This window comes from Carcharodon carcharias, chromosome 14 (assembly GCF_017639515.1).
Source record: "Carcharodon carcharias isolate sCarCar2 chromosome 14, sCarCar2.pri, whole genome shotgun sequence".
Lineage (NCBI taxonomy): Eukaryota > Metazoa > Chordata > Chondrichthyes > Lamniformes > Lamnidae > Carcharodon > Carcharodon carcharias.
This window is the reverse complement of record NC_054480.1, coordinates 122,558,464-122,681,506: the sequence shown is the minus strand read 5'-3', so window position 1 is coordinate 122,681,506 and position 123,043 is coordinate 122,558,464. Positions and strand designations below refer to the sequence as shown.

At 43.9% G+C, this 123,043-nt stretch overlaps 1 protein-coding gene across 4 annotated transcripts; it reads right to left on the bottom strand.

Moving 5' to 3' along the window:
* Positions 1 to 4,072: 4,072 nt before the first annotated feature.
* Positions 4,073 to 97,982, bottom strand: LOC121286960 (CREB-regulated transcription coactivator 1-like). 4 transcript variants are annotated; one of them, XM_041204307.1, is made up of 14 exons: positions 97,847 to 97,982; positions 81,723 to 81,839; positions 79,178 to 79,315; positions 76,335 to 76,396; positions 75,426 to 75,526; positions 66,067 to 66,152; positions 62,520 to 62,563; positions 62,066 to 62,286; positions 61,373 to 61,524; positions 51,307 to 51,519; positions 31,737 to 31,838; positions 23,864 to 23,944; positions 22,801 to 22,978; positions 4,073 to 8,796 (listed from the first exon to the last, which is right to left on the bottom strand). In XM_041204307.1, exons 1-14 carry the CDS (start codon positions 97,970 to 97,972, stop codon positions 8,585 to 8,587), a joined length of 1,833 nt encoding a protein of 610 aa, XP_041060241.1. In that variant the 5' UTR covers positions 97,973 to 97,982; the 3' UTR covers positions 4,073 to 8,584. The 4 variants fall into 4 exon arrangements, with proteins under 4 accessions (XP_041060241.1, XP_041060242.1, XP_041060243.1 ...); XM_041204308.1 differs by having other exon boundaries at positions 81,723 to 81,833; XM_041204309.1 differs by lacking the exon at positions 31,737 to 31,838.
* Between the last annotated feature and the right edge of the window lie 25,061 nt (positions 97,983 to 123,043).

Genomic DNA, 123,043 nt, shown 5'->3' with positions numbered 1-123,043 from the left:
CAATCCTTTCCTGACCTGTATACTCACATTTCTGGTATAATTCTTGTAAATCATCTCTGCACCCTCTCCATTGTCTCTATCATTTTTATAATATGGCGACCAGAACTGCATGCAGTACTTGAAGTGTGGTCTAACCAAGGTTCGATAGCAGGTTTAGCACGTCCCTACTTGTCAAGTCTATCCATCTGGAGCTTGGTTTGTTTTTTTTTTTAAATGGCCTTGCTAACCTGTGGCACAAATATTAGTGATTGATATATTTGTACTCTGAGATCCCTTTGCTTCCCTACCCCACCCAGACTCTCATCTCCCAAGTAATAAGCAACCTCCCTATTCTTCCTACCAAAATGTGCTAGCTCACACTTATCGGTATTGAACTTAATTTGACAATTATTTGCCCATTCTGCAAGTTTATTAATATCCTCCTGTAATTTGTTGCAGTCCTCCTCAGTATTGACCATGCCTCCAATTTGATGTTATCCACATATTTAGAAATTGTGTTTTTGATTCCAAAGTCCAAATCGTTAATGTAAATTATGAACAGCAGTGGTCCCAGCACTAATTCCCACCTTCTACAGCCTGAATAACTACTCTTTCCTCCCACTCTGTTTTCTGTCTTGAAGCCAGATAGCAATCCATTCAGTCACTTGCCTCAACTCCACATTATCTGACCTTATTCATTAGTCAATTGTGGGCACCTTATCAAAGGCTTTTTTGAAAATCCAAATAAATTACATCTACTGCATTACCATTGTCTACCCTCTTAGCTCCTCAAAAATTTCAACAAGTTGGTCATACAAGACATTCCTTTTTGAAATCCATGCTCACTATTCATAACTATTGAGAAGGTGCTGATGAACTGCTTTCTGTTACTGTAAACAGTTTTCCCTTATTTATTCTAAAACCATTTTAATTTTGAACACCTCTATCAAATTTCCCCATAACCTTCTCTGGTCTGAAGAGAACTCCAGCTTCTCCAAATTATCTGAAGTCCCTCATCCCTGAAAATTCCAGTAAAGTTCCTGTACTCTCTCACCAAGGCTTTTCACATCCTTCTGAAAATGTGGTGCACAAAATTGAACACAATACCCCAGCTGGGGCCTAACCAGTATTTTATAAATAATTCATTTGCTTTTGTACTCTATGTCTATATTAAGCCAAGAACCCCAATATGTTTTTTTTTAAAAAAATGCCATCTCAATTTGTCCTGCCACCTTCAAAGATCTGTGTACTTACACTCGACCTTTAGTTTATATTCAGAGATAAAAACAAAAATACTGCGGATCCTGGAAATCCAAAACAAAAACAGAAATAGAAATACCTGGAAAAACTCAGCAGGTCTGACAGCATCGGCGGAGAAGAGCACAGTTGACGTTTCGAGTCCTCATGACCCTTCCGAGGACTCAAAACGTCAACTGTGCTCTTCTCCACCGATGCTGGCTGACCTGCTGAGTTTTTCCAGGTATTTCTATTTCTGGTTTTGCTTTAGTTTATATTGCCTCCCCTCATTTATCCTTCCAAAAGGTAACCTACAAATTTCTCTGTGTCAAATTTCATCTGCCATGTGTCTGTCCATTGCACCAGTCAAATCTGTTGCCTGTTATCATCCTCTTCATTGTTTACCACATTTCTGAATTCCATGTCATCTGCAAAATTTGGAATTATGCCCAGTACACCAAAGTCTAAGTTGCTAATATATATCAAATATCTGGAGCACAGCACTGTATACCTCCCTCCGGCTGGAAAAATGGCTGCTCACCACTACTTTCTACTTTGTACCTTAACAAATTTTGTATCCACGCTGCCCCTGTCCCTTCAATCCCATGGACTTTAATTTTGCTAACATGTCTATTTTGGTACTTTATCAAACACCTTCTGAAAGGCCATATACACATCAACTGCATTACCCTCAACAACTCTCTCTGCCACTATGTTGAAGAATTTGATCAAGTTAGTCAAACATGATTTTCTTTTACCAAATCTGTGCTATGGTTCACTTATTAGCCCATAGCTTTCCAAATGTCAATTAATTTTGCCTCAGGTTGTTGTCTGTTTTCCTATTACTGATGTTAGGCTGACTGATCTCTAGTTGCCAGGTTTATTCCTCCCTTTGGCACCACTGCAATATTCAAGGAGCATTTTAGACAGTTGTTATAGTGTCCCGTGATTCATCTTACTCCCCTAAAGTGATGGCAATTTTAAAGGAACCATTGATTGTAAAGCATTTTGGGGCATCCTAAGGTCATGCAAGTTCTTTACATCTTCATTTCCAAGCATGATGTATTTGGCCAAAATAGTGCCAGGACTTTCATTCAGATTTGTCTTTTTTAATGCTTGTTCTTGGAATCATGTTATTAGTGTAACAGTCGTTAATTTCCATCAAGTGTCCATCCAATTTCCTTTTGAAATCATTGATCGTCTCTGCTTCCACCACCCTTTTTGGCAGTGAGTTCCAGGTTGTTACCATTCATTGCATAAAAAAATTCTTCCTCACATTCCCCTCTCCCCGTATCTCTTGCCCCAAACCCTAATCTGTGCCCCCTTGTCTTTGTATATAATGTGTTAACACATAGAGAGGAAAATCCAGATGTAACGTTAATTTGCTCATGATAGTTTAATCCTAGTAAAATATTCTTCTCAAATACACACATAGCTCCCAATATTGCCATGTAACTTGACCTCTTAACTCCTGATTATAGCTGCAAGTTTAGCCCTTTGCTGATTATAATTCAGCCCTCTCTTAAGAGTAAAGATATCAGATATATCCAACCCTCCTCATCATGGTCTCAGCTCCTTCGCCATAAATGCCAAAGATCAGATTTTATTCTCACTAAATCGCTCACTGAAGATAAAACAGAATATCTGAAGAAGGCATTTACAACACCAAGATTATTTTGAATGATACAACAACTTATAGTTACATGGGGTCCCCAAGTCTCATGTTTTCACTGGAACCTCACAGTCTGGGTGATCTGTCTCAGACATTAAACCACTCCGTCACTCGTGGATAACAAATCCCATGGACTCTGATTTTATGAAGTGTTTATGGTTTATTTTACATTCACTCTGAAGGCGGCCTACAGCTCTCTGAAGATTCCTCTCAGATTCTCCAACCTCAGGCTCCAGGCAAGAGAAAGGGGAATGGAGACAAAGTTAACCTTTCAACATGAGCAACATTCTGTCAGCCAACAACATTCATCCTGTGCAGCATCAATAGCACTACCACCCTGGGGGAAACCTCTGGAACTCAGTAATACCGCAAGCAGAATGTCTTGAATTACTCTCTCCAGCTTGGTCAACTTTAGGAAGAGAGAGAGCAGGAAACCAGGGAACAAGAGTTCAATTGACTATAGCAGCAGCAATCAACACAAGCCTGCATCGCTCCCACAAAAGCCTCAAGGAACCTAAATGATAATAGCTCTGGATTAACCCTCATACAAATCCCAGGCAGACAACAGTCATGCATATACTGAATGTAAACTCATTAATGTCTCACGCATGGGTATGCACCAATATCTAGTGTGTTCCGTTAGGGCTATACTCCTGATGCATCTGTATTAGCTGTCATCTCATCTGCAAATGCAACCAGGGAGCATCTTACTTTAAAGAACTGAATTAAACAGAAACTTTATCCTCAACACTTATAACTGATTCAGACTCCTTGTAGTGCGGGAACCCTGGTGGGAAATCATAAGGCTGATGAACAAATACAGTTCATCATGAGAATGGACATGATGTAAAACATAGTTGTTTATATGTTAGAAGTGGTGTGAAACACATTATTTAGATTTCACTTCTATCTGCATATTATATGATCTAGGCATTTCCATCTTTTCTCCAACCCATGCCTCACTCCTAATTTTCTGTTTATTGCATTAAGTGGGAACGTTAAGTTGTTCACGATAAACCAGACATTTCAAATTCTGAACTCTGTTTGAAATGGTAAGTTATCAGAATATTAGGCTCAATTATAATGAATTAAATATTAGCCACCTGATTTTACTTTAAACTAAAAATTGCTAAATGTCCAGAAACTGACCCCTCACGAGACAGACTGTTGGTAAGTTGGGTTTTCCCCCATCACAAACTTTTTAATTTATTTTTTGTGTGTAACAAAGAAAGATGTTATGGAGCACTTGAAATTTCTTTCCAAATTGCAGGGATAATGTTAAGATGGAAAGAGTGCAAAACTACAGTAGTGCAGCACGTGAGGCGCACAGACTATGCAACACTGTAGAGTTACAGCACAAGACCCATCACGTTGCAATACTGCTGTATTGGTGCAGTAATGCAGCAGTGTCAGGCACAGCACATTGCAGCACTGCTGTAATGCACAGTGTGAGGTACAGCAATGGCCTGGTCAAGCAGCACAAGGCTTTTGAGATCTGCAGCAATTCTGGTCAGGTCATAACACATCACACCAGAGCTTCAAACATTAGGTTCAGAATTGACAGCTGAGCTGTAACAAGCTCTCTATTTGCCTTTTCTATGGGGAATTGACATAAAATAAACTGGCAGTAACTGATTGATATCAAATGAGCCAAGTATCAAGAACATAACGAATTTTTAAAAATCATTCTGTACATTAGAGCTCAGAGTAACACTGGCTGTGATTTATAGACTTCACTCAGCCACCCAAGTATGACTCCAACACTGGGTGGTGTGCAGACACACAGCAGCACATGTTGCACCTCCTATTGTTGGAGTATTGTGTGGGCAGGTGCCAGTAAAGTGCTGGACACTGATACCCAAGGTGGGGAGACTGCCCTGATTGGAATAAAGTTGCACACTGTTGGGCACAGTATTTGTTTCTACATATTGCACCAGGGTAGGAACATTCAACACCCCAAGGTTTCTATACAATTTACACAAAAGGTCACTGGGCCCTGGCACTCAGAAAACCAACTTCTATTCTTGTGGTTCTGACCAGATTATTCATCAAACACTGATCCAGGCAGATAAATAGTGTTACTAACAGGAGGCCATTCAGCCCCTCAAACCTGTTCTGCCATTCACATCCCAAGAACGAATAAAAAACATAATTAGATGGTGGTTGATCTGAACCTCAGCTACTTATCCATTTGCTCCTGATCTGTTGATAATCTGGCCCCAATAAAGCTATCCACCTCAGCCCTGAAAGTTCCAACTGACTCTCAGCCTTTATCGGGGATAGAATTCCAGAATTCAACGACCGTTTGTGTGAAGAAGCGCTTTCTGTTATCACCTCTGAATGGCATGACTCTAACTTGGAGGTTCTTCTCCCTTGTTCTGGACTTCACCAGCCCACACCCCCACCCCAATCAGAAGAAACAGTTTCTCTCCATCGACCCATCAACTTCTTTAAAGGAGTTTTAAGCACCCCAATCAGATCACAGCTTAATCTACTAAAATCACAGAAATACAAACTAGGTTTGTGTAACCTGTCCTCATAATTTAACCCGTTTAGCCACAGTATCATTCTGGTGAATCTACACATCACATCTTCCAAGGCCAATATATCCACTGTGAAGCGCAGTAGCCAGGACTGAATGCAGCTACTCTGCATGGGCCAATGCAGTTCTGTATAACTGTAACATAATTGCCATCCTCTATAACCCAGCCCCTTGAGATTGCGGTAAATATCCCATCAGTCCTTATCGTTGCTTTTTGTATCTGTTCACTAGTGCTTAGTGAACCTCTAAAGCTTTCTGCTCCTCCACAGTTCTTAGCTTCTCACCATTTTGAAAATACTCTGATCTATCAAATGAAAGTGGATGCCCTTACACTTTCCCACATCGAACTCCACTTATTACAACTTTTCCCACTCACTTAGTCTAACAATGTCCCTTTGCAACTTTCTGCTTCCATCTAAACTCTTTATTGTTCCATCAGATTCTCTATCCTTTCAAATAAGTTATTGATAAATGTGGTGGAAAGTTGAGACCCCAGAATAGATCCTGGGAGACATTTAAAAATAAAAACTATTGAAGAAAAATGCCTATCATTTATGTCAATGTGTATTCAAGAGTGCTGTAGTGTAACCAGAGTGATGAGACACAGAAGATTAACACACATCAGTGTGTGTGATGGAGTATGAACACGTTAGTGACAGGGGTTTAACATGTGTTAGGGCATGATAAAGGATTAACACATGTTAATGTGTGGAGAATTAGCAGAGTATGAGTGTCAGAGTATGAGACAGAGGTTTAACAGACATATTAGAGTACGTGATGGAGGATTAACACACGTTAGAGCGTGATGATAGATTAAAGTATTGGTGCATGAAGGATTAACACGTGTTAGAGCATTATGAACTATTAACACATGTTAATGTGTGTAATACAGGATCAACACAGGTATGTTGGAGAGTATGTGATGCGTATGCACTTGCTTCATCAGGGCTGGACAGAGAAAGGGAATATAAATAGGAGCAGTAGATGACCACATGGCCCATCGAGCCTGCTCCACCATTCAATATGATCATGGCTGATCTTCTGCCTCAACTGCACTTTCCCACCCACTCCCCATATCCCTTGATTCCGAGATCAAAAATACACCCACTTCAACCTTGAATATACTTAATGATGGCGCATCCACAACCTTCCGGGGTCGAAAATTCCAAAGAGTCACAGCCTGAGTGAAGAAATTTCTCATCTCAGTCCTAAATGATCGGTTCCTTATCCTGAGACTTGCCCCCATGTTTTCGATTCCACAGCCAGGGGAAAACAACCTCTCAGTGTCTACCCTGTTAAGCCCCTTCAGAAGCTTGTATATTTCAATAAGATCACCTCTCATTCTTCGAAACTCCAGAGAATATAGATCAAATTTACTCAGCCTCTATCATAGTACAACCCTTATCCCAGGGACCAATGTGGTGAACCTTCATTGTACTGCTTTCAATGCAAGTATATCATTCCTTAGATATGGAGATCAAAAGTGTGTACCGTACTCTAGGTGTGGTCTCATTAAAGCTACAAGTGTAGCAAGACTTATTTATCCTTGTACTGCAATCCCCTTACAATAAAGGCCAACATGCCATTTGCCTTCCTAATTGCTTGTTGTACCTGCATGCTAACGTTGTGTTCCTTGCCTTGCACAATTGTCTAGTACTGACAGAAACTTGCTACAGCATAAAACTGCCCAGCAACCGATGAAAGATTCTCAGGACTTTAAAGTTTGTATATTAGTGGTAGGAGATAGTGGCAATTTAGTGTTCTAAGAGACATTAGTAGGACTCAGATATGCCAAAAGTGGCATATGGCTAGACAGACCAGCAGCCAGACAGACCAATGCCAGCTTAGCGTCTTGAACTAATATTTGTGATTCTGTTGTGACAAATAATTCACTTGTGCAGGTAACATTTGACACAAACGGTTTTATCTTGTAGTGGATGTGTTGGGAGCTGGTCCCACAGCATGTAGTGTTTGTGACAGCCCTCCTTGTCCACACACAGGACTGAAAAGTGCAGCAAAGGCTCTGTAAAGCCACTTGGGTCCACCCTTGATGTGGGCAACACCATTATCGAACATCCTTCCAGCAGTTGGCATCGAGCCTTTCCCCCTTGAGGAACACCAAATTAATATTTCTGCCTTTTCTTTTGTTTCAATGGCCAGTGATGAGCTGCAAAATGTTGTAAGTGTTGCTGGTCACAGCAACGACTGGCTGTGGGGGCTAAGAATGATTGAATGCCACGCTTACAGCTCACATACTTCACAAGAACCGGAGGGAAGGATGTGTGTCTAATGGGGAGAGGGTGATTATAGAGCCACCTGAAGTTAGACATTAATACAGGGACTGAATGAGAATTGGTACAGCTGGAATTGGCAGCAAACACTAATCTTTGACCGGCACACATTGTCAAGATTCTTTTTTAAAAGCTGCTGGAAAAAAGTAAATGAAAGGGACACAAACGGGAGCAAGAACTCGCCCCTGTTAAATATTGGCTGTAATACAATTTCTGTCCATGCACTTAGCTCTTGTGTCAGATCAATCTCAGATCAGTCTCTTGTTCACTTTCTCAGCAACATACAACAAGGCAGTGGCTTTTGCTGAACATAAGCACAGTGAAAGGGAATGGGGCAGGAGAAAGAAATCACAGACAAATATAAAAATATAAATAAGAATCGAACAGCACAGAAAGTACAATGGCAACAGCGCACTGAAGAGTGTGTTGGACGGGTGACTTCAGGCTAAATGATAACGTCACCATACTGTTGGCCTGGAGCTGCCGAGTGTTACTGCCAGTTGTTACCTCACAGGTACATTTCAAATTACTTGTAAACCTGCCAATGATAACAATCCACTGACAACCCACTGTAATTATGAGGGCAATATAAATAGGAGAACAAAAAATAAAAACAAGAGGCCTGGGGATCTGATGGAGTCAATGAAACGCTGCAATGGAGGAGTGCGCCACATAGCTGAAAGCGCTATACTTGGTTCATTCAGGATCGCAGAGTTGCAAGCTCAGAACAAGAAGCGGAATTCATTGCACGTTACGCTCTCACGTTAACATCATTCCATCAATTGCACTCGGTTGCTCAATTTCCGCTCCCTGGCGGGTTTTTGGCCTGCTTCCCCAATTTGTCTTAGGTCTGAGTGCTCCTTTCTACAGACGATCCATGCGGAAAGTATCCTCTGTAGCAGGGTCTGTCAGCACCATGTCCGGGTCATTCAACATGTGCAGACCATCCAGTGTTAAGGGGTCAATTTTCAGTTCATCGAGAGGAAACTGGGAGTCGGTGTCAAAGGTCACATCTGCAACACCTGCGAGTGAATTGGTCAGCTCCTTCGACAGGCTCGGGGGAGACTCTCCTGTCACTGTGTGGGTAAGACAGAAAGACAAGCCAGGTTAGCAAAACATAGTGGCTGTACACAAGTATTAATATCAAACATCCAATACATTAATCCCAACTCCAGGCTTTATCCAACCAGCTTTATTTTTAAAACTTGTTTAAATTTTTTAGTGAATAATTCATGCTTTGAGTTTTAACCTTTCCTGAAACCCCAGGGCTTGAAAGGACTGTAGTAAGTCCATTGATGTTCATTGATGGGTTGTGGGCACTGACAAGGTTAGCATTTATTACTCATTTCTAAATGCTCTTAAGGTGGTGGTGGTGAGTGTAATACTTTTGGAAAACCACTAGTGAAGGATGACTCTGGAGCCGATCTTTACTCAGTCTTACATTTAATTCGAGTGAAATATTACAACCATACACACCCCAACTCCCACACCATGGATTCAATTTGTCTCTCTTTATGCGCTCAAGTGAAATCCCTGCATACAATTAAACACAATTAATATACAATTAACTGCCTTCTTGAACTGCTGCAGTCCATGTGGTGTAGGTACATACACAGTGCTGTTAGAGTGGGAGTTCTTGGATTTTGACCTAGCGACAAGTGAAGGAACCATGTTATAGTTCCAAATCAGGATGGTGTATGGCTTGAAAGTGGTGGTGTTCCCATGCATCTACTGCCCTTGTTCATCTAGGTTAGAGTTTGCAAGTTTCGGAGTTGCTGTCAAAGAAGCCTTGGTAGATAGTAGATAGTACACACTGCTGCTATTATGCACCAGTGGTTGAGAGAGTGAATGTTCAAGCTGGTAGCTGGGATGTCAATAAAACAGGCTACTTTGTCCTGGGTGATGTTGAGGTTCTTGAATGTTGTCAGCGCTACACTTATCCAGGCAGGTAGAGATTATTCCATCACACCCCTGACTTGTGCCTTGTAAATAATGGAGTTCAATGTGTTGAAGGGTTACCAGTAGGTTGCTGGCAGAAGCCTCATCACATAGGCTGCTGCAGCATCTGGAATAACATTTCTCCTATTTTATTATTCCTTCTATTCCACTGGCCCACATCTCAGCACTTGTTGCTGCTGTTTGTCACCTCACCAACCATGTTCGCTAGTCCAAACCCTGTTGCACTCTACTCCCTGTTGAATCAGGGGCCTCTGCATAGCCCGAACCTCCATTCAATCACACTGAATAACCTTTCTCATGAGGGCTTCCAATCTTTACTTTCGAAGATCTTGGCTTGGAATTCTCTCTAAAAGTTGTTCCAACACGGGCTGCTTCAACAAATGCCCACCTCGCAGGGATTTAAACTCACCTTCCGTGATTACGTTCCTCTGGATGGTGTTGAGCTTCTTGAGTGTTGTTGGAGCTGCACTCATCTAGGCAAGTGGAGAGTATCCCATCACACTCCTGACTTGTGCCTTGTGGATGATGGACAGGCTTTGGGGAGTCAGAAGGTGAGTTACCTTTGCAGAATTCCAAGCTTCTGATCTGCTTTTGTATTCATTTGGCTGGTCCAGTTCAGTTTCTGGTCCATGGTAATCCCTAGGATGTTGACAGTGGGGGATTCAGCGCCGGAAATGCCATTGAATGCCGAGGGAAGATGGTAGATTCTCTCTTGTTGAAGATGGTCACTGCCTGGCATTTGTGTTGCGTGAATGTTACCTTCCACTTATCCGCCTAAATAAAAACAGAAAGTACTGGAAAAACTCATGTCTGGCAGCATCTGCGAAGAGAGAAACAGAGTTAACTGTTCCGAAGAAGAGTCACATTGAACTCGAAATGGTAACTCTGTTTCTCTCTTCACAGGCCTACTGAGCACTTTGTTTTTATTCCAGATTTCTAGTGTCTGCAGTATTTTGCTTCTACTTATCAGCCCAAATATTGTCCAGGTCTTGCTGCAATGTTGGTGTTTATTGCAAGGGGGTGGAATATAAAAGTAGGGAAGTCTTGATGCAAAGGTACAGGGCATTGGTGAGACTGCAGCTGGAGTATTGTGTATAGTTTTGGTCCCCTTATGGAGGGATATGTTTGATTTAGATATGTTTGCATTTGAAGTTCAGAGAAGGCTCACTAGGCTGGTTTCTGGGATGAAGGGGTTATCTTTTGAAGGAAGGTTGAGTAGGTTGGACCATATTCATTGGAGTTTAGAAGAATGAGAAGTGATTGCAATGAAACATGTAAAATTCTGAGGCGGTGAGACAGGCTAGATATTGAGACAATGTTTCTTCTTGTGGGGGAATGTAGATCTAGGGGCACATTTTAAAAATAAAGGGAGACGAGAAGGAATTGTTTCTTTCAGAGGGTCATTAATCTTTGGAGTTCTCTTCCCCAGAAAGCAATGGAGGCTGCGTCATTGACAATGTGCAAGTGTATAGGGAAAAAGCAGGAGAATGGCACTAAGTCATAATGCTCATCTGGAGAGACTGTGCAGACATGATGAGACAAATGGCCTCCTTCTGCACCGTAACATTCTGTGATTCTGTGATATCCAAAGCTGAGTTACAAATGAATCAAAGGTTATGGTGGGCAGGCAGGAAAGTAGAGTTATGGCCACAATCAGCTCAGCTATGTCCTTACTGAATGGCGAAGCTGGCTCGAGGGGCTGAATGGCCTACTCCCGCTCTTAAAGTTTATAATTTTTAATGAAGGTTCTCATCCCTGGAGCCATTCTTGTAAATCTTTTGCACCCTTCTGCAACCTTCTCATCCTTCCTGAAGTGTGGTGTTCAGAATTGAACACATTACTCCAGTTAAGGCTGAACTAGTGTTTTATTCAGGTCTAATATGAACCTTCTTGCTTTTTTTACACTATGCCTCTATTTATAAAGCCAGGGTCCCGTATACCTATTAACCGCTTTCTCAACCCTCTGTGCCACCTTCTATAGTTTGTGCACACAAATCCCCAGGTCTCACTGCTTACACACCCCAGTATGAATTCAATTCATTATGTCTGTATGTGCTATGTAACTTCATGGTCTTTGGGCATTGTAACTTTTAAGGGATAGGATGTCCCAAAGCTGTTACAATGGCTCCTGCCTAGTAACAAGGGTGGGACCCTATGGGAGTGTGTTGATAGGTCACCCAAGTCAGTTTAAGGGTCAGTCAGAGCATCGGTTTGAGGCAGTCAGCTTGGGGGAGCCAGCCTACAAGTGTCACAGGCAGGGGCACATGCAGAAGTCCCAGTTAAGTTAAAGAAAATGCTGCTGTTAGCTCAAAGGAGCTGGGTTGGGGGCTCAGTGGAGCCGTGGGAGCCATTTGATAGCTCTGTGCAGTTGAAGCTCAGAAGGAACTTTGGGAGCCATTGATAGCTTGGTGTAGCCAAAGGTTAGGGCTCAAGAAATCCTACATAACGAGGTGTGTTCTAAAGCAGGGAGGAGAGGCTCCAGGCAGCAGGGTATTGTGGTGAGCAGTCTCCAGGCAGTTGGGGCTCGGGAGAAGCCCTGAGGAGCAAACCCTGGAAAAGAGCAGTCGTTAAGGCAGTGTGAATTGGAGTGATTTTTTTTGGAGGTAATTCAGGGGTTAGATCTTCGAAGCAAAAGACTAGAAATTCCTCAAGAGGGAGACAGAGTTTTAAAGAGATTGTGTAACTCTCAGTGAATACTGATGTCTGGGTGGGTTGCTGAGAAATCTGTGGGATCTGTCACATCTGCCATTTATTATGCAGTGTGTTGTGTTTGACCACAGTTTGCCTGTTAATTCACATGTATCTCAAGTTGATTCTGAATGTTAGTGTATAAGATATATCTCGTAAATTGCTTTATCTTCCTAAACTTGTAAAGTACATTTTGTTTTTGTTTGTTCAAAACCCATGGAAACTTGTGGCTTTATTCCAAAAGCTGGTTTCTTTAATCTCAGCCTTTAACTACTTTAAAAAAAAAAGTTACTGGTCCCCCTAACCGGACGTCCCTCATATGCTGGGGTTTGACCAAGGATCGTAACATCCTTAAGAATTGTATCTTCTCTTTTATATTGCCTGTCCTCATTCTTCCGATCAAACGAATCACTTCACACTTCTCTCCATTAAATTTCATGAGCTGTGTCTCCACTCGTTCCACCAGCCTGTCTATGTCCACTTGAAGTCCATCACAATCCCCCCCCACAGTTCACAATATTTAAGTTTTGTGTTCCCTGCAAATTTTGAAATTGTGCTCTGCACACAATCACAGAATGAATCAAGAACAGTTATAGCACAGAAGGAGGCCATTTGGCCCATCATGTCTATGCCAGCTCTTGGCAAGAACAACTCAGCCAATCCCACTTCCTCGCCTTTTCCCTGTAGCCCTGCAAAGATGCTCTGCAGGTGTTTAACCAATTTCCTTATGAATGCCTTGATTGAATCTGCCTCCACTGCACTCTCAAGCTAATCACTCTCCTCATGTCATCATTGCTTCTTTTGCCAACTGTCTTAAATCTGTGCCCTCTTGTTCTCGATCCTCCCACCAATGGGAAGAGTAACCCAAGTCTAGGTTATTGATCAAGAAAAGCAGTGGTCCTTGCACTGACACCTGGGAAACGCCTCCAGTCTAAAAAACAACTATTTACCACTACTTTTTGTTTCCTGTCACTCAGCCAACTGTGTCCCACGCTGTCACTGCCCTTTTTATTTCATGGGAATAAACTCTGCTCACAAATCTGTTGTGCAGCACTTTATCATTCGTCTTTTGGAAGCCCATGAACACCACATCAACTGCATTACTCTCATCAACACTCTCTGTTACTCATCAGAAGCTCAAGCAATTTAAACACGATTTGCCTTTAACAGATCGTGTTACCTTTCCCTAATTAATTTACAATTGTCCAAGTGGCTGTTAATTTTACCCTGTTATACTGTTGTTTTTTACTTTCACGGGATGTGGGCATCGCTGGCTAGGCCAGCATTTGTATAGCCATCCCTACTAGCCCTTGAGAAGGTGGTGGTGAGCTGCCTTTGTGAACCGCTGCAGTCCATCTGGTGTAGGTACACCCACAGTGCTGTTAAATGAGGGAGTTCCAGGATTTTGACCTAGCAACAGGGAAGGAACGGCATTTTAATTCCAAGTCAGGATGGTGAATGGCTTGGTGAGGAACTTCCAGGTGGTGGTGTTCCCACGTATCTGCTGCCCTTGTCCTTCTAGATGGTAGAGGTCGTGGGTTTGCAAGGTGCTGTCGAAGGAGCCTTGATGAGTTCCTGCAGTGCATCTTGCAATGGTACACACTGCTGCTACTGTGTGTCAATGGTGGAGGGAGTGAATGTTGAAGGTGGTGGATGGGGTACCAATCAAGCAGACTGCTTTGTCCTGGATGGTGTCAAGCTCCTCATCCAGGCAAGTGGAGAGAATTTCATCACACTGCTGACTTGTAAATGGTGGACAGGCTTTGGGGAGTCAGGAGCTATGTTACTTTCCACAGAATTCCCAGCCTATGACCTGATTCTTGTAGCCGCAGTATTTACATGGCTAGTCCAGTTCAGTTTCTGGTCAATGGTAACGTCCAGGGTGTTGATAGTGGGAGATTCAGTGGTGGTAATGCCACTGAACATCATGGGGAGATGGTTAGATTCTCTCTTGTTGGAGATGGTCATTGTCTGATACTCGTGTGGTGTGAATGTTACTTGCCGCTTGTCAACCCAAGACTGAATGTTGTCCAGGTCTTGCTGCATTTGGACATGGACTGCTTCAGTACCTGAAGAGTCGTGAATGGTGCTGAACATTGTTCAATCATCAGTGAACATCCCACTTCTGACCTTATGATGGAGGGAAGGTCATTAAGAAAGCAGCTGGAGATGGTTGGGTAAAGGACATTACCCTGAAGAACTCTTACAGTGATATCCTGGAGTTGGGATGGCTGACCTCCAACAACCACAGCCATCTTCCTTTGTGCTAGGTATGACTCCAACCAGTGGAGAGTTTCCCCTTAATTCCCATTGACTCCAGTTTTGATAGGGCCCTTTCTGTCAAATGTGGCCTTGCTGTCAAGGGCAGTCACTCTCACCTCACCTCAGGAGTTCAGCTCTTTTGTCCATGCGCAGACTAAGGCTGTAATGAGGTCAGAATCTGAGTGGCCCTGGTGGAACCCAAACTGAACGCCAGTGAGCAGGTTATTGCTGAGTAAGTGCTGTTTGATAGTGACCCCTTCCATCACTATGCTGATGATCGAGAGTAGACTGATGGGGTGTTAACTGGCCAGTTTAGGTTTGTCCTGCTTTTTGTGGACATGACATACCTGGGCAGTTTTCCACATAGCTGGGTAGATGCCAGTGTTGTAGCTGTACTGGAACAGCTTGGCCAAAGGCACAGCCAGTACAGGAGCAAAAGGCTTTAGTACTATTGCTGGAATATTGTCATAGCCTTTGCACTATCCAGTGCCTTCAGCCATTTCTTGACATCACCTGGAGTGAATCGAATAGGCTGAAGACTGGCATCTGTGATGCTGGGGACCTCTGGAGGAGGCAGAGATGGATCATCCCCTCAGCACTTCTGGCTGAAGGTTGTTGCAAACACTTCAGCCTTGTCTTTTGCAATGATGTGCTGTGCACCCCATCACTGAGGATGGGGATATTTGTGGAGCCTCCTCCTCCAGTGAGTTGTTTAACTGTCCTTCATCATTCATGACTGGATGTAGCTGAACAGAGCTTAGCTGTAGCTGCAGAGCTTAGACCTGATCCGTTGGTTGTGGGATCACTTGGCTCTATTGCTTGCTGCTTTCACTGTTTGGGATGCAAGTAGTCCTCTGTTGTAGCTTCACCAGGTTGACACTTCATTTTTAGCTATGCCTGGTGCTGCTCCTGGCATGCCCTCCTGCACTCTTCATTAGACCAGAGTTGATTCCCTGGCTTGGTGGTAATGGCAGAGTGGAGGATATGCTGGGCAATCAGGTGACAGATAGTCGTTGTATACAATATTACTGCTGCTGATGGCCCAGGACATCTCATGGTTGCCCATTTTTCCATTGTTAGATCTGTTTTGAAATCTATCCATTTAGCACAGTGCGTAGTACCTCAATGTAAATATGGGACTTCATACCAATACTGCCATTGCCAGATGCATCTGCGACAGGTAAGACTGGTGAGTATGAGGCCAAGTAGGTTTCTCGCTCTTGTTGTTTCCCTCGTCACCTGCCGCAAATCCAATCTAGCAGCCATCTCCTTCAGTACTCGGCCAGCTTTGAGAGTAGTGGTGCGATTGAGCCACTCTTGGTGATGGGCATTGAAGTAAGGTGAGGTGGGAGCTTTTTTTTTTATTCATTCACGGGATGTGGGCTTCGCTGGTTGGGCCAGCATTTATTGCCCACCCCTAATTGCCCTTGAGAATGTGGTGGTGAGCTGCCTTCTTGAACCACTGCAGTCCATGTGGTGTAGGTACATCCACAGTGCTGTTAGGGAGTACATTTAGTGCCCTTGCCACCCTTTCTCACAAGCGGTGTCCAATATGGAGGAGCACTGATTCATCAGCTGATGCGGGGTACAGTAATCAGCAGGAGAATTCCTTGCCCATGTTTGACCTGACACTGTCAGGCTTCCGAGGGTCCAGAGTTGTTGAGAACTCCCAGGGCAACTGCCTCCCAACACACTATGCTGCCACCTCTGATAAGTTGGTGATGCTGATGTGTGGGACATTAGAACCATTGCATCCCAACCTGGTGACTTATCAACTTTAACTGCAGCAGCCTCTCCATCTCCTCGAATGCCTCACAATGCTGACATTGATTTACCTTCAAGTAGCTGTTTTCAGCCCACTTTTGCCAAATCACAGCTTAGTAAAATTGATCTTTCCCTAATTTACAACTTCTACTCTTGGTCTATCTTTATCCTTTTCACAACTATGCTAAATCTAACTGAATTATAATCACTATCACAAAAATACTCTCTATGTGATACCCCATTTCCCTAAAACTAAGTCCAGAGCTTGCTCTTAATTTGTTGGGCTTGCCACATGCTGGTTAAAATAGTTCTCCTGAATGTGTTTTAAGAATTCTGCACACTCTATACCTTTTATACTAATTTTGCCCCAGTCAATATTATGATAATTGATATCCCCACTTTTACTGCTCTGTTGTTTCTGCACTTTTCACCTATTTGCCCTCACATTTGCTCTATCTCCCCCTGCCTGTTTGTGGTCTATAGTATACTCCCAGCAGTCTGGCTGTTCCTATTATCAACCTCAGTTCAACCTATATGGACTCACTCACTGATTATTGTTCTAGCATATTATCCCTTGTCACAGCTGTGATTGCTTCTTTAACCAATGTTATGACCCCCCCGCCGCATCATTTATTCTTGCCTCTCGTTAGTCCTTTTGAAAACTTTATAACCAGAAATGGTGAGCTACCATTCCTACCCTTCTTTAGGCTAAGCCTCAGTAATAGCCAAGATATCATACTTTCAAGAGTCCGTGCGTGCCCTCAGCAACTCTGGCTTATATACCATTAATCACTGAATCACTGTGTCCTTGGCCTCCTGCACTGTTCCAATGAAGCTCAACATAAACTCGAGGAGAGCTTCATCTTTCGACTGGGCACTTAACAGCCTTCTGCACTCAAACTTGAGCTCAACAATTTCAGATCATAATCTCTTGACGCCTTTTTTGTGTTCTCTTCTTTTTGGCAACTGTTGGTTATGATTCTGCTTTTCCCATTTACATCCCCTCTAGTACATCTTGTATTTTTCACTTATACCGTACCACCTTTTTTTTGCATTGCACCATCATTCCCTTTGAAGAGAGGCGCGAGAAAGGTCGGGAGTTGAAGAGAAGTGCGAGAGAAGTCGGGAATTGAAAAGGAGCGCGAGAGTAGTCAGGATTTGAAGAGAAGCGCGAGAGGAGTCGGGAGTTGAAAAGAAGCGCAAGAGGAGTCGGAAGTTGAAAAGAAGCGTGAGAGGAGTCGGGAGTTGAAAAGAAGTGTGAGAGGAGTCGGGAGTTGAAAAGGAGTGCAGGAGGAGTCAGAAGTTGAAAAAGAGCGTGAGAGGAGTTGGGAGTTGAAAAGGATCTGGGGGAGCAGAAGTGATTGAGGAAGTTCGGTGAGAAGGGAACGAGGTGATCCTTTGAGTACCATGAGTACGGCTGGGTAAGTATTTACTACTTCCATCAGTTATAGTTCTTAAGTTCTTATTTTGTGGTTCATCATTTGTAAGGGTTATATTCTGTAACAACGAGGAGCAGGGAAGAAGGGCCCTAGAGTAATTGATATTATTTAATATTAAGTACCTTCCAAAAGGTTTAATTTAATTTAAAGGCGTAAGTCATGGCAGGAGAGCTCAAAGCTGTGGTGTGCTCCTCCTGCTCTATGTGGGAAGCCGGGAACATTTCCAGTGCCCGGGTTCGGAGCTGGAGTGGCGGCTGGGGGCACTGTGGAGCACCTGTGAGGTGGAGAGCATCGTGGATAGCACGTACAGAGAGGTGGTCACACCGCAGGCTAAAAGCCCACAGGCAGGAAGGAAATGGATGACCAAGAGGACTAGGCAGACAGTGCAGGAATCTACCATAGCTATTCCCCTGCAAAACAGATATACCACTTTGGATAACGTTGGGGGGAATGGCCTTTCAGGGGAAAACAACAACAGCTAAATTCGTTGCACCACGGTTGGCTCTGCTGCACAGGGGAGGATTAAAAAGTGTGGGAATGCAGTAGTTATAGGGGATTCAATTGTAAGGGGAATAGATAGGTGTTTCTGTGGCAGCAAACGAGACTCCAGGATGGTATGTTGCCTCCCTGGTGTTAGGGTCAAGGATGTCTCAGAGCAGCTACAGGGCATTCTAAAGGGGGAGGGTAAACAGCCAGTGGTCGTAGTTCATATTGGTACAAACGACATACGTAAAAAAAAGGGATGAGACCCTAAAAGCAGAATACAGGGAGTTAGGAAGTAAGTTGAAAAGTAGTACCTCAAAGGTAGTGATCTCAGGATTACTACCAGTGCCACATGCTAGTCAGAGTAGAAATCACAGGACATATCGGATGAATACGTGGCTGAGGAGATGATGTGAGGGGGAGGGTTTCAGGTTCCTGGGAGATTGGGACTAGTTCTGGGGGAGGTGGGACCAATACTAACTGGACGGGTTATACCTGGGCAGGACTGGGACTGATATCCTAGGGAAAATATTTGCTAGAGCGGTTGGGAGGGTTTAAACTAAAATGGCAGGGGATGCTATGCAAGGAGTCAGAGGAGGGGGAATCAAGGACAAGAACAAAAGACAGAAAGGGGAATAAGAAAAATGATAGGCGGAGAAATCAAGGGCAAGAATCAAACAGAGCCTCAGTAAAAAATAGTGGGAATGGGACAAGTAATGTTAAAAAGACAAGCCTTAAGGCTTTATGCCTTAACGCAAGGAGCATTCGCAATAAAGTGGATGAATTAACTGCGCAAATAGATGTAAACAGGTATGGTATAGTCGGGATCAAGGAGACATGGCTGCAGGGTGACCAGGGATGGGAACTGGACATCGAGGAGTATTCAGTATTTAGGAAGGGCAAACAAAAACGAAAAGGCGGTGGAGTTGCATTGCTGGTCAAAGAGGAAATTTACGCAATAGTGAGGAAAGATATTAGCTCCGGCGATGTGGAATCTGTTTGGGTAGAGCTGAGAAACACTAAGAGGCAAAAAACATTAGTGGGGGTTGTATATGGACCCCCAAACTGTAGTGGTGATGTTCGGAATGGCATTTAACAGGAAATTAGAGACGCAGGCAATAAAGGAACATCTGTAATTATGGGTGACTTTAATCTGCATATAGATTGGGCAAATCAAATTTGTAACAATACCGTAGAGGGGGAATTCCTGGATTGTATACGGGATGGTTTTCTGGACCAATACGTTGAGGAACCAACTAGAGAACAGGCTATCCTAGACTGGGTATTTTGTAATGAGAAAGGAATAATTGGCAATCTAGTTGTGAGAGGCCCCTTGGGGATGAGCGACCATAATATAGTAGAATTCTTCAGCAAGATGGAGAGAGATGTAGTTGATTCTGAGACTAGGGTCCTGAATCTTAATAAAGGAAGCTACGATGGTATGATGCACAAGTTGGCTATGATGGATTGGGAAACATTACTTAAAGGGATGACGGTGGATAGGCAATGGCAAACATTCAAAGCGCATGGGTGAACTGCAATAATTGTTTATTCCTGTCTGGCGCAAAAGTAAAAGGAAAGGTGGCCAAACCATGGCTTACAAGGGAAATTAAGGAGATCGTATTGCATCCAAGGAAGAGGCATACAAATCGGCCAGAAAAAACAACAGACCTGAGGATTGGGAGCACTTTAGAATTCAGCAACGGAGGACCAAGGGATTGATTAAGAAGGAGAAAATAGAGTACGAGAGTAAGCTTGCGGGGAATATAAAAACTGACCCTGTAAAAGTTTCTATAGGTATGTGAAGAGAAAAAGATTGGTGAAGACAAATATAGATCCCTTACAGTCAGAAACAGGGGAATTTATAATGGGGGACAAAGAAATGGCTGACCAACTAAATACATACTTTGGTTCTGTCTTCACAAAGGAGGACACAAATAAGATAACAGAATTGTTGGGGAACACAGGGTTTAGCGAGAGGGAGGAACGGAAAGAAATCAGTATTAGTAGGGAAATGGTGCTGGAGAAATTGATGGCATTGAATGCCGATAAATCCCCAGGACCTGATAATCTACATCCCAGAGTACTTAAGGAAGTGGCCCTAGAAATAGTGGATGCATTGGTGGTCATCTTCTGAGATTCTATAGACTCTGGAACAGTTCCTACAGATTGGAGGGTAGCTAATGTAACCCCACTATTTAAAAAGGCAGGTAGAGAGAAAACAGGGAATTATAGACCAGTCAGCCTGACGTCGGTAAGCGGGAAAATTCTAGAGTCCATTATAAAAAATTTAATAGCTGAGCATTTGGAAAACAGTGCCATAATCAGACAGAGTCAGCATGGATTTACGAAAGGGAAATCATGCTTGACAAATCTACTGGAATTTTTTGAGAATGTAACTAGTAGAGTTGATGAAGGGGAGCCAGTGGATGTGGTTTATTTGGACTTTCAGAAGGCTTTCGACAAAGTCCCACATAAGAGATTAGCGTGTAATATTAAAGCGCATGGAATTGGGGGTAGTGTATTGAAATGGATAGAAAACTGATTGGCAGACAGGAAACAAAGAGTAGGAATAAACGGGTCTTTTTCCAAATGGCAGGCAGTGACTAGAGGGGTACTGCAGGGATCGGTGCTGGGACCCCAGCTATTCACAATATATTAATGATTTAGACGAGGGAACTAAATGTAATATCTCCAAATTTGCAGGTGACACAAAGCTGGGTGGGAGGGTGAACTTTGAGGAGGATGCAGAGATGTTTTAGTGTGATTTGGACAAGCTGAGTGAGTGGGCAATGCATGGCAGATGCAGTATAATGTGGATAGATGTCAGGTTATCCACTTTGGTAGCAAAAACAGGAAGGCAGATTATCTGAGTGGCTATAATTTAAAAGGGGAGAATGTGCAATGAGATCTGGGTGTCCTCGTACACCAGTCACTGAAGGTAAGTATGCAGGTGCAGCAGGCAGTAAAGAAGGCAAATGGTTTGTTGGCCTTCATAGTGAAAGGATTCGAGTACAGGAGCAGGGATGTTTTGCTGCAAGTATACAGGGCCTTGGTGAGACCACATCTGGAATATTGTATGCAGTTTTGATCTCCTTATCTGAGGTAGGATGTTCTTGCTATAGAGGGAGTGCAGCGAAGATTTACCAGACTGATTCCTGGGATGGCGGGACTGACATATGAGGAGAGATTGAGTCAGTTAGGATTACATTCGCTGGAGTTCAGAAGAATGAGGGGGGATCTCATAGAAGTCTTTAAAATTCTAACAGGACTAGACAGGGTAGATGCAGGAAGGATGTTCCTGATGGTGGGGGAGTCTAGAACCAGGGGTCACAGTCTGAGGATACGGGGTAGACCATTTAAGACAGAGTTAAAGAGAAATTTCTTCACCCAGAGAGTGGTGAGTCTGTGGAATTCATTACTACAGAAAGTAGTTGAGGCCAAAACATTGTATGTTTTCAAGAAGGAGTTAGATATAGCTCTTGGGGCGAAAGGGATCAAAAGATATGGGGAGGAAGTGAGAGCAGGCGGGAGTTGGATAATCAGCCTTGATCATAATGAATGGCGGAGCAGGCTCGAAGGGCTGAATGGCCCACTCCTGCTCCTATTTTCTATGTTTCTCTGTTTATCACTTAATCACTCCCGCCTTCCAATCTATCACAGACTGTCCCTTTTGTTTTCCTTCACCTCCCTTTCCCTGCCTCTTTAATTGTTTAAAATCTATGGCCTCTCAAACTTTAACCAGTTCTAACAAAATGTCATTGAACTAAAATGTTAACTGGGTTTCTCTCTCCGCAGAGGCTGCAAGACATGCTCAGTATTTCCAGCATTTTCTGTTTGGGCCTCACTTGAGGATCCTTCTCATGTATCATCTCTCCTTCATTAATCAATATTTTGAACATCACCACCCCTTTTTTATCCCCCTCCCTGTCTCATCTGAAAGTCCTGCATCCAGAAATGTTGAATTGCCATTCCTGCCCTTCTGTGTGTTCCTTGGAATGCTCTGCCACATAAAAGACAAATTATAATGTGAAGGAATGGAGCTGCTCCCAACAAATCACAGAGTGCACCTTTTACTGGGTGAGTAGGATTTATACTGGGGCACAGATTTGGGGAATGACTGTGCAGGGAAGGTGGGGGTTAACCTTGTGAGATAGCAGTACTGGGACAAAGGGATTCATTTCCATTTCCCTCCATATTGTCCCAGCAGAGTGCCTCAATTCCAAATAGCTCAGACAGCTTAACTGTGATATTCCATTTTCTACGCCAGTTATTCTCTGAATGAGATCAGCAGATCATGGAATCATATAATAATATGGCACGGAAGGAGGTCATTTGACTCATCTGCCTGTGCCGTATTTGCAAAGTTGTTACTGTGGCTCATGCTTCAACCATGACACTTGTTACATGGTGGTGTAATGAACTGATGAGATGGCAAGCATGAGGAATAAAAGGTTTGCTACAATGGTGTTGTGAGGTACTCACCAGTCAGAATGATGTTGGGGATATTTCCGTGATTGCTGTAACTGAGCTGTGAGTCCTGTAGACTCCCGTGGCTCCCTGTCAGCCCCATCATTGCTGCCTGCGAGTAGTTCAAGGTTGAGATTTGGTTGTACAGGCTGTTGGTGCTGTTCGGGCTCTCAATCATATTGAACTGTTCAAGCTAAAATAAAGAACGTAATAGTTAGAATCTTGCTCTTGACACATCCGCCAGGGCCCTAAACCCAAACCCCAGGAGTGGGAGGGGGCCTAGACTCAAATTCCTGAGGGGGAGGCTCCTAGACTCATACCTCTGGGGAGAGGGGACTCCTGGGCCCATACCCCAGGGGCTGCTCCGAGACTGTGTCTCAATTTATGTCACTTCTAGCAAGTATAAATGAGTCACATTACAAGCTCAACTGATCACCTTAAATTGGGTACTAAAAAAAAGCCAAATACCGTGGATGCTGGAAATCTGAAATAAAAACAGAAAATGCTGGAAAAACTCTGCAGGTCTGGCAACATCTATGGAGAAGGAAACAGAGTTAACATTTTGAGTCCAATATGTAAAGAGTCATACAGACTCAAAACGTTAACTCTGTTTCCCTCTCCATAGATGCTGCCAGACCTGCTGAGCTTTTCCAGCATTTTCAGTTTTGATCTTAAATTCGTTGTTAGTGGAGCTATTAGCACACTCAGAATTGTTCAGTGAGCGCTGACCAATCACAGTATCATATCTAACAGTAGAAATTTTGCTTTGGGTTTTGCAAGCACAGGCTGGTTCGCCATGGTCTGTCCACTGACTATTATGAATAACCAAAGGAACATGTTTGATTCAATCAGCCAATCATTGGGACATATGGCCTATGTACTTGGCATCGTACTGGCACTGAAATTCATACACGACGTTACTCAATTGTGTGGCAGGCAGAAAGTCTTTTTGGACTGACTCGTTAGTGGACTCGTTAATAACCAAACTGAAGTTACAAACATTCAGCCAATTTTCAAAACTTTGCAATTTGCTCACCCTGCCCACCCACTGCAACAGGGAATTAGCCTAGGTCCTTACCTGGTGAGACAGGGAGTTGGCCTGTCTGTTTGTCAGCTGCTGATCGTAATAATCTCCAAAAACACTCCCAAGGATGGATGTCTGTGGGAAAGAGGACAGAGAGTTTATCGCTCACGAATGAGACATTTAGTGTACACTAACCATCCTGCGACTGACAGGCACCAAGTCCACACACACACACACACACACACACACACACACACACACACACACACACACACACACACACACACACACACACACACACACACACACACACACAACACACGCTTTGCTTCTTTGCTGAGACTGCTTCATTCAGTTATAATCTATAATGTAATCCCCAGGTAAGAAGCTGCACTGAAAGGGAGACCCAGACCTCCTTTTCATAACACCAAGTTCTCAGTGCCTGTCAGGCCAAGCTTATCTCACCTGCAACCAGTCTCTGGCTTTATCCACTCTGTACTGGACACTGGACAGTCCATGGAGCTGCTCTGGTAGAGTCACTTATTTTGCCCCTCCCTGGATGCTACATCCTCTAGTAATGCTGGATGGGGTGGGAAGAGGAGGGTAAATACGATGAGAACTAGTCTCTTGTGTAGTAGGCAAATGCAGACATGGATTGGGTGGGCCAAAAAGTCTGTTTCTAGGTAGTAACTTCCATGCATTTCTATGATGCTGCATCAATCAGAAGCTGCCACTGAGCTGTAACTCATGGCATGTCATCATTATGGCGAATCTGCTGCAGTTTTGTGAACTTGCCCATCCAGCTTGGGAAATGCTTTGTCAGGTTAAGTTTGAATTTCAAAAAAGGATTCACAATGAAAACACATCATATATTAGCTTCAGGGCAGCAGGTTGTAACAATAGAGACTGTACCTCCAACATGCACAGGCCTAACTATACTGGGTCCATCAAACAGCAAGCACTGGATCCAGCTCCACCATCATTGCCTCCTCTCTCCCCTCTGCCCAGAGTCTGCCCTGCTCTCCTCTCCACTGCAGGATCTTCCCTCCTTTCCACTGCAGGATCTTCCCTCCTTTCCTCCCTGCCCAGGGCCTGTCCCATAGAGTATTTCACAAGTGTTAGCTAGGCCTCACTCAGCACATCAGCACACTGTTTGTGGGGTAAACCTGTGACTTCTAAGGTTAGCCCAAGCTACCTCTTAATTCATAGTAAATACAACAGCATTTGTGACTCTTTGATGCTCGGAACGGCTGCCAGTATTATTCCTTATTATTAAGCACACCAGATACTGGTCCTCAATATTATTCACACTGGGTTCCTCATTGCAGCTCATACTGGTTGCAAGGAACAGGTGCTGTCAAGCACCATGGGAACAGCACTGGTGGGATCTGACAGTCGCCAGACACAGGTTCTCATCATCCCTCTCCTGCTCTCTCATCAAAGTACTTTCTGTCATACTCTCCCTAGGGAATACTTTTTACTCATTCCAGATCTCTCTGCAGAGAATGCTTCCTGCATACACCCGCTCAGAGTTACATTGGCATAGGAGGCCAACTGAGTCTATGCCAGCTCTCAGTCAAGTAATCCAGTAAGCAGGATTTCCCCAGCTTAACCAGATAGCATTGCAAGTCTATTTCCCTCAAGACCCCATCCAGTTTCCAATTTGAAACAATTCATCGTCTTGACTTCCACCATCCTTACAGCAGCCAGCTCCAGGTCATCATCACTTGCTGCATAAAAAATGTTCTTCCTCACATTTCCCTGCATCTCTTGCCCAAAACCTTAAATGTGTGTCCCCTAGTCCTTGTACCATCAGCTGATTGGAACAGCTTTTCTACCTTATCCAAACCTGTTTTAATTCTGTACACCGTGTAAAACCTTCCCCCAATCTCATTTGCTCCAAGGGAAACAACTCCAGCTTCTCCAGCCTAGCCTTGTAGCTAAAATCCATCAACCCTGGAACCATTCTGATAAATTACCTCAGCCCCCCTTCAAGGGCCATCGTATAGATAATTACTCTCGCAATTATTTTGTGGCGATCTTTGACCCTGAAGCAGTATAGCAAGAAAAATATGTAATTTCTTTAAAAGGCCTGTGGCATTTGTAACTGTTTTCATGAATGTTTGAAAAGGACTTTGGCCGTATGGCTGGCAGACACAAAGGAAAGCTGCAGCCACAAAGGTGAGCTACAAGCAGCGGAGCTGGAAGGTGAAGGTGATCAGCGTACAGTTGCAGACACAAAGAGAAAGCAGTCAGAGACAGAAAGAAGAAACACAGAGAATTCTTGTGAGAAGAAACAAAATCATTCTGAAGAAGAGGTCAAGTTTTTCTGTTTGGCAGAAAAGGAGACTGGAGTTCTTGGAGGTGCTGTGCAAGCTGGCTAAAAAGTTATAAAACCTGGAAAGCAGTGTGAATACCTCAGAGGCACTAAAGAGCTGGGTGTTTTCCCAGAAGCGGCAAAACCATGAACCGGGGTGCTATTGGTTGGTTGCTTGGTTGAAAATGAACTCTGGGAATCTACACCATCAGGACTGTCGTGACCCAAAGGAGAGAGGGTTCGTAGAAGTGTGCCTTGCTGATGATAATTGTACCCGTGAAACTTGAAGGTGAAAGCTCTCGTTGGATCGGACTCCGGACCTACCCTGTGTGAATAAAGAACAGCTTATTGTGGAACTGTGTAACTATGTCGTGCCACATTTGTGCAGGGTGTGATACGAATGCTTGTGGTTGCTTAAGACCTATCTTTGTCGTATCGATTTTTAAAGTGAAATCTATCTTTTTATTTGAAGTATCATTTTGCCTGTTAATTCATGTGTAATTTGCATCGGTTCTGATTCATGTTAAAGTAAAAACTACAATGAGTGGAATCTTGTTGGTAATTTCTTCATTTGGGGCCCATTCAGTAAATTTGCTTACTTTGGTTTACAGTTTCCCCATGGGGATCGTAATAATGCCCTGCTGCCTTCGAAGATCTAGGCACAACTCACCCCTAGGTCCCTCTATCCCTGCAAAATCTTCAGAACTGGGCCATTCAGTCTATGTGGCCTCTTCATATCCCTTTTGCCAAAACACATCACCTCACGTTTCTCCATATTAAATTCCATCTACCACTTGCCTACTCATTCTGCTAATCTGTGTCACAGACAGTCATAATATCACTTACAGACAGGAGACAGCCATTCGGCTTATCAAGTCCATTCTAGTTCACCGGGGAGCAATCCAGTCAATCCCACTCTCCCGGTTGGTCCCCATTGCCCTGCAAGTTTATTTCCTTCAAGTGCCCATCTAATTTATTGTGAAATCATTGATTACTTCTGCATCCACCACTTTGTGGGCAACGAATTCCAGGCCATTACCATTCGCTACATAAAAAAGTTCTTCCTCACATTCACAGAATTTTAATGGCACAGAAGGAAGCCATTCAGCCTATTGTGTCTGTACCTGTTCTCCAAATGAATATTATGACCTAGTGCCATTGCCCTGCCTTTTCCCCGTACCCCAACACATTGTTTCTATTCAAATAATCATCTAATGCCCTCTTTAATGCCTCGATTGAACCTGCCTCCACCACACTTCCAGGCGGTGCATTCCGGACCCGAACCACTCGTTGTGTGAAAAAGGTTTTTCTCGCGTCACATTTGCATCTTTTGCAAATCACTTTAGATCCGGGCCCTCTCATTCTTGATCCTTTTATGAGCAGGAACAGTTTCTCCCTATCTACTCTGTCCAGACCCCTCATGATTTTGAACATCTCTATCAAATTTCCTCTTAGCCTTCTTCTCTCCAAGGAGAACAGTCCCAACTTCTCCAATCTATCCTCATGGCTTAAATTTCTCATTCCTGGAAGCATTCTTGTAAACTTCCTTCTGCACTCTCTCCCAATGTGTCACATCCTTCTGCATCTGTTGCCCAAAATCTTAAATCTGATTTAAATCTGAGGTGTCCCTTGGTCCTTGTATATTAAGTTAATGGAAAGAGGTTTTTGTCTTGTCTGCCTCATCTAAGCCTTTCACAATCTTGTACACCGCTATCAATTCTCCCCTCAATCTCCTTTGCTCCAAGTAAAACAACCTCAATCTTTCCAACCTAACCTTGTAAATAAAATGCCCCACCATCCCTGGAACGATTCTGGTAAACCCCTCTGCACCCTCTCAAGGACCTAATCAGAGCTTTATAGAGGTGCAGCATAACTTGCCTGCTTTTGTACTCAATACCTCTACTGATGGAACTCAAGATCCCATATGCTTTTGTTAGGAACTACAGATAGTTTGTGGGTGTTAGGAATGAGCTTTAGCTTTAAGTTTATTTTGTATTGATGTGTTAAGAAAGGAGGAACTTGAAGTTTTAGTTTCACTTTGAAAGATACCTGAATTTTATTGAGGTTTTATGACTCGAAGTAGAAAAGACAGAGAGAAACAGAAAAGCAGTTTGAGTTTAGTTGGTCATTATGCTCTAAGGTGAAGGAAGGAGTAAGTCTCTCTCTAGCTGGATTAGTTTGTCAGCAGATTGCTGAGGAAAATAAATCTAAGAACCTTAGCCAAGTTGCTCTAAAGTTAAAGTAACAGTGAATGTCAAGTGAGTTCTGGATCTCAAGGGAAACACCAAGTTGTCAGCAGTCTACCGGGAAAGAGAACTGCAGGGAGCAGGTCCTAAAGGTAAGAGAGAAAAGTTCCAAGATGACATTCTAGTCAATGGAAGAACAGGAATCTGGAACAAAATTCTGTTCAGTGGATGTGAAAGTAAGGAGCTGAGAGGAAAGCTTCAAGCTTAAAGGGAGGCAGCCGTAGGACGCAGACTTAATGCAAAATAGGCTTGCAAGAACCAGAAGATCCAAGGAAACGGTCAGGTTGGTAATTTCTTACCATGTGAAGCAGTGGTGTTCTGTTGGTACGGCCGAGTACCTGACAGAGTAAGTGTGTGGAAGAAAGCTTGAATGCACGTGCTGATCCGGGGAGAGGAACATTGGAAGGAAAGTTTGAAACCCTGGGTGTGGACCATTGTGTTGTTTGGGAGAAGATTCCAAGGTGAGTTCTTCGAGAATGGATATTGGAAACTCCCGTGTGAAAGATGGAGTTCAGTGAGACAGGTTGGCTCATGGTGTGACAAGTGTCTGGGGGGAGTTGGTGAGAGGTCCATAGCATCTGTTTGGGGTGGCAGCTGTCACTTGGCTTCAGAGTGTGGTGTGTCTGACCACAGGTCACCTACAGGTTTACATGGACTGTGTACTTACTGTGAACAAGAGAGTATAAGATTGATTTTGTAACTTGTGCTATCCAGACAAATCTGTATATATCTGTAAAGGTATAGTTGTGGGTGAAGGAGTATTGTAATATAGTTCATCTTTTGTTTAATAAATGTTTTACTCTTTTGTTCAAAGTTCATCAGCTGACTCCTGAGACTCTGTTCAGTAGCCACCCTCCACATTTCTAAACAAGAAGTAAAAGTTAGGATATATCAAGCCGGGTTCCAGTAACATCAGCTGGGATCACAACACTTAGCTAATTACTCTCTCGATATTTCCTTTCACCTTCAAAGGCCAATACAAAAGAACCTCCAGGTCCCTCTGTTCCTGCACACTCTTTAGAACTGTCCATTAAATTTATATTATTTCTCCTTATGCCTTCTTCCAAAATACATCGCCTCATAGTTGTCTGTATTAAATTCCAACTGCCACTTGTCTCTCGATCTGCTAGCCAATCCACGTTGTGTTGCAGCCAATTTATATCAACCTCACTGTTTACCATACCTCTAAGTTTGGTATCAATGGAAAATTTTGTAATTTTATTCTGTATTCCAATATCCATTTATATATGCCAAGAAAAAGCAACGGTTCAAGCAATGAACCTTGAGGAACATCATTGTCTAACATCCTCCAGTCTGAAAAACAACCATTTACTATGATTCGCTATTTTCTGTACTTAAGCCAATTTTTCATCCAAGCTGACACTGCTTCCTGTTCCACAAGCCTCAATTTTGTTAACCAGCCTTTCACATGGTACTTTGTCAAATGCTGTCTTAAAATCCATATTGGCAACATCCACTGCATTCCTTTCATCAACCTTCTCTGTTACTTCATCAAAAAATTCAATTAGATTAGTCAAGCATGATCTGCCATGTACAAATCTGCACTGGCACTCCTTAATTAAATCAAACTTCTTCAGGTGACTGTTGACTTTTTCCCCCTGATTATTGTTTCTAAAACCTTACCCACCAGCAATGTTAAACTCACTGGCCTGTAATTGTTTGGAACAATCTTACATTCTTTCTTGAATAAGGTTGTCATATTTGCCACTCTCCAATCGTCTGGCACCTCCCTAATGTCAAGGGAAGCTTGAAAGATTGTGGCAAGCCCTTCTGCCATTTCCATCCCCACTTCCTTCAGCAACCTGGGATACAAGCCATCTGGACCAGGTGACTAATCACTCCAAGTATAACCAGCCTTTCTAGGACTATCCTGCCTATCAATTTTCACCCCATCCACTAACCTCTACCATCTCCACTTACACCAATATTTTGTTAGCATCTCCTTCTTCAGTAAACACCAATACTAAGTACTCATTAAGTATTTTAGCCTTGCCCTGTGCTTCTTAACATATATCACCCACTTTGTTTCTAACAGAAGCCACTCTTACTACCCACTTACTATTTACATTCTGGTAGAAAATTTTTGGGCTCCCTTTTATATTAATTGCCATTTTATTCTCATATTCCCTCTTTCCTCATCTTTTTTCCTCTTCACTCCCCCTCTCAATCTATTGTATTTGGTCTGATTCTCACTTGAAGAATTCATCTAGCAGGATCATTCACCCGCTATTTACTGTATCATCATATTCTCTATCTCCTTTATCACCCAAGGAGAACCCTGGCTTTGGTTCCCCTATCTTTTGCCCTTGTTGGAATGTACCTCGCCTGTACCCGAAACATCTCCTCCTTAAAGATCACCCATTGTTCCATTACAGTTTTTCCTGTGAGTCTTTGGTTCCATTTTACCTTGACAAGATCCTTTCTCATTACAATGAAATTAGCTCCTCTTCAAAAAGTTCTACTTTAGATTATTCCTTGCTCTTCTCCATTATTAATCTAAACTTCATGATGTGATGGACACTCTTACCTAAGAGTACCCTTACAGACACTTGGTCCACCTCATTTCCCTGCACCAGATCCAGCAATGCCTCTTTTCCAGTTGGGCTGAGAACATACTGATCAAGAAAGTTCTCCTGAACACATTTCAGAAATTCCTCCCCTCCTTTTCCTTTACTCTAATGTTAATTACCCAAATATCAATTGGGATAAAGTTTCCCAATATCACCACTCTATATTTCTTGCAAATCTCTGATTTCCCTGCAGATCTGCTCCTCTATCCCCCTCTCACTAATTGGAGGCCTAGGGAATGTCTCCAAGTAGTGTGATCACACCCTTCCTTGCTTCTCAACTCACACCCAGAGTGGATGGCTCCTGCTCACTCAAGTTCTCACACACTCTCCTGCAGCAAGGGCCTCCTGCATATACCCGCTCACACACACTCCTCCAGGCCATACTTCCTTCAGAAGTGAAACAGATAAACTTGCAATAAATTCCAGGCTCCTGGTTTTTAAGGTCATCCACCCTGCCTAATCCAGATATTTATTTAAGGAATTGGAATATTTTTCCAGCAATTAACTAAACACAGGATGATCAAATCTCACACAGGTCCATGCATAATGACATGCATGCACACATAGAACCATGCAGACATGTGCAGTCATACACACACCAACACAAGTGGTAATGGAAACATTAAAAAGGCTCAGAAACAGGTCTTGGTTAAACAGAGAGGCACATGGTGATGGAAGGTGACAAAGCAAATTGTGACATGGCAAGAATGGGATAATCTCATTGCAAACCATGAATTAGTCACAACAAGAAGCCAAGCACAAGGTTCCCTTACTTGAGGGGAGCTGCCTGGAGAGAAGCCTTGATTGGAGCCAGGGGAGGTGGGAGACTGGTTGGCTGGAGATCCAGCATTACTGCGGTACTGCTGGAGGGAAGCCTACAGAATAACACAGAGTTAAGAACGACTGCTGAGATAAGCAGAGTATAGCACCTTTGGAGGCTCTGACTGGATGCCAGATTATTATGCTGGTGTAACTATTTCAATCCCTTGTTTCCATGTAAATCAGTTCAATGCTACCTGAAACCAATGCTGAAACCAAGATGCTGAACTAGGAGTTTTTTGAGATTCCAAATCCTTTTTGTGTGACTATGTTAGAGATTGGATTCCAAGAGACCGAGTGCCGTGGAACAAACTGGTGCAATAAACACAGGGATCTCTCTCCCCTGGTTTGTTTACACCCTGCTCGCTCTCCCCCACTTACTCCCCGTACTTGTGTCTATCCCTTCACTGCTTGATTTCTTCCCCACTCACATCCTCCCTCCAAGTTCCCTCCCTCCCATATCACAGGCTCCTCCTGCGCTCGCTGCATTCTCCCATTTGCTTTTTCTCTCTTGCTCACTCTCCCTCTCACTGCTTAATCACTTTCCACGCCTCCCGGCTCACTTACTCTCTCCTCCCGACTCACTTGCTCTCTTCTCCCACATGCTCCCCGTTTGCTCGCTCCGTCTCTCCCCAATGCCTCTTTCCTTGTTCTCTCCTGCTACCTTGCCTTCATTCTCTCACAGTTGCCCATTCTGCTTACTCATCCTTCATTTCCACTTACTCCCCATTCCCGTTTGCTACCAATCACCCCACTCCTGTCCTTTGCACCCAGCCCCCACCTGATGCTCACCTGAGTTTATTTCCTCTCTCCCTGGCTGGGTTTCTTCCTGCTCACATTCTCTCTCTCAGAGTTCCTGCCTGCTTAGTCTTCTTTATATCACATTCTCTCAATCTCAGGGCATTACTCCAAGAAGAGCAGGATAGGTCTGTCCTGGGCCAAATTTATCCTTCAAGCAAAATCACTAAAGTAGATTATCTGACTATTTACCTGATTATTGTTTGTGGGGTCTTGCTGTGTTCAAATTGGCTGCCACATTGCCTACATTACAATAATGACTAACACTTCAGAAGTACTTCATTGGTTGTAAAGCGTTTTGAGACGTCTGAGGTTGCGAAAGGTACTATACAAATGCAAGTCTTTATTTATTTAATTTGTTGTAAAGTGCTTTCAGATATCCTGAGGTTGTGAAGGAAGTTATACAAGTGGGAGGTTTTTAATACTCTCCAGGACCTGTGAAGACGAGTAAAGTTTACACAGTGTATCAACCTGCAAGGCATGAACCAGACCGGAAAATTTCAGCTCTTTTGAAGGCTTTTGTTTCCATTCAGGGCCTGTTATTGCACAGTAACTGTTCTCTTTACTTGAAGTATATGGACTGCAGCGGTTCAAGAAGGTGACTCACCACCACTCTCTCAAGGGCAATTAGAACCATAGAACACTCCAGCACAGAAAACAGGCCTTTTGGCCCTTCTAGTCTGTGCCGAAATATTATTCCGCTAGTCCCATTGATCTGCACCTAGTCCATAACCCTCCAGACCCCTCCTATCCATGTATCTATCTAATTTATTCTTAAAACTTAAGAGTGAGCCCGCATTTACCACGTCAGATGGTAGCTCATTCCGCACTCTCACCACTCTCTGAGTGAAGAAGTTCCCCCTAATGTTCCCCCTAAACCTTTCCCCTAAAGCCATATCCTCTCATGTTTATTTCTCCTAATCTAAGTGGATAATTAGGGATGGACAATAAATGCTGGCCTTGCTGGCAACACCTACACCGCATGAAAGAATAAAACAATGAAGATTTCATAAACAAGCCTGCCAGGGTGAGGCAGCCATGTGGAACTCTGTGAAGTATTTCTGATGAGAATTCAGGAACCCTCACTACATCAATGAAGTGCAGCATCTGAGAGGCATAGTAGTTATGACAATGTGCATCTGGCACACTGGTTCCTGGAATGACATCAGTACCTTATTTCCACAAAAATTATGGTCTTATCAGCACTCTCTAAATAAGCCATCTGCACAGCCAGAGATAATTTAAACCCCATTATTCAGCAAAGGGACAAACACTCGGAGATGCCAAAAATAGGAATTATTTTTCACAAAATACAACAGACATACCACAAAACTTTCAAAGGTTTATTATAGGTGATTGCTTCTACAGTGTCACCACCAGGTGGTTTACATTATGGCAGTAACTTCACTTTATCAATTCTAAACCACCTGTAATTTTTAAGTAAGATATCTGGGTGTTACAGTATACATTGATATGGCGCAAACAGGAGAGAGACAGAGTGAGAGGGGGAGAGAGAGAGAAAGAGAGAGAGAGAGAGAGAGAGAGGGGGTAAGGAAAGGAGAAGAACAGACACTGAGGGGGAGGGCCAGGCTAGAAGGGGGAGAGAAATATACAGATGCACAGCACCAAAAAAGTTAACAGCACAGAAGGAGGCCAATAACTCCATCATATTTATTGCGCTTTTGCTTGTCCTTCAATTATAAATCCATGACCCCTCACTGCGGACTCCCCAACCAGAAGTAGATGGTTAGGAAAAGACGATCAGAACATTTCATAATTTCAAAAGCTCTTAAATTTCTTGACAATATCTGCTCCACTGGCCAGTATCTCATGTCTCTCCTCAGAAGTAGTTTTCATTCTTGCTAATGTCCTGTTGAATCGATACTGTCTGCTATGGTTTAATGTCCTCTCTATAGTCAGTTGTCTAGAACATGGACTCTTACTGCGGTCTAACCATTGTTTTATTCAAATTTATTATAACACTTGATAACAACTTGCATTTATACAGTGCCCCTGACGTGAAAAAAAAATCCAAGATACTTCACAGGAGCGATTATCTAACAAAATTTGACACCAAGTCATAAGGAGGTATTAGGACAAATGGCCAAAAACTTGGTCAAAGAGATGGGGTTTAAGGAACATCTTAAAGGAGGACAGAGGGAGGGCAGGAGGTTTCAGAAAGGAATTAATTTTCTATTGTACTCCACGACCATGGTTATAAACCCAAAATGTTCTTGGATTGTATTTTGTTAACTACCTGCTCTCTTGGGAAACGATGTAATTGCACCTAACATCTGGGTTCATGACTTATTCTTCATTTTCCCTCCTGTGGGCTAGCACCAGTTGCAGTCCTTCCTCCCACTTCACAAACTGGCCCGCATTTTTCACTGACTCCCTAAAGCTTCACCAAGCTCACAGTTTTTGCGATTTCAGTAATTGTGGAATTGTGTCAAAATCATCCGTATATCCTGAGTGCAGAAGTGGCTCTGCCCCCACAGGCCAAGCTACATCTCTCTCCCATTCCCCCAGACACTGCCCACTGCATTAATGCACCAACCCTATGTCATGGCTCTGTGTCCCCCACAACATCCCTAGGCCATTGCTCTCCTCTACCAATCTTCTCCAAACTGAGCCACACTCATTAATCCAAACTCCGATTTTTGTCTGGGCAAGCAGTTTCCTCTATAGGGCGGTCTATTTCTATACATCACATAATTGAATCTTGGTAATAAGCCTCTGCGAAACCCACAGTGAATCCACATATACTTTATTCCCTTTAACCATCCTGCATCAATCACCTCTACAAAATACAACATATTTATGTCAAACATAACTTTGCCTTTAACAAATTCATGTCAGGCTGTCTTAGCTTAACCCATGCATCTCTAAATATTCACTGATTTGACCCTCTTTACAGATTCTAAAAGTTTTTCGATGACTGGCATATTAACTAAGCTTTAGATAAGAACAAGAGAAGGCCACACAAGCGAGTCCCACCCTTCAATCAGATCATGCCTCTTTTGTACCTCAATTCCATCCACTGACTTTGGTTCCATAACCCTTAATACCCTCATGGAACAAAAACTTATGAACCTCAATTTTTTTAATGACCCCCAGCCTCAACTGTTTTTTGAAGGAGAGTGTTCCAGATTTCCACCACACATTATGTGAAGAAGTGTTTCCTGACATCATCCTTAAACAACCTAGCTCCAATCTTACAGCTATGTCCCCTTATTCTGAACTCCCCACCAGAAGTAATGGTTTCTCTCTATCTACTCCATTAACTTGATTTAGATGAATGAAAAAAAAGTACTAGAAAAAACTGACCAGATCTGGTAGCATCTGTGGAGAAAGAAACAGGTAACATTTTGAGTCCACTATGACTCCTTGGAAGAGGAGTTCTTGTTCCAAAAACATTAACTGTTTTTCTCTCTCCACAGCCAGCTGAATTTTTCCAGCACTTTCAGTTTTTATTTCAGATTTCCAGCAACCGCATTCTGCTTCTACATTAACGACCTTGAGTTGGATGTGCAGATCACAATTTCAAAATTTGCAGATGACACAAAACTTATAAGTACCATGAACTGAGAGGAGGATAAATGATAGACTTCAAGAGGACACAGACAGCCTGGTGGAAAAAGTAGCAGATGAAATTTAATGCAGAGCCACTTGTGAAGTGATTCATTTGGTAGGAAGAATGAGGAGCAACAATATAAAATAAAGGATACGATTCTAACGATTCTAAAGGAGCAGAGGGACCTGGGGATATATGTGTACAAATCATTGAAAGTGGCAAGGCAGGTGGAGAAAGTGGTTAGTAAAGCATACAGGATCCTGGGCTTTATAAATAGAGGTACAGAGTAAGTGCAAGAGGAAACTATGGTGAACCTCTATAAAACACCGGTTCAACCTCAACTGGAGTATTGTGTTCAATACTGGGCACAACAATTTAGGAAAGATGTGAATGTATTACGATTAGGACTTAGGACTAGGAACATTGGATTTAGGAGCAGGAGTAGCCATTTGGCCCTTAGAGCCTACTCTCCCTTTTAATAAGATCATGGCAGATCTGGGAGTGTCTCAACTCTACTTTCCTGCCTGACCCTCATAACCCTCAACTCCTCTATCAAAGATCGGTCTAACTCAGCCTTGAACAAAGTCAATGACTCTGCCTCCACTGCTTTCTGGGGAAAAGAATTCCAAAGATTAATGATTCTCTGAAAGAAGCAATTCCTCATCTTCCCTTATTTTTAAGTTGTGCAAATTAACATATGAATTAGGAGCAGGAGCAGGCCATTTGGCTCCTCAAGTCTGCTCAGCCATTCAAAAAATTCATGGCTGATATGAGTGTGGTCTATACTTTCCTGTCTACCCCTTAAACCCTTTGAATGCCTTGTTAGTCAAGAATCTACCTAACTCAATCTTAAAAGTATTCAATAACCGTGCCCAATTACTCCCTGGGGAAGAGAATTCCACAAGCTAATGGCCTGCTGAGATAAAAAAAATTCTCCTCATCACCATCTTAAAAGGGAGGACTCTTCTTAAACTATGTCCACTGGTTCTAGTCTCTCCCACAAGAGGCAACATCTTCCCAGTATCTACCCTATCAAATCCCCTCAGCATCTTATGTTTCAATAAGGTCACCTCTCATTCTTCTAAACTCCAATGGGTATAGGCTCAACCTGTCCAACCTATCTTCATAGGATAAGCTCCTCATCTCAGGAATGAGTCAAGTGAAGCGCCTCTGAACTGTTTCTAACGCAATTATAATAGTTTTCAAATAAGGAACCCAAAGCTGTATACAATATTCCAGATGTGGTCTCACCAATGCCATGAACAGCTGGAGTAAAACTTCCCTCCTTTTATATTCCATTCCCCTTGCAATAAACACCAACACTCCATTTGCCTTCCTAATCACTTTCTGGATCAGCATACTAACTTTTTTGATTCATGTACCAGGACATCTGCCCATTCTGCTGCACCTCCAAGTCCAGGACGCCAGCCCCGACGCGTTCCAGCTCCCCGAGCTCCAGACCCGCCGCGTTTCAGCTCTCCGAGCTCCATCCCCGCCGCGTTTCAGCTCCCCCCCGGGCTCCAGCCCCGCCGTGTTTCAGCTCCCTGGGCTCCAGCCCCGCCGTGTTTCAGCTCCCTGGGCTCCAGCCCCGCCGTGTTTCAGCTCCCCTCCCGGGCTCCAGCCCCGCCGTGTTTCAGCTCCCCCCCTGGGCTCCAGCCTCGCCGTGTTTCAGCACCCTGGGCTCCAGCCCCGCCGTGTTTCAGCTCCCTGGGCTCCAGCCCCGCCGTGTTTCAGCTCCCTGGGCTCCAGTCCCAACGTGTTTCAGCTCCCCCCCCGCCGTGTTTCAGCTCCCTGGGCTCCAGCCCCGCCGTGTTTCAGCTCCCTGGGCTCCAGTCCCAACGTGTTTCAGCTCCCCCCTCCCCCCGCCGTGTTTCTGCTCCCTGGGCTCCAGCCCGGACATGTTTCAGCTCCCCACTCCGGGCTCCAGCCCCGCCGTGTTTCAGCTCCCTGGGCTCCAGTCCCAACGTGTTTCAGCGCCCCCCCCCCCCCCCACCCCCCGCCGTGTTTCTGCTCCCTGGGCTCCAGCCCGGACATGTTTCAGCTCCAGCCCCGCCGTGTTTCTGCTCCCTGGGCTCCAGCCCGGACATGTTTCAGCTCCCCACTCCGGGCTCCAGCCCCGCCGTGTTTCAGCTCCCTGGGCTCCAGTCCCAACGTGTTTCTGCTCCCTCCCCGGCTCCAGCCCCGACGAGTTTCAGCTCCCCCCCGGGCTCCAGTCCCAACATGTTTCAGCTCCCCCCCCGCCGTGTTTCTGCTCCCTGGGCTCCAGCCCCGCCGTGTTTCTGCTCCCTCCCGGGCTCCAGCCCCACCGTGTTTCTGCTCCCTCCCGGGGTGTTTCTGCTCCCTCCCGGGCTCCAGCCCCGCCGTGTTTCAGCTCCCCCCTGGGCTCCAGCCCCGCCATGTTTCTGCTCCCTGGGCTCCAACCCTGCTTTACCTTTGCTCCTTGGGCTCCAACCCCTCAATTCTTTAGTTTCCCGAGCTCCGGCCCCACCGTTCATTACCTCCCCGGGCTCCAGCCCCACTTTACTTTACTCCTTGGTCTCCAGCCCCACCACACCTTCGTTCTCCTTGGGCTGACGACACACTCACCACTGCCAGTGTTCACTGCTCCCCCAATCAGAGGCTGTTTTTCTCCCTCATTTACTGCAGGTTATCAGCAGCAAACATGGGAAAGGAAATACCTGAGACTGGAAGAGCAGCCCCCTGCAAAATCTTGTATTTTACTTACCTGCATTTTGAACTTACTGGCTTGTTTTACCGGTTTGTGAACAGTGGCTCCATGGGCCACTTAGAGGGGCTAATGTAGTCTGCGAGCTGCCAGTTGGACAAGCCTGGTCAAGGTGTTGCCATGGAACGCATCAGGGAACTATTGTCCCCCATACTTTTGTTTAATCCAAAAAAGGCGCAATGCCTGAGCATGCTCCTTGTGCCTGCAGAGAACAGGTCACTGAGTATGGATATATGCAGCTTCTGGCAAGCCCAAGTGAGTGAGTAACATTGAGAGTCCGGCTGATAATCTTAAATTGGTTGCTCATGTAATTCTTAGAGCACTTGGGATGGTTCGCCAAGTGCCAAATGGTGCTAAGTGCTATATGCCCATTGTGAACAGCCGAAGGAACGTGCTGTTCGATACGATCTGCCAGTCGTTGGGACATACGACCTATGTACCTGGCATCACACCAGAACTGAAACTCATATACTACATCACTCATCTGTGAGGTAGACAGAATGTCTTTTTGGCTTGACAGCAGCATCCTGTTAGTGGAAAACACCATTCCTGTTGATACTGCATAGGCACAGCATGAAACAGCTTCATCTGTTGCTCAAGTTTGAGATACTTTACCCTTCCAGGGTAATTTAAGGTAGACTGGGCACTTTGTGTCCGAAATTGGTGGCCTTAGACCCATTCGTTCAAATGCATGATATACAGTGAGCAATGGTCTGATCAGGGTAGCTATTATCCCACAGGACAGCTTTGATGCACCTTATCTTGGTGCCAAGATTGCACGGTAAGCAAATGGCTCAGGCCCTATTTATTAGATTGCTAATAAGGTCAATCTTATGCCACGTGGAGCTGTAGGAATCCCAATGCATCAGTAAGAACATAAGAAATGAAGTTAGCAGCTTATGAACTTAGCAACTCGTGCAGTTGAGTTCAGCTTTATGCATGCCCAGATAGTTGGTGTAGTTGTGGGATTCCCTCTAGGTCCAGCTCTCAATAACATTTTCATCGATTTCCACAGAGAAACACATTTTCTATGGAATGACCTCTATCCATCTCTGGCTTAAATGATGGACCACTTATCCTGAGGCTGTGTCCTAGTGTGCAAGGAGAAACAACCTGTGTTTACCCTGTTAAGCCCCTTTAGAATCTTGTATGCTTCAATGAGAACAGAGGCCTAATTTACTCAGCCTCTGGTTGTGGGAAAACCCTCTCATTCCAAAAACTAAACTAATTACCCATTGCTGTACCACCTCCAAAGCAAGCATACATAATTTTTATTTATTCATTCATAGAGCGTATGCATCGCTGGCTAGGCCAGCATTTATTGCACATCCTTAATTGCCCTTGAAAAGTTGCTGGTGAGCTGCCTTCTTGAACCGCTGTCTGCTCCCAAGATATAGAGATCAAAACTGCACACACTATTCCAGGTGTGGGTTCACCTATCCAAGGTAGCAACTTCCTTATTCTTGTACTCCAATCCCTTTGCAATAAAGGCCAACATGCCATTTGCCTTTCCAATTGCTTGCTGTACCTACACGCTAACTTTCTATGTTTCTTCTATGAGTATACACAAGTCTCTCTGAAAATCAAAATGTAGATACTGCACACCTGTTAAAAAATCTGTTTTTTCATTCTTACCACCAAAGTGAATAACCTCACAGCTCCCCACATTATACTCCATCTGCCACCTTGCTGCCCACTCAGATTTTCTATATCTCTTCGCCAAAGCAAAATACTGTAAATGCTGGAAATTTGAAATAAAAATAGAAAATGCTAGAAATATTCAGCAGGTTTGCCAGTATCTGTGGAGATGGAAACCAAGTTAACGTTTCAGATCTGCGACCTTTTATCATATACCTCTTCGCAGCTCTGTGTCCTCCTCACAGGTTACATTCCCACCTTCAACAAACTTAGGTACATTCCTCTCAGTCTCCTCATCCAAGTCATGAATATAGATTGTAAACGGAGGCCCCAACACTGAAATTTGTGGCAGTCCACTAGTTACAGTCTGCCAACTTGAAAATGCCTTCATTTTTCCCTATTTTCTGTTTCTTGTCCGTTAACCAATCCTCAACCAGATTAATAGATTACCACCAATGCCATGAGCCATTATCTTGCACATTAAGCTTTTGTGTGGCAGCTTTGCAAATGGTTTATGCAAGTTATATATAACTTGCAGTCCATTGAATTCCTTGAGATAAAGATCAGCATCTCATATGCCTTAAACGTAGTTACTCATGGTTGGTAATCATCCCAGATCCGCAAAGCACATGGCAGCTCTCACACTGCTCAAATATGGCACAATACAGGTAAAAATTTAACACCACACGTAATTTTAGGCCAACTGCACTTCAGTGCTGAACTCCTACTGAGGCTAAACTCCATACTCCTTTTGCACGCCACTGGTCTATCATTGCTCAAGACTGTGGCATCTCTGTTCAAAATAGATGGACAGGTAACTGAGAACTAATAAACCCAATATCAGTGTCAGTTATGTTTCCATATAACATAAAATGGAATAAAATTAACGGTCAGGTGGAAAGACTTGGGTTAATCAAAGACAGCTGCATGGATTTGTAAAAGGTAAGTCATGTCTGACAATTTCATCAAGCTCTTTGCAGAAATAACTAACCACATAAGTAAAGGGAATGTAGTGAATGTTGTGTAGTTTCTGATAAGATTCCGAATAGCAGGATGGATGATAAAATGGGAACTAAATGGAATGCAGTCGTATGGATAGGAAATTGATTAAAAGAGGCAAAAACAAAAGCAGTGGTTGATAGATACATTTTTCTGCTGGAGGGGTGTGAACAGTGTTGCTTGCCAGGAACTATTACTCTTTGAGACTTTTTATACAAATTGGGCTTGGGCTTTTAAACAACCTGGGCTTGGGTAAAGGGAGTACAACTACCAAATCATCAGATGACACAAAATAGGAAAGATAATTGTTAACTGTGCAAAGATCTGTAAGGCAATTCAGAAGGTCATAGACAGGGCAGACAGATATCTGATAGAACTTTATTTGAAGAATTGTGAGGAAGAGAGGATGAGTACATCAAAATCCATCTCAATCTTTCACAGGATATGGGTGGTACTGAAAAGGTGGCGGTGTGTCACCTTCTTGAACTGCTGCAGTTCATATGATATAGGTATACCCACAGTGCTATCAGGGAGGGAGTCTAGGATTTTGATCCAGTGACAATGAAGGAACAGCAATATATTTCCAAGTCAGGATGGTGTGTGACTTAGAGGGGAACTTGCAGGTGATGGCATTCCCATGCATCTGCTGCCCTTGTCCTTCCAGGGGGTAGAGGTTGTGGATTTGGAAGGTGCTGTCTAGTGAGTCTTGGCGAGCTGCTGCAGTGCAGCTTGCAGATGGTACACATTGCTACCACTGTGCGTCAGCGATGGAGGGAGTGAATGTTTGTGGATGGGTTGCCAATTAAGCAGGCTGGGTAATGCTGAGCTTCTTGAGTGTTGTTGGAGCTGCACTCGTCCAGGCAAATGGGGAATATTCCATCACACTCCTGACTTTTGCCTTGTAGATGATGGACAGGCTTTTGGCGGGGGGGGTGTGGGGTCAAGAGGCGAGTTATATGCCGCAGAATTACATACCTCTGTCCTACTCTTGTAGCCACAGTATTTATATGGCTAGTCCAATGTTCTATTCAATGGTAACCCCCAGGATATTGATAGTGGGGGATTCAGCAATGGTAATGGCACTGAATGTCAAGGGGAGTGGTTGGATTCTCTCATGTTGGAGATGATCATTACCTGGCACTTGCTTGGCACAAATGTTACTTGTCACTTATCGGCCCAAGTCCGAATGTTGTCCAGGTCTTGCTGCATATACACATGGACTGCTTCAATGAGACACGAATGGTGCTGAACACTGTGCAATCATCAGTGAACATTACCACTTCTGACCTTATGATGGAGAGAAGGTCATTGATAAAGCAGCTGAAGATGGTTGGACATAGGACAAGACCCTGAGGAACTTCGGCAGTGATGTCCTGGGGTTAACATGATTAACCTCCAATAACCACAGCCATCTTCCTTTGTGCTAGATATAGCTCCAACCAGCAGAGAGTTCCCCCTCTGCTTCCCACTGATTCCAGTTTTGCTAGGGCTCGTTGGGGCCACACTCAGTCAAATGCTGCTTTAATGTCAAAGGCAGTCACTCTCACGTCACCTCTTGGAATTCAACTGTTTTGTTTATATTTAGACCAAGGCTGTAATGAGATCAAGAGCTGAGTGACCCTGGTGGAATCCGAACTGAGCGCCAGTGAATAGGTTATTGCTGAATAAATGCTGCTTGATAGTACCCTTGACAACCACTTCAATCACTTTACCGATGATCGAATGTAAACTAATGGGCCAGTAATTGTCCTGATTTTTGCACAAAGGACATATCTGGGCAATTTTTCACATCGCTGAGCAGATGCCACTTTTGTAGCTGTCCTGGAACAGCTTGGCTAGGGGTGCGGCAAGTTCTGCAGCACAAGTACTATTGCCATAATGTTGTCAGGGCCCATAGTCTTTGCAGTATCCAGTGCCTTCAGCTGTTTCTTGATGTCACATGGAGTGAATCGAATTTGCTGAAGAATGGCATGCTGGGGAACACGGGAGGTGGCCGAGATGAGTCTTACACTTGACACTTCTGGCTGAAGCTTGTTGCACATGCTTCAGCGTTAACGTGTGTACTGCTGTGCTGGGCTCCGCCATCATTGAGGACGGGGATATTTATGGAGTCTCCCCTAGCTGGGTTGTTTAATTGTCCACCACCATTCATGATTTGAAGTGGCAGGACTGCAGAGCTTACATCTGATCCGTTGGTTGTGGGATCGCTTAGCTCTGTCGACTGCATGCTGTTTACGCTGTATGGCCTGTATGCAGCTCTGTATTGACACCTAAGAATGTATGCCTGATGCTGCTCCTGACATGCCCTCCAGCATTCTTCATTGAACCAGGGTTGATCCCCTGGCTTGAAGGTGATAGAGAATGTGGCAGGCCATGAGGTTACAGATTCTGGTTGCATACAATTCTGCTGTTGCTGATGGTCCACAGCACCTCATCAATGTTTAGTTTTGGGTTGCTGGATCTGTTCCAAATCTATCTGATTTAACACAATGGTATTGTCACACAACATGATGGAGAGTTTTCCCCAATTTTTTTTATTCATTTAATGGGATGTGGGCATCACTGGCTAGGCCAGCATTTATTGCCCATCCCTAATTGCCCTTGAGAAGGTGATGGTGAGCTCCCTTCTTAAACTACTGCAGTCCCTGTAGATTGGTGAGTACGAGGTCAAGTATGTTTTTCCCTTTTGTTGGTTCCCTCACTACCTGCCACAGACCCAGTCGAGCAGCTATATCCTTCAAGACTCAGCCAGTTCGGTCAGCAGCGGTGCTACCGAGTCACTTAGTTATGAATAGTGAAGTCCCCGACCCAGAGTACACTCTGTGCCCGCGCTACCCTCAGTTCTTTTTCCAAGTGGAGACATGGAATAGAACTGATTCATCAGCTAAGGAGGCAGGGGTGAGTGGTGCTGGTAGTCAGCAGGAGGTTTCCTTGCCCATATTTGACCTTAAGCCATAAGAATTTGCAGATGACACAAAAGATAGGTAGGAAAGTATGTTGTGAAGAAGATATGAGGAGGTTGCAGATGGATATAGATAGGTTGAGTGAATGGGCAAAGGTCTGGCAAATGGAGTTTAATGTGGGAAAATGTGAAGTTGTTCACTTTGGCAGGAAGAACAAAAAAGCAGAGTATTACTTAAATGGAGAACGGCTGCATAATTCTGAAGTGCAGAGGGATCTAGATGTTCTAGTACATGAGTCACAAAAAGTTAGTATGCAGGTACAGCAAGTAATTAAGAAGGCTCATCTGTTATAATGAGAGGGATTGAACATAAAAGTAAGGATCAAAAACAGAAAATGCTCGAAAAACTCAGCAGGTCTAACGTTTTTATAAAAGTAAGGATGTTAGGCTTCAGTTATACAGGGCATTGGTGAGACCACATCTTGAATACTGAGTGCTGTTTTGGTCTCCTTATTTAAGGAAATATATAAATACATTGGAAATACATGCAAAGGAAGTTCACTAGATTGATACCTGGAATGAGTGGGTCATCTTATGAGAAAAGGTTGGACAGATTGGGATTGTTTCCTCTGGAGTTTAGAAGAGTGAGGAGTGATTTGATTGAAACATACAAGATCCTGAACGGCCTTGACAAGGTGAAAATCGAAAGGATGTTTCCTCTTATTGGCGAGCCCAGAACTAGGGGGCACTGTTTTAAAATTAGGGGTTGCCCCTTTAGGACAGAGATGAAAAGAATTTTTTTCTCTCAGGGGGTTGTGCAACTTTGGAAATCTCTGCCTCAGAAAACAGTGGAGGAGGGTCATTGAATATTTTAAAGGCAGAGGTAGATTGATTCCCTTGCCTAACAAGAATCTAAGGTTATTGGGGTTAGATGGAAATGTTGAAATCGAAACACAAGAGGATCAGCCATGATCTTATTGAATGGCGGTGCAGGTTCGAGGGGCCGAATGGTCTACTCCTGTTCCTATTTCTTGGAAATATATTCCTTCACTGTCACTGGGTCAAAATCCTGGAACTCCTTCACTAACAGCACTATGGGTGTACCTTTACCACATGGACTGCAGCTGTTCAAGAAGGCAGCTCACCACTACCTTCTCAAAGGCAATTAGGGATGGCCAATAAATGCTGGCCTAGCCAGCAAAGTTCACATTCTGTGAGACAATAAAAAAAATGCAGTTTCCCTTAACCATTCTCCATGCCTGTGAGTTACTCATTCTCGCTGCTCTCTGGGCAAAAAGTTGCTCCTGAGTTTTTTTTACTGAATTTATCAGTGACTATCTTACCTTTATGACCCCTCACTCTGGTCACCCATAAGTGGAAACATCTTCTCCACATCTATGCTACCAAATCCTTCCATAATCTTAAAGACCCCCATCAGGGCAAACTTCAGCTTGTCTTTTCTTGAGAAAACAGGTCCAGTCTTTCCTGTTGGGTATAACCTCTCAGATCTAGTCTATCATCCTTGCTAACAATTTTTGCACCTTCTCTAATGCCTCTATGTCCTTTATGTGATAAAAACTTTTAAAAGGCAACTGAAGAAATAAATGAAAAGGACAAACTTATAATTAAAAACAGGAGAAGGGACTGAGGGCAAAGCTCTGTCAGTGTTATTGTCCAATGGATAGTAAATGCTGAGCTGTTCAAATCCCAGAGGGAAACTTGAGACAACTGCCACAACTATTTTACAATTTATATTTATTTCAAGATGTGTGCCTTGAATTCAGTAGTAATGAGACCAAATCTTATAGGTTTCTTGCAAAACTAAATTAAACCTTTAATTAAAAACGAGATTTTAAGCACATACATAGGTTGATAAATCACTACTATAATTCCTAGCTGCTGTAGTTAATCTAATTCCCTGTTACACCTCCATTAAGGCAACAGTAAACCACATAGATTTTAAAAGACCTAGGCGAAGTTACACAATACCCTGAACAATTGAATTCAAAGTGAGCTTTCTTCACTTCAGTTTGTATAGACAGCAACTTGAGGCTTAGAGGCTGGAGGCTTTTCAGACTTGTTAGATCTTAGGGTACCTTCCTCCTATACATAGCCTCATTTCCTTTATACAGATTTCTCTCTTTTTAATGTAAATCCCATTGTCCCAATATGTATTTTCAATTCTACTTTTCTAATAATAAAAATCTTTCAGAGCACCAATTTTATCAGTAAGCTTTGGGAAAAATAAACACACTGTCTGGCTTCTTCTGGCTAAGTGCAACATTTCACCACCTTTGAAAGTCAAATTACTCTGGTTTATCCAAAAATGCAAATTTTCCCTTTACACCTCACATTCTAAAGCTTCAGCCATGTTTACCTATTTAACATTTCAAATCTAGCTTCTCTTCTGATACATCAAAGCCTTCAGACCAGCTGTCTTTAATTCATTTAATTCCCACCCCACTCTCTCTCACACACACTTCCTACCTTACAATAAATTCCAATAACATTATGAAAATTATTAAATTTTCTTGACATTCAGAGAGTCAGCACAAATACAATGGCCAAATGCCTTTCACCTAGGCTGTAAAATTTAATTGATGCAATATCACAGTTGCAGGCTGTGTTCCCTTGCTGCTCCCAAAGTCGACTTCTCTGCCTCATTGGGTATTTTCCTCCACAGGTGGTGGTGTGGTGGTAATGTCACTGGATGAGCAATCTAGAGACCCAGGTGAATTCTCTGGGGACCCGGGCTCGAATCCCACCATGGCAGCTGGTGGAATTTAAATTCAATCAATAAAAACCTGGAATTCAAAGCTAGTCTTGGTAGTAGTGATCATGAAACCATTGTCAATTACCATCTGGTTCACTAATGTCCTTCAGGGAAGCAAATCTGCCATCCTTACCTGGTCTGGCCTACATGTGACTCCAGACCCACAGCAATGTGGTTGACTCTTAAATGCCCTCTGAAATGGCTTAGCAAGTCACTCAGTTGTATTGAATTACTATAAAACCTACAAAAAGGAATGAAACCGGACGAATCACCTGGCATCAACCAAGGCACCAGAAACGACAATGGCAAACCCAGACCTGTCGACCTTGCAAAGTCTTTTTTACAAACATTTGGGAACTTGTGCCAAAATTGGAGAGTTGTCTCACAGGCTAGTCAAGCAACAGTCTAATATAGACATTCTCAACGAATCATACCTTACAATGTCCCACCGACAGTACAGACCCAACAGAGGGTGCGGCACAGTGGTTTACAGTTGGGAAGGAGTCGCCCTGGCAGTTCTCAACATCGACCCTGAAGGCTCTTGGCATCAGGTCAAACATGGACAAGGAAACCTCCTGCTGATTACCACCTGCAGCAGCCTAGTCAGCTGATGAATCAGTGCTCCTCCATGTGGAACACCACCTGGGAGGAAACGAGGATGACATGGGCACAGAATGTAGTCAGGGTGGGGGACCTGTTCAGAACAAGTTTACGAGACTAATACCTGGAATGGGTGGATTGTCTTATGAGGAAAGGTTGGACAGGCTAGGCTTGCATCTGCTACAGTTTAGAAGAGTAAAAGGTGACTTGATTGAAACATTTCAGATCCTGAGGGGTCTTGACAGTGGAAAGGATGTTTCCTCTTGTAGGAGAAACTAGAACTGGAGGACACTGTTTAAAAATAAGGGGTTTCCCATTTACGACAGAGATGAGGAGCACTTTTTTTCTCTCTGAGGGTTGAGTGTCTTTGGAACACTCTTCCTTAAAAGGTGGTGGAAGTAGGGTCTTGGAATACTTTTAAGGCAGAGCTAGATAGATTCTTGATAAGCAAGGGGGTGAAAGGTTATTGGTGATAGGCAGGAATGTGGGATTGAGGTTACAATCAGATCAGCCATGATCTTATTGAATGGCAGAGCAGGCTCGAGGGGCCAAGTGACCTACTCCTGCTCCTAATTCGTATGTCCCTATGGCTTCAATGTGCGTCACCAAAAGTGACACAGTAACACCACTACTGACCGTGCTGGCTGAATCCTGAAGGGCATAGTTCTACACTGGGTCTGCGGCAGGTGGGATGGAACCAACAAGAAGGAAAAACGTACTTGACCCCGTCCTCACCAAATCGACCTTGTCCTCACCAATCTACCTGTTGCAAATACATCTGTCCATGGCAGCATTGGCAGGAGTGACCACCACACCAGTCTTTGTGCAGGTGAAGTCCCAACTTTACACTGAGGATACTCTCCATCATGTTGTGTGGTGCTACCACCATGTTAAGTGGGATAGATTTCAAACAGGCTAGCAGCTGAAAATTGGGCATGCAGGAGGCACTGTGGGCCATCAGCAGCAGCAGAACAGCAAAACAATCTGTAATCTCTTGGCCAGGCAAACCACCCACTCTACCATTACCATCAAGCTGGGAGATGAACCCTGGTTCAATGAAGAGTGCAGGAGGGCATGCCAGGAGCAGCACCAGGCATACCTAAAAATGAGGCGTCAACCTGGTGAAGACACAACATAGGACCACTTGCATCCCAAACAGTGAAAGCATCGTGTGATAGACAAACTAAGCAATCCCAGAACCAACAGATCAGATCTAAGCTCTGCAGTCCTGCCACATCCAGTCGTGAATGGTGATGGACAATTAAACAACTAACTGGAGGAGGAGGCTCCACAAATATCCCCATCCTCAATGCTGGGGGAGCCCAGCACATCAGTGCAAAAGATAAGGCTGAAATATTTGCTACAAACTTCAGCCAGAAGTGCCGAGTGGATGATCCATCTCGGCCTCCTCCAGAGGTCCCCAGCATCACAGGTGTCAGTCTTCAACCAATTTGATTCACTCCACCTGATATCAAGAAATGGCTGAAGGCACTGGATGCTGAAAAGGCTTTGGGTCCTGATGACATTCCAACAATAGTGCTGAAGACTTGTGCTCCAGAACTTGCCATGCCCCTAGCCAAGCTGACCCAGTACAGCTACAACACTGGCATTTACCCGGCTATGTGGAAAATTGCGAAGGTATGTCCTGCTCACTGATGCTCAATTTGGGTTCCACCAGAGCCACTCAGCTCCTGATCTCATTACAGCCTTGGTTCAAACATGGCCAAAAGAGCTGAACTCCCGAGGTGAGGTGAGATTGACTGCCCTTGACATTAAGGCCGCATTTGACCGAGTGTGGCATCAAGGAATCCTAACAAAACTGGAGTCAATGGGAGTCACTCTCCGTTGGTTGGAGTCATACCTAGCACAAAGGTAGATGAGTGTAATTGTTGAAGGTCAATCATCTCAGTTCCAGGACATCACTGCAGGAGTTCCTCTGGGTAGTGTCCTAGGCCCAACCATCTTTTGTTACTTCATTAATGACCTTTCCTCCTTCATAAGGTCAGCACTGGGGACGTTTGCTGATGATTGCACAATGTTCAGCACCATTCACGACTCCTCAGATACTGAAGCAGTCTGTGTCGAGATGCAGCAAGACCTGGACAACATTTAGGCTTGGACTGATAAAGCAGCCCACTTGATTGACACTCCATTCACCACCTTCAGCATCCACTTCCTCCATCACCAATGCACAGTAGCAGCAGTGTGTACTATCTACATGATGTACTGCAGCAACTCCCCAAGGGTCCTTTGTCAGCACCTTCAAACCCATGACCTCTGCCATCTAGATGGACAAGAATGGCAGATGCATGGGAATACCATCACTTGCATATTCCCCTCCAAGCCACTTGCTGCCCTGACTTGGAACTATAATCGCCGTTCCTTCACTGTCGTTCGATCAAAATCCTGGAACTCCCTGCTTAACAGCACTGTGGGTGTACCTACACCATACAGACTTCAGCGATTCAAGGTGGCAGTTTACCACCACCTTCTCAAGAGCAGTTAGGGATGGACAATAATTGCTGGCCCTGCCAGCGATGCCCAAATCCCATGAAAGAATAAAAAAACCACATTGCTAAACTTAAAAACTTTAAAAGCTTCAAAAAGGAGAAAATTTCCTCCATATGTAAGTGATTTCAGTACAGGGGTGTTTTTAAGTTAGTGAGAGAATAAAAACTTGTAAAGTTGGTGTTGTAAGTAATGGATCTGAGAAAATGAAAATTCTCTTCTTGTTTTCATTCCGCTGTTGCCTCACTAACCACAGAGCAAATAGCTGAGTGAAGCAGTAATGAGACATACTCACCATGCAGCCTCATAAGTTGATGTTACAGACTGAAAGGAAATTGGTACAGACCCACCAAACAATAACACCCAATGGAGAATCCCAACAAAATTAATTCCCAAGAATTAAGAGACACTAGAACTGCATCCCATTACAATCTCAAAATGTTCAAGTGCACAGAGCCACAGGAAGAAACCATTATAATATGACCTGGAGAGAACTTATTTCCTGTGGCGACAGTCATAATGAGCCTCCCACTGCACTCCTGAAACATGAGGTGTGAGCCAAGCAGCCCAGAGCCCTTTGAAGGCCCTCCCAAAATGGAAGGCGGTCCATGGACTCTACCCACTCCTTGAACCTCCAGAGGAATAGTCTTTACATGAATATACTGCCTGATCACCCAAGGTATTGGAACAAAGCTACCGAACGCTCATCTATCCTCACACCTCCATTATGAAACCCTGGAGTGATGCCTCTGCAGTGAGAAAGGACTCACTGTGCCAGTTACTCCTGTTGAGCTGAAGCAGGACTATGGGGTTTTATTCAGTTCATGAGGTATCCAATGAGCAATGACCATCAAAATGTATGAAAAATTAAATGCAACTATTGACTGAACTTTTTATGTCTCCTGCTCTTGTTGGGAGCACTTTTCTAGATACATATATAAAAAAAAGGTTGGTCAAAGGTCTTAAAATAATGATTCTACCGACTGCCATATCTCTTGTCCACTTACCGTGCTGATATCCATTCCGATCGGTGCCTGTGTTTGGTTCATTGGAGGGGATTGTGGCATTGTGGCTGCCTGTTGCTGGCCACTGCTTTGCTGTGACTGGGAGCTCTGAGACAGGTTGCTGGAGCTCTGAGATTGTGGCTGCGTTGTCTGCTGCGTGAAAAATGGATATGCAGGAAGATGCTGCTCCAATGCCAATGCATCCATAGCAACAGCCTACAATAAAAATAATACCGCATTAACCAGCCACACTTTGCACAGTCTGCCACACAATACACAAAAAGACACAAGGCGCAGTTTTTACAACATAGTTCAGAAGGTGAGTGCGCTGGCTGGTACATGTCTGAGCCACACAGTTGGTTGATCTCACTGGGCAGTGACCGGGAAGCTGGACTGCTAGTTTTGGGGCCTCTGGCTACATAAGGAAAGCAAGACAGGACTCCTGCTCTCTAAATCTAACCAATATAAAGTCTCCTGCATGGAGGTACATGCACAAGTGTCAATTGAGCTGAAATACTCTGTTCAGTTCTGGACGCCACACTTTAGGAAGAATGTCAAAGCCTTGGAGAGGGTGCAGATGGGGTTTACTGGAATGGTACCATGAATAACTGGCTCTAGTTACTTGAATAGGTTGGATAAACTGGGATTGTTCTTCTTAGAGAAGGTGAAGGGGAGATTTGAAAGAATAGAAACTATTTCCAGGAGCAGAAGAGGTCAGTTACCAGAGGACACAGATTTAAGGTAAGTGGCAAAAGAAACAGAAGGGTAAATAAGGGGATTTTTTTTTAAATGCAGCAAGATGTTGTGATCTGGAATGTGCTACCTGAAAAGATTCAATAATAGATTTCAAAGGAAACTGAATGAACATTTGATCAAAAGTAACTTATCTTGGTACAAGTCAGTGCCAAGTTAAGATGCTATAATTCACAATCCTGTATAGTTTCATTTTATAAAGGCTTTAATCTTAGTTTGGGTCATTGCTGGTAATATATCATGGCAGTCAATGGGATGGGTTTGATCATTCGGATGTGACATGACAACTTGCATAGAAATCCTGTCTCAAAGTGCTGCACTGAGGAAGGAGGAGATATTAGGAAGGGTGACCAAAGGCTACCAATGCGAAGCAAAGGAATGCACAATAACCGAAAATAAGAGGAATGGAGTGTTCTCGGAAGTTTGGAGAAAGTTACAGAGCGAGGGAGGATCATAAGAACAGGATGAGGCCATTTAGGCCTTTGAGCCTGCTGCACCATTCAATTAGATCATGGCTGAGTTGCGACCTAACTCCATAAATCCACCATGGTCTCATATTCCTTAATACTTTCAGATAACAAAAATCTATCAATCTCAGATTTAAAATTAATTGATCTATCATCAATTGCCTGTTGTGAAACAGAGTGCAAAGTTTCTACCACCCCTTGTGTGCAGACACATTTCCTAATTTCACTCCAGAAAGGTCTGGCTTTAATTTTTAGACTCTGATCCCTATTCCTAGGCTCCCTGATCAGCAGAAATAGTTTCTCTTCACTTGCTCTATCTCTTCCCCTTAATATCTTGAAAGTGTTAAGCAAATCACTGCAACCTTCCATACTCCAGGAAATATAACTCTAGTTTCTGCAATCTATCATAATTTAACCCTTGGAGTTTAAGGTCTCAATTTGATAAATCTATGCTGCACTGCCTCCAAGGCCAATATATCATAAAAACATAAGAACATAAGAAATAGGAGCAGGAGTAGGCCATTCAGCCCCTCAAGCCTGTCCCGCCATTCAATAAGATCTGCCCCAAGCTTCAACTCCTCTTTTTTGTGCCAGCTCCTCATAACCCTCAACTCCCAAATATTTCAAAAATCTATCTACCTCCTCTTTAAATACTTTCAATGATCTAGCCTCCACAACTCTCTGGGGTAGAGAATTTCAAACATTCACTACTCTCAGAGAAGAAATTCCATTGCATCTCAGTTATAAAGGAGTGTCCCCTTAATCTGGAACTATGTCCCCTAGTTCGAGATTCCCCTACTAGTGGAAACATCTTCTTAACATCTCCCCTATCCAGCCCCCTCAGAATCTTGTACGTTTCAATCAGATTATCCCTCATTCTTCTAAACTCTAATGAATAAAGGCCTAACCTGTTTAGCTGTTCTTGATAAGTCAACCCTTCAACCCAGGAATCACCCCTGTGAATCTCTTTTGAACTACCCCCAATGCCAGTATATCCTTTCTTAAATACAGTGACCAAAACTGTACACAGTACTCCAGGTGCAGCCTCACCAACACCTGTACAGTTGTAACAAGACTCCAACCCCCTAGCAATACAGGCCAAAGTTCCATTTGCCTCCTTAATTACGTGCTGCACCTGCATGTTAACTTTTTGTGTTTCATGCACAAGAACACCCAGATCCCTCTGTGCTGCAATTTTTTGGAGTCTTTCTCCATTTAAATAATAATCTGCCTTTTGATTTTTCCTGCCAAGGTGCATGACCTCACTTTCCTACATTAAACTCCATCTGCCAAGTTTTTCCCACTCACTCAACCTGCCTAGATATCCTTGCAGATTCCTTATGTCCTCATCACAACATGGCCTCTCACCTATTTTTGTACTGTCAGCAAATTTGGATACATTACACTCTGCCCCCTCCTCCAAGTCATTTAATATAGATAGTAAATAATTGAGGCTCTAGGACTGATCCTTGTGGCACTCCATTAGTTACATCTTTCCAATCTGAAAAAGACCCATTAATCCTGACTCTCTGTCTTCTGTGTGTTAACCAATCCTCAATCCATGCTACGACATTACCCCCAATACCGTGAGCTCCTATCTTGTGCAATAACCTTTTATGTGGCATCTTGCTGAATGCCTTTTGGAAATCCCAATACACTACATCTACTGGTTCCCCTTTATCAACTCCGCTTGTTATATCCTCAAAGAACATGAACAAATTTGTCAAACATGATTTCCCTTTCACAAAACCATCTTGACTCTGATTGTGTTAAGCTCTTCTGAATGTCCTATTTCTTCCTTAATAATGGACTCTAGCATTTTCCCAACGCCAGATGTTAGGCTGACTGGCCTATAGTTTCCTGCTTTTTGTCTCCTTCCCTTCTTGAACAGGGGCGCCACATTAGCTGTTTTCCAATCCACTGGGATCCTCCCAGAATCCAGTGAGTTGTAGAATATTTCGACCAATGCCTCCACTATCTCTGCAGCCACTTCCTTTAAAACCTTTGGATGCAGGCCATCAGGCCCTGGTGACTTGTCTGCCTTTAGTCCCATTAGTTTCTCAAATACTTTGTCCCTCGTGAAAGAGACTGTTACAAGATCTTTCCTCCCATTAGCTCCTTGCTTATCTGATATCTTTGAGATGTTTATAGTGTCCTCCGCCATGAAGACTGGCGCAAAATATCGGTTTAAATTATCTGCCATTTCCCTGTTTCCCATTATCAATTCTCCAGTCACATCCTCCAAGGGTCCCATGCTCACTTTAGCTACTCTCTTTTTATATGCCTGTAGAAGCTCTTGCTGTTTGTTTTTATAATTCTTGCCAATTTCCTTTCATAAACAACTTTCTCCCTCTTCATTAGCTTTTTGGTCATTCGCTGCTGATTCCTAAAAAATTCCTAATCCTCTGGTCAACCACTAGTTTCTGCCGCTTTGTATGCCTTACTTTTTGATTGGATACTCTCCTTGGCCACCTTTGTTAACCACGAGTGGTTTATCCCTCTCATCGAGTCCTTCCTTTTGACCAGGATAAATTCTTGCTGAGTGTTATGAAATATCTGCTTAAATGCCTATGCTTCCTAAGATGGGGTGCCTAGGTTTGCATACAGTATTCCAGGTGTGGTGTAAATAGTGTTTTGAAGCATGACTTTACCCCTTTCATTCTTCTCCTCTAGCTATATAAAGGTCAGCATTTCATTAGCCGTCTGATTATTTTCTGCAGCTGTTCATGACGTTTAAATGATTGATGAACCTGGACATCCAAGTCTCTTTGGGCCTCCACTGTTTCTAGCTTTTCATCATTTAGAAAATACCATTTTATTCTTTTAAGGATGAGACAATCTTCAGCCAGAAGTGCCGAGTGGATGATCCATCTTGGCCTCCTCCGGAGGTCCCCAGCATCACAGATACCAGTCTGCAGCCAATTCAATTCACACCACGTGATATCAAGAGACGGCTGAAGGCATTGATTACTGCAAAAGCTATGGGCCCTAACAATATTCTAGCCATAGTACTGAAGATTTGTGCTCCATAACTTGCTGCGCCCCTAGCCAAGCTGTTCCAGTACAGCTACAACACTGTCATCTACCCAGTTATATGGAAACTTGCCCAGGTATGTCCTATACACGAAAAGCAGGACAAATCCAACCCGGCCAATTACCACCCCATCAGTTTACTCTCCATCATCAGTAAAGTAATGGAAGGGGTGATCAACAGTGCTATCAAGCGGCACTTGCTTAGCAATAACCAGCTCACTGATGCTCAGTTTGGGTTCCCCCAGGGCCACTCAGCTCCTGACCTCATTACAGCTTCGGTTCAAATATGGGCAAAAGAGCTGAACTCCTGAGGTGAGATGAGAGTAACTGCCTTGTCTATCAAAAATCTAACTCTGCCTTGAATAAATTCAATGATCCAGCCTCCGCTGTTTTCTGGGGAAGAGAATTCCACACACTAACAACCCTTTGAGAGAAAGATTCCTCCTTATCTATGTCTTAAACGCTTGACCTTGGATTCTTAAACTAGGTGCCCGGTTCTCATCCCTCCCACAAGTGGAAACATCCTTGCAATATCTACTCTATCAAATACCCTCAGAGTTTTATATGTTTCAATAAGATCACCTCTTATCCTTCTATACTCCAATGGATATAGGCCCAACCTGTTCAATCTTTCTTCATAGGCTAAGCCCCTCATCCAAGGAGCAAGTTGAGTGAACATTATCTCTACTGCTTTTAATGCAATTATATATTTTTTCAAATACGGAGACCAAAACTGTACACAGTATTCCAGATGTGGTTCACCAATGCTCTGAACAGCTGAAGTAAAACTTCCCTATTTCTGTATTCTATTCCCCTTGCAATAAATGCCAACATTCTATTTGTCTTCCTAATCACTTGCTGTACCTGCATACTAACTTTTTGTGACTCATATACCAGGACACTAGATCCCTCTGTACCTCATAGTTCTGCAGTCTCTCTCCATTTAAATAGTATACTGCTTTTCTATTCTTCCAGCCAAAGTGGGCAAGTTCACATTTTACCACATTATACTCCATATGCCAAATTTTTGCTCACTCACTTAACCTGTCTATATCTCTTTGCAGACTCTCTACCTCCTCTTGACAACTTACTTTCCTCCACACCTTGGTGTCATCAGAAATTTAGCTAGCATACATTTGCCCCTTTATCCAAATTATTGATGTAGGTTGTAAATAGTTGAGGCCCCAGCACTGATCCCTGTGACACTTCACTGGTCACAGATTGCCAACCTGAAAAAGATCCATTTACCCCTACTCTCTGCTTGCTATTAGCTAATCAATCCTTTATCCATTCTAATATGTTACCCCTCCACACCATGTAGTCATATCTTATGTAGTAACCTTTGATGTGGCACCTTACAAATGCCTTTTGGAAATGCAGTACACCACATCTACAGATTTTCCTTTAGCCACCTTGCATGTTAATTCCTCAAGGCCCTGTAATAAATTAGTTAACACTATTTCTCTCTCACAAACCCATGCTGACTCTGTATGATCAAATTAAAATTTTCAAAGTATCCTGCTATAACCTCCTTAAAAATGGATTCTAGCAATTTCCCTATGACAGATGTTGGGCTAACCAGCCTGTAGCTTCCTGTTTCAAGTTCCCTCATTTCTTGAATTAAGGTGCTACATTAGCTATTTTCCAATCCGCTGGGACCCTTCTAGAATCTAAGGAATTTTGGAAGATTATAATCAATGCCACCACTATCTTTGCAACCATTTCTTTTAAGATTCTAGAGTGTATAGGATCTGGTCCTGGGTACTTCTCAGCCTTTAGATTTAATAGGCTTCCCAGCACCTTTTCCCTAGTGATGGTGGTTGTTTTAAATTCCTCCCTCCCGTTCATCTCTTGATCTTCAATTATCTTTAGGATGTTTTCTAAGTCTTCTAAAGTGAAGACAGATGCAAAATACCTGTTCAATGCCTCTACCATTTCCTTATTTTCCATTATCAATTTCCCAGACACTCTCTAGAGGACCAACACTAGCTTTAGTTACTCTTTTGTTATTTAAATACTGTCCTTTATTTTGGTCACCTTTTCAAAAGATTCAACCAAGTTCATCGGGCATAACAAAACAACTATGACTCTTTCTGGTCAGCTAAAAAATTTCAAGGTGTTATGTCACCCTTGTTATGATCCCAGCTCTTGTTACTACTGGACAAGTCAGATCCCAGGGTGGAACCTGGCTTGATAGATCCTAACTTTTATTTTTTGTTCAGAAACGTGGAGGGTGGCTACTGAACAGGGTCACAGGAGGCTGATGAACTTTTAAGAAAAGAATAAAACATCTATTAAACAAGAAAAAGATTAACTATATTACACTACTCCCTCAGCTACAACTATACCTTTACAGATGGATAGATTTGTAAGGATAACACAAGTTACAAAAAATCTATCTCATACTCTATTTTCAAAGTACACAATAGGCAATCTTAGGTGACCTGTGGTCAGAGACATCACTCTCCAAGATCAGGTGAGAGATGCCACCTAAAGCAGATGCTATGGGCCTCTCATCAACTTTCCCCAGACGCTTGTTATACCTTGAGCCAACTGATCTCATGGAACTCCGTCTTTCTCCCGAGGGTTTCCAATCTCAAAGCTCGAAGAACTCGCTTTGGAATCCTCTCCCAAACAATGCTTTTACTTGGTCATCTCCCACCTCCAGATTTTCAAACTCTTTTTTTGACATTCCTTTCCCCTTGATCGCTATGTGTGTTCAAGCTTTGTCTTCTACACAGTCTCTCAGAGATTCAGCTGTGCCAACAGAACATCACTGCTTCACAGGCCCATAGAAAGGACAACCTTCAGCTGTCTCCTCAGATCTTCTGGCTTCTTGCAAGCCTATTTTGCTTCAAGTCTGCTTCCTGCAGCTTTCGCTCTTTAATTTGAAGCCTTTTCCTCTGCTCTTTAAGTAAAAGGACAAGGACGGAATCTGGACCAAGATCCTGTTCAATAAAGTTAAGGTCTTCTTGGGACCTTTCTCCTTTTCCTTTAGGACTTACTCCCTGCAGTTTCCTCTCCCAGTAGACTGCTGACAACTTAGTAATTTCCTTGAGATCCATAAGTCAGTCGACATTTACTGTTACTTTAACTTTTGAGCAACTCACCTAAGATTCTTAGATGAACTTTCCTCAGCAATCTACTAGTATGTCCAGCCAGAGAGAGAGCGATTTAAACTGCTCCCTTCACCTTACAGCATAATCACCAACTGAACTCAAACTGCTTTCTGTTTTTCGGTCTCTGTGGGCCCCCTGTTGCTAAGCAACAGCACAGTTTTCCCTACTTTGTTTGAACTTCCGAAGCCATTTCAAGACGGTAAACCTTATTAAAATGCAGGTACTCAAACAAACCCACAGACTTTCAGGCAGCATTCTAAAGTGACCAAAACCCAGGTTTCACCCTTTTAACCCACAAATAAAAAAAATACAAATTAAACTTAAAGCTTATTCCTAACACACAGAAATATACATATAACTTACTTAAAACTAACTCTAATTCCTAACACCCCATCCTTAATTATAGACTCGCGTAATTTCCTGACAACAGAGGTTAGGATAACTGGTCTAATTCCTTGGTTTTCCTCTTCCACCTTTCTTAAAATGCACAGTGACTTGTGCAATTTTCCAATCCAAAAGAATGGATCCCGAATTAAGAGAACTTTGGAAGACTGTAGTTAGATAGAAACAAAGAAAATTTACAGCACCTATGTCCTTTAAAACAATGGGGTGAAAACGATCTGTCGGTCACTTTTAGTCATTATTTTCTTCATTACAGTTTTGCTATGTTAATTTTAGTGGGTCTCTGCCCCATTCAGTATTGGTTTCTTTGGGTTTCTGGCATACTGACCTCTTCCTCAATAGTAAACACTGATACAAAATATTTATTCCATATTTTGTCAATGAAAACAAGGAAATAGTGGACATATCAGTTTTCAAGCAGCCCACATTGCTCTTAATCACCCTCTCTTTCCTAATTGTAAAATTTTTGTGTTGACTTTGACGTCTTGCAAGTTTCTTTGCACACTCGCTATTTACTTTGTCACTCTTTGCTGTTCTTTGTATTTTTCCCATTTGCCAGGATAGTGCTACCTTTTGCATTTTTGTATACATTTTCATTGCTTCCTGATTCATAGGGTCATAGAATGATTAAAGCACAGAATCTTTAGTCATTCATAGCTGCTTCTTTTCAGTTGAACTCTTGCTCCTTAGGGTATAAACTAGTTTTGTATTGTATCAATTTTTTTAACACCTCCCTGATTTAGGCTCTTATCAATTAATGAACTTACCCAATTTACAGCAAATGGGGCCTCTGTCTCACCACATTGAACAGAGGAGGCTAAGGGATGACCTAATTGAGGCGTACAAAATTATAAGGAACCTAGATAGGGTAGACAGGAAAGACTTGTTTCTCCTGGCTGCGAGGTCAATTATCAGGAAGCATAGATTTAATGTGATTGGTAGAAGGGTTAGAGAGGACAGGAGGAAAGACTTTTTCACCCAAAGGGTAATGGTTGTCTGGAATTCACTGTCTAAGTTGGTGGTTGAGGTTGAACTGCTCAACTCATTAAAAGGTACCTGGATCTGCATCTGAAGTGCTGTAACCTACAAGACTGGAGACCAGGTGCTGGAAAGTGGGATTAAAATGAGGGGGCTAGTTTCTTTTTTCTCTTTTTTGGCTGGTGCAGACACGATGGGCTGAATGGCCTCTTTTTGCATCGTAACTTTTCTATGGTTCGACTGTTCTATTGAAATTAGCCGTACCTAAATCAAGAATTTTAATAACTGTCTCATATTTCTCCCTTTCAAACACTACATTGAATGCAATCACCTTATAATGACTAACAGGTAAAAAAGTTCACCTTGCATTAGGTGCAAACTAAATCTAGCTCATTACTAAATTAATATGGGCAAGTTCCCTTGTTAGCTCCAGGGCATGTTATGACAGGAAACTATCCCAGACCCACTCATAAAATTCAATACCTGTTTCACTCATGAAATTTAATACCTGTATGACCTGAGTTCGTGTGCCTACCCTAATCTATATGAAAGTTAAAATACAATATTAAAACTATTTTGCCATTGCTACATACTCAAGGGAGGGGTGGGGTGCAGACTGAGAAGAGGCTAGAGATAGGAAAGGGCAAGGTCATGGAAGATTTAAACAAAAAGATCAGAATTTTTAATTTGAAGGTGTTGTTGGATCAAAGACCAGTGCAAGCCAGCAAGCACAGGGTGAATAAGGCTCGGTGCAAGTTAAGATACAGACAGCAGAGTTTTGGCTGAAACTTAAGTGTGTGGAAGATGGGAGACCGTCCAGAAGAGCATTGTAATAGGTGAGTCTAGAGGTGATAAACATGGATGAAGGTTTCAGCAGCAGATGGGCAGAGGCAGAGCAGTGATGAGAAATGTTACAGAGGCAGTAGGTGATCTTTGCAACAGAGAACTTGTGGATTCAGAAACTCAAGTCAGGCCAAATATGACATCAAGTTTCAAACTGTCTGGTCCAGACTGAGACAGTGGTCAGGGAGAGGGATAGGGTTGGTGATGAGGGGACAGAGTTTTTGGTGTCGACTGAAGATGATAATCCACTCTGCCCAATGTTCAGCTGAAGGAAAATGCAACTTATCTACTAGATAGCAGACGAGCAGCACTGGAAGCATCTGTATGAACAGACAGTGGCCCTATAATGGTTGACCTCATGAGATTAAATCAATTAAGTTTCTGATTAGTTTAATCTAATTGTCCTGTCAACACATTACACTATAAAAGCATATTATATTTCAGTTGCAGTATCTTACTCCTTTCAGACAGTACCTGCGTGATTGGAGAGAGTGGGGAGAGAGCTGGTGATAGCTGAAGTTGTTGTTGTCTTCGCGAATCCGTGCTGACAGGTAAGGTGAGGGGTGTCACGTTTGGTTGTCTGCTCTGGAGAGATCCTGTCAGTGACCCCTGTGATGATGTCAGGCCTGCAAACAATGCAAGATGTCGCTGAGATTAGAAAACTTATGGAGCAATCAGTGTCGAATTGTGGGGAATCTCTCAGTGTTCCTACCCCCTGCTCAGATAGAAGCAAGCTGCCCAATCACTGACTGTACCTCAGCAGCTCCTCAATGAGGGGGCATAAATCAGGTACCAGAAGTCTTTGCATTTGCAACATTTGCAAATGATTACTGCCTAAAAATACAAGGGTCATGGATGTCACCTCAAAACAGGAATGTGTCTTCCAGACACTCATATCCATGCAAAACCTTCTTTGGCTGATCTGCCAGAAAATCAGTCGCATAAATTATTCTCCTGAGACAGGACTTAACACATACCCTGGTTGTGCCAATCCCACCCCAATTACACTAGCTCTAAGTGCTGATGCTCTCTAACATACCTAGACTCTGTGTCCTAATGCCTCTTCATTTGTGATTATTCGTGCAAATGGCCCCTCACATATCATGGCTGTTGGTGCTATTGCCCCCTCATACACCCTGGCTTTTGGTACTCATGCACATCGCATACCCTGGCTGTTGGTATTGAGGCCCAGGTGGTTCATATTTGCTGCCAGGTTTCCAGTGCTGTTTGCGCTGCTCAGGGTCGGGAATGTTGACTCCTCTGGATCTAGTGGGGTGGGGAGGGGCGGTGGGAAGTGGATGTTTGTAAGATCTGGCAGGGATCCTCCAGTATTATGGGCAACAGGCATCAGTGATGTGGTACTTTCCTGGTCTGCAGATGGGAAAATACTGTTAAAAAAAGAAGAAAAATTGAAATTTTTATTTGCAGCCACCTGACAACTTCACAGCTCTTTTACACAAATATCTGGTTGAGACCAGGAGATCAGCAGGTTTGAAATAATGACATCGTACATACACACACATACCCTGCTCCAACACCCCCCAATCCGGGCACTGAACCACTCTCTCTCTCTATTTCTCTCACGCACACACTGTCAACAAACGCCAGAAAGTCTACTCACTTGATTCCTGGGACTTCACATGATTTAGGCCGTGATGGTGCAGACTATGAAGAGAAATAGTTGAATAAGAAGCATATTAAAACGTGCATCCCTCTGGAAAAATGTGAAATGAACAAAGCCATTCAACTCATCAACCCTTATTTCCCCAGTATTTTAATCCCTTGTGTTTGGAATGTCTCCAATATTTTGCCCTCCAATATCTTGCAAAGATTATCCTAACGTTTATCACTCCCTGAATGAAAAAATGTAACTAAATTAGGTCCAGTCTATGGATTATTCTTAGTGTAGACAGAGAAATAGTTTCCCTCTTTAACAAATAACTCTAAAATAAATTACTTTAGTATTTCAACCTATTTCTTTTTTTCTATCTGGTGACTATTTCACACTTCACAAGGGAGATGGAGTATAAAAGTAAGAAGTCTTGTTACAACAACACAGGGCATTGGGGAGGCCGCACCTAGGGTACTGTGCAGTTTTGGGTCACCTTACTTAAGAAGGGTCATACCATTGGAAACAGTTCAGAGAAAGTTCACCCAGACGATTCCCAGAAGTAGGAATTTGTCTAATGAGAAAAGGCTGAGCAGGTTAGGCCTATGCTCTTTGGAATTTAGAAGAATGAGAGATGATCTTAGTGAAACATATAAGATTCTGAGAGATTTGAAGAAGAGTCATAAAGACTCAAAACATTAACCCTGTTTCTCTCTCCACAGATGCTGTCAGATCTGCTGAGATTTTCCAGTATTTTCTGTTTTTATTTTAGATTTCCAGAATCCGCAGTATTTTGCTTTCATCAGGATTCTGAGCGGGCTTGACAAGGTGGATACTGAAAGGATGCTTCTTCTTATGGAGGAATCTAGAACTAGGGGGCACAATTTCAAAACAAGGGTTTCAATTAAGACAGAAATGAGAAGGAATTTCTTTTCTCAGAGGGTCATTAGCCTTTGGAATTCTTTTCCCCAGTGAGCAGTGGAGGCTGGGTCATTGAAGGCTGAATGAGGCAGATTTTTGCTTGACAAGGTAGTCAAAGATTATTGGGAGGGGGAGGTGGGGTAGGCAAGCTACCAGAGGGCATCGGTTCCTTCGGAGGGCGTCTGTTCCTAAAGAGGGCGTCTGTTTCTAAAGAGGGCGTCTGTTCCTAAAGAGGGCGTCTGTTCTTAAAGAGGGCGTATGTTCCTGAAGAGGGCGTCTGTTCCTAAAGAGGGCGTCTGTTCCTATGGAATCGTATCTCAGCAAGAGATAGGAGGGGAGAGAAAAATAAAGTCAAAGTTGTTAAAGTTTGGCCTTTGCAAAGGAGCAGTGATCACTAAAATCATGTAACATGAAGGGTAGATATGGGTAACACAGTACACGTAATATACTTGGGCTTCCAAAAAGCCCTTGATAAGGTACCGCATGGTAGACTTACAACTAAAGTCGGAACATGTGAGGTCAGGGAACACATAGCTGAATGGATAGAAAGCAGGCTACAAAACAAAACAGAGTAAGGATTAAGGGTAGCTACACAGACTGATAAAAGGTATGGAATGGTGTTCCGTAATGATTAGTGCTGGACCACTGTCATTTGCCATCTACTAAGTAATTTGGACTCGGGAATTGAAAGTACAAATTCAAATTTGGCGGAAGGCACCACGATGTGCTTGGGTAGGTGTGGGGGAGGTTGGTGTAGTTAATACAGAGGAGGGCTGTGAATGAACACAGGAAAACATGAATAAGCTTGGAGAATAGGCATGTAAATGACAAATTAATATTGGTAATATATTTTGGTGGGAAGAATGAAGAGGCCACATATACCTTGGAAAATAAGAATGAAAGAGGTAGAGGAATGAAGGGATCCGCACGGGTAGATACACAAATCACAAAGTAGTGACGCAGGTTAGTGAGGTCATTAAAACCAACCAAGCACCAGGGTTCATTTCTAGGGGATAAGAATTGAAAAGCAGGAAAGTTATGTTAAACTTGTAACAAGCTTTGGCTACACCCCAGTTGCAACACTGAGTAATTCTGATCTCCATGTTATTATTACTCTTTATAGACATTAGAGAAGGTGCAAAAAAACATTTACTAGAACAATAACAAACATGAAAGATTGAACAAGCTTCTCCAAAAAAGAGAAGATCGAGGGGTGACCTAACAGAGATCTTTTTTTCTTTGAAGGCCAGCATTTACTGCCTAACTATATTTGCCTTTGAGATGGTGATGCTGAGCTGCCTTCTTGAACTGTTGCAGTCTCTGAGATGTAAATACACCCACAGTGCTGAAAGAAGGTTATATATTGCCAAGTCATGATAGTTTGTAACTTGCAGGGAACTTGCAGGTGATGGTGATCCTATGGGTCTGCTGCCCTTGTTCTTCCTAGGCAAGTAATGAAAGGTTATGAAAGGAATTGATAGGATAGGCATAAAGATGCTTCTGCTTGCAGGTGAGACCAGAGCCAGGAGCCATAAATAAAATAGTCACTAATAAATCCAATAGGGAATTCAGGAGAAATTTCTTTACTCAGTGGTAAGAATGTGGAACTCATTACCACAAAGTTTAGCTGAAGCAACCAGCATAGATGCATTTAAGGGAAAGCTAGATGAGCTAAGGGGGAGAAAGGAATAAAAGGCTATGCTGATTGTAATATGGGTAATATGAAGGAGGGTGGGAGGAGACTTGTTTGTAACAAACACCAGCATGTTTTAGTGTTGCTGGTTGAAACTTTGGCCAGAAACCAGGAGAACTATACTGATCATCAGATGGTGCCTTGGGATCTGAAGGATGGCACTCCTGGCAGGACAGCACACCTCCGTCCTGCACCAAAGTGTCAGCCTGAATTCTGAGCTCAAGTCTCTAGAGGGAGGGTTGAAACCACAACCTTTTGACCACTGAGCCACAAATGACAGACAGCAGTCACCTAAGTGATTTTTCTAAATATAAGAGCTGATGGAAGTTGGCTGTTCAATAATGGAGGCATCACAGCCCAGCCCAATCCTGTCCTCACCAAACATCTACACGCACCCTTCCAACAGGGGTCCCAGGAACAGGGTGTTCTGTCCAAAGTTTCAACTAACAGCACTAAAACAGTCCAATTATTTATCTCATTGCTCTTTGAGGGTTCTTGCTGTGAGCAAATTGGCAGCTGTCTTTCCCTACATCACAATATCAACCAGAATTCTAAAATTAAATCAATGGTTGTGAAGTGTTTTGAGATGTCCTGAAGCTGTGAAATGCACTATAAAAACACAAGTGTTTTCTTCCTTTCTGAAGTACTTCCCAGTACAGCAGCATTTTCCGTGAAGTGGGAGAAAATTAGGATTCCTCATTTAAAACGAACATACACAAATTTTACAAAGATTAATGTGCACCAAAAGCAGTAAGAAAAAAGAAACAAGAAGGGGCTTAAAAAGGGAAGAGTTTTGACTCATACTGTAATAAAGGTGAAGAAGCTACACCAATGTAAGTAGAATATCTAATGGACCTACAAATAATATGAGATGGGTGACTCGGGCCACTTTCATGAATTCCAAACCCACCTCAGACAAATTAAACATTAAATATCCTACAGTACCTTTTTGTTGTCCCACAGCGATTTTGATAGAGATTTATCAGGTTCAGACGTATTCTCCTCCATCCCAGGAACCGTTAACAGTAACACTGAGAGGCGTGTGTGAGAGAGAGAGAGAGATAGAGAGAGAGATGCAGATAATAAATGGCCCAAGAACTAGACAAAACAACACAAAAACAAAAATCAGGGAAAGACACATTGTTTCCACTACCACTTGTGTTTCTAACATACTTAGACTGCTCAAACTTGCCAGATGTTTTCTGGGCCCCTGATTGTTTTTGGCTGCTCTTACTCAAGGGAGGGCCAACGGTGCCTGATGAACCAAACATCAGCACTGGCAGGAGGAGCTGGACTGTCGTCTCTTGTTTCAAATCAAAATATTGTTATAAGGAGCCAAGCGCTGTGGCCAGGAGCAGATTTTATTCTGAAAACTCCCAGGTCAGATACAACACATCAAGTTGTTAAGCCTCAAACTGGGAACTTTTTCTTGTTTATATATTTTGTTATCCATTTAGTTCCCTTTTTGGCTTTATGTTCCTTCCACATCCTGCACCTGGCCTCAGATTACCGCAGTACAACAACTCTTCCTCCCCACTCTCCGGACTAACTCTTCCTCCACCTGTCTAAGTGAGGGTGCAACATAGCCGAACATATGAACAAGGAGTAGGTCATTCGGCCCCTCAAGCCTGCTCCGCCATTTAATAAAATCATGGCTGATCTGACAGTAACCACAAATCTGTATCCCACCTACCCCTGATAAACTATCACCCCCTTACCAAGAAGATATCCACCTCTGCTTTAAAAATATTCAGAGCCTGCTTCCACCGTCTTTTCAGGAAGAGCATTCCAAAGACTCACAACTCTCCATTGAAAAATTTCGCCTCATTTCTGCTTTAAATAAATGGTCCCTCATTTTTAAACAGTGACCCCTAGTTCCAGATTCTCCCACAAGAGAAAACATCCTCTTCACATCGACCCTGTCAAGTCCCCTTAGGATCTTATATGTTTCAATCAAGGCACCTCTTACCCTTCTAAACTCCAATGGACACAAGCCTAGCCTGTCCAGCCTTTCCTCGTAAGACAACCCGCCCATTCCTGGTATTAATCTGGTAAACCTTCTCCGAACTGCTTCCAATGCATTTACATCCTTTCTTAAATAAGGTGACCAATACTGTACACAGTACTACAGATGTGGTCTCATTGGTGCGCTGTACAACCGAAGCATAACCTCCCTATTTTTGTATTCAATTCTCCTCGCAATAAATGATACCATTCTATTTGCTTTCCTAATTAATTGCTGTACCTGCTTACTAGCCTTGTGCAATTCATGCACTAAGACATAAAGATCCCTCTGCATCTCAGAGCTCTGCAATCTCCCAGCCTTTAGATAATATGCCTCTCTTTTATCTTCCTGCCAAAATGGACAATTTCACATGTTCCCACATTATACTCCATTTGCCAGATCTTTGCCCACTCAATTAATCTATCTATATCTTTTTGTAGCCTCCTTTAGCTTTTACAAATTACTTTTCTACCTATCTTTGTGTCATCAGCTAATTTGGCAACCATCCCATCCATCTCTTCATCCATGTCATTTATATAAATTGTAAGGTCCCAGCACTGATCCCTGCGGCACATCCCTCATTACATCTTGCCAGCCTGAAAAAGACCCATTTTTGCCTACTTTCTGCTTCCTGTTAGCCAGCCAGTCTTCTATGCCAGTATGGTACCCCCTACACCATGAGCTTTAATTCAGATTGCATCCAGCAGCTCAGGAGTGGATATCCATGTGTTGGTGTGATCAGCAGCAGCAGAACCATATTCCACTGCGATCTGTAGTGTAATGGCACACAAACATACGAATTAGGAGTAGACCACTCGGCCTCTCGAGCCTGCTCCGCCGTTCAACAAGATCATGGCTGATATGACTAGAACCTCCTGCCTACCCCCGATAACCTTTCACCCCCTTGCTTATCAAGAATCAATCTGCCTCTGCCTTAAAATATTCAAAAACTCTGTTTCCACCACCTTTTGAGGAAGAGAATTCTAAAGATTCACAACCCTCTGAGAGAAATTTTTTTCCCAATCTCTGTCTTAAATGACCGACCCATTATTTTTAAACCACAACCCCTAGTTCTAGATTTTCTCTCCAGAGGAAACATCGTCTCCACATCCACCCTGCCAATACCCCTCAAGATCTTAAAAGGTTTCAATCAAGTCGCCTCTTACTCCTCTAATCGGCACAAGCCTAGCCTGTCCAACCTTCCCTCATAAGACAACCTGCCCATTCCTGATATTTGTTTAGTAAACCTCTGAACTGCTTCTAATGCATTTATATCCTTCCTTAAATAAGGAGACCAATGCTATACACAGTACTCCAGATGTGGTTGCACCAGTGTCGTGTACAACTGAAGCATAACCTCTTTACTTTTATATTCAATTCCCCTCCAAATAAACAATAACATTCTATTAGCTTTCCTAATTATTTGCTGTACCTGCATACTAGCCTTTTGGTGGCCTGGCACATCCCTCAGTTTACCATCATTGTCAAGCCAGGGACCAACCCTAGTTCAATGAGGAGTGTGATCATAATACAAATGCATTCCATATTAAGTTGTGAGAGATATTCTCCAGTCCAAAACAAGAATCTTGAAATTAAACAAAGCTAATTACATGGGTATGAAAGAAAAACTGACCAAGGTCGATTGGATAAATAGAGTAAAAGAAATGGCAATAAATAAACAGTAGAAAACATTTAAGGAAACAGCTGAAAATGTTCAAACAAAAATTTATTCCATTAAAATAAAAACTCAGTGAGAAGGATTCATCCGTGGCTTACTATCTACAAGGCACGTGTCAGGAGTGTGATGAAATACCCTCCACTTGCCTGGATGAATGCAGCCCCAACAACACTGAAGAAGCTTGACACCATCCAGGACAAAGCAGTCCGCTTGATTGGCACCACAGGTCAGGTAACGACCTTCTCCAACAAGAGAGAATCCAAACATCATCCCTTGATATTCAATGGCATTACCATCATCGAATCCCCCACTATCAACATGCTGAGGGTTACCATTGACCATAAACTGAACCGGACTAGCCATATAAATACTGTGGGTACAAGAGCTGGTCAGAGGCTAGGAATCGTGTGAAGAGTAACCCACCTCCTGACTCTCCAGAGCCTGTCCACCACCTACAAGGCACAATTCAGGAGTGTGATGGAATACTCCCCACTTGCCTGGATGAGTGCAGTTCCAACAACATTGAAGAAGCTGGACACCGTCCAGGACAAAGCAGCCCGCTTGATTGGCACCACATCAACAAACATTCACTCCCTCCACCACAGATGCACAGTAGCAGCAGTGTGTAACATCTACAAGATCTACTGCAGGAAGTCACCAAGGCTCCTTTGACAGCACCTTCCAAACCCACAACCACTACCACCTAGCAGGGCAAGGGCAGCAGATAGATGGGAACACCACCACCTGGAAGTTCCCCTCCAAGTGACTCACCATCTTGACCTGGAAATATATCGCCGTTCCTTCACTGTCGCTGGGTCAAAATCCTGGAACTCCCTACCTAACAGCACTGTGGGTATACTTACATCACATGGACTGCAGCAGTTCAAGAAGGCAGCTCACCACCACCTTCTCAAGGGCAACTAGGGATGAGCAATAAACACTAGCCTAGCCAGCGAAGCCCACATCCTGTGAATGAAAAAAAAAACATCCAGGACAAAGTAGCCCACTTGATTGGCACCCTATCCACCAAACATTCACTCCCTCCATCACTGATGCACAATGGCACCAGTGTACCATCTACAAGATGCACTGCAGAAACTCACCAAGTCTCCTTACGCAGCACCTAGAAGGACAAGGGCAGCAGATACATGGGAACCCCACCACCTAGAAGTTCCCCTCCAAGCCACACGCCATCCTGACTTGGAAATATATCACCGTTCCTTCACTGTCGCTGGGCCAAAATCCTGGAGCTCCACCTAAAGAGCACTGTGGGTGCACTTACACCACATGGACTGCAGCAGTTCAAGAAGGCAGCTCACCATCACCTTCTCAAGGGCAATTAGGGATGAGCAATAAATGTTGGCCCAGCTAGCCACACCCACATCCTTTGAATAAATAAAAAACACTATAGAAGTTAAGAGTAATATTAGATTAAAAGAAGGCACTTAAAATGTTGCAAAGAACAGGAGGAAGCCTAAGTTTTGGGAGAGCAGAAAACAACAAAAATATGACGAAAAATTTGATAAAAAAGGAAAATAACAGAATATGAGAGGAAACTAGCAGGAAATATAAAAACAGATAGTAAATGTTTTCACAAATATAGAAAAAGGAAGAGAGGGTCACTTAAGCAAACGTTGGTCCCTAATAGGCAGGGACAGGAGACATTATCATAGGGAATGGCAGAGACGTTGAACAAATTATATACCAGAAATAAAGGGTAACAAGGGGGCTTAGAAGAAAGAGGAACTTAACGTCATTAATATCAGCAGAGAAAAGTAGTGGAGAAACTTAAGGGACTAAAAGTTGACAAATTTCCAAGACCTGATGGCCTTCATCCAAGAGTTCTAAAAAAGGTAGCTGCAGAAAAAGTGGATGCTCTGGTATGATTTTCCAAATTCCGAAGTCCCAGCTGATTGGAAGTTAACAAATGAAACTCCACTATTCAAGAAAGGAGGGAGAGAAAGCAGGGAACTAATAGACCAGTTGGCCCATCAGTATTTGTGAAAGTGCTGGAATCTGTTACTAAAGAAGTCTTAACAATGCAATTAGAAAATCATAGTATGATCAGACAACTTCAACAAGATTGTATGAGGGGGAAATCCTGTTTGACAAATTTATGAAGTGTTTTTTAAGGATGTAACTAGTAGGGTAGATAATGGGCAACCAGTAGATATTGTAAACTTGGATTTTCAAAAGGCATTCACGAAGGTACATGCACAAAAGGTTAATAAGGGCTTACTGAGTTATTAGCATGGTTGGAGAATTAATAAACACACAGGAAGCAGAGTAGGGATAAATGGATCTTTTTCAACTTTGCAGACTGTGACTAGTGGAGTGCTGCAAGGATCAGTGCTGAATCCTCAAGTTAATCAATCAAAATTAACAAATTAAATGAAAATGATCTAAGCTGCTGACCATACAAAGTGAGGTGGAAATGAAGAGGCTGCAAAGATATACAGGCAAGTTAAGTGAGCGGCCATCAAGATGGCAGATGGAGTATAATACGGGAAAGTGTGAGGTTATTCACTTTGGTAAGAATAGAAGAGCAGAATATTTTTAAAAGATGCAAAAATTTTAAATGTTGAAATGCATCCATTGTTTTATCTCTACCTTTTAACCTATTTCGATCCCTTCCCCCCACCCCACCCCCACTAGGGCTATCTGTACCTTGCTCATCCTGCTTTCTACCCTTAATGTCATCATTAGTACATTTCTTAGCTAATATCACCACCGTCAACACCTCTTTGTCCTTTTGTCTACGACATCTTTTGGCAATCTCCACCTATCACTGGCCCTCTATCCAGCTCTACCTGTTTCCCCGCCCCCCCCTTAAAGCAGCTTATATTTCACCTCTTTTCTACTTTTCCTTAGTTCTGATGGAGAGTCATTCGGACTCGAAACATTAACTGTATTCCTCTCCGCAGATGCTGTCAGACCTGCTGAGCTTTTCCAGGTATTTTTGTTTTTGTTTTAAATGTTGATGTTCAGACAGACTTGAGTACAAGGAACACAAGATTAGCATGCAGATACAGCAAACAATCAGAAAGGCAAAAGACATGTTGGGCTTTATTGCAAGGGGACTGGAACACAAGAATATAATTGTACAGGGCTTCAGTGAGATCATACCTAGAGAACTATGTGCAGTTTTGGCCTCCATATCTAAGGAAGGATATACTTGTATTGGAAGCGCACAATGCATGTTCATTAAATTGGTTCCTGGGATGAGAGGGTTGTCCTATAATGAGAGGCTGAATAAATTGAACTTATGCATTCTGGAGTTTAGAATAATGAGTGATCTCCTCATTGAAACATGCAAGATTCTGAAGGGGCTTGACAGGGTAAACACTGAAAGGTTGTTTCCCCTGACTGGAGAATATAGAACATGGGGGCACAGTCTCACAATAAGGGGCTGATAACTTAGGATTGAGACAAGGAGAAATTTCTTCACTTAAAAGGATTTAAAATTTTTGGAATTCTCTATCCGAGAGCTGTGGATGCTCCACTGTTGGATATACTTAAAGCTGAGATAGACAGATTTTGATTCATTCAGGGAATCAAGGGATAGGGGGAGCAGGCGCGGAAGTGCTGAGGCAGAAGATCAACCATGATCAGTCTGAATGGCCGAGCAGGCTCAAGGGGACATATGGTCTATTCCTGCTCCTACGTCTTATGCTTAAGTAGGCGAGCATGCCAGAAGTAGTACCGGGGGCGGTGGGGAGGGTCATACCTAAAATAGAGGTGTCAACCAGGTGAAGCTACAAATCACATAAATAACAAATGCAGCATGTTACAGACTGAGCTAAGCAATCTCGCACCAACGGACCAGGTCAAGGTGCTGCAATCCTGCCATATCCAATTGTGAATGGTGGGGGACAATAGAATAAGCAGCTCAAAAAAATAGCACATCAGTGCAAAGGACAAGGTTGAAGTGTTTGCAATCATCTTGAGCCAGAAGTGCCGGGTGGATGATCCGTCTTAGCTTTCTCCCCACCATCACAGGTGCCAGTCTTCAGCCAAATTGATTCATTTCACGTGACAAAAATATGAATAAGGAGGGAAAAATGAGGGTATTGGAGAAAGCTAGCTAGTAATATAAAGACGGATAGTAAGAGTTTCTATAAATAATTAAATAAGAAAAGAGTGAATAAAGTGAGCGTCGGTCCTATAGAAAGTGAGTCGGAGGAATTAATAATGGAAACTAAGGAGATGGCGGATGAATTGAACAGGTATTTTGCATCGGTCTTCATTACAGAGGATACAAATAACAACCGAGAAATAGCTGTAAATCAGGAACTGGAAAGGAGGAAGGAACTCAGGATAATTACAATCACTAGGGAAGTGGTATTGAGCAAATTGTTGGGGCTGCGAGCTGACAAATCCCCAGGTCCTGATGGACTTCACCCTAAGGCCTTAAAGGAAGTGGCTAGTGAAATAGTTGATACGTTGGTTTTAATTTTCCAAAATTCCCTGGATTAGGGAAAGATTCCATTAGATTGGAAAATAGCAAAATGTAACTCCTTTATTCAAAAAGGGAGGGAGACAAAAAGCAGGAAATTACAGGCCAGTTAGGTTAACATATGTCATATGGAAAATGTTTGAAGCTATTGTTAAGGATGTTATGGCAAGGCACTTAAATAAATTCAAGGCAATCAGGCGGAAACAGCACAGTTTTGTGAAGGTGAAATCATGTTTAACCAATTTATTGGAGTTCTTTAAAGGAGACACATGTGCTGTGGATAAAGGAGAACTGGTGGGTGTACTGTACTTAGATTTCCAGAAGGCATTTGAAAAGGTGCCACGTCAAAAGTTATTGTGGAAAATAAAATCTCATGGGAGTAACATATTGGCATGGATAGAAGATTGGCTAGCTAATAGGAAACAGAGGGTAGCCATATATGGGTTTCCTGGTTGGCAGGATGTAACGAGTGATGTGCCACAGGGATCACTGCTGGGACCTCAACTTTTGACAATTTGTATAAATGACCTGGATGAAGGGGTCAAAATAATTTGTTGCTAAATTTGCTCACGATACAAAGTTGTAATGAGGGCATAAGGAGGCTACAAAGAGACAGTGAACAAAGATCTGGCAAATGGAGTATGATGTGAGCAAATGTGAAATTATCCATTTTGGCAGGAAGAGTAAAAACGCATATTATCTAAATGGTGAGAAACTGCAGAGCTCTGAGATTCAGAGGGATCTAAGTGCCCTAGTGCATGAATCACAAAAGGCTAGGATGTATGTGCAGCAAGTAACTTGGAAAGCTAATAGAATGTTAGTGTTCATCGAGAGGGGAATTGAATAGAAAAGTAGGGAGGTTATGCTTCAGTTGTGCAGGGCAATGGTAAGATGGCATCTGGAATACCGTGTACCGTATTGGTCTCCTCACTTAAGGAAGGATGTAAATGTGTTAGAAGCAGTTCAGAGATTTACTAAACTAATACCAGGAATGGGCAGGTCATCCTATGAGGAAAGATTGGACAGGCTAAGCTCGTATCCACTGGTGTTCAGAAGAGTAAGAGGCTGATTGAAACGTGTATGATCCTGAGGGGTCTTGTCAGGGTGGATGTGGAAAGGGTGTTTCTTCTGGTCAGAGAATCTAGAACTAAGGGTTATGGTTTAAAAATAATGGGTCGTTCATTTAAGACAGAGATGGGGAGAAATCTTTCTCTCAGAAGGTTGTGAATCTTTGTTTCCACTGCCTTTTGAGGAAGAGAATTCCAGAGTCTCTGAATATTTTTGAGGCAAAGGTAGATAGATTCTTGATAAGCAAGGGGGGTGAAAGGTTATTAGGAGTAAGTGGGAGATTACAATCATATCAGCCATGATCTTGTTGAATGACGGAACAGGCTCGAGGGGCCGAGTGGCCTACTCCTGCTCCTAGCTCATATGCTCGTATCAACGAATGGCTAAGCGTACTGTATACAGCAAAGGCTACAGGCCCTCACAACATCCTGGCTGTTGTGCTGAAGACTTGTGCTGCAGAACTAACCATTCTCCTAGGCAAGCTGTTTCAGCACAGCTACAACATTGGCATCTACATGACAATGTGTTCTGGTCTCAAAAAGCAGGATAAATCCAAGCCAGCCAACTACCACCCCGTTAATCTACTCTCTATCATCAGGAAAGTGACAGAAGGTGTTGTCAACAGTACTATCAAGTGGCACTTGCTATCAATAACTGTTCACACATGCTCAGTTTGGGTTCCATCAGGATCTAACCAGCCTGCTTTATAGTAAGGGCTGCACCCACTATAATCCAAACTCCTATAGTCCAATTCTTAGTGGAATCAGTTTGCTGGTGCTCCTTTCTGGAGCATAAAAATGGTACTGATACAAACACAGATCGTTGTTGATACTTTTAAGGAATACACAAAGGCACAGCAGTGGTATTTGTAATACAAACACAACCATCTCTCCTTCCTCAGAGCTGTTGCTTTCATGGTTCTGTGGGTTTGAACGAACAGCCTGTTTGTTTTCGTTTGCCATTGTATGTATCTGAGACAAATTGTTAGAAATATTAAATGCATGAACTTTCTGTATGAAAGGCCTGTGAAGGTAGCCTAAGCTAGTTACAGCTCATGATTGGAGGGTTAGCACCCTCAGATTGAACACTGTGCTCACCTCGCTTGTGCTGCTCTTGTGTTTCTTGGGAACCCCCATTAAATGGGTCCTGTGCGGTGGGATTCATCGTACTCTGGTGCAGAGCAGAGTCTGAATTGGTCCTGAAATAAAAATTTATGTATCATTTATGATAATCATCAGGCACAAGTTAGACAGACTGACAGCAACCCAGAAAGAATATAAAATGGATCAGTGAAAAGCAGTTAAATGTACTTAATTCTAAACAGAGAAACTTTTGCACAGAGCATATATCACAGGACAAGGAAAGCCCTGCTACCACTTCACCATCTATCAGTCCTTTTCAGACACCCAACCAATGTCATCCATGTACTTTTTATGGGAGGAGGGATGCAGATCAGTTTAATGCCCAGTACCGACTAGATATTGAAAAGGTGGGTGAGAAATAGTAAAAATTATTACATTCTACATTATTTATGTAATTGTGAAGTTAATAATCATTTACAAACATGTCTTGTAAGCATCGCTCCCTTTGCACAAATTTCCATCTGCCCTTGCCCAACCCCAAATATTCTTATAAAAACAAAAAAACTGCGGATGCTGGAAATCCAAAACAAAAACAGAATTACCTGGAAATATTCTTACCCACCTGTCCCCTCCCCACCATCCTTGATCCTAATGCCCAAGCCCACCCAACAGCCTCTCCTGACACCCTCCCTTCCACCAGCCCTTGCCCCACTTTCTCCTGCCCTACACACTCACATTGAGCCACCTGCCTTCGTTTTCCTGGGAGCAGCCTCATTCCCCCAACCCCTGAAGTGCATCAAGGTCTAAAAGTGCTGATCTCTTAAATTCTTAACTCAGCTCACATGAGCCTTTCCATTTTACAATGAGTGGATTCCAACAGATAGTCTAAGACTGGAAGTTTAATTTAGGAAAAATGTCACTCACCTTCTCCAGCTGGTGTCAGCTGGGGGCGACAGATAGACCGAACCATATGGACAGCTGTCTGCGTGCTGTGGAGTCAAGGAAACTTCAGAGAACAGAACGGATTCTGCAACAAACTGTTCACTGTGCAGAAAATTAAATATTTTACACAGAGCTCCTCTCCTATGGAGCAATACCTAGTGCAGTAATAACCCAATTAAAATCTTCACATCCTATATGAGCTGAGCTTTCAACCCCATATCTTTTCCCTCATCAAGGGGACCTTCCACCTCCTTGACACCACCTAACTCTGTCACTACCTCGGCTCATCTGCTGCTCAAATCCTCATCCATGTCTTTCTTACCTCTAAAATCATAGAATGAAACAGCACAGAGGATAGCCATTTGACCCATCAAGATTGCACTGACTTTTTCAAAGAGCAATCCAGTTGGGCCCACTTCGACACACTATTCTCATATCCTTGGAATTTTTTCCTCCTTCAAGTAGTTATCCGATTCCTTTTTGAAGGCTGCTATTGAATCTCTATCCAACACCCTATTCATTAGTACATTCCAAATTCTAACTCTTCAGATACATAAGCATTTCTTTCCTCATGTCACCTCTGATTTTTTTTGCTAATCACCTTAAACCTGTGCATTTTAATGATCAGCCTTTCATCTGCTGGAAACAGTTTCCCTTCATTTACTTCATCTAAACCATTCATGATTTTAAACATGTCTATCAAATCTCCTCAGCCTTTTGCTCTAAAGCGAGCAAACCCATCTTCTCCAGTCTACCCACTTTACTGCAATCCCTCAACCCTGGAACTATTCTAAAACTCTCTTCTGTTCCCTTATAATCTTCTTTAAGTATGGTGTCCAGAATTTATATAGGATGGCATTAACTTCTTGGTTTTTGCACTTTATGTCTCTATTTATAAAGCCAAGGCTCCCATATGCTTTATTAACTGCTTTGTTAACCTGTCCTGTCACCCTCTGAGATTTGAGCACAAACATCCCTCTTTCTGCTTGCGCCCCTTTTAAAACTGTACCATTAGCTTGTATGGTATTTCCTCATTCTTTCTTCTAAAATGCTTTGCTGCAATGAATTCCATCTGCCATGTGTCTGCCCATTCACCAGCCTATATCCTCCCAAAGTGTATTACAATCTTCCAAGTGCTTATTACACTTACACGTTATGTTTCATCTGCAAATATCGAAACTGTGCCCTGTACTCCAAGTCCAAGTCATAATTTATATCAAAAACAACAGAGGCCTAGTAATGAACCTTGGGGAAACTCCACAGTATACCTCATTCCAGTCTGAAAAATTGCTTCACCACAACTCTGTTTTCTGTACCCTAGTCAATTTTGTATCCATGCTACCACTGCCCCTTTTATCCCATAAGTCCCTCAAAAGCACTTTTCAAAGCCATGACCTCTACCATCTAGAAGGACAAGGGCAGCTGACACATGGGGACACCACCCACCTGGAAGCTCCCCTCCAAGTCACACACCATCCTGACTTGGAAATATATCTCTGCTCCTTCACTGTCGCTGGGTCAAAATCCTGGAACTCACTCCCTAACAGCACTGTGGGTGTACCTACACCACATGCCCTGCAGCGGTTCAAGAAGAGCTCTCCACAACCTTCTCAAGGGCAATTAGGAATGGGCAATAAATGCTGGCCTAGCCAATGACACCCACATCCCATGAACTAATAAAGAAATAGGTTCAACTCTAGAATTGACTCTTGAAAATGTTCTCCTGACCAGCCTCCAAACTTATATCCTCTGCAAGCTTCAGTTTATCCAAAAGCCTGCGGCTTGTAGCCTAAATGGCATTAAGTCCTACTCGCCCATCACTCTATGTGCTCGCTAGTCTAAAATGGCTCACTGGCAATTCTTCAATTTTAAAATTCTCATTCTTGTGTTCAAATCTCTCCATGGTCTCACCCCTTCCTATTTTTGTAACCTCCTTCTGCTCTGCAATCCTTGGACATCCCTGCACTCCTCCAATTCTAGCCTCCTGCTCATCGCCAATTATCTTCACTTCTGGTCATGCCTTGGCCCTAAACTCTGGAATTCTGCCCCTAAACCTCTCCACCTCTCCTTCGCAATCTTAAGACATTTCTTAAAACTTGCTTTGTTGACCAAGCTTTTTATCACCTGCCCTAACATCTCTCTTTGTCACTCAGTGTCGAATTTTGTTTGCAATGCTTGTGAGGCACCTTGGGATACTACCTTAAAGGCACTATATAAATGCAAACTGTTGGCACTGTCAAGTCAATGATCTTTACTTTTTTATTATTATTTGTTCCTGGAGTGTGGGCATCTCTGACAAGGCCAACATTTGTTACCCATCCCTAATTGCCCTCGAGAAGGTGGTGGTGAGCTGCCTTCTTGAACCACAGCTGTTCATTTGGTGTAGGTACAGATATCACACGCATACAAACACACACAGTCAAATAAATATTGTTAAATCAATTATCATTAGATTTAAACGTCATTACGTCCATTTCATGTGTGTGACAAAACCATACATTTATAGTACGAGACATGACTAATAATCCTTAAGAATTGTAAACGCATTTCCCTCAGCAAAACACACTTAAATGATTGCATGCTAATACTGAGGAACATGACAATTATGTTTTGAGAGCATAATGTTGGCACAGAAATGGCACAAGTACTTCCCTTGAAAACACTCCCTGCTGCAAGACTGATATTCTCAGACCAGGTCTTACTCTTTTTGTGAGGCTTTACCTGGCAGTCTTGGTGAGATCTCCTCACCACAGGTCTTTTTCCTCTAGGCTTCATGCTCTGGATCACATTTCAGTATCCACACCGCACTGACAGAGGAAGGATATTTGGCGCCCGTGTTTGTCAACAGGAATGGCACGGCGGTGTGGTGATCCCAGTCGGTTTCTGTCCCTGTAGACCCGGTCAACTAAGCCATGATGCCTGGTTGATCTACTCGTGTCCAAGGCAGATGATTGGAACGGAGCCTGCAAAACAAACAGGAGTCCTTCAGTATTGCTTACTCCTGGTTCAGACATGCTGAACTTTGCATGATCAGTACTAAATCAGAATTGCCTTTTATTTTCCACCTGTCAGAAGAGCTAACAGTGCAGGGTTTAGCCTTTTATACATCACATACTCAGCCCAGAATTTGCTCCTCAGCAGCTGGTTTTAGGTTTCACCTTATGACAAGCCCTACCTGCAGAAGTCAGGAGCTTATTTTAACCCAACAGTTTACTATAAACCAGGTAGATTGCTGCAGCACACCTCCAGTTAGTGTTGGGTCCTTAATGATGTACATTTAGTCAAGTCCATAATGTGAGGTTAACACACAGATCAAGCTTTGCATTGTGATCAGTAACCAAACATTGACAATTTCCCCAATCCTCAACCCAGGGACACTGGAATCAACTGAAGCAGCACTAACAAGATGCCAATGGCAGATGGAGAAGGAACCTTTGTACTCGTGCAAAGTTTCTGCAAGCAAAACGAGCAGACTGTGTGCAAGACACAGAATGGAACTCGATTGAGGTCCCCGTCTACTCCACTGATGTCTGGCATAGAATGGGCAACTGAAGAGGGGATTGAGAATAACTTTGAGAAAGATTGTAGGGTCTACAATATGAACTCAGATCTTAGCTGCAGTCAAGCTCATTGACACAAAACGTTAAGTCTGTTTCTCTCTCCAAAAATGCTGCTTGACCAGCTGAATGTTTCATGCATTGAGTGTTTACTTCAGGTTTCCAGCATCCACGGTATTTTGCCTTCACTGTAATTAATCTTACTTATTTACAAATCAACTGTGTTAAATAGGAATTCGATACAAGCAGGGGCCGTTTCATTTTGTTCCCGATCTCTCATATCATGTCTCTATAGCGCGAGTTCACTGTTACTCCTCAGCCATTCTCCCAAAGAGACAAGTCTACTGTATTATCAACAGTTTGACTGAAGAAATTCAATTAAATCTACAAATAGTGACCCCTTTCTCACTCATAACATGCATAATGGGAAAGCTCAAACACTTGGGGCATCCTCTTGTTGGGAGAGTGATGACAAATCCCAGCACTGGCTGCTGAGTAACCCAGGAAACAAGTCTAACGAATACAAGCAAAAGTATTCACTTGTATAAAAAGCAACAACATGCTTACAAATAGCATCTGTACGCAGGGAAATTCACTCACTCCCTCACAACACTAATTCCACTCTGTATTCTCCTGTTTGTGTAATGCTCTGAGAGTTCAAATTCTGTTTGAAAACTGAAGTTTGGAGTCAGTGCTTTTAACAGTCACCAATTTGGTTGATTAGTGATCAGAATACTGAATCTATCAGCAATAATCAGTTCAATACCAAGGAGCAATATATTTTTGTGGGTCAATGATCAAGCTCTGCTACAGCACCAGAACACAATCCCATGACAGACAGAGCAGACAGCAGACTCAGGCCTGTAAGTAAGGGCAATGTTATCAGTGACTGAGAATCCCTGAGACTCTCAACTTGATCAAGTGCAGCACTGACAGAGCTGGTTTACCCAATGGGCATTAGGGTGGCAAAAGGGGGATAACGGTACGTTGGGTGGAAAACACAACACGTCAAATTGGGGCATTTTTTTTTTTATAAAGAGGTCTATATGTCTCCTATTTTCTTCTAATGTTGCTGTTTCCCCAGAAAGTAGTTCAGGAGGCTTACACACAGCTTGTGACAAATGCAGAATCGGCCAGTTCCTCAGTTCTTTTTCATCCATTAATCACTCATGGTGAATGAGTTTGTTAATTCTTAATAAAATCCCTTCCCTTATCCCTAAAAGTAGATCACTGACTGAAAGCTCCAATCTCCAGACAGTACTTGACTAGTGAACTGAAATTCACATTGGGTAGTCCCTTGCAATGGTCACACAGGCAACTCTATTACCTGCTGATATTCATGACCCACTGAGTCAGGAGAGCACAGATGTTCCAGGTGATTCAGGATACTAGCATCTGAACTCTAACCCCAACTTTCATTTTTCTGAGGCACACTGTATCTACCACAGATCCTTAGAGGTCATCAACAGATAAACAGTGATCTTCAGCTCCTCTTGTACTAGCACTGAGTGAGTGAAACACAAAACAGGACTTTGTATGGGGCTCTTTATTAGAATTTGCATACGTGAACAGTGTTTTTAAATCCTCATTTGATTTCTACCTTACTATTTACTCCATACAGCATTCTATGAATTTAGAGATAAGTGTAAGCTCGGAGTAACAACTGAGGACAACAGCTTCTGTGATGTGTTAGCTCCTTTCTTTGTTCTTTCTCCTTTACAATGTGGAGGGACCTGTCGTGTATTTACTCTAATTCTCCTATGTTACATCCAGTTTTTATTGCTTTTCTTTTTAAACCTGAAGATAAACTCACCTGAAAAGAGAGGTCCAGAGTGGTGCTCCCAATTTGGTTGACATTGGGAAGAGAGCCTCCATAGTACTGACCCCGGCCCTGTCCCAACTGTAAATACTGAGATTTCTGCAACTGTAACTGGGAACAAAGAAAAACAGGCCCATTACAAACAAACTAACAGGAATCGAGAGACACCGGCCATAAAGTCTTCTGGAACCTCTCTGGTAACAATATAACAGCGCAATCACCATCACATACCAATGGCTTCAGGGGCTGGTCTCCAGACAGCTGCTGCTCACAATAAAACTAAATAAAAGCTCACATCACCTTGGACAGCATACAAACAGGTACCTGGAAAGATAACCCGACTAAAAGGTTAAATTATGACGGCAGCTTACGTAAAATAGAATCAAAACTGAAAATACTGGAAATACTCAGCCAGTCAGGCAACATCTGTGGAGAGAGAGAGAGAGAGAGAGACAGAGTTAACGTTTCAGGGCAATGGCCTTCCATCACAACTGGGAGCACTTAGAGATGTGACAGTTTTTAAGCAGGGGAAAGTCTGCGTTTGGTAAGAATGAGATTAAATGATCAAAGGCTTGATGGTGAAAAGCAAAAGGAGATGATAATGACGCAAGTAAAGAAACAAAAGATGTGTCTGGAGGAAGTGTGCATGGGAATAGCAGAATCATCACCAACAGCTGCTGTTCAAAAAAAGGGCAGAGGTTAACATCTGTAATTGCTGAACTTAATGTCAAGTCCAAAAGATTGAAAAGAAACTAATTAAAAGATGAGGCGCTGTTCCTTCAGCATACATTGAGTTTAGAAGGCTGAGAACAGAGAGGTCAGAGTGGGAGTGAGGTAGGAGAATTAAAATGACAGGTGACTGGAAACTCAGGTTCACACTATGGGCTAAACATAGGTCTCCCGCAAAACGGTTACCCAATCTGTATTTGATCTCCCTGATATAGAGACCGCATTGTTGGCAATGAATACAGTATACCAAATTGAAAATGCAACTAAATCACTGATTCATTTGGAAGGAGTGCTTGGGGCCTTGGACAGTGAGAAGGGAGAAGGCAAACAGGCAGGTGTTGCATCTCCTATGCTTGCAAGGGAAGGTGTTTTGGGAAGGGGAGTTGGGGATGATTGAGATGTGGGCCAAAGTGTCACAGAGAGAATGGTCCCTTCGAAACTTTCTTTTACCTCAGCGTTTTTCACCATCCAAAGCTCCAAACACTCCAAGGTTAAAAAGTGATTTATGTGTACTTCTTTCAATTTAGTATACTCTATTCACTGCTCACAATGTGGTCACCTCTACATCAGATAAACCAAATGCCAAATGGGTGACTGCTTTGCTCTGTTCAGTCAGCAATGTGAACCTGAGCTTTCAGCTGTCCATCATGTTCATTCTCCCTTCCACTCCCACTCTGATCTGCTCCTACAAAACCCAACATAAGCTCGGGGAGTAGCACCTCATCTTCTGCTGGGGCACTTTTCAGCCTTCCTGACTCAACAATGAGTTCAACAATCTCAGACCATAACATCTACCTCCTTTTTTCTGGATGACAACTGTGAGTGATGATTCTGTTTTTTCCCATTTACACCTCCATGAGACTGCAGGCTGCTTGTTCTTTACTTGATCCATTACCATCTCCTTTTGCCTTGCACCATCATCCTTTTTGTCATTCCCTTCTGGCTTCCACAATATTAGGGATCTTCACTTTTGTTATTTCCTCCGACCCTCCTTTCCCTGGCTTGCTTAAAATCTTTTACATCTATTTATATTCCCAGTTCTGACAAAGGGTCATCAACCACAAATGTCACTTAATCTATCTCCCTGTAATTTTATGCCCCCTTTTCCACAATTTAGTACCCCACCAGTACTCCAGGCAACGCAAACCTAGACTATGCAAGAGCAAAATACCGTGGATGCTGAAATCTGAAATAAGAGCAGAAAGTGCTGGTAATAATCAGCAGATCTGGCAGCATCTGTGGAGACGGAAACAGAGTTAACGATTTGAGTCTGTATGACTTTTCACATATTGAACTCAAAACGTTAACTCTGTTTCCCTCTCCACATTTGCTGCCAGATCTGATTATTTCCAGCACTTTCTGCTTTTATTTCAGATTTCAGCATCCACGGTATTTTGCTCTTGAATAGTCTAGGTTTGCGTTGCCTGCAGTACTGGTGGGGTACTAAATTGTGGAAAAGGGGGCATAAAATTACAGGGAGATAGATTAAGTGAGAGGGACCAAGTGAGTAGGGAACAGTAGTATAGTGGTAATGTTATTGGACTAGTGATCCAGAGGCCCACACTAATTCTCCAGAAAGTCCAAATCCCAACACAGCAGCAACTAACTGGAGGAGGTTGTTCCAAAAACATTCCCATTATCAATGATGGCAGAGCCCAGCACATCAATGCAAAAGACAAGGCTGAAGCATTTGTACCATCATCAGCTAGAAGTGCCAAGTGGATGATCCATTTTGGCCTCCTCCTGAAGTCCTCACCATAATGGATCAGACAATTCAATTCCAGGTATTTTCAAAAAATAGTTGACAGCAGTGGATAGAGCAAAGGCTATGGGTCCTGACAACATCTCAGTTGTTGCACTGAGGACCTGTGCTCCAGTACTAGGTCCACCCCAAGCCAAGCTGTTCCAGTAAAGTTACAGCAATGGCATCTATCCGACCAGCTCACCAATGCTCAGTTTGGGTTCCATTCAGGCCACTCGGCTACTGGGCTCATTACACCCTTGGTCCAAATTGTCCATGGACATGAGAGCTGAATACCCGAGATGAGGTGAGAATGACTGCCCTTGACTGAGTGTGGCATCAAGGAGTCCGACCAAAGTTAATGGGAGTCAGAGAGGAAATCACCCCATAACTAGCTCAAAAGAGGACTGCAGGAGGCCAATCATCTCAACTCCAGGAAATCACTGCAAGTGTTTTGGAATGGTAGTGTCCTAGGCCCAACCTTCCTTCCAATATAACATCAGAAGTGGGATGGTTATTGATGATTGCAGTGTTCAGATTCTTTCGCAACTCCTCAGAAACTGAAGCAGTCCATGCCTGCAAGCAGCAAGACTTGAACATGATTGAGGCTTGGGCTGATAAACGGCAAGAAACATTCATGCCACACAAGTGCCAGGCAATGACCATCTCCAACAAGAGAGAATATAACCATCTTCCCTTGATTTTCAATGTAACTACCATCGCAGAATCCCTCCCCCTGGAGAACTGACAGAAACTGAACTGAACCAGCCATATAAACACCATGGCTACAAGTGCAGGTCAGAGGCGAGTAACTGAGTACTCACCCCCTGACTCCCCAAAGCCTGTCCATCATCTACAAGTCACAAGTCAGGAATGTGATAGAAAACTCCCCACTTGCCTGGATGTGTGCAGCTCCAACAATACTTGATTGGCACTCCATCCATTAATTTAAACATTCACTTCTTCCATCACAGGCACACAGTGGCAGTAGTGTGTACAATCAGTGTGACAAGATCCAGTGCAGCAACTACCCAAACCTCCTTCGACAGCACCTTTCAAACTCGTGACCGCTACCACTTAGAAGGACAAGGGTGCATGGGACACCGCCACTTGCAAGTTCCACACCAAGCCACACACCATCCTGACTTTACTGTCACTGGGTCAAAATCCTGGAACTCCATTCCTTACAGTGCTGTGGGTGTATTTACACCACATGGGCTGGTCAGCATCACACCTTCTCAAGGACATTTAGGAATGGGCAATAAATGCTGTCCTTGCCAGTGGCAACACATATCCGAAGAACAAATAAAAATGAAAACTTGCGGCAGATGGATTTCAGCACAGTTAAGTATGGGGTCATCCATTTTGATCCAAAATCGGATAGATCAAAAGTATTTAACTGGCGAAAAACTAGGAACAGCAAGATCCAAAGAGATTTAGATACCCCTGCACTTGGGTCATTAAAATGTAAGTCAGATACTAAAAATAATCAGAAAGACTAGTCGAAAGTCAGCCTTTATAACTGAAGAGCTAGAATATAAAGGGGGGTAAGTTTTGCATCAGTTATACATGGCCCTGCTTAGACCACATTAGGCCTACTGTGTCCTGGGCACCACATCTTAGAAAGGATATATTAGTTTTGCACAGATGCAGTGTAGAGTCACCAGAATGCTACCAGGGCTTCAAGAGTTAGATTATGAGAGATTACACAAACTAAACTTGTATTCTATGGAATATAGAGGGTTAAGGAGTGATTTGTTCAAAGTTTTTAGGATTTTAAAAGGAATTGATATGCTAGATAGATGTAAACTATTTTCCTCTGGTGACAGTGGGGAGGGGATTCTAGAGCAAGGAGGCATAACTTTAAAATCAGACCCAGGCCACTTAAGGAGAGAATTTAGAAAAAAAAACCTTATTTAAACAAAGTATAGTAGAATTGTGGAATTCTTGCCCACAAAAGGCATACTTAATAGTTTTAAATCTGAGATTAATAGATTTTTTGGATTAAGGGATGTGGGGCCAAGGCAGATGGATGGACTTAGATGGCAGATCAGCAATGGTACAAACAGTGTAAAAGGAGCTGGAAGAATGTACTAAACAGAGTGACCATGGGTATTTGGGGGGAGTGAGAATTTGGTGCAGAGGATGCTAAGTAATTTAAATCAAGGAGCAGCAGTGAATATATGAATAGTCAGAGTAATTAATTCGGATTAAAGAGACTTTCCTGAGCAAAATCTGTTATCTGCAATCCCTCTGTCATTTGGGAACTCCAGCACACTTCATGTACCTGGATAACCATGTGTGCTGGAAGTGCCTCCAGTTGCTCAAACTCATGTTCAAGGCTGCAGTCACTGCAGCGTACAGAAGGCTGAGAATTTTGTTCAGGAGGTGGTCATCCCAGAGCTACAGAAAGCTCAGGGGAATAGTAAGTGATCAGCCATCCAACAGGGTAGGATGAGGAATGCAGCGCAGGAATCATCATGGATTGGGGCGCACACAGCCCAGTTTTCAGAGCAGGATACCAGTGAGAATGATGATACTGGGGGATTGCACAGCATGACCATGGCACTGCAGGGCAAATGAGTGCACAGGGGAGTGCTGGGGACCACAGAGTACAGAAATGTTGAAATGATCAAAAGGGATTCTATAGTCAGGGAAAGATGTGGGAGTTTCTGTGACTGCCAACACAATGCCTGCATGGTGTGTTGCCTGAAAGGTGCCAGGATAAGATATTACCAAGAGGGTGTAGAACAGCTTGTGGGGGGAAGGGGGACAACAGCCAGTAGTCACAATCCATGTGGGAACCAATGACATAGGTAGGAAAAGGGTCGAGTATCTGCAGTCAGTGTTTCAGGAGCAAAGGAGGAAGTTAAAAAGCAGGTTTCAAAGGTATTTGTTATTGGATTACTTCCAGTGCCACGTGTTAGTGAGTATAGAGATTGATAGGATAAAACAGGTTAACACGCAGCTGGAGAAATGGTGCAGGAGGGAGGGCTTCAGATCTCTGGGGCATTGGGGCCAGTTCAAGAAAGCAAAAGGGTCCTGTTCAAGGTAACTAAATGCATCAAGTGAGGTAAATAAGGTCAGTGAGCTGTGGACACAAGCCGCACATGGAACTTTGATATCGTGACTATAGCAGAGGCTTGGCTCAAAGAAGAGGGTGGAATTTAATATTCCTGGTTACTAAATATTTAGAAATATTTCTATAAAGAAGGAGAAAGGAAGGGAGAGCAGCTGTATTGATCAAGGAAGCTACTGTAGCTCGGGTATGGAATGATGTTGTTGAGGTGCCATGGACAGAGTTTATTTGGTTAGAATTAAAGAATAACAGAAGCAATGAAGTCACTGGAGGGATATTATCTGCCATTAAATTGGGAAGGAGATAGAGGAGTAAATTTTCAGAAAAATTACAGAAACTACAGAGTAGTGATGCCAACAGAATCACATAATACAGGAGGCCATTCAGCAAATCATATCTGTGCCAGCTCTTTGAAAGAGCTTTCCAATTAGTCCCACTCTCCTGCTCTTCTGCACTGCTCTGCACCACCCTACCAGGCTGTGCATTTCAGATCATCATAATTCACTACGTAAAAGAATTTCTCCTCCTCCCTCATCTTGTCCTTTTGGCAATTATGTCAAATCTGTGTAGTCTGGTTCTCCACCTTCTTGCCAGTAGAAGCAGTTTCTTTTTAATCACTATCAAGCTCTCAACACTGTTTAAGTATTTCCTTAGTTGCCTATTTCAGCAATGATTGGCTTCCTAAGTGGCAGCTACCCCTGCTTGGTATGCAGTGGGTTATATTAGGCCATTTGTACCCTGGGCTTGCCCTGCTTTTGCCAAATGTTCTGAGGTCTATTCAAGAAGTTAGTTCACTAAAACAAAAGCAACAACCTGTGGATGCTGGAAATGTGAAATAAAAACAGAAAGTGTTGGAAAAACTCAGCAGGTTTGATTGTTTCTCTCTCCTCAGAAGCTGAGTATTTAAAGCACTTTCTCTTTTTATTTCAAGAAGTTAGTTTGGTCACTGGTTTTAATAAGTCTTTCGGTTTGCTGTGACACATCCCACGAAAGAATAAAAAATGTATTGAATCCAAAAGTCTTTGTTTTCCATATCAAATTTTGTGTCTTGAACAAGAATGGAATTTTCATTATATTGGACTGTGAACTGTCGATGTGTATATTTTCCAACAGTGTGCTAGCATCATCCAATTCAGCTTCCAAGTTATAGATGGCTAAAACAGGACGATTGAAGCAATTGTGCTTTAATGGTTGTGTTTGCTTTAGACAGCTTTTCGGACCTTTCAATGTTGAAGAATTTCATAGAATCATAGAATGGCTACTGCACAGGAGGCCGCTTGGCCCGTCACTTCTGTGTTGGCCCTCTGCAAAAACGACTCAGTTAATCCCACTGCCCAGCTTTTTCAAAGTAGTCCTGCAAATTTTTTCTTGAGTAAACAATAAAAGCAGCAGCAGAACACTTTTCTGGCACACAAAACAAAATCAATTATTGCAGACCCTGGAAAGCAAATAAAGACAGAAAATGCTGGAAATACTCAGCATACTCAGGCAGCATCTGTGGAAAGTTTCAGGTCAAATACCTTTCATCAGAAGAAGAAAAAGTTAGGAATAAAGCAAGTGTTGTCAGGAAAAGTAAAAGTACAAAAGATGCATCTAGAGGACGTGTGAATAGCAGAATGATAAACAGGTGCCACCTGAAAGCAAAAAAAGGAGCAAAACGACAGAAAGATATGACGGGCCCCCAAGTCTGCTCCGCCACTGAATAAGATCAAGGCTGATCTGTGTGTGTTTTGAATACTTGGAAAGCATTAATGGGATTAAACAAGGTCAGCGTGGATTTATGAAAGGGAAATCATGCTTAACTAATCCACTGGAGTTTTCTGAGGATGGAACTAGTAGAATAGATAAGGGAGACCCAGTAGATGTGGTGTATTTGGAATTCAAGGAGGCTTTTGATAAGGTCCCACATAAGAGGCTAATGGGCAAAATTAAAGCACATGGGATCCGGGGTAATATACTGGCATGGTTTGAGAATTGGTTGACAGGCCGGAAGCAGAAAGTGGGAATAAATGGGTGTTTTACCAGATGGCAGGCGGTGACTAGTGGTGTACCGCAGAGATCAGTGCTTGGGCCCCAGCTATTCACGATATATATAAATGACTTGGATGAGGAAACCAAATGCAACATTTCCAAGTTTGCTAACGACACAAAACTGGGTGGGGTTGAGGAGGATGCAGGGGGGTTTCAGGGCGATTTATACAAGTTGTATGTGTGGGCAAACACATGGCAGATGCAGCATAACATGGATAAATGTAAAGTTATACACTTTGGTGTGAAAAACAGAAAGGCAGAGTATTAATTAAATGGTGATATATTGGGAAATGTGGATAACAAAGGGATCTGGGTGTCCTTGTGCACCAGTCAATGAAAGTAAACAGGCAGGTGCAGCAAGCAATTAGCAAGACAAATGGTATGTTGGCCTTCATTGCAAGAGATTTGAAAGTAAGGGTGTCTTACTGCAGTTATACAAGACGTTGGTGAGACCACATCTGGAGTATTGTTTTCAGTTTTGGTCTCCCTATCTAAGAAAGGATATACATGACATTGAGTGAAAGTTCATACCAGGCTGATACCAAGGATGGCAGGATTGACATATGAGGGGAGATTGGTTCGACTGGGCCTGCATTCACTAGAGTTCAGAAGAATAAGGGATCTGACTGAAACGTATAAAATTCTAAGAGATGCTGGATGCAGGGAGGCTGTTTCACCTGGTTAGGGAGTCCAGAACCAGGGGCCACAGTCTCAGGATATGGGGCAGGCCAGTTAGGGCTGAGATGAGGAAAGATTTCTTCACAGGTCGACCTGTGGAATTCCCTACCACAGAAGGCTGTGGAGGCCGGGTCACTGAGTGCATTCAAGAAAGAAGTTGATAAATATTAGGGGTATCAAGGGCTATGGAGAGAAAGCAAGAATATGGCATTGAGATAGAGGATCAGCCATGATCATACTGAAAGGTGGAGCAGGCTCCAAGGGCCAAATGGCTTACTCCAGCTCCTAGTTTCTATGTTTCTACATTCCCATCTACCCCAGATAACCTTTGATTCTCTTGTCTAACAAGAATCTATCTACCTGCACCTTAAAAATGTTCATTGACCCCTTCTCCACTGCCTTCATAGGCAGAAAATTCCAAAGTCGCACAACCCTCAAAGAAAAAGATTTCTCCTCACCTCTGTCCTAAAGGTGACCCCTAATTTTAAAACAGTGCCCCTATTCTGGACTCAATCACAAGAGGAAACATCCTTTTGACATCCACCTTGTCAAGACCATTCAGGATCTTATATACTTCAATCAAGTCAGCCTTACTCTTCTAAACTCCAGTGGAAACAAGCCCAGTCTGTCCAATCTTTCCTCATAAGACAACCCGCTCATTCCAGGTATCAATCTAGTAAACCTCCTTTGAACTGCCTCCAACGCATTTACATCCTTCCTTAAATAAAGAAACCATAACTGCACAGAGTATTCGAGGTGCGGTCTCACCAATGCCCTATTTAACTGAAGCGTAACATCATTACTTTTATGTTCAATTCCTTTCTAATAAAAGATAGCATTCCATTAGCCTTCTTAATTACTTGCTGTACCTGCATACTAACTTCTTGTGACTCATGCACCTAGAACACCTACATCCCTCAGCACCATGAAATTCTGCAGTCGTTCTGTTTGTTTTTTTATTCTTCCTGCCAAAGTGAACAACTTCACATTTTCCCATTCACTCAACCTATGTGTCCGCAATCTCCTTTTGTCTTTTTCACAACATACTTTCCTACCTACCTTTGTGTCATCTACAAATTTAGCTGCCATACTTTCACTCCCCTCATCCAAGTCATTGATATAAATTGTAAAAAGTTGAGGCCCCAGTACAGACTCCTGCGGGACTCCACTCATCACATCCTGCCAATCAGACAAAGACCAATTTATGCATATTCTGTTTTCTGCCAGCCAATCTTTTACCCATGCTAATATGTTACTCCCTACACCATGCGCTTTTATTTTCAGCAATAACCTTTGAAAAGGCACCGTATCAAATGCCTTCTGGAAATACAGCCCTTTTATCCAGAGCACGTGTTGCTCCTTCCAAGAACTCTAATAAATTGGTTAAACATGGTTTCTCTTTCACAAAACCATGCTGAATCTTCCTGATAACCTTGGGCTTCTCAAAGTGCCCAGCTATAGACCCTTTAATGATCGATTCTAACACCTTCCCCACGACAGACGCCAAGCTAACTGGCCGATAGTTTCTTGTTTTCTGCCTCCCTCCCTTCTTGAACAGAGGGATTATATTTACTACTTCCAAATCTGATAGAACCTTTCCAAAATCTAGTGAATTTTGGAAAATTAACACCAATGCATCTACTACCTCATTAGCCCACATAGTTGCCCTTATTTAAGTTTAAAATACTAGTCTTAGCCCTTCTCTTCTCTCTTTTAAAATAGATGTAAAATTCAATCATATTGTGGTCACTGCTACGTGGGGATGCCTTTACTCTGAGGTCATTAATTAATCCTGTTACATTACACAATATCAAATCTAATATAACCTACTCTCTGGTTGGTTCCAGAACATACTGCTCTAAGAAACTATCTCAAAAGCAGAAATACCTGGAAAAACTCAGCAGGTCTGGCAGCATCGGTGGAGAAGAGCAAAGTTGACATTTCGAGTCCTCATGACCTTCAACAGAAGGTTCTGTTGAAGGTTCATGAGGACTCGAAACGTCAACTTTGCTCTTCTCCGCCGATTCTGCCAGACCTGCTGAGTTTCTCCACGAATTTCTGTTTTGGATTTCCAGCATCCGCAGTTTTTTGTTTTTATCTCAAAAGCATTCTGTGAACTCCTCATCCAGGCTACTACTGCCAGTCTGATTTTTCCAGTTTATATGTAAAATCACTCATGATTATTGCTGTCCCTTTATCACAAGTGTCCAATATTTCTTCTTGCATACTTTGTCCTACATTGTGGTTATTGTTAGGGGACCTGAAGACCACTCCCATCTGTGACTCCTTTCCCCTATAATTTCTCATCTCTACCCAAATCAATTCGACATCCTGATCAACTGAACCAAGGTAATCTCTAACTATTGCACCAATACGTCGTTGATTAACAGTGCTACCCCTCCACCTTTACCTAGCTTCCCATTCTTCTTGAATGTCACATACCCCCTCAATATTCAGGACCCAATCCTTGTCATCCTGCACCCACATCTCCATAATGGCTATCAGATCATATTTATTTACTTCAATATGCGCATTCAGATACAGAACCTTTACCTTTGTCTTTTTGTTATTTTTGTAAGGTCAAGTCTTGACTGTTGATGTATTCTTAGGTTTTCTCTCTGTCCCTTCCTGCCATTCTCTGACCCTCATTTCTCTTATTACTATTTGCTCTCCTGCCTTACTCTACTCCTTGAATTGCTACATCTACCCAAGCTTGATCTCTCAACCCCCTTGTTTAGTTTAAAGCCCTCGCTACTTCCCTAGATATGCAATTTCAAGAACACTTGTCCCAGCAGTTTAGATCCATTTTCCCCAGGACTGCTGCTAGTGACACACAAACTGGAAACTACTTCTCCCACATCAGTCTTTGAGCCACGTATTTGTCTCTCTAATCTTATTTACCCTATACCAATTTGCACATGGCTCAGTTAATAATCCAGAGATTATTACCATTGAGATTTTGCTTCTTAATTTGGTACCCAGCTCCTCATACTGACTATGCAAAACCTCTTTCCTTGTCCTGAAATCGCTGAATTCAATGGCTTGTCTGGAAAGCTGTAAAGTGCCTAACCAAAAGATGAGGTTTTGTTCTCAAGCTTGCGTTGTGCTTCAGTGGAACACTGCAGGAAGCTGAGAACAGAGAGGCCAGTGTGACAAGGTGGAAAATTAAAATGACAGGCAAGTGGAAGCTCAAGGTCGCATTGTGGACTGAATGGAAACATTCCGCAAAGTGGTCACCCAGTGTGTGTTGGTCTCCCCAGTGTAGAGCAGATCGCTTTGCAAGCAGCAAATACAGAACATTAAATTCTAAAATGCACAAGAAAATCATTGTTTAACCTAAAAGCAGCGTTTGGGGTGTTGGGCGGTGAGGAGAGAAAAGGTGAAAGGGTAGGTGTTACATCTCCTGTGTTTGAATGGAAAGCTGCTATGGGAAGGGGAAGGAGAAGGGGTATTGGGAGTGATTGAGGAGTGGACCAGAATGTTGTGGAGGGAATGGTTCCTTCAGAATGCTGAAAGAAGGGAGCGGAGGACGCATTTGGTGGTGGCATCATGCTGGAGGTAGCAGAAATTGAATGTGGAGGCTGGTGGGGTGGACAGCAAGGGCAAGAGAATCCTGTCATGGTTTTGGGAGGGAGGGATGAGGTGAGAGCAGAAGTGTGAGAAACAGAATGGATACAGTCCAGGTTGGGGGAGGCAGGGAATCTTCTGTTGTGGAAAATGGAAGATATATATTGTGGAAATTAGAATAGATGCATCAGAGATGGAGAAACTGGGAGAATGGACTGGAGGCCTTAAAGAAGCCGGGTGTGAGGAAGTGAGCTCAAGGTAGCTGTGGCAGTCAGTGGGCTTGCACATGTTGGTGTTCTCTGCATCTGTTAGTACCAAAAATGGGGGAACTACAATTATTCTAATATAAACTGGGATAGTTAGTGTAAAGGGCAGAGAGGAGGAAGAATTCTTGAAACGTAAGAGAACTTTATTGATCAATTTGTTTTCAGCCCAATGAGGAAGGAAGCAGTGCTGGATCTAGTTCTAGGGAATGAAGTGGATCATGTTTCAGTCAGGAAACATTTGGGGAATAATGATCATAATATCAACTTATAAAATATATTGCGCATTTAATGTAATAAAACATCTCAAAGCACTTAAAGCATTACAAAACAATCTATGACATATTAGTATATGCTCCTATTTAGACAGATGAGCAAAATCTTGATCAAAGGGATAGGTTTTAAGGATTGTTGTAAGGAAGGAAAACAAGGTAGAGGGCAAGATGTGTAGGGAGGGAGTTCCAGAGTTCAGCGCGCAGGTAACATAGCACCACCTCCAATAGTGAACTGATTAAAATCTGGGCCAGACTTAGATGAGCACAGGTATCTTGGAGGGTTCTGCAGCAAACAAGATTAGAGACAGCGAGAGTGAAGGCATGGTGGGATTTAAAAACATGGATAAGATATCAGGTATAGAACAGATATGAAAAGAACAAGATGCAGTAAAGTACAAAAATGCTTAACTGAAGGGTGATTAACTTCAGTGAATTGAAAAGGGATCTGCCCCAATGGAATCAAGAATAGGTAAACTAAACAGTAATCGATCAATGGGAGGCCTCAAAGAGGAGATGACTGGGGCACAAAGTAGGCACATTCAATTAAAGGGGAAAGGATGAGTATTTAAGGCTAGATGACTAAAGATTTAGAGGTCAAAGTGAAAAGAAAAAAAGGAGACTTATGACAAACGAAAGATTCATACTACAGTAGAGGAGACCAAAAAAAAAGGGAATAAGAGGGACAAAGAGAATATGAGAGTAGATAAGCGATTAACATAAAACAAACTGAAAAGTCTTTGATAAAAACATAAATAGTGAAAGGGTAGCCCAAAAGAAGGATGGAGCTGATTAGGGACCAAAATAGGAGATCCTGTGGAGATAGAGAGCATGGCTGAAATGCTGAGCACTTTGCATCTTTTTTCATTAGAGATGAGGATGTTGCCAATGTAGCAATAAAGGAGGAGGCAGTAGCAATATTGAATAGATAAAGGTGATGTAATATAAAGGTTGGCAAAGTATAAAAGCCACTAGGTCCAGATGGGATGCATCCTTGTTTTCTCAAGGACATTAGGGTGGAAACTGTGGAGGTTTGGGCTTCTAAATTTAACCAATGGACAAAAAAGAATGGCTGTCTTTCAGACTGAAGGGAAGTATACAGTTCCTCAGTGGTCAGTGTGGGGATCACTGCTCTTTTTTGACATATATTAACGGCCTGGACTTGAATATAGAGAACATTATTTCAAAGTCTGGAGGTGATATGAAACTCAAATGTAGTAAACAATAAAAAAAAATTAAGGCTTCAGGAGGGCACACACAGACTGGTAAAACGAGGCAGATGAATTTAACACAGAAAATTGTGAAGTGATGGGAACAATCAGGAGAGGCAATATAAATGGCATAAAAGCAAAATGTAGCAAATTCTGGAAATTTGACATATAAATAGAAAATGTTGAAAATACTCAGTAGAGTCTGGTGAATGGGCACTGACTGAAATGTTGTTTCTCTCTCCACAAATGCTGCCAGACCTGTTGAGTAGTTCCAGAATTTTCTGTTTTATTCTAAACTGAATTGAACAATTTTAGTGGGGATCCAGGAGCTTGGGGAAGGGTGGGGGTGGTTTATACTGAAAATTTTTAAGGTTGCAGGAGACAAGTTGAGATGGCTTTGTTAATAGAAGAAGAGAGTACAAAAGCAAGGAGGTTATGTGAAATCTTTATAAATCATTAAGCCTCAGTGTGAAGACTAAGTTCAATTCAGGACAGATGTCACATTTTAGGAAAGATGTCATGGCATTGAAAAAGGATGAAGAAGAAATTTACTAGAACAACACAGGGATGAGGGACTGCATTTATGTAGAGGCACTGGAGAAGGTGGGGTTACTACTCTTGGAGGGGAGGAGGTCAAAAAAAGATTTGATAGAGGTGTTCAAAATCTCAAAGGCTTTTTAGAGTAAATAAGAAGAAATTGTTTCCAATGGCAGAAGGCTCAGTAACAAGAGGACACAGGTTTAAGGTGATTAGCAAAAGAATCAGAGACAACTTGAGGAAACTTTTTCATTACAATGAGTAATGATCTGGAATGTACTGTCAGAAAGGGTGTGGGAGCAGACTTAACAGTAACTTTCAAAAGGAATCAGATAAATACTTGAAGGACAAAAATTTACAGGATGATGGGCTAAGAGAATGAGATAAATTGGATAACTACCAAAGAGCCAGCACAAGCACAATGGGTCAAGTGACCTCCTCTTTTATTGTATTATTGTGTGATTCCATTTTATTGAATGACAAAAGAGGCTTGAGGGACTGAATGGCCTTCTTCTACTCCTCATATAGAAAATAGAAGTGACCTAATTGAGGGTTAAGATGATTAAATTAATTGATAGTCCTAGTTTGTGTGGTGGACAGTGCCCAGAACAAGAGGGTATAATATTAAAATCAGAACTAGGCCATTTAGGATGTCAGGAAGCACTTCACACAAATAATCTCCAACTCTCTCAACTAAAAAGCCATTGAGGCTGGGAGACAATTAAAATTTTAAAACTGAGATTGACAGATTTTATTGGAAATTTTATTTATTGAAAGAAGGCAGACAAACAATGTTATAACACAGATCAGCCATGATCTACCGGAATGGCAGGAAAGAAGCTGAACAGTCTCCTCCTGCTCCTGTCATTCTTCTGGCAATTATCTTAAAATCTGTCCCCTCAGGCTACTGACCCACCTGCCAGTGGATACAGTTTGTCCTTTGATTCACGGATCTAACCCACTCTCTTTATCCTGCTCGCCATATCCATCGCTGCTTATCATTAAGACTGTTTAAGCGCCTGTGATCATTCTAGAGACACTGTATGCTCAGAATCATCGATTTTGTTGTTGACACAATTTTGTTTGTTGCTGAAATCCAAACGGCCATTCACACGGAGTCAATCTTCCATTGAGAAATGTTGCGTTTCTCAAAACGTAAAGCCAAAAGTCCAACTACTGCCTGACACAAACAAAATCTGTTATCTCGCTGGGTGGCATGTTTGCAGGAAAACAGCACAAGCTCTTTCACTGTCAACAAACTCTACCAACTCATTCAATGACTAGATCCGGGAATCTGTTTACACATCTCGCTATATTCCTCCATCTGTAGATAAAGCAGCCGGTTTCACTGAGCACAATGAAAACAATCACCAAACCAAGAAATCCAAATGCATCAATTACAATCAGTGTTACTAAATGTTCAATGAGCTTCGAATATAAAATCTTGAAAACTTAATTTTAATAAACAGCATAGCTATCAGGACAAAGTGACTCACTTATACTGGTATGAGCAAATTAGAATCTAGACCTTCTTTGAACAAACTGAATCTGAATGAAACAGCCCAGGAAATGGTAACAGCAAGTTGCACTGATAAACCATCTTTAAAGTAGTAAAACATCGCAAGGTGCTTTGACATCGGGCCACATAAGGAGATATTGGGGCAGGTGAGCACAAACTCGATCAAAGGAGTAAGTCTGAGAGGAGGAGGGGATCCCAGAGCTGAGGCAGCTGAAGGCCCGACCGCCAAAGAGGGAAAGGGCTCCGGGTGGAGGGGGACTGGACTGTGATTCCCTCTACAGCCGAATAGATCCCGGGAAGGAGTCCAGACTTTTCTGAAATTGTCCCCGACGGCTCAACGCCTTCAGGAGGGCGGAACCGCGGCTTGATCGCAGGGCCCAGACACTGGCTTTCGGCCGCAACTGTCGCCGGGGCCTGGACCTGGGCCTCGGGCCCTAGCAGCTGCAGCCTCCCGGTGACAGGATCCAGGTCGGCGGAAGGCGCTGACTCACCCTGGCCGCCCGGGTGATGCTGAGGTCCTTCATCACCTCCTCGAAAGCCGCCGTCTCCTCCGCCTGTTTCTGGGTGTGGAGCGCGATCTTCTCGCTGAATTTCCGCGGGTTGTTTGAGGCCGCCATTTTCCTGCATCGCCTCCTTCACATTGCGTCAGCGCGTACGCAGCCTGCCCTTGCGTCAGTGCGCACAGCCCCGCCCCCCCCCCTCCACTCCCTGGGGACGAGAACTGTCCTCCCCTCACACCTCTTCACAACCCCAGGGAGAGGGTCTGTCCTCATCCCCACATCCCCCGGGTACAGGGTCTGTCCTCATCCCCCACATCCCCCGGGGGACAGGGTCTGTCATCACCCCCCACATCCCCCGGGAACAGGGTCTGTCATCACCCCCCACATCCCCCGGGAACAGGGTCTGTCATCACCCCCCACATCCCCCGGGTACAGGGTCTGTCCTCAGCCCCACCCCCCCACCCACATCCCCCGGGTACAGGGTCTGTCCTCATCCCCCACATCCCCCGGGGGACAGGGTCTGTCCTCAGCCCCACCCCCCCACCCACATCCCCCGGGTACAGGGTCTGTCCTCATCCCCCACATCCCCCGGGTACAGGGTCTGTCATCACCCCCCACATCCCCCGGGTACAGGGTCTGTCATCACCCCCACCCCCCCACCCACATCCCCCGGGGGACAGGGTCTGTCTTCCCCCCCACCCACATCCCCCGGGGGACAGGGTCTGTCCTCAACCCCACATCCCCCGGGTACAGGGTCTGTCCTCAACCCCAACATCCCCCGGGTACAGGGTCTGTCATCACCCCCCACATCCCCCGGGGGACAGGGTCTGTCCTCACCCCCACCCCCCCACCCACATCCCCCGGGGGACAGGGTCTGTCCTCAACCCCACATCCCCCGGGTACAGGGTCTGTCCTCATCCCCCACATCCCCCGGGGGACAGGGTCTGTCCTCACCCCCACCCCCCCACCCACATCCCCCGGGGGACAGGGTCTGTCCTCAACCCCACATCCCCCGGGTACAGGGTCTGTCCTCATCCCCCACATCCCCCGGGTACAGGGTCTGTCCTCATCCCCCACATCCCCCGGGGGACAGGGTCTGTCCTCAACCCCACATCCCCCGGGTACAGGGTCTGTCCTCATCCCCCACATCCCCCGGGGGACAGGGTCTGTCATCACCCCCCACATCCCCCGGGAACAGGGTCTGTCCTCATCCCCACATCCCCCGGGTACAGGGTCTGTCATCACCCCCCACATCCCCCGGGGGACAGGGTCTGTCCTCATCCCCACATCCCCCGGGTACAGGGTCTGTCATCACCCCCCACATCCCCCGGGAACAGGGTCTGTCCTCATCCCCACATCCCCCGGGTACAGGGTCTGTCTTCCCCCCCTCCACATCCCCCGGGGGACAGGGTCTGTCCTCATCCCCACATCCCCCGGGTACAGGGTCTGTCCTCCCCCCCTCCACATCCCCCGGGGGACAGGGTCTGTCCTCAGCCCCACCCCCCCACCCACATCCCCCGGGTACAGGGTCTGTCATCACCCCCCACATCCCCCGGGGGACAGGGTCTGTCCTCATCCCCCACATCCCCCGGGGGACAGGGTCTGTCCTCATCCCCCACATCCCCCGGGGGACAGGGTCTGTCATCACCCCCCACATCCCCCGGGGGACAGGGTCTGTCCTCAACCCCACATCCCCCGGGTACAGGGTCTGTCCTCACCCCCACCCCCCCACCCACATCCCCCGGGGGACAGGGTCTGTCCTCAACCCCACATCCCCCGGGGGACAGGGTCTGTCATCACCCCCCACATCCCCCGGGGGACAGGGTCTGTCATCACCCCCCACATCCCCCGGGGGACAGGGTCTGTCCTCATCCCCACATCCCCCGGGTACAGGGTCTGTCCTCAACCCCACATCCCCCGGGTACAGGGTCTGTCATCACCCCCCACATCCCCCGGGGGACAGGGTCTGTCCTCAACCCCCCACATCCCCCGGGGGACAGGGTCTGTCCTCATCCCCCACATCCCCCAGGGGACAGGGTTTATCCTCATCCCCTCGGTACAGGGTCTGTCCTCATCCCCCACATCCCCCGGGGACAGGGTCTGTCCTCATCCCCCACATCCCCCGGGGTACAGGGTCTGTCCTCAACCCCACATCCCCCGGGTACAGGGTCTGTCCTCAACCCCAACATCCCCCGGGTACAGGGTCTGTCATCACCCCCCCACATCCCCCGGGGGACAGGGTCTGTCCTCAACCCCCCACATCCCCCGGGGTACAGGGTCTGTCCTCATCCCCCACATCCCCCGGGGACAGGGTCTGTCCTCAACCCCCACATCCCCCGGGGACAGGGTCTGTCATCACCCCCCACATCCCCCGGGGGACAGGGTCTGTCATCACCCCCCACATCCCCCGGGTACAGGGTCTGTCCTCCCCCCCTCCACATCCCCCGGGGGACAGGGTCTGTCCTCAACCCCCACATCCCCCGGGGGACAGGGTCTGTCATCACCCCCCACATCCCCCGGGGGACAGGGTCTGTCATCACCCCCCACATCCCCCGGGGACAGGGTCTGTCCTCATCCCCCACATCCCCCGGGAACAGGGTCTGTCCTCATCCCCCACATCCCCCAGGGGACAGGGTTTATCCTCATCCCCTCGGTACAGGGTCTGTCCTCATCCCCCACATCCCCCGGGGACAGGGTCTGTCCTCATCCCCCACATCCCCCGGGGTACAGGGTCTGTCCTCAACCCCACATCCCCCGGGTACAGGGTCTGTCCTCAACCCCAACATCCCCCGGGTACAGGGTCTGTCATCACCCCCCACATCCCCCGGGGGACAGGGTCTGTCCTCAACCCCCCACATCCCCCGGGGTACAGGGTCTGTCCTCATCCCCCACATCCCCCGGGGACAGGGTCTGTCCTCAACCCCCACATCCCCCGGGGACAGGGTCTGTCATCACCCCCCACATCCCCCGGGGGACAGGGTCTGTCATCACCCCCCACATCCCCCGGGTACAGGGTCTGTCCTCCCCCCCTCCACATCCCCCGGGGGACAGGGTCTGTCCTCAACCCCCACATCCCCCGGGGGACAGGGTCTGTCATCACGCCCCACATCCCCCGGGGGACAGGGTCTGTCATCACCCCCCACATCCCCCGGGGGACAGGGTCTGTCATCACCCCCCACATCCCCCGGGTACAGGGTCTGTCCTCATCCCCCACATCCCCCGGGGGACAGGGTCTGTCATCACCCCCCACATCCCCCGGGGGACAGGGTCTGTCATCACCCCCCACATCCCCCGGGGGACAGGGTCTGTCATCACCCCCCACATCCCCCGGGTACAGGGTCTGTCCTCATCCCCCACATCCCCCGGGGGACAGGGTCTGTCCTCATCCCCCACATCCCCCGGGGGACAGGGTCTGTCCTCATCCCCCACATCCCCCGGGGACAGGGTCTGTCCTCAACCCCACATCCCCCGGGGACAGGGTCTGTCCTCAACCCCACATCCCCCGGGGGACAGGGTCTGTCATCACCCCCCACATCCCCCGGGTACAGGGTCTGTCCTCATCCCCACATCCCCCGGGGACAGGGTCTGTCCTCCCTCCCACCCCCCCCCACCCACATCCCCCGGGTACAGGGTCTGTCTTCCCCCCCTCCACATCCCCCGGGGGACAGGGTCTGTCCTCATCCCCACATCCCCCGGGTACAGGGTCTGTCCTCCCCCCTCCACATCCCCCGGGGGACAGGGTCTGTCCTCATCCCCACATCCCCCGGGTACAGGGTCTGTCCTCCCCCCCTCCACATCCCCCGGGTACAGGGTCTGTCCTCCCCCCCTCCACATCCCCCGGGGGACAGGGTCTGTCCTCATCCCCACATCCCCCGGGGACAGGGTCTGTCATCACCCCCCACATCCCCCTGGGGACAGGGTCTGTCATCACCCCCCACATCCCCCGGGGGACAGGGTCTGTCATCACCCCCCACAGCCCCCGGGTACAGGGTCTGTCCTCATCCCCCACATCCCCCGGGTACAGGGTCTGTCATCACCCCCCACATCTCCCGGGGGACAGGGTCTGTCCTCATCCCCCACATCCCCCGGGAACAGGGTCTGTCCTCATCCCCCACATCCCCCAGGGGACAGGGTTTATCCTCATCCCCTCGGTACAGGGTCTGTCCTCATCCCCCACATCCCCCGGGGACAGGGTCTGTCCTCATCCCCCACATCCCCCGGGGACAGGGTCTGTCCTCACCCCCCGGGTACAGGGTCTGTCCTCAACCCCACATCCCCCGGGTCAGGGTCTGTCCTCCCCCGCACCCCCACCCACATCCCCCGGGTACAGGGTCTGTCCTCCCCCGCACCCCCACCCACATCCCCCGGGTACAGGGTCTGTCCTCCCCCCCTCCACATCCCCCGGGGTCAGGGTCTGTCCTCAACCCCCACATCCCCCGGGTCAGGGTCTGTCCTCCCCCGCACCCCCACCCACATCCCCCGGGTACAGGGTCTGTCCTCCCCCCCTCCACATCCCCCGGGGTCAGGGTCTGTCCTCACCCCCACATCCCCCGGGGTCAGGACCGGTCCTCACCCCCCCCCATATCCCCTGGGAACAGGGTCTGTCCTCACCGAACCCCCCACATCCCCAGGGACAGGGTCTGTCATCTCCCCCATTCCCCCACCCACAGGACAGGGTCTGTCCTCACACCCCCCCCTCCCCTCCCCCACATCCCTGAGGTCATCCTCCACCACCACCACCCCCCCCCCCCCCCGCCCCGGGGACAAGGTCTGTCAATTGCCCCACCCACAGGACAGGTCTGTCCATCCCCACCCTTAGGGACATAGCCTGTCCTCCCCACCTCTGCCACTTGGGACAGAGTGTATCTCCCCATAACCTGGGACATAGACTATTATCTCCCCATCCCCCAGGGACAGGTTCTGTCCTCCGCACCCACACCCCTCCAGAGACAAAGGCTGTTCTCCCCACCACCTCCACCAGGGTCAGAGTTTATCCTTCCTACCCCTCTCCCTGGGGACAGAGCCTGTCCTCCCAGCCCCTGTCTACACAGCAGCATCTGCAACTTTCGCAGATAGGGTAGAAAGCACAGGGGCAGGCCATTACGCCAATCTACACTCTGAGAGTGAGTTCCACATTCTCACTACTCCTCGGATAAAGAAATTTCTTCTGATTTCCCTGTTGGATTTCTTGGTGACAATCTTATATTGATGACCTCTAATATGCTGTTCCTCACAAGAAGAAACATTTTCTGTGCACCCACTCTATCAAAACCTTTCATAATCTTAAATAATCTATTAGGTCACATGTCAGTCTTTTTTGAAAAGAGACCCGGCAAGATTCATGCTTTGCTGATACCTGTAGCTACATATACCTGGTATTATCCTTATAGATCTTCTCTGTACCGCTCCAGTGTCTCTATACCATTTTTATATGATGACCAAAACTGCATGCAGTACTCTGTGGCCTAACCAAGATTCAATACTTGGGGCTAAAAGGAATGAGGAAATAAAGTAATTACAGGTTATATCAGAGAAAAAGTAATGGAGAAACTCAAGGGACTGAAATCTGACAAATCCCCAGGACCTGATGGCTGCTTCCTAGGGCTCTAAAAGAGATAGCTGCAGAGATTGTGATTCATTGGCTATGATTTTCCAAAATTCCCTAGACTCTGGAACAGTACCAGCAGATTGGAAGTTGGCAAATGTAACACCACTTCTCAAGAAAGGAGGGAGAGAGAAAACAAGGAACTACAGGCCAGTTAGCCTGATATCAGTCATCAGGAAAGTGCTGAAATCTATCATTAAGGAAGTCTTAACATTGCACTTAGAAAAGCGTAGTATGATTAGAACAAGTCAACATGGTTTCATAAAGGCAAATCGATTTGATAAATTTATTGGAGTTTTTTTGAGTATGTAGCTAGAAGGGTAGAAAAAGGGCAACAGTAGATGTTATAAGATGGCCTAGGTTTTAGATTTTATTTTAGTAGGATTTAGTGTGCTTGCTTAATTTGACCATTTTATTTTAAAGGCTTTTTACAAACAAGTATTCTGCAATAAACCAACTAGTTCAAGTCACAATTTTGTGCTGACACATTATCAGAAAAGAAGTCATGTTGTTGCTGCTAACCTTTTTAAAACAAGCTATTTTAATATAGTAACTGTGAAATAGGAACTGACTAGCAACAGATGATTGTATTAGAATTGTACCTCAGTTTCCCTGTAACTAAAGTATATGTAATTAATAATCAAATAGTTAATTAGGATTATATCATATATTTATTTCTGTAGTTCCTATTAATATTCCAATGTTAGGATTAAAACCTGAAACTTAAAAAGTGCTGTAACAGTAGCTGTGAGAAAGGAACCTACACTATCCAGCATTAACTCTGTTTCTCTCTCCGCAGATGCTGCCAGACTTGCTGAGTTTTTCCAGCATTTTCTGTTTTTATTTCTAATTCAAACTTTATGCTTCAGTTCAACGCTAGACAGTCATGACAAAGAGGATTTTTGGCAAAGTTCTTTCCTCGCTTCCCTTATTTAGGCACCTTCGTCTGTGCAACTGGTCTAGCATCATTCTTCCCATGACTGCTGCCTTGACAAAATCCAGTCATCAGTCTCTGTTATCAAAGATTGCAAAAATCATCAAGATATATGAAGCAAAGCTGGTACAAGTCAACTGTGATTGAAATTGAGTGGCAGAATAAATCTGAGGAACTGAATGGCTTTCTAAATGCAATCAGGCAGAGTTAACATAGTATTATGAAAGGTGAATTGTGTTTGACTAATTTATTAGAGTCCTTTGAGAAGGAACAAACAAGGTGGATGTGCTTCACTTAGATTTCCAGAAGGTATTTAACAAGGTGCCACATCAAAGGCTATTACACAAAATAAGAGCTCATGGTGTAGGAGGTAACATATTAGCATGGATAGAGGATTGGTTAGCTAATAGGAAACAGAGAGGAGGTATAAATGGATCATTTTTGGGTTGGCAAGCTCTAGGTTAGGGTTTGGAATGCACTGCCTGAAAGTTGGTGGAGGCAGGTTCAGTTGAAGCATTCAGAAGGGATTTAGACTGTTATCTGAAAAGGAAGAATGTGCAGGGTTAGAGGGAGAAGGAAAGAAATGACACTAGATGAGTTGCTCATTCAGAAAGCTAATACAGGGTGGGGCGGAGCTTTGTGTTTGTTTGCATTGCAATTACTTTGACTAAAAAACTGGTTTAAAGGCAAAAGGCTACTAAGTTACTAGAAATCACATGACAAAAATGAGCTTTAAATTTTAGACTTGTGTTTTTGAGTTCAGCTGGGACTGAGCTGATAACTATAAAGGCTGCCCAGCTCACCTTCTTGCCTTGCCTAAAATAAAGTTGTTGGCAGTATCCAGCTAAGAATCCTCAGCTTAGTGGAGCTTGTCTGTGTTTTGGAAACTGAGAGGCTGAGAAGAGGGATTGACCTGGCTATATTCTCTGCCATGGTGAAGCTCCATTGGTGAGAACCTCCAGATATCTACCAGGATCTACAGAGTGACAGCGTTGAGACCCTGTGAACTTTATCCTTATTTTTATAATACCTATCCTCTAAAGCCCATCTCTGCAGAGAGGTGGTATCTGTTTGTCCTTTGTTTGTGTGTGTGCTGGGGTATTTTTAAAAGGAATAGATCGTTATACTTACAGTTCTAGCAACTTCTTTTTAAAAAAGTTTTGTTTATATCAATCATTGAGTTTATTGAAACAAGACTAGTTAAAGTCCCTTTTATTCTGGGTCTAACAGTAGCAAAGGTAAGTAATTAGCTATTTTGGTGAGTGAATTAAACTTTTAAACTAATGGTGCGACCTGCAGAGTAGTGGAGCTAGATAAACTGCGCACTCCTCCCATCCTGGTCATAACACTAGAACCAATTAAATTAACCCTTACAACATTATTGACTAATCAGCCATTAACAAGAACCAGGCTGAGGTGAAGTGATGCCAGAATTAGGTATAAAAGTGGGTTTCGGGAACCATTTTGTTTGTGCGCAACAAGTAGAGGGAAATCGGTTTGATCGACAGATCCTCAGGGACAGAGGGAGTTCCTGTCAGCACGGGAAGTACTAATGAAGTACTGGGCCCAGGGAGAGAGGCAAAATTCCTGTCAGCATGGACCCCGGATTGCGCAATTTCCTTCGGAGGCACAGGCGATACCTGTCGACTTGAAGGGTTGGAGTTGTTTCCTGCTTCTTCTGGACTGGCCATCCATTCATAAAATTTGGTATTAATTGCTAATTTATTGTCTGATTCCGTGCTTGATGGTTTTATCTCTGTCAAACTAAAATAGTTTTAAAGGGTTGATTTGAGATTCCAGTAATTAGGCTGTACATACTAAAAAAAAAAGCCTACATTTATCAAAAAAACCCTTTTCAAATGTACACATAGTGACTGCGGCAGGATAGTGATAAAAGGCTAAGATACCTGTGTTGTGAAGGCATTAAAGGTGTAAGGTTTACCCGGAAAATCATTCACAGGAGAACCAGAAAAAACCATAGAAAAATTACAGTGCAGAAAGAGGCCATTCAGCCCATCATGCTGAGTCAGCCAGAAAACAATGAAAAAGAAACTAGCCACCTCATTTTACTCCCACTTTCCAGCACCTGGTCATAGCTTTGAAGATTACAGTGCTTCAGGTGCAGATCCAGGTACCTTTTAATGAGTTGAACATTTCAGCCTCAACCACCAATTTAGGCAGTGAATTCCAGATGCCCATCGCCCTCTGGGTGAAAAAGTTTCCCTTCATGTCCGCTCTAATCCTTCTACCAATCACCTTAAATCTGTGCCCCCTGGTAACTGACCCCTCAGCTAGGGGAAACAGGTCTTTCCTGTCTACTCTAGTAGCCATGAAAAAGACTACTTCCTCACAGAAGCTCAACCACGTCTCCAGGGAAGAATCCCTGGCATTTCAGCAGAATGTTTCAAAGCAAACAATTGCTTTCGGGATAGTGCACGTATTGATGATAAGGAGTGAAAGCCCAACGTTTTCTGGTGTATTGTGCGTCCTTTTACGTGAGTAGATGATGAGGTCATTGAGGAGAAGGATAAGAGGATTCTTGAGTTAAACCAGCAGTTAAAATATCAGAAAGCCAAATCCGCGAGCTACAAACACGCACCAAGCAAAGTGCTTGGGCACTGGTCAATCAAATATACAGAGTGAAAAATGGTAGAAAGGCTATTGCTGCAGTGAATGAGTATAGAAGACAGCTCAGGATTCTAAAGTGAGAGAGAGATAGATTGATGTAAATCCAAGTTACAAGATATGAAAAGCGTTTTGAGGTTGAAAACCAGGGGACCATTCTCGTTGCCAGCATATGGTCAGTTAAGAATGAATCTGCGTGCATTTCTGTGGTTTCCCAAAGAGAGCCAACAGGTCTAATGGCATCTTTAATCGGGAACACCCTGAGGACTGGTCTGTGCCCCCACCTCTAGTTGAGGAGGAAACTGATCCTGTGCCAGCGCCTGCCCTCCTGCTCCAGCATACATTACCCATTCTGGTGGCCAGCCGTGGTGCCCTGGCCATGCCAACTGACAAGGCTCTTCCCACACCAGTACCCACACGCACTGAGCTGCCTGCTGGCCAATACAATGAGGGTTGCCCCTATCTATCCTCCCCTACTTTATGGGGGTGTTCCAACTCCAGGTTCGAACCCACAAGAGCAGGAGCTCCCTTCTATTTGGGTAGTGCCAGCTGACATGACAATAGGAGAGCAGAATGCTCCTCTTTCCCCAGCCAACTTGTGCTGGGGAGCTGCGAGGCCCAGCCAAAGGGGATAATCCCCTTGAACTGAGCAGAGGGTGGGGAGATTTGAGACAAGGTCAGGGAGAGCTGGAGACTAGTAATTTAAAGCATTTTCTTTTGACTGCCTGCTCCAAAGAGTTCAAAGAAAATGCCAACGCAGTAGTTTACAATCTGCTAAGAGCGGCAGAAGTCATAGATCAGGTTTTGCGTGTTCTTGGAATCAGTAACATTAATGTGATCAGAGAATGAATTCACTAGACAACATTCCCACAAGACGCCCCATGCTGTCCGCTGACCTGGTTTGTAACACAGAGCTCTCCGAACATAACGCAGGACAAGAATCAGCCTCGTTTTAACGGTAACTGTTAGCCCAAAGTCTGTGAAACTCTGGGAATTTCTACCTGCCCCTGGACCCGCGGCACAATGGAACATAGAGGTCAGTTAGGATTAGCCCTCGAGAACCTCCAGAAGGACCGGGAAAGTCCAGCTGAGGAAACGAACTGCCGTCTGCGGCGGAGGGTCAGGGCAACAGCAACTACCCCGTGCGCCAGAAACTCCGCCAACGTCCAATACTGCGCAAGAAATGCCATCCACCATGAACCACGCTAAAGGACCGAGACCATCCCAAAATAATTCCCCAGAGCAGAGAGCCCATCATTCAGATCAGTTACAGGAAATGGTTGATAAAGGAGAGTCTGGTGCAATGGACAGACAACAGCAGAAGTGCCAGCCGAGTGGCCCAGTGAACAACGGGTTCAAAGCCATCCTCACTGATGGGCACTGGCTACACTGAATGGTTGGTCCTGGGATTCTGACACTAGGCCAGTCATTTCTGTTGTTATTGATGGGGACCAATAACAAGAAATGTTACGTGACACAGGAGCCACCGTCACGGCCATTCACACTCCATACCCTACAAGGGGTACATGCCTTTAGTAGGTTACTGTGGGACTGGAAAGACCAGGTATGAAGAAGAGTCCTCCAAACTCTGGTTGGGAGATCTAACCTACACAACTAAGACAACAGTACGTCTGGATTTATCATGGGGAAGTGAAGGTGTAGTGGTATTGTCAATAGACTAGTAATTCAAAGACCCAGGGTAATGCTCTGGGGGTCTGGGTTTGAATCCCATCACAGCAGATGGTGGAATTTGAATTCAGTAAAAATCTGGAATTAATGATTAATAGTAAAATTAATGCCCCTTAGAGAAGGAAATCTGCTGTGCTTAAATGTGACAGCAATGTGTTGGTGGTCAACCCCTAGGGATGGAATGATGAATTAAATTCTGGAGCATTCCCCCCTTAGATTTGATTTGAGGAACAATACAAATTTGCTTTCACATTTGAAGATGGATGGATGGATAACAAATGCCAGTGATGCCCACATCCAATAAAATACAAATAAAAAAAGAATTGGGAATGGATATGTTGGATCAATGCCTCACGATTATTGATAGCAATAACTGTTTGTGGTTAGGTACACAGTGTGGAAAAAGTAGTGGTAGTTTTAGATGTTCATGCAGTATTTCTGCCATTTAAATTCCCCTTAGATTTACTTTCACTTTTGAAGATCAGAGCGACACCTGGATTTATCCACCCAAGGGTTTCACAATATTTCACAAAAGAATGGCAGCAATCTTGAAAACCCCCTCAAACCTCAGTGTTTGTTACAGTATGTAGGCGATATTCTTCTGGCAACTGATTCAGTGAGAAAACATTGGTTTTTACTAGAAGAACTGAGAACACTCCTGCCTCAGTAAGGTCTAACAAATCTCTCCTTAGCCCCCTCCTATTACTGAACTTCTATCTTGTTCCACCTGCTCCACCCCCTTAAACAGTATAAAATCCATCACATTTTTACTTTTCTTTAGCTCTGAACAAGAGTCAGATGGACTCAAAATGTTAACTCTGTTTCTCTCCACAGATGCTACCAGACCTGCTGAGTTTATCCAGCATTTTCTGTTTTTATTATTGACAGGTCCTACATTCTTCTCCAGCTCCTATTTCTTATGTTTAGCACAACTTGACTACTTTTCAATTCTACCCCTCCTGAAATAAAGCCAAGTTTGTTTTTACGGCCTTGCTAAGTTCTGGCATAACTCTTAGTTCCAGAATATTTTCTTTTAATTTCCAATTTTCAGCATCTGAAGCATTTTGCTTTTGAATTTGCACAACATTGCACAATGTTCAGCACCATTCGCGGCTCCTCAAATACTGAAACAATCCATGTCCAAATGCAGCAAGACGTGGACAATATCCAGACTTGGACTGACAAGTGGTAAGTAACAATTGCGCCACACAAGTGCCAGACAATGACCATCTCTAACAAGAGAGCCTTTGACATTCAATGGCATTACCATCACTGAATCCCCCACTATCAACATCCTGACGGATACCATTGACCAGAAACTGAACTGGACTAGCCATATAAATACTGTGGCTATGTTAGGGAGGTGCTGGCATAGTGGTATTGTATTGTCACTGGACTGGTATTCCAAAGACTCAGGGTAAAGTGGTGAAATTTGAATCCAATAAAAATCTGGAATAAAAAGGCTGATGATGAGCATGGAATCATTGCCAATTTTTTTTGTAAAAGCCCATCTGGTTTAATGCCCTTTAGGGAAGGAAATCTGCCGTCCTTACCTGGTCTGGCCTACATGTGACTCTTAATTGCCCTCTGAACAGTGGCAATTACAAGGAAAATTAGGGATGGGCAATAAATGCTGGCCTAGCCAGCATCTCAGGAATGAATAAAAAGAAGAGCAGGTCAGAGGTTAGGAATTCTGCAGTGAGTAACTCACCTCCTGACTCCCCAAAGCCTGTCCATCACCAGAAGGCACAGGTCAGGAGTGTGATGGAATACTCCCCACTTGCCTGGATGAGTGCAGCTCCAGCAACACTCAAGAAGCTTGACACCATCCAGGACAAAACAGCCCACTTGACTGGCACCACATCCACAAACATTCACTCCTGCCACCACTGACGCACAGCAGCAGCAGCAGCAGTGTGTACTATTTACAAGATACACTGCAGGAACTCACCAAGGCCCCTTAGACAGCACCTTCCAAACCCACGGCCACTACCATCTAGAAGGACAAGGGCAGCAGATAGGTGGGAACACCACTACCTGGAAGTTCCCCTCCAATTCACTTACCATCCTGACTTGGAAATATATCTCTGTTCCTTCACTGTCACTGAGTCAAAATCTTGGAACTCCCTCCCTAACAGCACTGTGGGTGTACCTACACCACATGGACTGCAGCGGTTCAAGAAGGCAGCTCATCACCACCTTCTCAAGGGCAACTGGGGATGGGCAATAAATGCTGGACCAGCCAACGATGCTCTTATCCCATGAATGAATTAAAAAAATATATTCAGTGATTGATGTGTTTGTACTGAGGTCCCTTTGTTCCTCTACCCCACAGACTTGCACTATCAAAGTAATGTAACTTCCCTATTCTTCCTACCAAAATATACTACCTCACATTTACATGTTAAACTTCATTTTGCAGTTATTTGTCTATTCTACAAGTTTATTAATGCTCTCCTGTAATTACTTGTAGTCCTCCTCCAGATTGACTTTGCCTCCAATTTGAAGTCATCCACATCTTTAGAAATTGTGTTGTTGATTCCAAAGTCCAAATCGTTAATGTAAATTGTGAAAACACTAGGAGAGAGAAGCCAAAGACAGACAGCAGCACCTAAAAGAACAAGACAGAGGAGGACCTGAATATCCAGTCCAGTCTATGGCTCTAGAGCGGACCGATTGTGTTCTGAGAAAAATCAATGTACGATGTCAGGAAAATAGGTAGTTGATTGGTTAGTCAGTATTTTTCTTGTTTATCTTTCAAGACTTGAACAATTTTTATAATTCTAAGGTCTTTCTAGTAGTAGAAGGTTTACTAATAGTAGTAAAGTTTATTACATTGGCTGGTGAGTATTTCCTATTTATCCTGTCTGCACTGGAGTGGCGTTTGGCTGCAGTAGAGAGCTTCAGTTGGAGGTTGGTGACTGAGGGAGTTTAAGGGTTAAATTAAGGGTTAAATTCTAGTCTTTCTTTAATTTAGCAATCAACTAAAAGTTGCTGTTTGGGTTGGAATAGGTGAGTTTTAGGCCAGAGAAGAGAGGCCAGCGGTATAAAAGGGCGTGACAAACAAAGGCCGAGACTGGAGAGGAGAGACCAGCGAAAGCGGTGTAAAAGGACGCGACAGAGGCCGAGACCGGAGAGGAGAGGTGTACCCTCAGGACCTTCAGATGGTGGAGTTTGAAGTGCCATCACAATTCAAAAAGTGACGCGATGCAGGAGAGGCAGCTGATTGGTAAGTAGGGTCAGGTGAGTACTTCTACTTCTACTACTAATTAAACTGCTGTAGTCCATTAGCTTAAACAAAATAAGGTGAGGACTTTGGACTGTAGTGGGAGCGTTTGGAACAGAATAAGGCCCCTAACATAGTTAGTATTCTTTAAAGTGAGTAACTAATGAACATAATCTAAAGGGAAGTCATGGCAGCAGAACTCGCACCCGTGCTATGCTCCTCCTGCACTATGTGGGAAGTCATGGACTTCCAATGCCTTGGCGACCATGTGTGCAGGAAGCACGTCCAACTGCAGCTACTGGCTAACTACATTTCGGAGCTGGAGCTGTGGGTGGATTCACTGTGCAGCATCTGTGATGCTGAGATTATCGTGGACAGCACTTCAGCGAGGTTGTCACACCATAGGTAAAGACTGGACAGGCATAAAGGGGATGGGTAACCACCAGGCAGAGGAGAGGGAGGCAGGGAATGCAGGAGTCCCCTGTGGCCGTCCTCCTCTATAACAGAGGATACTGTTGGGGGAGACAACTTCTCAGGGGAAAGCAGCAGGACCCAAGTCCATGGCGCCACGGGTGGCTCTGCTGCACAAGAAGGGAGGAAGAAGAGTGGCAGGCTATAGTGATCGGGTATTCAATAGTAAGGGGAACAGACAGGCATTTCTTCGGCTGCAAAAGAAACTCCAGGATGGTATGTTGCCTCCCTGGTGCCAGGGTCAAGGATGTCTCAGAGAGGCTGCAGGGTATTCTGAAGTGGGAGGGCGAACAGCCAGTGGTCATGGTACATATTGGTACCAACGGCATAGGTACAAAAAGGGATGAGGTCCTACAAACTGAATAAAGGGAATTAGGATGTAAATTAAAAAGTAGGACCTCAAAGATAGTAATCTCAGGATTACCACCAGTGCCATGTGCTAGTGAGAGTAGAAATAACAGGATATGTCAGATGAATTCGTGGATGAAGAAATGGTGTAGGGGGAAGGGATTCAGATTCCTAGGACATTGGGATCAGTTCTGGGGAAGGGGGAGCAGTACAAACAGGAAAACAGGACGGGTTGCATCTGGGCAGGACTGGGGCCATATTCGCTGGGATGTGGGGTGGGGGGGAGGGCAGTGGGGGTGGAGGATGTTTGTTAGTGCAATCCGGGAGGGTTTAAATTAGAACTGCAGGAGGACGGGAAGCTGAGCAGGGAGAGAGAGGAGGAGGAAACAAGGATAGAAATGAAAGACAGAAAAGTAAGAAGCAAAAGTGGAAGGCAGAAAAAACAAGGGCACAAAACAAATGGGGTCACAGTGCAAAATAAAGCTAAGATGACTAACAAGGTTAAAAAGTCAAGTCTAAAGGCATTGTATCTTAACACGCAGAGCATTCGCAATAAGGTAGATGAATTAACAGCTCAAATAGATATAAACAGCTATGATATAGTTGCAATTACAGAGACATGGCTGCAGGGTGACCAAGGATAGGAACTGAACATCCAAGGGGTATTCAATGTTTAGGAAGGACAGACAAATAGGGAAAGGAGGTGGGGTAGCATTGTTAGTAAAGGATGAAGTCAGTACAATAGTGAGGAAGGATATTGGAAAATCATGATGTGGAATCTGTTTGGGTAGAGATAAGAAACACCAAGGGGCAGAAAATGTTGGTGGGGATTGTCTATAGGCCCCCAAACAGTAACGGAGATATAAGGGAAGGCATTAAACAGGAAATTAAAGACCCATGCAATAAGGGTACAACTGTAATCATGGGTGACTTCAGTCGACATATAGATTCGACAAACCAAACTAGCAATAATACTGTGGAGGAGGATATCCTGAAGTGTGTACGGGATGGTTTTTTTTAGACCAAAACATTGAGGAACCAACTAGAGAGCAGGCTATCCTAGACTGGGTATTGTGCAATGAGAAAGGATTAATTAACAATCTTGTTGTGTGGGGTCCCTTAGGGAAGAGCCACCGTAGAATGATAGAATTGTTCATTAAGATGGAGAATGAAGAAGTTGAATCTGAAACTAGGGTCCTGAATCTAAATAAAGGGAACTACGAGGGTGTGAGGCATGAGTTGGCAATGATGGATTGGGGAACCTTACTAAAAGGGTTGACGGTGGATAGGCAATGGCTAATATTTAAGGAACGTATGCATGAATTACAACAATTATTGATTCCTGCCTGGTGCAAATAAAACAGGAAAGATGGCTCAACCATGGATTACAAAAGAAATTAGGGGAGGTAATAGATCCAAAGAGGAGACATATAAAATTGCTAGAAAAAGCAGCAAGCCTGAGGATTGCGAGCAGTTTAGAATTCAGCAAAAGTGGACAAAAAGATTGATCAAGAAGGGGAAAATGGAGTACTAAAGTAAACTTGAAGGGAACATAAAAACTGAGTGTGAAAGCTTCTATAAATATGTGAAGAGAAAAAGATTAGCAAAGACAAATGTAGGTCCCTTACAGTCAGAAATGGGGGAAATTATGATGGGGAACAGAGAAATGGCAGAAGAATTGAACACATATTTTGGTTCTGTCTTCAAAAAAGAGGACACAAATAATTTCGCAAAAATGTTAGGGAACAAAGGATCTCATGAGAGGGAGCAATTGAAGAAAATCAGTATTAGTAAAAGAAAATTTGGTGCTAGAGAAATTAATGGGGTAAAAGGCTGAAAAATCCCCAGGGCCTGATAATCTATATCCCAGAGTACTAAAGGAAGTGGCCCTGGAAATGTTGGATGCATTGGTGGTCATCTTCCAAAATTCTATAGACTCTGGAGCAGTTCCTACAGATTGGAGGGTGGAAAGTGTAACTCCATTATTTAAAAAAGGAGGGAGAGAAAAAACAGAGAATTACAGACCAGTTAGCCTAACATCAGTAGTGGGGAAAATGCTACAGTCCATTATAAAAGACATGGTAACATAACACTTGGAAAGCATTAATGGGATTAGACAAAATCAGCATGGGTTTATGAAAAGGAAATCATGCTTAACTAACCTACTGGAGTTTTTGAGTATGTAACTAGTAGAATAGATAAGGGAGAACTAATGGATGTGGTGTATTTGGATCTCAAGAAGGCTTTTGTTAAGGTCCTGCATAAGAGGCTAGTGGGCAAAATTAAAGCACATGGGATCTGGGGGGTAATATACTGGCATGGATTGAGAATTGGTTGAAGACTGGAAACAGAGAGTGGGAATAAATGGGACTTTTTCCGGATGGTAGGCGGTGACTAGTGGTGTACCGCAGGGATCAGTGCTTGGGCCCCAGCTATTCACGATATATACAAATGACTTGGATGAGGAAACCAAATGCAATATTTCCAAGTTTGCTATGACACAATTGGGTGGGGTTGTGAGTTGTGAGGAGGATGCAAGGAGGCTTCAGGGCGAATTAGACAAGTTGTGTGTGTGGGCAAACACATGGCAGGTGCAGTATAATGTGGATAAATGTGAAGTTATACGTTTCAGTGTGAAAAACAGAAAGGCAGAGTATTACTTAAATGATGATATACTGGGAAATGTAGATGTATAAAGGGATCTGGATGTCCTTGTAGATCAGTCAATGAAAGTAAACAGGCAGGTGCAGCAAGCAATTAGGAAGGCAAATGGTATGTTGGCCTTCATTGCAAGAGGATTTGAATTCAGAAGTAGGGATGTCTTACTACAGTTATACAAGGCCTTGGTGAGACCACACCTGGAGTATTGCATGCAGTTTTGGTCTCCCTACTTAAGAAAGGATATACTTGCCATAGAGGAAGTGCAGGGAAGGTTCACTAGGCTTATACCTGTTGTATGAGGAGAGATTGGTTCGACTGGTCCTGTATTCACTAGAGTTTAGAAGAATGAGAAGGATCTGATTGAAACATATAAAATTCTAACAGGGCTTGACAGACTGGATGCAGGGAGGATTTTTCCCCTGGTTGGGGAGTCTAGAACCAGGGGCCACAATCTCAGGATATGGGGCAGACTATTTAGGACAGAGATGAGGAAAAATTTCTTCAATCAGTGGGTGGTTAACCTGTGGAATTCTCTATCACAGAAGGCTATAGAGGCCAGGTCACTGAGTATATTCAAGAAAGAAATTGATAATTTTTTGGATACTAGGGGCATCAAGGGGTATGGAGAGAAAGTGGGAATATGGCGTTGAGATAGCCATGATCATATTGAATGGCGGAGCAGGCTCGAAGGGCCAAATGGCCTACTCCTGCTCCCAGTTTCTATGTTTAACTAGGAAATTTCAATAAAGCAAAGTAAAACGTTTATTGAATTCATAAAAGTATAAGCACAGGTGGAACTAGAGACATTAACTAAAGTTTAATCAGTAAAATAATTAATTTATTAAATGCTATAAAGATGGCAGGGCAGTTGATGTGTGGCCGCTGCAGAATGTGGGAGCTCGTGGATACCTGTGTGAACCAAGGCAAACACGTCTGTGGCTGGAGGAACTTTGACTCAGAGTCACTGAGCTGGAGGCCGAGTTGCAGACACTGTGACATATCAGGGAGGGATTAAGTTACTTGTACACTTTGTTCCAGGAGATGGTCACAACCCTCAAGATAGGGCCATCTGATTTGGTCCATGAAAAGGGACAGGATTGTGCAACTGTGAATGAGGCAGGTACAGGTATTGAGATGGTAGAAGTGGAGGAGCCTCAGGCTTTGCAACTGTCCAACTGGTTCGAGGTTCTTGCAGCCTGTATGGATGAAAGCGGGTGCTGCAGGGTGGATGAACAAACTGACCATGGCACCGCGGTGCAGGAATCCATTCAGTGGGGGAGTAAATAGGGATGTATTGGTAGTAGGGGACAGTATAGTCAGGGGGATTAACACTGTTCTCTACTGCTGAGAGCAAGAGTCCAGACGGCTATGTTGCCTGCCCGGTGCCAGGGTTCGGGACATCTGCTCAGGGCTGGAGAGGAACTTGCAGTGGGAGGGAGAGGATCCAGCTGTCGTGGTCCACGTAGGTACCAAAGACAAAGACAGGACAAGGAAAGAGGTTCTGCTTAGAAAGTATGAATAGCTAGGGACTAAATTAAAAGGCATAAACTCAAAAGTAATAATCTCTGGATTACCATCTGTTCCACGAGCAAATTGGTTTAGAGTAGCTCAGATTAGAGAGTTAAATGCGTGGCTCAAAGATTGGTGTGGGAGAAATGGGTTTCAATTAGTGGGGCACTGGCACCAGGACTGGGGAAAGAGGGACGACCTTCACCTAAACCGTGCTGGGACCAGTGTTCTGGTGAGTCATATAACTAGGGTGGTAGAGGGGGCTTTAAACTAAATAGTGGAGCTGAGGGATCAAGTGAGGGGAGATGTGATACATTAAAGAGAGAGGACAAGATAAGAGAGCATGGTAGCAATAAGGGAATTGATAATCAAGAGTGTGACAGGAAGGGACATAGCATATAAATTTAAAAGTGTGCCTGCAGATTAGGCTAGAGGTTGTGAAAATAATAGAAATACAGAGTTAAAGGTGCACTATTTGAATGCACACAACATTCGCAACAAGGTAAATGAACTGACCATACGAATAGAAGTAAACAGGTGTGATCTAATTGCTATTACGGAGACATGGCTGCAGGATGACCAAGATTGGGAACTGAAAGTTCAAGGGTATTCGACATTTAGAAAGGATAGGCAAAAGAGAAAAGGAGGTTGGGTAATGCTGTTAATAAAGGATGAAATCAGTACATTAGTGAGAGAGGATCTTAGATTGAAAAATCAAGATGTTGAATCAGTTTGGGTGGTGCTAAGAAACAGCAAGGGTAAGCAAACATTGGGAGTTGTTTATATGCGAACAACCAATAGTGGTACTGTAGGACACAATATAAATCAGGTAAATAGAGGTGCAGGTCACAAGGATACTACAGTTATCATGGGGGACTCCAATTTCCATATTGACTGGGTAAACGTAATTAGCACTAATGCTATGGGGGGCATATTCCTGGAATGTATACAAGATGGTTTTCTACACAGGATGTTGAGGAACCAACTAGAGAATGGGCTATTTTAGATCTAGTATAGTGCAATAAGAAAGGGCTAATTAATAATCTGGTTGTAAAGGAGCCTTTAGGAAAGAGTGACCTCAACATGATAGAATTTTACATTAAGTTTGAATGAGATGTAGTTCAATCCAAAACTATAATCTTAAATCTAAACAAAGGAAACTACGAAGGTATGGGGGGCAAGTTGGCAGTGGTAGATTTTGAAACTACATTAAAAGTTTTTTTTGACTCATTCATGGGATGTGGGTTCCGTTGGCTGGGCCAGCATTTATTGCCCATCCCTGATTGACCTCAAGAAGATGGTAGTGAGCTGCCTTCTTGAGCTGCAGTCCATGTGGTGTAGGTACACCCACAGTGCTGTTAGGGACGGAGTTCCAGGATATTGACCCAGCAACAGTAAAGTAACAGTGATATATTTCCAAGTCAGGATGGTGAGTGGCTTGGAGGGGAACTTCCAGGTGGTGGTGTTCCCATGTGTCTGCTGCCCTTGTCATTCTAGATGGTAGTGGTCATGGGTTTGGAAGGTACTGCCAAAGGAGCCTTGGTGAATTCCTGCAGTACATCTTGTAGATGGTACTCACTGCTGCTACTGTGCAACAGTGGTGGAAGAAATGAATGTTTGTGGATGGGTGCCAATCAAGTGGACTGCTTTGTCCCGGATGGTGTCAAGCTTTGAGTATTGTTGGAGCTGCACTCATTCAAGCAAATGGGAAGTATTCCATCACACTCCTGACTTGTGCCTTGTAGATGGTGGACAGGCTTTGGGGAGTCAGGAGGTGAGTTACTCGTCGCAGGATTCCTAGCCTCTGACCTGCTTTTGTAGCCACAATATTTATATGGCTAGTCCAGTCTATGGTCAATGGTAATCTCCAAGATGTTGATAGTGGGGGATTCAGTGATGGTAATGCCATTTAATGTCAAGGGGCCATGGTTAGATTCTCTCAGCACGGGTGGGGCTGAGCCCAGTCACGTAAAATGGTGCTCAGCCGATCACGGGCGGCAATCAGCTCCACGCCCATCCCTGACCGGCCCACCTGGAGGGGAGAAAATTCTCCCCTTGGTTTTCAAGAAATTTGCACTTCTTTGAAGCACAAAACCAAGCAGGAAAGGTGATCCGACCGTGGCTAAGTTAAAAAATCCTCAAGGAAGAGGCCTATAAAGTTAACAAAAATTACTAAGCCTGAGGATTGGGAGCATTTTAGAATTCAGCAAAGGAGGACCAGGAAACTGATTAAGGAAGAGAAAATAGAATATCAAAGTAAACTAGCAGGAAACATAAAAACTGGCTTCTATAGATATGTAAAAGGGAAAGATTAGCAAAGATAAATGTGGGCCCACTACAGGCAGAGACAGGAGAATTTATAATGGGAAATAAGGAAATGGCAGAGAAACTAAACAATTGCTGTATGTCTGAATTCATGGAGGAAAATACCAAAAACCTCCCAGAAATAGTAGGGAATCAAGTGACTGGTGGAAGAGGAACTAAAAGAAATCAATATTGGTAAAAATGTAGTACTGAAGAAATTAATGGAATTGAAAGTTGATAAATCCCCTGGATCTGATGATTAACATCCCAGAGCATTGAAAGAGGTGGCTGTAGAGATAGAAGTTGTATTGGTGATCATCTTCCAAAATTTTATTGACTCTGGAATGGTTCCTGCAAATTGGAAGGTGGCAAATGTAACTCCACTGTTTAGGAATGGAAAGAGAGAAAAAACAGGGAACTACAGACCTGTTAGCCTGACATCAGTAGTAGGAAAAATAACAGAATCTATTTTAAAGGTTGTGATAACTGGACATTTAGAAAATAATGGTATAATTGGACAGAGTCAACTTGGATTTATAAAAGAGAAATTGTGTTTGGTAAACCTGTTAAGAGTCTTTTGAGGATGTAACTAGCAGAATAGATAAGGGGCAACCAGTGGATGTGGTATATTTGGATTTTCAGAAAGCTTTTGATAAGATCTCGCACAGGAGGTTAGTAAACAAAATTAGAGTACATGGGATTGGGACCAGATTGAGAATTGGTTAATGGACAGAAAACAGAGAGTAGGAATAAACTGGTCATTTTCAGGATGGCAGGCTGTTACTAGTGGAGTATCACAAGGATCAGTGCTGGGGCCACAGCTGTTCACAATCTCTATCAATGCTTTGGATGTCGGAACCAAACATATATTTCCAAGTTTGTTGATTACACAAAACTCGGTGGGAATGTGAGTTGTGAGGAGGATGCAAGGAGGCTTCAAGGGGATTTAGACAGGTTAAGTGAATGGGCAAGAACGTGGCAGATTGAATTTAACGTGGAAAAAGGTGAAGTTATCCACTTTGGTAGGGAAAACAGAAATGCAGAGTATTTCTTAAATGGTAAGAGGGTGGGAAGTGTTGATGTCCAAAGAGACCTGGGTGTCTTTGTCTATGAGTCACTGAAAGCTAACATGCAGGTGCAGCAAGCAACTAGGAAGTGTGATGAACCCTAAGGGGAAAAAAAAACCTTTTAAATCAGAGTTTGGAGGCTGGAAACTCCAGTTCCCAGTGGGCCTCGGGGTTTCTGTGCACGCGCCAGCCATGGAATGGCTGCACATGCGTAGTTGGGGGATTTTCTCATTTCCAGGCTGGGAAATGGCCCTGTGCACATGAGCAGTTCATTTTTAAAAAATGTTTCTTTAGATTGGGAGCCAGCCCTGTGCCTGCGCAGAAAAGAAAAGGAAGAATAAAAGTGAAACAACATGAAAAAGGATGTCAGGTGACTTGGAAGAGGAGCCCCATTCCAGAGAGTGTCCCCCAAGGAGCAGCGCATGGGAGGGGGACAGGGAGCAGGTCCAAAATCAAGAAAAAGATCCCAAACCAGGGAGTGGGACAGAAACAGGTCCCAGAAAACAGTTCAAGTTAAGGGACAAGAGCAGGAATCTGAAACAGGTCCTGTTAAGTGAAGTTAAAAATAAGGAGCAGAGAAGCTGGCTCTGAATGAGAGAGAGAGCGCTGCAGGGAGCAGACTTCAAGCAAAGTGGGCTTGAGAGAAGCCAGAAAATCCAAGAAGGCAGCCAAAGGTTGATGACTCCTTACTGCAGGCTGTTAAGTGCAAAGGCACCCTTTTGGAGCAGTGGTGCTCTGCTTGGCACGGCCGAATATCTGGGACTGTGCATGAATGGTGAAGCTTGAGTGGACGTGGAGATCCGGGGAAAGGAACATCAGAGGGCGAGATTGAAACCCTGGAGGTGGATCCTTGAAGACGTCCAAGTAGAAGCTTCGTTTGAGAAGGCGGGATGGTGGGGTTGTCCTGTGAGGAGAGATTGAGGAGACCGGGCCTGTAATTTCTGGAGTTAAGAAGGATGAGAGGTGATCTCATTGAAATGTATCATTCTTAAAGGAGTTGCTAGGGTGGGAGAACGCAGGGAAAATATTTTCCCGTGGCTGGGGGATCTAGAACCTAGGATCTAGGGGACACAATCTCAGAATAAGAGGTAGGCCATTTCGGATTGAGGTGAGGAGGAATTTCTTCACTTGGAGGGCAGTGAATCTTTGGAATTCTCTAAACCAGAGGGCTGTGGAGGCTCAGTCATCGAGTATGTTCGAGACAGAAATTGAAAGATTTCTAGATATTGAAGACATCAAGGGATATGGGGTTAGTGCGGGCAAATGGTGTTGAGGTAAAAGATCAGTCATGATCTAGTTGAATTGCAGAGCAGGTTTGCGGGCGTGGCCTACTCCTATTTCCTAAGTTCCTATGAACAGCAGTTGTCCCAGCACTGATCCTTGAGGGACACCACTTCCCACTTCCTGCCATTCTGACTAACTACCCTTTACTCCCACCCACTGCTTTCTGTCTTGAAGCCGGTGAGCAATCCATTCGCCACTTGTTCCCCAACTCTACATTCTCAGGCCTTATTTATTAGTCTATTATGGGGCACCTTATCAAAGGCCTTTTGAAAATCCAGATAAATTACATCTACTACATTATCATTGTCTACTCTGTTACCTGTTCAAAAAATTCAGTAGGGTTGGTCAAGCAAGGTTTTCCTTTTTGAAATCCATGCTGGCCATTCATCATTATATTTTTCTTTTCTAGATGTTTCTATTCTCTTTGGTGGGGATTCCATTATTTGTCCCGCCACCAATGTTAAGCTGACTGGCCTAAATTCACAGACACGTCCTATCCCCCTTATTAAATCTAGGAATTACATTAGTTATCTATCTGCCAGTCTGCTGGCAATACACCTTTTTCTAACAAACTATTAAATATGTGTAGTAATGCCTACGTATCTCTTCCCTAGGTACTTTTAAAGTGTGTGGACACAATTCAACCGGACCAGGAGTTATATCCTCTTTAAGTTTGTTTGGTTTGTTCAATACATCCATTTTTATTATTTTAAATACAACAATCTTATTTCTCATCTCATCAGTCAATATCATGTCCAACTGTTTTATCTCCCAGGTAAATGTCAAAGCAAATTATTTAATATTTCTGCCAATTCTCTATCATTACGTGTGGTATACTTAAAGGTCCAATTCCCATTCCAGCTTTTCTTTTTTATTCGATGTGTCTGTAAAATATTTTACTACTTTATGTCCTTTGATAATTTAATTTCAGAGTTTCTCTTTGGTTCCTAATTGTTTTTTTGACTTCTCTCCTAATCTATTCATATTGTCTCTTATCCTGCATTTCTCTGCTGTCTCTGTACCTTGTGTTTGTCTCTTTCCTAACTCTCAGTTGTTGCCTTATATCTTTATTCATCATAGAGTCCCATGAGTGTTTAGTTTGTTCTTTCCCTTAGCAGAATATTGTTTTCCTGTGCTATGTTGAACACCGGTTAAAATGTTTCTCAATCTTGTTCTACATTGTCGTTTGCCTATCTATTTTGTGTTCCCAGTTCTATTCTCATCCTCTCAAAATTGGTTTCCTCAATCTATGAACCTGTTTTTTGTCATACTTATGTCCTATTAAGGTCATGCCTGGACTGACAATGACAAGTAACATTCGCACCACACAAGAGCCAGACAATGGATGCCTCTATCAAAGAGAATCTTGCCTTTGACATTCCATGGCATTACCTGGGAGTTACCTTTTACCAGAAACCGCACTGGACCAGCCATATAGATTCTGTGGCTACAAGAACAGGTCAGA

What these genes read in the sequence shown, in the direction of transcription:
- LOC121286960 (XM_041204307.1), bottom strand. Translation starts at nt 97,972, where the DNA reads ATGGCGGCCTCAAACAACCCGCGGAAATTCAGCGAGAAGATCGCGCTC. An exon ending in ACAAGAGCAGCACAAGCGAG is followed by an intron (nt 66,153 to 75,425) that starts GTGAGCACAGTG and finishes CACGCCTCTCAG; the next exon opens with TGTTACTGTTAACGGTTCCT. An exon ending in CCCCAACATCATTCTGACTG is followed by an intron (nt 8,797 to 22,800) that starts GTGAGTACCTCA and finishes TTACCCACACAG; the next exon opens with TGACAGGAGAGTCTCCCCCG.